Source organism: Camelina sativa, chromosome 13 (genome assembly GCF_030686135.1).
Source record: "Camelina sativa cultivar CO46 ecotype springtype chromosome 13, ASM3068613v1".
Lineage (NCBI taxonomy): Eukaryota > Viridiplantae > Streptophyta > Magnoliopsida > Brassicales > Brassicaceae > Camelina > Camelina sativa.
In genome coordinates, this window is record NC_141892.1 from 14,242,761 (window position 1) to 14,364,676 (window position 121,916).

Here is a 121,916-nt window from a genome sequence, read left to right on the forward strand (position 1 = left end):
TTTCCATCTTGACTGCTTGCAATCATACTCATTATGGATTAACATCTCTTATACTACAACTGCATAAGAGTAATTGAAACCTCTTGCATTCCACCTGATCATATATCTTTGGTTTTAGCTTATGTTTGTTGTCTGATTGCATCATTCATACATTCATAAGTATTCCAAACTCACAAAAAAGATATGTTTCAATTTGGCGCTGTTGCCATTTGAGTAGTTGTTTGTGACAGTCAGGATTTACACAAGTTTAAGATTAAGTTCAATTGTTACACTTGATCATTACTGATTTGAATCTTCATTTGCTTGGTTGTTTTGAGTTTCAGGTACCAAATCGACCCTGCACTCGACCGTCTGCACGTTCGAGTGATCGATCGAGTCACCAAGACAGATTTAGTCAGTCCTCTAGTTTCAGTCAGTTCGATCCTCAACTCGAGCCAGTGCTTGACAAAGTGTCAGTTTGAGTGGTTGATCAAGTCACCAACAAAGGTTCACTCGAGCTTGTGCTCGACCGTCTGTCAGTTCGAGTAGGTGATCGAGTCCGTACATGCAAATCAGATCGAAAGGAAACAAGAACCTTGAAAGATACATTGACCACATCAACCGTTTACCAAGAGATTTGAGGCAACAGAGAACCAGAATCCTTCAAGAACAAGAACACCAGCTGCTCATGGATCCACCCATGCAGAGACCAAGACAGATTGGAGCAGATGGTGCTCCAAACACCCAAACACAAAGGGCAGGAATAGTTCCACCTGCAGTAGCAAATAATAATTTTGAGATAAAAAGTGGGCTGATTACTATGATCCAGTCAAACAAGTTCCATGGTTTGCCTATGGAGGATCCCTTAGACCATCTTGATAACTTTGATAGGCTCTGTGGCCTGACCAAGATTAATGGAGTAAGTGAAGATAGTTTCAAGCTCAGACTCTTCCCATTTTCACTTGGAGGTAAAGCTCACTTGTGGGAGAAGACTTTACCAACATGAGCAATCACAACCTGGGATGGCTGCAAAAAGGCTGTCCTGGCCAAGTTCTTCTCTAATGCAAGGACTGCTACACTAAGGAATGAGATATCTGGTTTTGCACAGAAGAATAATGAGACTTTATGTGAAGCATGGGAAAGATTCAAAGGCTACCAAACCCAATGTCCTCATCATAGGTTTAGTAATGAGTCCCTACTTAGCACACTGTACAGAGGAGTTCTACCAAAGATCAGAATGTTGCTGGACATTGCATCAAATGGGAACTTTCTCAACAAACATGTGGATGAAGGATGGGAACTGGTAGAAAACTTGGCTCAGTCAGATGGAAACTACAATGAAGACAATGATAGGACTGTCAGATTTGTTGAACCTGCCCAGGGTGAGAAGTACAAGAAAGATTTGAAGACTGTGCATGAAAAGTTAGACAAGATTCTGCTTAGTCAACAGACTAACATTCACTTTCTTGCTGATGAAGACACAACAGTTCAAGCTAGGGAGAATGAAATGGTTGAGTTGTGTTATGTTTAGAATCAAGGTGGTTTCAAGCCTTACAACCAGTTCAAGAACAACAATCTGTCTTACAGAAGTACTAATGTGGCAAACCCACAAGACCAAGTCTATCCAGCTCAACAGCCCCAACAACATAACAATTATGTACCCAAGCAGCAAAACCAAAGTTTCCAGGCTCCAATGTGTCTCCCACCAGGGTTTTAGACTAACCATAGCCAGGAAGCAGATTTAAGAGCTATGATGCAGCAGATGCTACTTGGACAAGCAAATGGGCAGCTTGAGACAGCAAAGAAGTTGGCTGAGTTAAACCAGAGGCTGGTTTCTTCTTACAATGATCTGAATATTAAGTTTGAGAGTTTGAATTCTAAACTCAAGTACATTGAGAGCAACATTGCTTCTACATCAGCTTCTAAGCCAAACCAACTACCTGGAAAAGCTGTTCAAAATCGAAGGGAGTTCACAGCTAAAGCAATCCATTTCTATCAGGAAGCTGTCACTAAGGACAGTGAAGTTCAAGCTAGGGAGGATTTGTCACAAGACAAAGCACGGAGTGAAGGTTTTACACAGCAAACAGAAAACGGAGTACCACTTGACTGTGTACTCGACCACTCACACGATCGAGTGCATGATCGAGTGGCTGATCGAGCTGATCCCGTAGAAGCTGTTAAACCTGTTAGATACATCCTTCCTTCTTACAAGCCTCCTTTACCATTCCCAGGGCGTTTCAAGGAACAAAAACTGAAGGAACTCAGGGAAAAATTTGAAAAGAAGGAATTGATGGCTTTGAAAGAAGAGGTTGTCATTCAGTACAAATAAGAAGAGAGAGGACCTGCTTTGGAACAGTATGCTCCATACCCTCTCTACCAAAACATGCTACTTGAGATATCACAGCAGAAGGCTCGGAATCAGGACAAGAATGATCTTGAGGAGATTGAGGGAGCCATCATTCCAACCAAACTTGAAGACCCACCTCCATTTGATCTGCCTTGCTCTTTCAGCTACTTGTATTTCAACAAATTCTTGTGTGACCTATAGGCATCTACCAGTGTAATGCCCTACTCTATTGCACAGAAGCTTGGGCATACTGACTTCAAGCCGAGTAACCTCTATTTGTGTCTAGCTGATGGATCACATAAGGATGTGGTTGGTAAGATGGAAAATTTCCCAGTCAAGATAGGGAAGGCCAGAATTCCCACTGATTTCCTCATTATAGACATGGATAAGGAGTTGGAAGACCCTATCATCCTAGGAAGACCATTCCTAGCCACTGTTGGAGCTGTAATTGATGTCAAGGAGGAGATGATAACCTTGAATATAGCTGAGGGTCTGATCATGAAATTTGATATCAACAACCCAACCAACTTGCCCTCTAGAGGACGACCTTTTGTTCTTAAAGACAAGAGAGATTATGAGGTCTCAAGTGAAGTGGGAACTCCATAGGCTAAGTTCTCTTTCGATGAGGATTCAGTTGAAAAGCTCAAGGGTTCAGTTCAAGAGTTGACTAGCTTGGTGAAGGAACTTCAGGTTCAGATCAACAAGAGGTCTTTGAAGAAAGCAAGGCCAAGGGTCAAGCTTAAGCATAAACAAGGTTCAAGTTTAAAGGGTGAAGTGATCAAGAATCAGCTTCACAATGATCAAGTTACACCAGGGAGGATCTCATCACCTCCTTGGTGTCCAAACCAAGCCTGAAAAGGCATCAAAAGTCAAGCTCAGTGACTTTAAACAAGCTCACTAGGGAGGAAGTCCCTAAGGTATCATTGTACATAAGTTTGATTTTCCTTGTAGTTTTGATATTTTCCTTTTATGTTTGTGTTGGACAGGCCTTTATTAGAAAGAATAGATGGGTTTAGGAAGAATGGAACTTGTAGAAAGTAGTTTTTGGGGCCACTTGACCATCCCACGAGGGGTACTCGATCGAGTGTCTATAGGCCCAGGCCCACTCAGTTCAATTTTTCTTTTGCTCGATCGTGTGGAGGGAGAAACAATCTCAAAATTTGAATTTTGGTCAAGCACTCGACCACGTGGGGTCGAGTAACATCAAAAGTGAGTTAAAGATTCCCAATTCAAATTTGAATGGTATGGACGCTCCACTCTTGTCTCCTTGTCCTCTTTAGCCTCTTTATAAAGAGCAAACTTGATTTTAGTCTCTCGCACTCTCTCATTTGCTTAAAACACTAAAAATCTATCTAGAAATCTCTCTCAAGTTTTATCTTCTTGCTCAAGCTTAGTTCTTTTGATTTTTGGGTTACTAACCTATTAACTTTGAGCTTTGAGTCTATCTCTTTCAGTTCTCTTTCAAAATGTCTTCAAGGTCTATAGAGACATCACAACAAGCTGCCATTAGTGAAGCTGAAGGAAAGAAGGCTATTGATCGATTCATAGATCGCTGTGATGCATCCTTCGTCACACAGAGAGAAACTGGTGAACGCACTCGACCGCGTACTCGAGGGGACAAACGACCGAGTGCTAGCTCGAGTAGGGGGTCGAGTGGCTTTTCGAAGTAGAAAAACCAACTTGTTGAGGAAGATCCAGAGCGGACAGAGAGTGATGAGGAGATGGAGGTTACTCTTGAAGAGCACATAAGAAGACACAAGGCAAAAGGGAAGATGCCAGCTCAAGAACACCAAGAAGAAGCGAATGAAAGTGAAGAAGAAGAAGAGGTGGAAGAAGAATCTGGTTCCCAAACCCCAAGCCAACTCTATGAAGCTTTCATGAAGATGAGCTTCCAAGGAACAAGATATCCTCATAAAGAAACCATGGAGAAGTTGGGTATTGCTGAAGATGTTGAGTTTCTGTTTGAGAAATGCAACCTAAACAAATTCATGGGTTTGTGCTTGGAGGGGTATAGGGAAGAGAGTTGTGAATTTCTATTCACCATCAAGCTTCATATCTTCACAAGCATGGACCAAGACATGGGAGCTGGTTACATTGACTTCACCATCAAGGGCAAGAAGTATGAGCTGTCACTCAAGCAGCTAGCCGCACTCTATGGGTTTGAAGTTGGAAGTGAAGAGGACATGGTCATACCCAAGGAAGAACTTTTTGCTGTTTGGGAGACAATTGGACACAACAAGCTTTATTCTTCTTCCAAGACCAAGAGTTCAAAGATAAGGATTCCAGCCCTAAGGTACTTCCATAAAGCTTTAGCAAACACATTCTTTGCTAGGAAGGAAACTGGAAACTTGAATGAGGAAGAACTTAAGATGATTGATGTAGCACTCTATGGGATCGTCACACAAGCAAGAGATGTGATTATTATCCTTGGGAGCAGTGTGGATACAGATTTGGCTATGGTCCTCATTGACCAATTCATCTATTATAGAAGCTGGGTTAGCAAGCTGCACAAGAGGAACTCAACTGGAGTTCTAACCATTGGAGGCATCATCACTCCAATCCTTGTAGCTGCAAATGTACCATTTCAAGGAGAGAAAGCCAAACCAAGATGGATAGACACCCAATATCTCACTTCCACCCTCATTCTAGCAAAGGAGTTGCACCATGGGAAGCACCTCTTCAACTTTGAGCATCCAACAGTGGGGAAGATTCAGCTTGTTCTACCTAATCAAGCACTCACCACCATAAGAGAAAGGCTGAACATTGACTTTTGGCCAGCTGTTGAATTCTTGTTTGATGGTACAACCCAAGTAAGAGAGGATCAAGCTAGAGATGTGGAGATGGCTGATGGGAAAGAATAGTTTTATTTTGAAGAGTATGAACCAAGCCCAAGAGATAGTAGAAGGGTTAGAGAGACAAGCAAAAGGGTAACACTTTTACAAAAGTGGAACAAGTGGCATGGGAAGACTGTGGATAAATTGAAGAAGAAGATGGGTAAGTGATATGTTACGGTTTTGACTCACTTTGACCCCGTTTATTTGATAGTTTTGTAGTTATTTGAGTCCTTTTCAGGTTATAATAAGAGGCTAGGCAGCTCAAAGCAAGGATTGGAACAGCAGGAGCAATCGGAGCAGAAAGGAGTTGAATTGGAGCAGAAAAGCTGATTTTAGACCCAGGAGCACATGCTCCCGATTTCCGAGCACATGCTCCCAACTCTACGGTTTCATGACGACACGTGGCAAGCATCTAGGCGCTGATTCCCTGCCTAATTCCCCTTATTTTAGGCGATCCTTTGTGAGAGAAAGAGGGCTGAGATCGCTTTTTAATAGGGAGATTTGAATTTGGATTCTTTCCTTATTTTTCTCTACTTGTCTGCTATTTAACCTAGGATTTTGAGGAGAGATAAAGATACCCTTTTCTTTTGGTTTTTGAGCGACGTTTTTGTGAGAGGGAGAAGAGCGGCTACCTTGTGGAGCATTCTCTGAACCCTTTTTATTTTTATGTCATTGAATTTCTCATATTTTGCTATGATTCATTTCTCTATGTCTGAGTAGTTTCCTTTGCTAGATTAGGGGTTTCAAAAGGGGTTTCATGGGTTAGCAACAGAACACAAATAGGGCTTTATATAATTGATTGTCTTCACTATTGTTAGACTTAATGCTTAGGTTGATTTGATCACCCAATCTATGATTCTAGGTTTATCTATTCATCAAAAGTGTAATAGGTTGCTAGAAAAGACATTAGTGGGCAAATTATCCTAGACCTGCGAAAGTTGATGTGTAGGTGATTTGTGAACTTATCATTCCTGTTCTTTAATGCTTGTCTGCGATTCTGGGCTCAAACGACAGTTTAGGGTTTATGGACCGCCGAGCATGTGCTCCGGATGTCTGAGCACGTGCTCCGCGTTTCCGCACAGAATCGATCAGATAGAGTTATTGATACCACGACAGTGGATCAGTTTATATTTATGTTTGAGTTCTAGACTGGTACTTAATCTATGCCCTGAATAGTTGTTTAGTTGCTATCTCTGAAATTCCCGAGAATTACCCCTGATCTAGTGTTTTGCTTATTGCCTTTTTAAACCGTTTTAATCGCGTTACTGTTACCAAACAATCCCAACTTTGAATTGTCTTAGATTGAAATTGAACCAATAGAACCATAGAGTAAAACTTGGTCTTCGTGGGATTCGACCCCTAAGTACTACTTCTTTGCTGTGCACTTGCAGTAGGAAAATAGGGTTTAAAACTCTGTGTATCAAGTTTTTGGCGCCGTTGCCGGGGACCAAATTTTTACCTTTGGTTTTCGGCGAAATTACTATACTAAGACCCTACTGATTTGTCTTTCTGCTTCTTCTTTGCGTGTGTTTCAGGTGCATGTCAAGAAGATCTACAAGAAGAAACAACACCGAAGAACTAGTTGCTTTGTCAGCCGCAGAGCTCTCTTTGGCAGAAAGAACAAACCGCAAGAACAGAAAGTTTCAATCCGTCAACATGGGTGACAATAGAAACAATCAGAATATGGCTGCCGAGTTGCAGCAACTTCGACAACAGTTGGGGCAGTTGCTCCGTGCTCAACACGAAAGAGCCGCGCCGCCACAACCATCCATTGGGGACAAGGACAACCCGCATGCGTTCTACACCAACCGAGCGGCGATTATTCCTCCCACCATCCAGAGACAAGATTTTGAGATCAAGCCACAGATGATCTCTCTAGTGAAGCAGCACCTATTTCACGGTCTCCCAGCTGAGATTCCGGTGGACCACATCGAGAATTTTGAGGAGATATGTAGCACCACTGGTTCAAATGGGACACCGCCAGACTTTCTGAAGTGCAAGCTCTTTCCCTTCTCTCTTGCGGATAGAGCTTCACGTTGGCTGAAGTCATTGCCACCTGGGTCTCTGACATCATGGGAACAGTGTAGATCTGCGTTCCTGGACCATTTCTACACCAAGGCTAAGACCGCTGCCCTGAGGAACAAGATTTCATCGTTCCAACAGCACACTGGAGAAGCCTTCTGCGAGGCTTGGTAGAGGTACAAAGAGTACCATAGAGAGTGTCCGCACCATGGATTCAGTGATGAACAGATTCTGGGCATTTTCTATGATGGAGTTAACTGGGACTACAGAAACGCTCTCAACTCGGCCAGCAATGGGAATTTTATGACAAAGTCTAAGGAAGGAGCATATCAGTTGATTGAGAACCTAGCTGCAAGCTCCAGCAACAAGGCTCCTGAGTATGACAGGTCCGTGAAGGTCAACAGTGTCGATACGCAAAAGATTGACGAGTTGACAGCCAAGGTGAACCTTCTTCTGAAGGGGAGCCAGAAAACTGTCCATTTTGTCGATGAGACCGGAGACATGCCGCTAGCTCAGGAGATTTGTGATGGAGAGGATGAAACGATGGAGGTTAATTATGTGAGTGGGCAAGGTTTTGTGCAGAACAGGGGTTTCAACCCGAACTATAGAAGCCATCCGAATTTGTCCTACAGAAGCACCAACGTGGAGAATCCTCAGGATCAGGTGTATCCGCAGCAAGGAGCTCAAAATCAGATGAGTTATCAGAAAACCTTCTCAAACAACTTCCAAGGCAAACAGTTTGTGCCCACTCAAAACCGTTTCCATGGGGGGAACCAGCAGGCATATACAAGCGCTCAGCAAGCACTGCCTTTCACCAACCAGCAGTTGGGACCTTCATCTGCTAGCAGCTCTCAGGATGAGCTGAAAAACATGATGCAACAACTCTTGGTGAATCAACAAAAAGCTTCAGTGGAAATCAACGCTAAGGTCGATACCATGTACAATGACCTTAATGCGAAGTATGAGGCAGTAATGTCAAATGTGAAGAAGCTCGATGTTCAGGTTGCACAGACTGCTGAAGCCGTGAAAAGAACTCCTGGGACTCTGCCCGGAAAAGGGGAAGCAAACCCGCGGAACGAGTATGTCAATGCGATTGAGCTAAGGGGAGGAAAGATGTTACCCCCTAGAGAAGCACCATCCGCTAGGCTTGACAAGGGCAAGGGTATTGCTGAAGAATACCTTCCTCAACATGCTGCTGAGACTCCACCGTTGAGTCAAAAAGAAGCCGTAGCATCCGGCGAGCATATGCTCCCATCCAGCGAGCACGTGCTCCCGACTCCCAATCAGACCGTTCCTAGTGAGGTACCTCCTGCACGCGTGTACACCCCTAGGGTTCCTTACCCTGTTCCTCCTAAGAAATCTCGCAAGGATTTGGAGGATGCAAAGTGCAAGAAGATGTTGAGAGAATTGACGGTAAAACTACCCCTAGCTGATGCTGTTCAGATGATACCTGCTTTGAAGAGATATGTGAATGGGTTAGTTTCTGGGAGAGTGTCAGAGGAAGAGAACGTGATGATGGTTTCAAGAGAGTGCAGTGCTGTGCTGCAAAACAAAGTGCTAAAGAAGAGAGATGATCCAGGGCGATTTGTCTTATCCATGAGAATCGGTAAAACGATTTTTGCAAACTCCCTCTGTGATCTAGGTTCCAGTGTGAACCTTATGCCATATTCAGTGGCTAAAAGGCTGGGATACACGAAGTTCAAGTCTACACAGATTTCGTTAGTATTCGCGGATAGATCCACCAAGCGCCCCATAGGAGTGTTGGAGGATTTACATGTCCAGATAGGGGACACGCTTATACCAGCAGACTTTGTGGTTCTGGAACTTGAAGAAGAACCACTTGACCCCCTGATCTTAGGTAGATCATTCTTATGCACAGCTGGTGCGATTATAGATGTGCAAGGGGGAGCGATCGATCTCCAGCTGGGGGATATGATCGCAAGGTTTGAGATGAATAAGCTGCTCAAGAAACCTATGATAGATGGTCAGACTTTTGTGGTTGATGATGGTTCAGAGGTTGCACATGAGGTTACCGATGAAGTTCTCACTCTCGACCCATTGGAGGTTACCTTGACAAAGGCAGAGGGTAAGTATGGATTCTTGAATGGGGAAGCTGATGGTTTTACACGCATTTTGGATGCAGGTACACGGTTCCAGCAACTGGTAGCTTACGCCAGCCTAGACGATGAGAACCAATCAGAGGAAGAATCTGCCGAGGGAGCACCTGCTCCGGATTCCGGAGCACATGCTCCGGTGAAGTCAGCGGACGGTCCTTGGAGTGAGTTAAGAGCTCCAAAGGTAGAGCTAAAACCACTTCCAGGTGGGCTAAGGTACGCGTTCCTAGGTCCTAACTTTACATACCCCGTGATAGTGAACTCTGAACTAAACAATGTAGAGACCGCTTTGCTCCTTTGTGAACTTAGGAAGTATAGAAATGCTCTAGGGTATTCACTAGATGACATCCCAGGAATCTCACCAGATCTTTGTATGCATAGGATACATCTAGAAGATGAATCAATGACTTCGGTAGAACATCAGAGGAGGTTGAACCCGAATCTAAAGGATGTTGTTAAGAAAGAGATAATGAAACTTCTAGATGCGGGTGTAATTTATGCTATTTCTGATAGTTCCTGGATTAGTCCAGTTCATGTAGTCCCTAAGAAAGGTGGAATTACAGTGGTTAAGAATGATAAGGATGAGTTGATTCCTACTAGGACAGTTACGGGACATCGCATGTGCATATACTATAGAAAACTTAATGCTGCAACCCGTAAGGATCATTTTCCTTTGCCGTTTATTGATCAAATGCTTGAGAGATTGGCTAACCATCCTTACTACTGTTTCTTAGATGGCTATTCAGGTTTCTTTTAGATCCCAATCCACCCCGACGATCAAGAGAAGACCACATTCACATGTTCTTACGGCACCTTTGCTTACCGCAGAATGCCGTTTGGCTTGTGCAATGCACCAGCGAACTTCCAACGATGCATGATGTCCATTTTCACTGACCTGATTGAGGATATAATGGAAGTTTTCATGGACGATTTCTCCGTCTATGGGAAGCTCCTTTTCCGTTTGTTTGTCTAATTTGTGCAGGGTGTTGCAGCGGTGTGAAGACAAACATCTGGTGCTGAATTGGGAGAAATGCCACTTCATGGTCAGAGATGGGATAGTGCTGGGACACAAGATTTCTGAAAAGGGGATTGAGGTTGACAAAGCCAAGGTTGAGGTGATGATGAGTTTACAACCGCCTAATTCGGTAAAAGGGATCCGCAGTTTCCTTGGCCACGCCGGTTTCTACAGACGGTTCATTAAGGATTTCTCCAAGATAGCAAGACCACTTACCCAGCTGTTGTGTAAGGAAGTGAAGTTTGATTTCGATTCTGCTTGCTTGGAGGCCTTTCACACGATCAAAGGAGCTTTGGTTAGCGCTCCGATTGTACAACCGCCAGATTGGGACCTTCCCTTTGAGGTCATGACTGATGCGAGTGATTATGCCGTGGGAGCAGTTCTGGGACAGAGAAAAGACAAGAAGCTGCACGTGATATACTATGCCAGCCGCACCTTAGATGAGGCTCAGTGCAAGTACGCTACAACCGAGAAAGAACTTTTAGCGGTTGTGTTTGCTTTTGAGAAGTTCCGATCATACCTTGTTGGTTCCAAAGTGGTTGTTCACACTGATCATGTAGCATTGAGGTATCTACTGACCAAGAAGGATGCAAAACCAAGGCTACTCCGTTGGATTTTGTTGCTTCAGGAGTTTGACTTGGAGATTAAAGACAAGAAGGGTATTGAGAACGGAGTTGCAGATCACTTATCAAGAATGAGGATAGAAGAAGAGCTACCCTTGGATGATAGCCTTCCTGAAGAACATGTTTACTCGATCGGCATCTTTGATCCCGCCGAGCACATGCTCCGCCTGGGAGCACATGCTCCGAAAACCCCGTGCAAGGCAATCGACACCAACAAACAGCCGAGTTTTCCTTGGTTTGGAGAGTATGCAAACTACCTAGCAGCAGAGAAAGAACCTACTGAGTTTGTGGGGAACAAGAAGAAGAAGTTCCTAAAAGACATAAGGCGGTATTTTTGGGATGAGCCTTACCTCTATAGGCATTGCTCGGATGGTGTTTTCAGGAGGTGTGTGACTGAGGAGGAGGTTCCTGGGGTCTTGTTTCATTGCCATAGCTCACCCTATGTTGGACACTTTGCTACTTTCAAAACCGTGTCCAAAGCTCTTCAAGCGGGTTATTGGTGGCCTACCATGTTCAGAGATGCGCAGCGGTTCGTGTCTACTTGCGACACATGTCAGAGACAAGGGAACATCAGCAGGAGGAATGAGATGCCTCAGAATTTCATCTTGGAGGTTGAGGTATTTGATGTTTGGGGAATTGACTTCATGGGACCTTTCCCGAACTCATTCGGCAATGAGTACATATTGGTGGCTGTAGATTACGTGTCCAAGTGGGTAGAAGCTTTCGCCAGCCCCAATAATGATGCAAAGACCGTGCTCAAGATGTTCAAGTCGGTTATTTTCCCACGGTTTGGTGTCCCACGGGTAGTCATTAGCGATGGTGGATCGCATTTCATTAACAAGGTCTTTGAGAGTCTTCTCAAGAAGAATGGAGTGAGGCACAAGGTCGCCACCCCCTACCACCCACAAACAAGCGGCCAAGTTGAGATCTCTAACCGGGAGATCAAGAGCATTTTGCAAAAAACAGTGAACACAACAAGGAAGGATTGGTCTCTGAAGCTAGATGAGGCTCTATGGGCTTATAGAACCGCCTACAAAACACCCCTGGGGACTACACCGTTTCACTTGGTGTATTGTAAGGCGTTTCACCTTCCTGTTGAGCTAGAGTACAAGGCTGCTTGGGCAGTGAAAATGCTGAACTTTGACACTAAGAGCGCCAATGAAAGGAGGAAGATGCAACTGCATGAGCTAGAGGAGATTAGGCACCTCGCCTATGAAAACTCAAAACTCTACAAGGAGCGTACCAAAGCCTACCATGACAAGCGGATCCTCACTAGGACCTTTGCTCCTAATGATCAAGTCTTGTTGTTCAACTCTAGGCTGAAACTGTTTCCCGGAAAGCTAAGATCACGATGGTCCGGACCCTTCACCATCAAGGAGATTAGACCATATGGGGCTGTTGTGTTGCTGGACACAAACGGAGGAGAATTTGTGGTGAATGGACAGAGGCTGAAACCATATCTTGCCGCCTCTGAGCACGCAAGGGGTGAAACCTTCGCCCTAGGCGACCCTCCTATTGCCTAAGGAGCTTTCGAGTCAAGCTAATGACTTAAAACAAGCGCTGGGTGGGAGGCAACCCACCAGGTATATATTGCTGAGTTTTTCTTTTTCTTTTTAGGATTTGTTTCTTCTCTTTTCGGTTTCAGGAATGTTGGAAGAAGATGCGGAGCACATGCTCGCAGGACGCGAGCAACCCGATGCACATGCTCGGCGAACTGAGAAAAAAAAAGAAAAAAAGACGCGAGCAACCCGATGCACATGCTCGGCGAACTGAGAAAAAAAGAAAAAAGACGCGGAGCACATGCTCGCAGGACGCGAGCAACCCGATGCACATGCTCGGCGAACTGAGAACCAAAGAAAAAGAGAAGAGCGATTGGGCCAGGTAAGTTTGATGAATTTCAGGCCCAGGCCCAGGTAACCCACCAAATCGCAAACCCTTCTCTCTTTTCTTCTCCTTCTTCTTCCTTCTTTCTTGTCTTTTTCTTCTTGTCTAGGTCTCTTTTTGGCTTATTTTCACACCGGAGACAGTGTGAAGTAAGTCCGGGGGAGGGTCACCTATGACATTTTTTTTTTTTTTTTTGATGAGAAATATGAAGGATGATGGGGGATTTTCTTCTGATATTGCCCCAGGAGCATGCGGACCGTATCCTAGGCTCTCTCTCTGCTCAAAACAACTCGCGGACTCGGATTTATATAATTTCGGAGCAGGTGCTCGCTGGGTTGGAGCACATGCTCTGTCCGTCCGGCTCTTTCCTCTTTGGTTCTCCAGCAAGAGCGAGTTAGAGATTGTGTCAGTCCTGCTCTCCCCGACCGTTTTGCACATAGCTGCACAGAATGAGAAAACAAAAATACAAGTGCAAGTGGTTTGAAAGGAGGTTAGGCTCGGGGTGGGTACTAACTTAAAATGAGCTAGCTATTCAGGATCAGCAAGATTGGCAAAATGAATAAGAAGTCCTGGATATGTGACACGTTCTCTATCCTAATACCCAAAACGAGAAGAATTTAAATCCGGTTAGGTTCCAATAAAGTAGAGTCTAAGTCTTTCCGGTGAAACCTTAATGGGATGAAGCTTTTTTGGCCAGGAGAAGGGTCCGAATGTGAAGAGGTATTAGCTCATCTCTGTACTCTTAGTTCTGCAACAATGATCACTAGGAAAAACGGTCAAACTCACAAATGGTTAAAAACATCACAGATTTCGGTCCTAATTCCCACAACTTTTGGTTCGACTCACATGACAAACTGACTCAATAAAAAGAAAAATAAAGAAAACAAATGTCATAGGTGACCCTCCCCCGGACTTACTTCACACTGTCTCCGGTGTGAAAATAAGCCAAAAAGAGACCTAGACAAGAAGAAATGGAGAAGAAAGAAGGAAGAAGAAGGAGAAGAAAAGAGAGAAGGGTTTGCGATTTGGTGGGTTACCTGGGCCTAGTGGGCCTGGGCCTGAAATTCATCAAACTTACCTGGCCCAATCGCTCTTCTCTTTTTCTTTGGTTCTCAGTTCGCCGAGCATGTGCATCGGGTTGCTCGCGTCCTGCGAGCATGTGCTCCGCGTCTTTTTAAGGATGATGGAAAGGGACCAGAGCTAGTGTTACACACCCCCGAGCATGCGTTGTACCCTGAGGAGAAAAGAGAGGCTCTGTTTGAGAAGATAAGAAGAGGAGAGTGATTAGAGGTTGTGGACATCAATGAGTCCACTCTCCCTTACAATTTTGTGCGATATCCTGCATCTCTTTCGAAGTAATGGTAACTCCTAAACACTCTATAGCTCCACCATTAAAACAGCCTTTTATCTACCAAGCCTCGATTTCACTAGCTTAATGCCCTTAATGAGAAGCTCACGCCAATTTTAATTGAATGTAAAGAGTCTTTGTCTGGAAAGTGATCTTTTTCTGGGTTTGATTGCCAATTATGGTTCTGGTTTTGGAGATGTTTGCTGGAGAATTTTATCGGTATAGCTTGTTCTAACACATGTGGTCTGCAGGTCATGGTCTACTCACGGTTTCTGAGATTTTTGCGAGTTCCCACCTTGGCTCTCTTGGCGCTTGGTTTGAGTTTGTTTGAGGACAAACAAAGATCTAAGTCCGGGGGAGTTGATATGTTACGGTTTTGACTCACTTTGACCCCGTTTATTTGATAGTTTTGTAGTTGTTTAAGTCCTTTTCAGGTTATAATAAGGGCTAGGAAGCTAAAAGCAAGGATTGGAACAGCAGGAGCAATCGGAGCAGAAAGGAGTTGAATTGGAGCAGAAAAGCTGATTTTAGACCCAGGAGCACATGCTCCCGATTTCCGAGCACATGCTCCCAACTCTACGGTTTCATGACGACACGTGGCAAGCATCTAGGCGCTGATTCCCTGCCTAATTCCCCTTATTTTAGGCGATCCTTTGTGAGAGAAAGAGGGCTGAGATCGCTTTTTAATAGGGAGATTTGAATTTGGATTCTTTCCTTATTTTTCTCTACTTGTATGCTATTTAACCTAGGGTTTTGAGGAGAGATAAAGATACCCTTTTCTTTTGGTTTTTGAGCGACGTTTTTGTGAGAGGAAGAAGAGCGGCTACCTTGTGAAGCATTCTCTGAACCCTTTTTATTTTTATGTCATTGAATTTCTCATATTTTGCTATGATTCATTTCTCTATGTCTGAGTAGTTTCCTTTGCTAGATTAGGGGTTTCAAAAGGGGTTTCATGGGTTAGCAACAGAACACAAATAGGGCTTTATATAATCGATTGTCTTCACTATTGTTAGACTTAATGCTTAGGTTGATTTGATCACCCAATCTATGATTCTAGGTTTATCTATTCATCAAAAGTGTAATAGGTTGCTAGAAAAGACATTAGTGGGCAAATTATCCTAGACCTGCGAAAGTTGATGTGTAGGTGATTTGTGAACTTATCATTCCTGTTCTTTAATGCTTGTCTGCGATTCTGGGCTCAAACGACAGTTTAGGGTTTATGGACCGCCGAGCATGTGCTCCGGATGTCTGAGTACGTGCTCCGCGTTTCCGCACAGAATCGATCAGATAGAGTTATTGATACCACGACAGTGGATCAGTTTATATTTATGTTTGAGTTCTAGACTGGTACTTAATCTATGCCCTGAATAGTTGTTTAGTTGCTATCTCTGAAATTCCCGAGAATTACCCCTGATCTAGTGTTTTGCTTATTGCCTTTTTATACCGTTTTAATCGCGTTACTGTTACCAAACAAACCCAACTTTGAATTGTCTTAGCTTGAAATTGAACCAATAGAACCATAGAGTAAAACTTGGTCTTCGTGGGATTCGACCCCTAAGTACTACTTCTTTGCTGTGCACTTGCAGTAGGAAAATAGGGTTTAAAACTCTGTGTATCAGTAAGATGGCTAAGTCCATAAAGGGTTTAAAGAAGGAAATTGCTGAACTAGAGAGTGGAGATTCATCACCAGCACCATCAAGACCTTTGAGGAGGAGCAGCTCAACTAGAGCATTGTCCAGAGCTGAAAACCCGGTGATACCAGCTATAGCTTCACTGCATGAGTCAATTCAGAGGGAGAGAGGTTCAGGCCGCACAGAACTTCAGTTTCCGAGGCACTCGACCGGGGCACTCGAGCACCCACACGACCGAGCACCTCCGATGTACCCGACCGAGCACCTGCCCAGACCTCCTTATAGCTTTCCAGCTCCAACAGGTTATCCACCTTATCCCTATGGTCTAGCTTACCCACCCTTTCCACCGCAGTACTTCATGGACCCAGCCTTTCTGCAACAATACTATGAGTACCAAGGTCAGCCATTCTACCCACAACAGGCCACTCGACCAGCCAGCTCGATGCAGCACTTGACCGAGCACTCGATCGAGTTGCAACCGATGGCCATAGTCAAGTACCATGTTTCTCTACTTCTAACTCAGAGTCAAGACCCCAACTACACCTATGACAGCATGAGTGATGTTGTAGAGAACTTCTTCAACAATCCATAAGGTACCATAATCACCATCTCATTGTAAATACCATTTCATTTCTTGTTTTGTTTTATTTTAAGTCTTGAATCTTCTTTCAAATTTCTCTTACACAAGGGACTGTGTAATTTAAGTTTGGGAGAGGGTTTGAGATGACATTTGACATTGTTTCCTATTTTCTTAGTTCAAAATTTTAGCATTATCATATTAGAATTTGCATTTCATCTAAGGCATAGAAAAACCAAAAAAATTTGAAATTTTTTCACAAAAATCTTTAAAAAACAGAGTGTTCATGTAGTTTGCATTGCATAATAGGATCTTGTTTAGCATGTTTCATATAGGACTGTTTCATATTTGCATTAGGGATCTATGATGAGTTTAGCCTTGTTAACTTGCTTGAATTCACTAAACTAGGATCATTGCCCAAGTTAATAATACTTTGATGCTAGTTGCCCAAGTTAATAATACTGGGAAGACTGAACCAAGTCTAGAATTTCTATATTGCATTCTGTCTAAACTGAAGCATGTTGTGATATGAAACCATTTCCTATTTATAAGAACCTAATATTGACTTTTAATCATCAGTTTGTGCATTGCTTTAAACTCATGGATACTTTATACGTACTTGGATTATCTTTTCCCATTTTCACCATTCTTGTTGATCCAAGTAGCTGATTTCATCATTGAATCAGTTTTCCCATACCCTTAACCAACCTTTCTTTCAAGCCTTGTTAAATCTTGTGTGTGTGAGGCTTATTTTGGGATTGAGTTTGGTAGAAAGTGTTAGGTTTGAACTGACAAGAATAAAAGCTTGTGTAGTTCTAGTTTGCATTTTTCAAACTAGATAGGACTAGGTGGTTTAAATTCTGGGTTTGGGACTTGGTGAGTTCAAAAAAAAAAGAAAAAAGGGAAAAAAGAAGGAAAAGGGTAAAGTCCTTAGGAGGGAATTGTTTTAAAGAAAATTCAAACTCTAAGTGAAAGAATGGGAGCATTAAAAGTTCTAAGTAAGGTTCTGATCAAAGAAAAGAAAGAAAGAAAAGAAGAGTCTAGTGAAAAGCTTTATGACTTCGGAAACAAGTAAGACTAAGAACCTTAGCAAATAAGAAAGAAACCCATTCCACTAAGAGAAATCAAGTAAGAAACCCCTCATAGGACAGAAAAACAAAGAGAAAAAGGGCAAAAGAGAAAAGATGAAGTTAAAGGGTAGAAATAGGACATCATCGGTTTAGAATGATTAGGAACAAACACTTTGGGTGCCTTTGGGTAGACAAGGTTCTGTTCTTGTATGTGTCTAATTGATCTTACCTTTAGCCTTCTTCTAAAGGTCAATCTACTTTTTGTGAGAGAACCCTTGTTATTGATAAGCCCCACTCAAAAGAGAGACCATTTTTGTCTCTAAACCCTTATTACCAAGCCAAATGAGTTTAAGCATTGCATAATCTGATTCAGGTTCTTGTTTAATGAATGTTAAAGGAAATGGTTGATTTGAATGCATATGGAAGTCTAAGGCTTGAATCAGTTAAGGTTGTGAAAGGCTTGTCTAAAATCTTTAATTACAGCTCATTCACCTTGCATCCTAGTACTAGTAACTTGGACATTGATTCTAGCTAGTCTATCAGCATGGTTAAGGTTTTGAGATCCCACTTTCAAACCTCACTTTCCTACTCATGTCTTGTTTGTTTGCTTGAGGGCAAGCAAAGACTAAGTTTGGGGGTGTTGATGTTCACATATTTTACCTTGTCCTACCTTAGTTTAATTACACATTTTGCATGTTTTACTAGCTTGTTAGGTCATCATTGAGTAGTTTTAAGGCTGTTTATGCATTAGAGTAGATTTGCATTGCATTTGCATTGTTTCTTGCATAAACAAGTGATTTAGGACCCAATGGAGCATGGATAAGTGCTGAGGGAGAGTGAAGTCATCAAGAGAAGCAGACAAAGGAGCTAGAGCAGAAGAGAATCAAGGTCCGGAAGTTCACTCGACCACCACACTCGACCAGACACTCGACCGTGTGCTGAGAGGGACTCGACCGACTGAAAGGAGCAGAAGAATACCTGACTCGACCATGCACTCGACCGAGCACCTGGTCGAGTCAACCGAGCCGCCTCTCTATTTTGTCCTGTAGCCATTTTAAGGCTTCCCTAATTTTCTATATATACTCTTTGTACTCTATGCCCGCTGACAAGCCACTTTACAGAGGAAAAATATCAGAAAACCTAGTTTTTACCCTTTTTGGGATTTTAGCTTTTAAGTTTACATCATCAACACTTTTAAGCTTTTTCTTTAGATTTCCATACCTTGTTGCTTCTGTAAATTTTTGGGTATTGAGAATCTAAGTTTATTTCTTTGAACAAAGTTGTAGATCTTCATCATATCTTTCTAATCATGCAAGTTTCATTAATTTCTGGGTTTATGATTTTGTTCATCATGTGTTGTTCATCTAAGTAGTGTTTTAGGATCTTAGGGATGGATTAGGCTGGATGAGAGTTATGGTAGTTTAGACTGATCAAGCTTGATTGTTTAAATATCTCTTCTAGATAGGCATGCTCTATGTTGTTTTTATATCTGAGAGGGTAAGAACAGATCCTAGGTTGTTTAGCATCATACCAATGTTTAAGCTTCTAGATAATACTAATGCTAGAGATTACTGTTCTTATCCCAAGAGATTGGTTGTGTAGGAAGGTTTTTGACATGTGATAATTTGGATCTTTATGTATGCTTTTATATGCAATAGCTAGTGAGAACTAGATCTATGAGTATCTAAGCTTGATTGTTATTGTCATGAGAATGGATTAACAAGTATTGGAAGATTATTGTCTAGAGATAGCTCACTGTTGATTGAGGTTTGTTGGTCAGTTTAGATTAGTATAGCTCTAGTCCAGCCCATGAATCCATCTCTAGGACCTTCTGTGTTTATTGATTTCTCTATTTGATTACTCTTATCCACTTTCTGTTCGATTTACTTTCAACCTACTCTGTTTAATTGTTAAATTTTGTTTTTGTTCTTCATAGCTTCCCACTCGATCCAGTACTCGATCGAGCATACGATTGAGTGCCTGCTCGAGTCCTTTTCCCAGTTCTTGCTTCATGTCCGACATCTTTCTAGTTTCATTCATGTTTCATTGCATATCTTAGTTTCAGTTATTATCTTGCATTTAAACTGTCATCTTAGTAGTTTTACATTCTGCATTTACATTTATGTCATCAAACTGTTACATCAAAACCATTTTCATATTTGGCTTAACTTAGATAAGTGTTTACATCTTGACTGCTTGCATCATACTCATTTTGGATTGACATCTCTTATACTGCAACTGCATAAGAGTAATTGAAACCTCTTGCATTCCACCTGATCATATATCTTTGGTTTTAGCTTGTGTCTGTTGTCTAATTGCATCATTCATACATTCATAAGTATTCCAAACTCACAAAAAATATATGTTTCAGGTGTTGTATCTAGATTTGGGTTTTAGTTTATTGATCCAATTGCAGATTATGGATTTTGAAGGATTTGGAGGCTGAGGAGAACTATTATGGTTTTGGCGTCGCGATTGTCTCCGGCAGTGTTCTTACTCTCGTTTCTGAGTCGGGTTGCGACAACGCCGGACAACTATTTCCCCTCATCGCCGTTTGTTTAGACGTCGGCGTCAAACTCGTCGTGATGGTTAAGTTCGGTAATACTTAGGAACTCATGGCTATGACAATCATGGATCCGGCGGCGAATCAAGTTATTTTTGCCATTGTTGTTGTTGAACAATCTGTATGTGTCAGCCATGGAAAGAGAAGAAAAGAGAAGAAGAGAAATAAAACTATAAATGTTTTGATATATTTCAATAAAGTCCTGGGTCCGAGTGGTTAAAGAGGGGTGTTGGGTTTAACTTTCTCCAGAATCGAGCCTAGCTTATTGCATATTTTTATTTTTATTTTTATTTAACTAAAATGACGGGCACGTGGATTCCATAAGTTAAGAGTATAAATTCAAAAATTTTAAAATCTATGCATGTTTTCGAACAGTCAATAGTGGGATGTATAAATTGAATATATTGGAATTGTCGAAGCATGTAAAAGTCGTTTTTCATCGATAGAGATGCGAGAGAGGAAGAATATGCGTTAAACCAAACCGGTTTAAATCCGGTTCAAAAAACTTTAATTTGTCCGACTCTCTTTTATCTTTGATATCGACGAAGATGATAAGGTACCATCCAATCCATCATAATCGTCTCCACCCACTCTCATCACCATGCTTTCTCTAACCGCAACAACTCTCAAATCCTCACTCTTCACCATATCCAAAACCCATGGATTCTCCAATACCCGACCCGTTTACCCGAAACCTTTCACCACCATCAACGCCGCCTTAATCCCCGCTTCAAACCGTCAAGCTCCAGCAAAACAACAGCTCTATCAACCGTTCCGCCCACCTCCATCACCGATTCCTCCAAAATTCCGATCACTCGACACCGCCGGAAAAATCGAAGTCCTCGCCGATCGTCTCGGTCTCTGGTTCGAATACGCTCCACTCATCTCATCCCTCTACAGCGAAGGCTTCACTCCTCCATCAATCGAAGAACTCACCGGACTCTCCGGTGTCGAACAGAATCGTCTCATCGTCGGTGCGCAAGTCCGCGACTCTTTAGTTCAATCCGGTGCCAAACCTGAGCTAATCGCTGCGTTCGACACCGGCGGAGCCGAGCTTCTCTACGAGATTCGTCTTTTAAACAACACTCAACGTGTAGCTTCTGCTGAGTACATTGTTCATCACGACTTCGATTCCAAAGGAGCTCAAGATCTCGCCAGAGCGATTAAAGATTACCCTCATCGCCGTGGGGATGTTGGGTTTAAAGATTTTGATTATAATTTGCCCGGAGACTGTTTGTCGTTTATGCTTTATAGGAAAAGTAGAGAGCATCGGAGTCCATCGGAGATCCGAATCACATTGCTCGAACAAGCTCTTGAAACCGCGGTGACAGAGAAAGCGAAAAAGGCGGTGGCGAGGGAGTTACATGGAGAGAGTGAAGAAGAGAGAGCTAAAGAAGAGGAAATCAAGATTATTCGTGTTCCTGTGGTGAGACTGAGGTTTGGAGAAGTAGCGGGAGCGAGTTCCGTTGTTGTTTTACCGGTTGTTAAAGCAGAGGAAGGAGAAGAGAAGCTTCTTGAAGCTCCAATGGAGTTTGAAAGTGGAGGAGAGTTTGGTGTGGTGGAAGCTGAGAAAGATTGGAGTAGATGGGTGGTTTTACCTGGTTGGGATCCCGTGGTGGCGGTTACGAAAGGAGGAGTTGCCGTTTCGTTTAAAGATGATGGGAATGTTTTGCCGTGGAACGGGAAAAAAGAGGCGGTAATGGTTGTGATCGATAGGGAGAAGAAGACGGTGGAAGCTGAAAATGGAAACTACTATCTTGTTGTGGCTGAAGGTGAGATGAAGTTAGATAGAGGATCGGTGTGGAAGGAGAAAGGAGTGAATGAGAGTTTAGGGATGGTTGTTTTGGTCGTTAGGCCGCCGAGAGATGATGATGATGATTGGCAGATAAATGATGAAGATTGGGATTAGAATTTGATTAGGGGGTGTATTCAAAACAGGATTTTTGAGGATTTGTGATTTTTTTTAAAATTCACTGGTATTCAACTAGTGATTTTAAAATCACATATCAAATCCATTGTTATTGAATATGACATTTGTTAAAAATTATTCAAAATCACTCATAATCCACTGTTATTCAATTAACAATTTGCAAAAATCATAACAAATCCACTGCTATTCAAAACCAAATTCTTTTTTTTTAGAAAAACATAATAGTGATTGTGAGAGACTTTGGATACATTTTTGTAAGGGAAATCCTATTTTGAAAGTCCCACCTTGGAGAATGGTTTTGTAGGATTGGTTTAAAAAAAAACAAATTATGATTTTGCTATAAAAACAAATTCTGGGCTCTTTCCCTCTATCTTATATATCTCTTCTTCTCTCTCGTTTACAGAGGTAATAGTGATTGTGACCAAATTCATTCACGGTGGAGTGTTGCTCTGTTTTCGCGTGAGAAAACAGAGTAACGTGACCAAATTCATTCATCACTTTGTAATTAACGTTTGTACGTAGTTAATGGTTGCTTACAAATTTTTTTGTTTCTTTTGTATGGCTTTAATTTCCAAGCTACAATGGGAGATATAAAAGATATGAAAGCTAAAGGTCAATATAAACAATGGTCTGAGCCTGAACACAAGTTGTTATTGCGGCTCCTAGTGGATGGAGTCAATCAAATTGCCTGAACACAAGTTGTTTGTACCTTTCAATTTAAATCTTTGAGTTTATGCTATTCAGATCAAATTGCCAAAAATCTTTTTGTTATGTTATATTCTCGTTTATGGACTTGAGAATCTTCTTAAAACCCCATTAAAGTCTCACCAAATCTCATCAAATCACAATTTTTTTTTCTTTCAAAAATGGATAATAATAACAAATCCACCAAAGTACCTTAAAAACTCACTGAAAATCTCCTAAAATCCAAAAATTCATAAATCCTCCAAAATCCTCCAAAATTCTATTTTGAATACACCCCCCCCCCCCCCTTAGAGAATTATAGTGTTAGTAACTTTTTTTCATAAACAATTACTCATATGCTTTTGGCAAATTAATATGTAATTCTTTGTTTGATTGTTTATCACATTAACTTTCATTGTTGTGTTAAAGAGTCTAGCTAACCTCAATTGTGTTTTGTTCAGCCTCTTTCTAAATACGAAATTTCATCAAGATTCTAACCATAGTTAAGCTATATTTTGTGCAGCTAAGAACAATGTATATGGAGTGGAGTTGGGGACTTACGAAAACGTCGCGCAAACAAAAAGTGGCATAAGCTAACAAAATTTAGAGAATAAAAATTACATATTTACAACTTGTAGAAAATGAACTGCACTTGTTTCTGCAATTCTATTCAACTAGTGCATAATCCGCGGTATACCAATTTTTGTTTAATACAATCTTAATGAACTTATAATAGTGTTGTTAAAAATAGTAAAATAAAGATTTAACATGTATTTAAGTATCAAATTATTGATATTTTATTATTCTAGTAACATCGATTCAAATTCGTCCTGTCACACAACTCGTCATGCAATATAACATCACCAGTGTTATTTTAAAACTTTTAATATATTTAAATATTCATAATTTTAAACTTTTGCTAAGTTTAGATATATCAATCATAATAATATTTGAAATATCTTCAAATTCAACCATTTCTCTGATCTCAACATCAGTGAAGTTCTCACCCAAGTCCTTTGCCACATTTTATCACCACAAAGGCTATGACAGTGTCAGTGTCTTTGATACACAACTTGACAAGTTTAGTACAAAGGAATAGTGAACAATGAACTAAAAGTCCAAAAATATCAAGATATCACATCTTGAAAGTAGAAAACATTGCTAATATATATTCAAGTCTTAACTTATTTTCATGCCACAAATTTATTTTTTCCAGTTACAAATCTATTTTGTACATTATCACTAAAAATGTATTTTTATACCGATATATATTTTACTATTAAAATATACTATTTACCTCCATTAAGCCAACTAATATATCTCTTTTTATGACCAACCAATAAAGATTGATAAATAAAAGAAAATTAATTGGAGATAATTAAAAATAATATAAATTATAAGCATGATGATATATGAGTTTTAAATAATTCAATAATGAAAACAGAAATTAAAATAAACAATCTAAAATAAAATTAATTTGAAATAATTAAAGAAATAACATAAAATTATATGCATGATGATATATGAGTCTTAGATAATTTAAATATCAAAATAAAACTTTAAATAAATAAATCTTAAAACCTACAATATATTTAAAATTATTTAAAAAAATGACGCATATATTAATCTTACAGATAAAAAGGAGAAAATAGGAGAAAATTTTGGTTTAGAAAATAAGAAAAATTTACCTTCTAATAAAGTATGAGAAAATTCATTCTTATGAGCTCTTTGTTTTTTGAAAAAAATTATTGCTTCCCATTTTCCTGTAAGATGTACTTTTAGACTTGTGTGCTCATGTTTTTTGATGATAACTATTCTATAAGTTAAAAGGAAAAAAAAAAATTAGTGGTAAATTTAGTAATCTTTAAAAACAAAAAAAAAAAAAAGATATATTCATAATCAATAAACGTATTGTGTTATGAGTTATATAATCATATGATTTTTTAATAAAAAATCTTGGCTTGATAACAAAATTATGACAATAAGAAAAAATAAAATATGAGACAGTGTATTTAACTGTAATGTAGCTTTACTTTATAAGAATGAGACAATCTCATAAGAAATTATAATAATTTCTAACAAAAAAAAAAAGTTTAACCAATAGAACAAAACAAAAGTTTTCTTTTTGAATAAATTATTTTGTTTGGGAAAATAAAATATTCTATATAGAGAAAAGTAAATTTTTGTTTTACACATCGTAAAAACTTTAATCGATAAAATTTACATGTGTCGCCATCACATGAGTTAGCAACTCTAAAAACCAAGCTTTATATAATAATATAGTTTTCTTTTCATGTTATAACAGATAAAATAAAATCAAATGCCCAACTAATAATTTTCTTAACATAACCAAAATATTTTTTTGTATTTATATTATCAGAAAATTTAACTTTAAGAAAAACAAATTACCAAAAAATGATTTAAAAAAATAGAAAATGAGTTGTTCATAAATTACGTTGTATTTTTCATTAGATTTTCGTCAAAACATATACTTCTATTAGATATTAGCGTTTTTTCAAGATTGAACAAAGTATGTCACAGCTTCACTATCACATGATCTTTTTCTTAAGGAAGACTTTCCTTTATCAACATCCGGTCTGTACTCTGCTCTCAATTTAAACCTTTATCTTATGTGTGAGTTACTTGTTTCTCAAGCTTCATAAATTTTTGTATTCTTTAGGAAGCAAATAATGTCTTTGACCAGTTTTGTATCCATCTTGGAGAATTTACCACCATGGACCCCGTACATTGAAGTGTACGACAAAGAATTGCAATAGATGCGAGATGGAAATGGGGTACCCAGTTAAACGTTCTTATGGTGTGATCATCACTGCTAATTCACTCTTAGAAACCAAGGCAAGTCACTTTTATTTGTCCTCAAATCTTTTATGCAAATGTGAAACCTATCTTTCTTGAAAGTGAGGCTAGAAACGATTTTGGTTATCACATGCATTATTCGAGAATATTACATTCGAGAAGATCCTTCAGATCATCAGAATAGACATTAAGATGCCTTGTGACTTAGTGATGTATGTTGCTTTTCCAGGTTATTGGATACTGGGATGGTGTTCTCAGTAAAATCCTAAAACTTTATTTTCGACCTGAGATTCTATTTTTTTTGAAAATGTAAGCTCCTTTGAGCGAATACTTGCTTCTGTTTTGAGTCTAATTAAGACAAAAGCTTTATAGAAGTTTGGTAGAAAAATGGGTAGGGTCCTCTGCTTTGGAAGTTAGCATCCTGATTGTTATGACGATGGTCCATTGAAAGTAGATAGTTAGATACCAATTTCAAAACACTAGTGAGTTTGCATTTTGTTTGATGTAGTGGTCGGTAACGATTGTACTGTATTGTTCAGTTCCTCTAATGCATCTTCTGGTTTAGTTAGACAAGATGATGTGTTATCTTGTGCAAGAGTGTGAATTGGCCGAGGGAGAGGATCCTGCAAACAAATTTTGAATCTATGGATATTTACTGGGTACTGTGTTTCAGGTTGTGGTATTGTTGCTTGTGCAGGTATTGGAGACGGGAGAGTGTTGTTAACATTCTTGAAACACAAAAATATCTGACCCCAAATTCGTTGATGGACACAACTTCTCTTGATTTGGAACATGCTTCTGTCACTTGTTAGGCCATCGGTCAAGCGGTTTCATAAAACATAATCTCTAGCCGAACCTTCTTTCCTACACAGTCTGACCACAGTGTTCAACTTACCAACAACCTATAGCATCACCATCACCAGCTCAAGAAAGACTCACCAAACGGTTCCTCAACAATGTTTCAGTGCTGGGTTAGTAATTTGAGTGGGATCTTCACTCCATTTAAACTTGAGTAACACACACTGTACGATTAGTCTTGATATGGTGTTAGTTTGCTGCTCAGATTTTCCTTCATTGTTCAACTTTTGATATCATCTTCTGAATCCACACTCTCTGTTTGCGAGCCAATCCCTGGGTTCAGATGGTATGTTTGAGATGAAGCAAATTTATTTTCTGGAGGAGATGGAGCTACTTACTGCTCAACGGTTTTGGATTCCATATCTAAAATTCTATCCTAGACGATGAGACATCAAATATTATATAAGGAACAAGTGATTTGAAGGGAAGATGAAAGCTCTGCGTATACAACTGAAGTTTCAAACCAACCAGCAAGAGTTCTTTCAGCGGTCAAACGATGTAAGAGCGGTAAGTCGATATCAGAAAGACTGGTGAGGTCGTTCAACAAATTAATCCTTGAATTTTCAATAAACAAAATCTTTGAATCAATCAGAGGAACCTGCAAATCAATAGATTCTGAAACTTCCATTGTATGTTAATCAAAATTCAGATCAGAAATGAACCTAGTTGTTTACCACTAATTTCAGATGGTCTATGGACTTCAACACTAATTTAGTATTTATGATTAACTGACTGCTACACTAGAGAGGTATGGTTTTTCAGACAAGTCTAATTGATAGTTCTGTACAAACATTTGTAACAAAGATGTATATCATCATGCAAACTAAACCCAAAAGAAAGATAGAAAAGACTTATTGCCTTCTTTAAAACATTTCATTTGCTAGATTAGAACTTCGCAGTCACGGCTGATACAAACAATTAGCTGGTGCCACATTTCTCACACGATCTATAAGTAGAGAAAGTTCTTGGTTAGCGTAATCAAGACGATCCTTGCAGATCATAGACTCCGTGCGGAGAGTTTCTGTGAGCGAATGAAACGTTTGAGCACAGTCATCGCCAATGCCCTGGCCATTTTGATTCTCTGCAGCAACGTGAGGACTTTCCTGTCTCCATCGTAATAGAAAGTACTGCTCAGGTATAAGGAAGCAGTTCTTTACCGTCAGTACACGAAGAGTGTGCCTACACAGTATTCCTGAATGCTCAAATTCCTTGCATGAACATTGGATCTCCTCATTTTCCGGGTTCCAGATCACACAACATTCCCTTTCCATTTTCTTAAAGTGATGTACGATGTATGGACCATTGGCCATCTCAGACACAGCATACTGCACAGACAAAACCAGTTCGTTTTGTAATACGCTAAAGGCATAAGGCGTCAAAATCCCCCTCGCTTGATCTTCCATAGGCATACAGGTTTTCAAGCTCGGATAAGTGAATCGTGACGGGATTTGCCTGGCTAGACTTGCAGCAGCACTGACCTGCAACGTTTTCTCGAATAATGAATCAAGGCAGCAATGAAATAATATTTGAAATTACAAAAACTGTATGTCTCATTTGATTCACAAACCTCTTCAAGTAAGAGTTGCATGCATGTTGGCCCAGCAACAATTCTTTTGAAGAAAGAATCTATAGATAAATTAAACTCAGGGGTCATAGTTTGAGCTACAAAATGTTCTCTGATGTAACAAGGTGACCAGGATGCTCGGCACGAATAAAGCAAAGCCGCATGCCTATCTGGAACAAGACCAAACCGAGTGACAAGGAGATTCCACTGCTGTTCAAATTCATCTATATTCCCTGCCCGACAAAACATCTCAAACCCAGCTCTAAATTCATCATAGTGCGACCCAAGAGTCTGAGAAAACCAGCTTGCTAGTTTGGAGACTATGTGCCACATAAATACCACATGGTGAGTATTTGGCATTTCCCTCGCAATAGCATCTTTAAGTCCTGTATCCATATCAGTCAGAATTGTCTGAGGATGCCGTCCTCTCATGAAACGAACAAAAGTCTGTCCAAAAACAAGACAAAATAATGAGAGCATGACCACAAGACAAACATAAACGTACTCCAGTCTTGACGACAATGACAACAAATTTGGCTTGCACAAACCTGTAAAGCCCATGTGAAAGAAAGGCAGCTCTCATCTTGCAGCAAAACACATCCCACAAGAATCGCCTTGCCATTGTTGTCTATCCCAAAAAACACCCCAAGAAGCAAACCATAAGGGATTGAGCGATAAGTAGTGTCGAAAACAACCACATCCCCAAACAAAGAGTAGGCACCAACAGAATCACCAAAAGCCCAAGCAAGGTTTTCAACTTTCTGGTTCTCATCAGAGGTGCAGTCATAAGCAAAATCCATATCCCTCTCAGCCAAAGCTTTACAAGACTCAAGAAGCTCAAGGGTATCACTCTCACGTTTCTCGCTAAGGAAAGCATCATTCTCTTGAACGCTCTTCTTACACGCTCTAACAAAGTTCCTAACATCTTTCTCTATAAAAGGCAAGTGCCCAGCCTGAACACCTTTCTCCAACTCCAGCAACTTAACAATCCGATTCACAGGGAAACCAGCTTTAGACAACAAAAGAATCCTATCCTGATCAGACTGATGAATCTTCCTATAAGCAGGAAGCAACCTAACTTGATCATCTTCCAAAAGCTCATGGTTATGAACATTACTAAACTGAGAAACAAACCAATGAGTCACACCATCAACAACTTCTTTAGTCAAATACAACTTAGCATCACACCCACATCTAACAGACTTACGCTCCCGTGGATGCTCAACATGAGCTTTCTTCCTAGGCTGGTTAAAACCAGAACGATAACAAACGAAATCTCTCCTATACACACCTAAGTTCTGACTCTCCGTAGACCGCGCTTTCCGAATCGAAAAGCCACTCTTCCTAGCGAATGTACTGTAATACTCAAAGGCATCGTCGTCTGTTGTAAAGATTTGGCCAACGTAAGGCATAAACACAGTGTTATTATCATATAGTGATGATCCTGTACCTGTGGCTGTTGTGGTTGTTGTTGTTGTTGTTGATGAGTCTAGCTCGCTCTTAGTGACTAGGCAGCTTGATTCATCTCCTTCGAATCTGATGTAGCATTTCCAATCGCCACAAGGACATTGCTGACGACGAATCCAGATGTTATTTAACGGCTTCAACGACATCGTTTAGGGGATTTTAGAAGAAGATTTGATGATATCCAATTTCAGAAACCCTAGAAGAGGAACGAACAATCGGGAAATTTGCGGAGGAGAATTGAGAAAGAAAAAAAAAAAGCTCACTTATGGAATTTGGATCGTCTTCGATTACGCTTTTATAGTTGTGGGTGATGATGCAACACTCTCTTCCTTGTGGTTTCGAACTTGAGTTTAACAAAAGCTTGAACTCTTTTGTTTTTTCTCTCTCTTTTGGGGGAAAAAATGGGTACACACAACTAAATATATTTTTTTTGGGAAAATTTAAAAATAATGGAGGTTTTTTTGAAATTTTTGTCCATATACACTTTTTTTTTCTAATTGTCAATTGTGACAAAAATAACCCTACTAATAGATATAGTGAAGTTTTATCGAGTTTAAACCAAAAAATACTGAAAACTCATGTTAGTAAGCAAATGTGAAAAATAAATTGAAAAAAAAAAATAATTTGGTGTCAAAAATCAGTTTTTATATTGAGGATTTCTGGTCTAAATTGTTCAGAAAACATTTTATACGATTTTTTCAAGTTCTCAAACATTTAGATTATTCATTCTACAGTTTGTACATGTTATACGAAATTTAGATGGAAAATTGGTTCTAAAAACTTCAGAAACCTAAATTTTGTATGTTCTACAAAATTAAGAATATGTATTCTACATTTTTCTTCATTCTACAACAATTCAGAATATATTTTTCACGTTTTACCTTGTATGCTAAAAAAGTAGAAGAATTATTATAAATAATTTAGATATTTATAATCTATAAAACTTAAAATACCATAGAAATAGAAAGAAAATAAATGAAATAAGAAAGTCAATATTTTTAAAATAATCTTAATTTATGGTTACGATTCTGTATTTATTGTTTAGATATGTTCTAATATATTTTAGAATGTGTATTCTTAATTATTTAGAAGAAAGACAAATACAGAAAAAATCGTCATTCCACATGACTTAACCTAACGTGATCGGTTGTTTTCCCTCTCTTCCACCTTCCAAGAAATTTTCATTTACCTGATTGTGATGCAAATCTATGTTACTTGTGGTATATAGAGATTGAGTGCCAACAAGGAGTGGAGATTTATTGATGATGAAGACAAACAAGATTTGAAACTAATTTTGACGTTCTTTCAAATTTTTAAATTATAACTTTGATGGATATTTGTTAGATTAGTGTAGTCATTGAATATTCACTTGGACTTTGGATGCACACCATATGGGTTTCACAAAAGCAAACTTATTCACGTTTCATTGTTTTCAGTTACAAAAGATAACACAAGTGACATAAGTCTCGATGACACAAATTACAAGTGACACAAGTGCTAAACATAACCAAACCACTTTTGATTATTAAATCAAATAAATTATAGTTTTTTCTCTCAAATTACGATTTGGAGGAAAAAATTAATTAAAGGGTTAATAATTGGGGTTTCTGTTATAGTTAAAATAACTAATTAAGTAATTAAAGGGTTTCATTTCTTCAATTAAGTAATTTTATTTTTTAATTAAGGAGATAATTGACTAAAAAATTCTGTAAAATCTATTTCACCAAACTTATCTATATAAAGTATAGATGGACAAACTTTTAATAAAACATCCTTTATTTCCAATTTTCCTTTTTTTTTTGTCAACTGGAATTTTTATTAATCAACTTATTGTGGAACCAAAAGCTGAAATACAAAGCTAAAGCTGACGGACAACATTAATGTTTCCAACGTCACTAAGCCGGCGGATGATGTTTATATTCCCAAAGTCTAAAGATAAAACTACTAAACAGAAATTCTACAACCAAAAACAAAAGAAGACGACATCTTAAACTAAAACAGAAACAACCGGCAATAAAACCTAAGACAGTAGAACAAAAGAAACTAATTATATATATATATATAGTATTCTACCCAAAAAAAAGAAAAACTAAATATAAAGCAAACCAAGGTACCATCAAAATTCTATAAATTAATATTACAAAACCAATGGTTTTATTTTTAATTAATTAGTTTACTATGTCCTGAGTTTCATCAGTGTGATTTTGTTTTGACACAATTTAAGAAAATAATAAGATGATGTAATTTTTAAAATATATATATATATATATATACATAGTAATATTTTAAGAAAATTAGTGAAATAAGATTCTTGTATTGTTTTGTTTGTTTTCTAGACATGAAAGATGTTTTTTTCTAGTAAAATTTTCACTGCTACTAAAAAATATCGATTATAATAGAGAAAAAAAAAAGATCTTTGATTTTTGCACGACCATTCCTCGGTTGGTGCTATTATCGACCACAACAACAAGAAGACGATCTTCGTGAACATCAACAAGAATATTTCATATTTGATATTTTCCAAAGCAAAACCATGGCAAACAAGCTTATTAAACGAAGATCCGATGAATCTCGATATCGACAAATCCGAAACAAGCAACCAATTAAGGTGTTACAAAAAAACCCAAAATTTTCTATCCGAACCGTCCAAGCCACCTCAAATTTTCAAGATCAAAATAATAGTTCCTCTCTAGCTAAATAGTGAGAGAAAGAAACAAATTCAAGAGATAAGTCACTGTGTCATACTAATGAAGATGTCCTTCACGCAATCAAATACATGATACATGAAACCATTTAAGAAAAGAAAGTAAATACAGTTTATTATTTACTTAGCTATGGTTTAAATTAATCACATATATACTTTTTATTTGTTATCATAACTAAAGCATAATTTTATAAACTAAAATAATTTTAAAGATAATATTTAGCAAGAGAATATAAAAGAATTTCTTTACTATTTTAATTTTCAAATTTAACTAAGTTAATGAAATAAATGTACTTATATACTAATTTTGTTATTTAAAAATATTTTGCATTGCAATGCGTTTTATATGTAAAATAAACCGTAAAATCATATTGACAAATAACATAGAAATTATTACATGTTACATCTTAGAATCGATTAAACATAATTGCATAATTTATACTTATTATACATAATAGTATATAATATAATTATATGTGCATCATGAGTTATCATCTCGTTATATATACAATAAAATCTCTATAAATAAATACATAATAATATATAATATAATTATATGTGCATCATGAGTTATCATCTAGTTATATATGTAGATGTATATTATGGGAATGTAATAGTACATTTCGATATTTCGCAAAATATGTCTTATTGTTTACTTTTTAAAGAAACAATATTTTATCATTATTTTATTATATGTCATTTTTACTATTATGCAATGTTACCAGTGATTTTATCATATGGTTTCATATTTTCAGTTGAACAAAATAGATAGAAAAAGGTAGAGATTATAATAGAAAATAATTAGATATTTTAAACGAAATAAATTATTGTAAACTTTCATGTTATGTAAATTACCCTACAATCTTTATAAGATTTCCCAATCTTTTGTTAAGATATATAATATATACTATACCACCAAAATGACCAAACCATAAACAACTTACATGTATTTGCCACAAACACACCACACATATCTTTTTTACAATATACTAAACTAAATTAACTCTTTAACAAAACTAGATTCGGACCCGCACGTACGTGCGGAGTTATTTTTGCATAATTTTTTAAAAGGTATAATTGTCAAGCGAACAAACCCGTTTAATATATATGATTGCAACGTTTAAATTTTTTTTACCTTAAAAAAATCCATTCTTCGTAATTCATATCCTTTGTATATTAAAAGAGAAGCATTCTGGAGAAAAAGCTGACGCGTCGTATTTTAAAGCACGAGTATTTTATATAGTAGATACGAGAAGGTATTTTATCAAGGAGAATTCTATTAATTTGGATATTATTAGTTTTTTAAGTAATATATGTGTTCGTAATTGATGGAGAAATAAAATTGCAAAATTGTTTCATAATTGGTCTTAGTTATGATATTATATCACTGGATTTTATAAATTTTAGTTGGTCGTTAGATCCCTATATATCTCAGCTATTGGTATAATATTATTACTTGTTTTCATTTTTGTTGGACTGGATTTTCTAAATTTTAAGATTTCTGTAAAAACACTATAACTACATATTTTTATATAATGTTTAACTACATAGTTATCCAAATTAAAGTATTATATTAATATCATTTTAATTGGTGATCATATGTTTTTTGGGAAAATATAGTTATTGTTTTTAGCAAAAAATAAACATTGAGCCAGTTTCAAATGATCTTCGAATCTTTCACCATTAGAGCTTTATAAAATTATTAGAAATGTATCATTATTTATATTTCTGAAGATATGATTTTAAATGTATATTTTTTACATCTCATAATATAGTTATATTATTATTTTACAATACATAGTGAAATTAATTTAATTTTGAAAATATGTAGGGGATAATATTTATTAATTTTTGAATAATATTTACCAATTTTAGAATTTATAGGAGTAAAATATTGTGTATAAAAATAAATAGAATAGCAGTTGACAAAAAAAAAATATATATATATATATATATATATAGCAGTGAAAATTTTATGTAATTTTATGGAATATTAAGGGTGAATAATAAATTTGGTACGGAGTTATCTGGCGATGACACGATAGATTTTTCTGAAAAATGCTTCTATTTTAATATATAGGGGATATCATCCAAAAAAGCATCATCAGACCCTAAGGAAGATACTGAAGTCAAAAAGATTATAATCCAACGGCTAAAAACACATTCATATCTCAGACGACGACAACACGATAGACTCGATAACCATCTTCTTTTAGTTTTTATCACCAAATAAAAAAAAGAAAATAAATCCATAAAATCCCTAAAAGAAAAAAAAAATATTAAGAAAAGAAAAAAAAAAACATTTTTATTTTTGTTTTCTCTCTTTCTATCTTAAAAAAAAAAAAATGGAACCTAACGAAAGGCACCACCACCACCACCACCACCAAGACCAACAACAACATCTCACTTCTTCTTACTACAATCCTTTCAATCACAATCCCACCACCGTCTCCGCCACAACTTCCGCCGGAAACTCGATTCCTTCCTCCAACAATGGGAATTTGCAAATACCTAATGATGTGTCTTCTTCTTCTCTCTTCTCGGTTCCTTCTTCGGCTGTGAATGTTTCGATTGATCCGGTTAAGAGGAAGAGAGGGAGACCTAGGAAGTATGAGACTCCAGCTCAAGCTTTAGCCGCTAAGAAATTGGCTTCTTCTGCGAGTAATTCTTCTGCTAGAGAAAGGAGAGAGCAAGCCGCCGTTGCTGCTGCCGCCGGTGTTTCGCCGCCGGTTTCTAAATCCGGTTCAAGGAAATCACTTTTGGGTTCTGTCGGTGCGTTACTCTAAAACCCTTTACGTCTCTTCTCTTCTCATTGTTGTAAAGATTTGATCTTTGATTCGTTACTCCTCCAAATTTGTTGTCTTTTCATTGATATCTCTTGTTGTTCTGTTTCCTGTTAAAGTTTCAATTTTTTTTAGGGATGGAACTGAAATTTCTCAGTTTTGGTATATATGTAACTTTCATATAAGTTGATGGCTTTTGTTTCCATTATAACCAATTCAGCATTGGCTGTTGAGTTCATGCTGAAGAGTCAAATTAGTTTATATGCTAAAATGATTACCAGTATACCTTATTGTGTGTATTGAAGTCGTCTTGCTTTGCTCATATAATGTTTGTCTTGATGTAGGGAAAACTGGGCAAAGCTTTATTCCGCACATTGTTAATATAACTCCTGGTGAGGTGAGTATTATTTTTTGGTCAATGATACTTCTTTAAAAGGTTTGGTTTGAACGCTTCTTAGATCAGTTGTATAATCAGGTTTGCTAGAGCTCTTCTCTAAGGTTTTCTGTTGTTTCATTTATGCGAATGCAAATTTGGATTGATCAAGCTGTCCTCTTATGTGTTTGATAGGATGTGGCAGAGAAAATTGTCCTTTTCGCTCAGCAAACCAAGCATGAGTTATGCGTTCTTTCTGCGTCTGGCTCCATCTCTAATGCATCCTTGTCTCACCTGGCATCAGGAACCAGTGTATCTTATGAGGTGATTCTCTTGTTGCTATCTAGTACCTTTCAAGTAGTTCTTGCGTATAACAATATTTAACTCTTTGAAATTTGGAAAAGGCTATCTTCTTTACTCTGGATGACATATTAATGTCAACCTTATTTCTTATCTTATTCTGTGAGATGATGCTGTATTGATTCTCTGTTCACTACTTTTTTTAGAGCCTATGAAATTGATTTCTTTTGGGACCTGTTTGTTACAGCTAAAGAATCTTTATTCATTTCTGACGTACATGTTTGAAAAATAAATATGATCATCAACTTGCTTCAGAATTACAAACTTTTATTCAGGGTCAGTATGAAATTCTCTCACTGAGTGGATCTTATATCCGGGGCGAGCACGGTGGTAAAACTGGTGGCCTTAGCGTTTGTTTATCTAGTTCAGATGGTCAGATCTTCGGTGGAGGAGTTGGGGGACACCTAAAGGCTGCTGGTCCAGTTCAGGTATATTTCCTCTCTTCTTATAATATAACTTTACTTGTGTGCCAACTATTATACAGATGTAAAATCTGTTTGGCCCCGTTGCTTCCTCTTATGCCGATATCACCTGAATTTAGAAATGGGATTCCTTGATACGTGACAAGGGTTTTGGTGTTTTCTAATTAGTTTTTTGGTGATTTTCCTTTTCAAACTAAGTGTAAGAGTTTATCGTTTTTAGATTAGGATTATGATTTGAAATGTCTCTTGGCGTATATAACAAAAAATGTATTTCCAAGAACTAACCTTAATCACCAAGAGGGTTAAGAAGTAGCTTAGCTTAAATCCTTTTCTTATTTTCACATTACGAACAATTTCGGTAATGAGATCAAAGAAAAAATCTTTGGCTTGTATCAATAGGATAACCTCTGACTTTGTGGCTTTGGTTTCCCCTACAGGTGATTCTTGGCACGTTTCAGCTAGAAAAAAAGAAGGATGGAAGAAATGGTGTGAAAGGAGATGATGCTTCAGGAAGTGGAAACATGTTACCTTCTCCTGGCGCAGAATCTTTGCTTGGCTACCATCCTGGTATGGAATCTTCTGGAAGAAATCCAAACGATGAGCATCATACTATTACTAGTAGTGCATTGGGTGGTGGAGCTCATTTCATGATGCAACCACCTCAGGGCATGCACATGGCACATCCCCGACCTTCCGAGTGGGGAGGTACTGGGTATGATTTGTCAGGTAAAAATTGCTAATCACTTATTTGTTTGTATATATTGGGTCGTCATCAATAGGTAGCTTACTGTGTTCTCGACCATTTAGTGAGACTGAGTCTTTCACAAGCCTAATAACAATACTGATTTTGTTTGTGGTTTGGACTGTTATGGTGGCCTTATGAATGTTATGTTGTGCAGGACTGAGAGGAAATGGGTCATCAGAAAATGAAGATTATGAGTAAATTGGCAGATTAGTAAGGATTCAAGTTTCCAGAGAAAAGTGTGTAGGGTTTTAGATCGAAACCAACGTTGAGCATGAATTAAAGTGAGAGTGGACTTAAGTCTGATGGAATTTTTCATTGCAAAGGCAGTGAGAGAGAGAGAGAGAGAGCGAGAGAGAAAGAAACACAGGGAAGACAATGATGCTTTTGCTCTTAGTTCAGTGTAAAATTATAATAACTTCACTTCTGGATTCTGTTTCATTTCACCTTTTTTTTTTTCTCAAAGAAATTGCAAATTTCAGGAATATAGACAGTAATACTTCTACAAATTAATAATATAAGGTCTAATATTTTATTAATGTATAGAGATATTAATTTGTTGAAAAACTTATATTTAGAGAGATTTTTTAAAATTTTGTATTTTTGAAAAATATTTATTCCATCCATCTCTAGGATGTGAAAATCAGTAGAAACTATGTAGTCTTTTACGACTAGTAACAAATCTCGAACTAATCCATTAGGAACCTTTTGTGATGAGTCTCCAAAAACTGTATAGGTTCAGGACTTCTCGGGATAGAAAGCAATATTGAAGTGATGCTGTTTTGGTTTAATGAAGGAATGTCAAAGCATGTGCATGACCATGGAAATAGTGCTTGGAGGCACAGGAAAGGTAAGCTTGGCCACAGATGAACAAGTGTTTGGCCGCGGCTTGTTCTTCTTCGAGCTTTTACTACCGTTACAATTTTTATATGCTAAATTAAGTTACGACACTCATATTGTATGATTGTATCATTAAAAAGATAAAATATTAAACGTCTATGCTTTTCTGGTCAATTGCCTTAAAAGGCCTCCAGAATTCTATACTATACACAGTTTGACTATCAACCCACAAAAAAAAGTTTGTAATCGCAACCAAACATGCATATCAAAGTCCAAGTGGATGAAGGTCATTATTAGATTTTATGGCAATTCAATGATTATGCTCGCTGACAAAGTCTTTTTTTTTCATTGTATATGGCCACCTCGTTCAGTTTATATGTCCAACTATTTCCAAGTCAATCAATATTATGGAAAGTGATTTTTACTTTACTGGTTTAATAGTTTTTAAAATATCTGAGGATGTATTATTTGTAAGAAATATTATTCTTAACATTATAAAATGTATTACGTAATATGAAAAAAAAAAGTGTCAAATCTAATTGTGCTTGCGCATTCGTAAACTTCTTGTGTTGGTCTCTTACTCGTCATGAAATTGAGGCTTTGCGTTTGGAACAATGTAACAGGTAAATAAAACCGGCTCTAAATCTAACGTGTCCTAAAACACATACGAGTCTACCGTCTACCCAGACCCGTCTCAATCTATGGTGGTGACTTTGGCAATACGATAGAAAAAAAAAAGTAAAACCTCTTAGTAAAGACCTTAAAACATACGAGATACTGTGAAATTTTTTTGGCCCTTTAACCTTAATAAATTTGGACCCTTTTGGCATATCCATATACTTTACGGTCTTCGGTAGTTATAAGTTATAACTACTGAACTACATGCATGTGAACAAGAATTTCAACCTTGCCAAAACATTAATAGATATTCCTTTGACCATTTCTTGTAAGAAAATCTAGTTTGTTGAGTCATTGTAGCACTAACGCCAGATTTTTGACTTTTTCTTTAGCCTCCTGTATTTTTTTTTTGTTTTTCAATTCTTCAATCAATACAATAAAAATAGGATGCATTTCTTTCCCGCGTTAACACATCAGCATTTTAGAGAATTCTGGAGTTGACACCTAAATTAAAACAGGTAGCCAATTAAATTATAAAAAATAATACAAGTCAACTTTGATATCCAATAATATTTATCTCTTTTCCCATGTCACTTTTTATAGTTAATTTGCTGCATTATGCATTTTAAAAAATGCCCCAAGCCCAACAGATTAATAGTAAAATACATACATAGTAATATAATTGTACTCATAATTAAAAGCCAAGTAAATAATCTCATTGTAGAAAGATAAAATAGGTGAAGAAATAGTTGTCGTTCAATTACTCAGCAAACCAAAAAATTGTGAGAACATCCAATATTCGATGTCTGCTTGTGATTAATTGTGAGAACTACGGTGAAGGTTGTTATTCCTTTCCCTTAACGAAGACAATAGGAAGGTTGGAATATTGGATGTTCAATGGAGATAACAAAGTAATCAGTCAAAATGACGATGTTGCTTTGTAATTTTTCGGAGACGCATTTTGAATCCGGTAAGAGATACGGTAACCACACGGCTTCACAGATTGGAATGATCTCTAGCAATAGAAAGATAATGAGAGGTAAGAGTATAAACACTATGGAAAAGCTACAACAAGAAGATATAGTTAAAGTATGTGGTGAGAGTCAACACTATACACAAATTATCCTCAAAATAATTAAAATAAAACAGTAGAAAAAATATTCCCGCGGCGTAGCGCGGACACGATCCTAGTAACTATAAATACTAAGGTCTCAGAATAAAAAGTCTTGGAGCCTTTAAATTTTCATAGCCGCCCTCGGGTAATTAAAAGAATGTTTGCAAAAACTAAAACACCACTTGTTTTGCTAAATACAAACAACAATTCAATTCATGCCTCTCACAATGTTTTTAACCAAAAAGCACTTGTTAATGTTATAATCTATTTTATTCGGTCAATGTTGGATGAAAGTCAAAGTCTTGGTGCCAAAATGGGAAAGTAAAATCATTGAGAGCATACTATTGCTTTCGTTACAATGATCGCCGAAGCGCTTCAAGAATGAAAAATTAATTTGCGATCACTTTGTTGAATTCTGTCTATTCAATCTTGCCATCAAAAATTAGCATGTAATATTTCTCTTCTATGCAAACTTTGAAAAGGGATATGATGATAATTTATAAAAATAACAGTTTAATATGTTATTGTTGATATGGAGTACTTTTTTTTCTTGTGCGAATAAGATGACAATGTTATATATAGGGTATAACTGAAGGAACTGTACATATTTTTATAATGTCGTAGAAATGGTTTTAGTTCTTGAAAAAAGTGGGAGGCACTTGAAGTTAATTAAGCTAATATATGTTATGTTATGGCATTCAAAGAGACTACTGCGATTAATCATCGTCTAATATCTGCTTGGTGGTAATTACATTATGTGTGTTCTTCTGGAAAAATATACAAGAAATAAATAATCTCATGGGCCGCAGCCGCAACCGCAAGTGAATTGCTTGTGGAGTTACATTGTTTCCGATATTCTTCATTATGCCAGGTTGTTTCTTCGACTTTCTCCTTCTTTAGCGCATCTGATTATTTGATCAATTAAAAGAAAAAACTTTACAATACACTTTCTTTCTCTTTTTCGTGCAAAACAATACAATACACTTTCTAGTACAATTTATTTGGTGCCCGGTGATGTAACAACCATAGCTATTGTCGGATGTATCAAATATACCGGTCTACGATTTGGAATTTTATTCAAAATATGATTGCTATACACAAAGTTTGCATAAGACTGGTATCAATTACAAAGAAAAAAACTTAAAATTTGTTAGCGAGTAATACTTTACTCTTTGTATTTCTATCGTCTTTGATATTGCTTATGATCATAATTTGCAATATTAGTTTCTAAAAAAAAAAAATACTCCCAATTTGAAGTTAGGGAAGTTAACTTTTCGTAAAAGAAATATATTTAAAAATTCATTTGGGTTACAATTATAAAAAAAAAATTGGTTTCAGTTCAGTGCGATTTAAAACTTCGTATCACTTGTCTGGTTAGTGTTTTATCATTTTTTAATTTAATTTTTCATCTTATTGGTTCTATAAGGTACATGAATAAAATTTCCTCAATCTAATATTATTTTTTGAGAAACTTTATGTCAATGTGTTGGAGAATAATAAATAAAACTGCTTTTAGATGAGATAGGCCATAATAATATATTTTTAACATTTAGTTGTTTGGAATGTACTCATGGTTTCGCAGATTTTAAATCAAAGATGATATTATTAAAGATAAAAACCTAATGTTGTTTTTTCTTTCGAAATAAATCATGAAATAAACCAAATGATTAACGGAAAATAATAACCGTAAAATTGAGAAAACTAAACTCTGACTAAATCGAATTACATACGATGTTATATGGTTTTAGTCATTTAATTTTAATAAACCGGTAAACTATACAACCAAAAAGATTAAACCAAATCTAAATCGGGAAATCGTACACCTACACCTATTATTACCCCAATGGACACATTGGTCCCCGGACCACTTTTTGTAAGACATATTTAAGAGACAAAAAAGATCTAATTAGTTGAGTCGAGCGCAAAATATGATTTCCATTGCCCATCTTTCCCAGTCAAACAAATTCGCTAGGAGCCTTCGATCTTTCACTTTTTATTGCCACCTTAATTAGAGTAAAAATAATGTTTAAGAGAAAAATCAAATAATAAACTAAAACACCATTTGGTTTACTTAAAGAGTACTTAAAATACTAGCCAATTCAACTCATTTGGAAACAACTAGCACTAGTTAATTTTGTAATCTGCTTTGCCAGGTCAAGGTTGGATGAAGTCAAAGTGTTGGTACCCAAATGAGCGAGTAGAATGATTGAGAGCACATTATTTAATTATATAATTGATTAGTATAAGATGCAAGTGGTGGTTCGTGGACCTTTGTATATAGGTGTGCGTAATAAACACAGAAAGAGATCAAACACAATCTCGGAGAAACTTAAAAAAAAAAAGTGAAAGAGGATGGAGAAACAGTTACATGAATCCGTGGAGGCTGCTCACATTGAACAAGCCATAAGAACACAAGAGTTTTCGCCGAAAAAGGCAAAGGAAAAAACCCATAAGCATAGAGGAATATTTCATCTTCACCACCACTCAAAAGATGAGAAAGAAGAAGAGAAGAAGAAAGAAGGATCAAAGAGAGAGAAGATATCTGCAGCAATGGTTGGTCTCGGAGCCACCCTCAAGAAGATTAAGCATCCACGAGACCACGGGGGCGGCGCAAAAGAGGAACAAGAAGGAGGAGGAGAAGGAGAAGAGGAGGAAAGAGAAGAAGATGAGTCTTCGGAAGAGGAAGAAGAAGAAGGAGATGACGTTCGAGATGAAGAAGAGGGAGGCAAGTTTAGTGCTTTCATCACAATGATCGCCGAAGCGTTTGAAGAATGAAAATTTAATTTGTGATCACTTTGTTATCTATTTTTTGAAATTTGCTATTAAATTCATTCGTAAATGCTTCTCTTCTTTCCAAAAATTGAAATGGGACGTTCAATTATATTAAAACATGGAGTTCTAGTCCTGTCTTCTTCTTTTTTTTTTTATGTGGGAATATTGGAAATATAGTATAAATAAACGACTGATTCGCCATCTCCTTAGCCAACCTTTAGAAAAAATATTGTAAGCTCTTAGTTTTTAGTTTTTAATGCTATTTCATATCCCCCCTGACTTCTCAATTATAGAGTTGATCAGTTGGCACAGAGAGAAAAATAGAGGGCGTAAAAGTCTACCTTTATAGGCCTCTAGCTCTTTACCACCTTGTTGTTTGTAACTCAAGTTTCTAATCAAAAATATTGGTTGACATTAGGAAAACCTTTGAAGTCTGGTTATTCGATCATATATGATATATCATGGTTTTTGTGGTTTTCAACCATGATACAAAGAGTCTTTTAGAGTCTTTTGATTTGTTTTCTAGGATGTTTTTGAGTCTTTACAGGTTTTCTAGATTTTGGCATGAAAGAAGCAAAATGGAGCAATTAGAAGGAATTTTGGAGCATTTAATCAGAGAAGTCAATTTGGAGTCGGATCAGAGTTGGAGCATCGACCCACACCAAAGGAGCATCGGTCGACACCCATGTCTATCCGACGAGAGAGAAGAAAGTGGAAGTTTTAAATTTTACCCAAAGTTTTCCTAAATTGCAACACAAGTCTCTGACGTGTTTTAGGACATATATATATATAGTGTTTTGAGTTTTGTAAACCCTTAAGTTTTATTCTAGCAAGTTTTATTTTTCTGCAACCCTGTGAGATTTTGAGAGTTTTTGGGAGAGAGAGATCTGAACTACTTTGAGAGTGAAACTTGTATTTTTCTCTATCTTAACCTATGAATGAAAGTATGATGAACAAACAAACAAACATAGGCTAAGATGATCAGATGCAATGCAAGGTGTTTCAATACCCTTATGATGTTGTAGCATAAAGGATGTCAATCCATAAAAAGTGTGATATGTAAGCAGTCAAGATATGATCAATACATTCAAGTTAAGCCAAATATCAAGTTGGTTTATTTCTAACAACCTAATGACAATAATGAAATGCAGAAGATTAAAGCAACTTAAGACAGTACTAATGCATAATTAAACAATAGAACAAGTGCAATAAACTATGCTAAGCAATAGAAAACTACTAACAAATGCAACTAAGAGCAAACTGAAATAAAACAGAACAATGCATAAACAAGTAAGTAAACTGGAGCTCGACCTAGCACTCGGTCGAGTGCACGGTCGAGTGGGTGGTCGAGTTGACTTGCGGATGAAAAACAGAGACAGAGCAACAACCAAAACATAGCAAAACTAAAGTAAATCAAACAGGAAGCGAATAACAATGCTTGAACAAAGAAATCAATAAACAAAGAAAGGTCCTAAGGATGGATTCATGGGCTGGGCTCAAGCTATGGTTATCTAGATTGATCAACAAACCTCAATCAACAATGAGCTATCTCTAGACAGTGATCTTCCAAGACTTGTTAATCCATTCTCATGGCAATAACAATGGAGCTTAGATACTCATAGACTAGCTCTCACTAGCTATTACATATAAAAGCAGACATTAAAAACCCATATCAATATTGTCAAAAATCAAACAAAACATCTAATCTCTTAGCATGCTTCATGATAATCTCTAGCATTAGCCTTATCTAGCAACTTAAACATTGGTGTGATGCTAAGAAGCCTGAGATCTATCCTCACCCTCTCAGTATAAGGATAGCATAGAGCATATCTAATCCAGAAGAGATATATAACAAACAAGCTTGATCAATCTAAATACCCATAAGCTTTACCCAGCCTAATCCATCCTTAAGATCTCTACACACTACTAAGAATCACAAAACATGATGAGCAAAGTCATAAACCCAAAAATCAATGAAACTTACATGATTAGATAGATGAGACAAATATCTACAATATTGAAGAAGAAATCAAACTCAAATACTCAATACTCAGAAAGTTGTGGAACCAACAAGTATCAAAATATTCTTGGTTTTTGGTACAAAAGTGGCTAATGATCTAAGCAAAAAGAAAAGAAAAAGTAGTCAATCCCCAAAAGGGTAAAAATTAGGTTTAGATATTTTTTTTCCCTAAAAACTGCTCTCTTTTGCGGCCATAGAGTACAATAAGTTTATATAGGAAGGAAGGGAAGCCCTAAAATGGCTAGAGACAAAATAGAGAGGCGGCTCACAACTCGACCATGTGCTCGGTCGAGTGCATGGTCGAATGACCTCTTATTCTGCTTCTTCCAACGGTCGAGTCCTCGATCTGGAATGATATCTGTTCAGTAAAATCGGAATAACTCTTGAAACACATCTCCGATTGACTTAAAACCACCGGAATTGGAAAGATAACTCAATTCTCTACAACTCTCGTGAAGAGATCAGAAGCTGTATCGCAACAGAAGATCTTAATTTGAATGGATCTTTGAGGAGCTCGTTATGAATCCGACCTAGTACTCGACCGTGTGCCTGCTCGAGTGGTATGGTCGAATGCCTTCTTTTCCCTTCCTGATACGTTCAATCCTCTTGTTTAGCTCCAGAAATAACACCAAGTCATTTCTTACTCTTTTAGAGCTCCATAACACCTAATAATACTCCAAATGCACAAATGCATGCTTCTAAACATCCTAAGTGCATATTTGGACAGAAATGACTATAAAACTTAAGAAATCACTTCAATATGATGCAAAACATGAACTAAAGACAAGGCCTAAAATATGGTAAAATATAGTGACATCAGAGAGAAGTATTTCTAAACTCTTTCCTTACTCTTTTAATTTCAATTGCTTATTATTCAGAATTATGTTTTGTTCTTCATTGAATATGTTTGAGTAGTTTGATTGTTAGGTTCAGGGATTTTCACAGGGATTTTGTGATTTATTATATCTGTTTATTTAGGATTCATTATCTTTCTAGATCTTCATTATAGGTTGTTTTTCGTATTAATCCTTGATTGGCCATCTAGAATTAATAACCTAGGAAAGTAAATTGATATGAGAATATAATTGATTTTTCTGATAAAACTTTTTGATGAGCAAAATTACTTCTTGCAAAGAGATTTGATTTAGTAATTTTGTGAACAATCTAAACTTGTTTTTAAAGCTGATTTTTAACCTAAAATTTTACAAAGACATTTGGATTTTCTGGTTTTAAATTTAGATAATATTTGCAGTGAGAACTGATTTATTTTACAAAAGAGTTTAGAGTTCTAGATCTGATTTTAATTGCTTGAATCCTATTTAATTATTGATTTAATATTTTGTAATTTCCTGAGAAATTCCCTGGACCTAGTTTTTTGATCTCTTGAATTTACAACAGTTTAATTTAATATTTTGCTTTGCCTTTTTAATTTAAATAATCTTGTTTAGCGTAATTATAAAACTCTATAATTTATTGTGTTTGATCTTGAGTCTCTGTGGAATTTGACCCCTAAGTATTACAGTGACCTCTTAATTTGAGAGGGTAGCTCTAGGGTAAATTTGAGCATATCAAATTTTGGCGCCGTTGTCGGGGACTCTTTGATCTACCATTAGATTTGAGTTTTGTATTTCGTCTAAATTTTTCTTTTTTATTTTCTACTTACATATTTTTGTTTTTCTTCTCTTTGGTGTTTCAGGTGTATGCCTCCTAAGCCTAACACAAGGAGCAACAAGACTGGTCCTACTGTGAAGCTTACAAATCAAGAGTTGGGAAAACTTGAGCGTGAGAACCGAAAAGCAGCCAAATCCTTGAAGATGGTTAACACAGTTATTCTGATGCGTGATGAGGATGGTGCTTTGAGGGATCAAGAGGGCCACTTGCGCAACGAGCAGGGCCAAAAGCTTGATGCAGAAGGGAATGTTATTGTTGAAGTTGTTGTTGGCGACGAGCAAGCTGCTGTTGTCGATGGTGTCGATCAACACCAACAGGGTATCGATCGACACCCCCTTCCAGCAGACGGACGTGGATCTTTCAACCACGTCCACAACCCGGTTCGAAGACAGGATCAAAACCGGGATCTGATCAGGACTATTGCAGACTTCAACAGAGCTGATTTGATGTATGAAAACCGCTCTACAATTGTTCCACCTCCATTCCCAAGGAATGACTTTGAGCTGAAGCCTGCATACTTCTAGCTAGTTGGACAAAGACCCTTCTCTAACCTGCCAAATGAGAAGGCTCGTGACCATATTGAGCACTTTGAAGACCTGGTGACTAGTATCAAAGCCAATGGAGTGACTGAAGACTACATCTACTGCAAGTTTTTCCCATATTCACTTGCAGGAGAAGCATCTCAATGGTTGAAACAGTTGTCAGCCCGTTCTTTGACCTCTTGGCAACAAGTAAAGGTGGCTTTCCTCAATTACTTTTATGATGATGCAATGTCAGATGAGCTGAGAGTCAAGCTGTCCTCTTTAAACAAAGACCAGATGAAGCTTTTAAGGCAGCTTGGGTGAGATTCAAGGCTTATCAAAGGGACTGTCCACACCATGGATTTTCAAGAGTGCAACTGCTAAGCATCTTTTTCAGAGGAATTGACTGGGGATATCAGCTAGCTTTGGATGCTGCAAGCCATGGAAACTTCAAGACAAGATACCCAGAAGATGCTGAAGCTTTGATTGAGAATTTGGCTTCCAGCAATAACACTAAGAGAGCAGATACTGAAAGGAAGAGATTACATGGAGGATTTGATTCAAAACAGCTAGCTTCTGTTAATGCCAAAATGGATTCAGTTCACAATCTTCTAGTGGGTAAGAAGTCAGTCCAAGTTGCTGCTGAAGTTGAGACATTTGAGCCAGAGCCAGAGAATACAGAGGAGAATGTCAACTATGTGTATGAAGCTGGGTATCAAGGTCAGAGATTTGGTAATAAACAAAGTAACAAGCCTTACAGTGGGAACTCTTCAGGCTACACTCCTAAACCAGATTACCAGAAGCAGCAACAAAACAATGGTCATACTAGAACCTATGTGAACTCTTCTTATCAGTCTCCTCCTCCACAGACTTCTTCTGAAAGTAGAATGGAAGCTATGCTAGAGCAACTTTTGCAAGGTCAGGAACAGTTATCAGTGACATTCAATGGGAAAATTGATATTGTCTACAATGAGCTTACTGGGAGGATTGATGCTTTGAACATTCATGTCAAGAAGCTGGAAAATCAGGTTGCCCAGACTGTTGGGTCTGTTAAAAGGCAAGAGGGATTTCTCCATGGAAGAACTGAGTCAAACCCCAAGCATACTTGCAATGCCATATTAGTGAGGGATGAAGAAGATGGTGAAATTGAAACTGCAGAAAAAGGAGAGCAATCGGCCAAACCCGAGACAGAGAATTCGACTTCAGACGATGGTGTCGATCGACACCACATGGGTGTCGGTCGACACCCCTCTCAGACAGAACCAAAAACTGCAAAATCTCATGTTCCAACAGCTGTTGAGAGGGTGTACAAGCCTAAGGTCCCTTTTCCTAAGCCAAGAAGGTCCAAGCAGGAGCTTGAGAAAGCTAGAGGCAAGGCAATGATGGATAAGGTAATGATTGAGATGCTTTTAATTGATGTAGTAAAGCTTTCACCACCACTTAAGCGGTATGTGAAGAGGATGGTATCCAAAGGTTTGAGTCCTGAGGAAGGAGCACTACTTACCAAAGATGTCAGTGCAATTCTTTTGAACCAGTCCTCACAGAAAAAGAAAGAGAAGAAGCAAGAGGTGGTTGTCTCTAAGGAAGTGAGTGCAATGATTCAGTATAGAGTTGCAGAGAAGTTACCAGACCCTGGAAGCTTTGTACTTGATTGCTCTATCTCTGCAGAACGGTTTGCTCACTCACTATATGATCTAGGCTCTATTATTAACTTGATGCCACATTCTGTTGCTATGAAAATTGGGATGACAAAATTCAAGCCAACTAGATTATCTCTTATCTTAGCTGATAGATCTCAGAGAATTCATGAAGGTGTCTTAGAGGATATTCCAATTAAGGTTGGAAACTTCATGATTCCCACTGACTTTGTGGTGCTGAAGTATGATAAAGAGCCAAGTGATCCTCTCATCTTAGGAAGATCTTTCTTGGCAACAGCTGGTGTCATCATAGATGTGAAGAGGGGACAAATAGCACTGAATGTGGATGGTTTGAGTATGAATTTTGAGATGGATAAGCTGAGGAGAGCTCCTACCATTGATGGACAGACTTTTTCTGTTGAGAAGGTTTCTGCAACACGAGCATCAGGCTCAATGTCGATCGACACCGCTGCAGCATCGATCGGCACTCCTCCACGACTGAGTCCAACCTTGTCCAAACCTGATGGCTTGCAGAATGTTCTCTATGCTCCAAGGAAGAAAGTTGTTCCAAAGGAGAAACCTTCACACTCCACACTCCAAAATCCTCAGGTAAGGAAAATGTATGCATCTTCTTTACCCAAACCCCCTCCTATCATCAACAAGACTTTAAACGGTACAAAAAATGTTTTGCAGTTAACCAAGCCACGAGATTATCATAGAGCGCTTGTTTCTTCTGTTGATGATTTTGCAGGAAATAAGAGAAGAAAACCCATCCCTAAATCCCACCCTGGTCCTGCTCCTCATGTCCTTGGTAGACCTCACTCTTTAACTGCTTATACACCACCTTGGATGAAGAGGACATTCTCTCGGAAGCATGCATTGCCATGTTCTGCTCCACCTTATGCCTGAGCTTCAACGCAGTCCAGCTAATGACTGAAAACAAGCGCTTAGTGGGAGGCAACCCACTTCTAGGTTTTTCTTTTCCTTTTGAGTCATTTTTCTTTTAGCATTGAGTCAGTTTTTGTTTGAAATTTGTTTAAAATCATGAACTATCTATCTATCATGTTGCTTTTAACTTGTGTTTGAGTGTCTCTTAACAAAATAATCATCCAAGGATTGATCCATCAACACAACTATATGCAACTAACAAGGACTTACGGCCAAAAACACCATTCGTGATGAGTGTCAATCGACACTGAAATGGTATCGGTCGACGCCCCATGGTAACCCGAAAACAGTTCATCTTTTCCTTACAATTTTCAATACGTTTTATTTCTTTTAGCTTTCCTCTTACTTGAAACCATTGAGGACAATGTCGTTTAAGTCTGGAGGAGGTTAATACTAACTACTAACTTAGTTTTGGTTTTTAGTGTGTCAAAACCGATTTTTGAGTCAAAATTTTCAAAATTGTGTTGGGGACTATGATTTTTCTTTTTAGGTGTATTGCTTTGGTTGATTAATGCTGCAGATTGAATCCACTAATCCGACTAATGAAAAATCCAATGGCTGACCAGTAAACCAGAGACATCTAAATTTCCAACTGAATCCATCAAAGCCTGAGGTAATTTCTGTACTTTTCTTTTTAACTCATCAAGGAGATTGATGTTCATAGAGCTTGACTCCTTGTTCATGCCTGACAAGTAAGATTTTCAAAAGAAAATGGTACTCCTCTCCCTTATTTAAGTTGAAAAGATCACTCCTGAGAGCTTTGTTAAAAAAAAGAGAATAAAAGATGAGATGATTTTGATCAGTTTAGCGAGGGAGGTAAATTACCAGTGACCTCATTATTCTACTCTTGAGTCAAATGATCACACAAAGCTTGGAAGCGAGTGGTAGGTAAATTACCGATGGCCCCATTATTCGCCTACACCTTTGCTTGTAAAAAAAAAAAAAAAGTCAGTAAAAAAAAAACAGCAAAGCAAAGCTCAAAGGAGGATAAGAATAGAATAAGTCTGGGGGAGAGGAAGAATACCACATGTTGTAAAAAGATATATCTTGCTTGTTATGGTATAGTACGAGAATAAGTCTAGAAGGTTCTTGACATTGATCAAATTGATGAGACCCACCGATGAAGGCTTAATGGAGGAAGTAATGGAATTTGGTTTGAATTTGGGATGCTACGAATGTCAGCGGAGAAGTACATGGTGGTTCGATTTGGATTTGTCTGCTAAGCATATGGATTATGGTTTGAATGATCATGGCATTACCTTAGAGAGAAAATGAGTTTTTGTGTTTTCAAACCTCTTTCACAGGTCTAAGTTTCTGTTTTGCTTGAGGGCAAGCAAAGGCTAAATCTGGGGGAGTTGATATATTATGGTTTTTGTGGTTTTCAACCATGATATAAGGAGTCTTTTAGAGTCTTTTGATTTTTTTTCTAGGATGTTTTTGAGTCTTTACAGGTTTTCTAGGATTTTGGCATGAAAGGAGCAAACTGGAGCAATTAGAAGGGATTTTGGAGCATCGACCGACACCGAAGGAGCATCGGTCGACACCCATGTCTATCCGACGAGAGAGAAGAAATTGAAAGTTTTACAATTTTACCCAAAGTTTTCCTAAATTGCAACACAAGTCCCTGACGTGTTTAAATATATATATATATATAGTGTTTTTGGGGTTTTGTAAACCCTTAAGTTTTATTCTAGCAAGTTTTATTTTTCTGCAACCATGTGAGATTTTGAGAGCTTTTGGGAGAGAGAGATCTGAACTACTTTGAGAGAAGAATTCATAAACTCCTTCATTACTCTTTTAATCTCAATTGCTTATTGCTTATTATTCAGAATTATGTTTTGTTCTTCATTGAATATGTCTGAGTAGTTTGCTTGTTAGGTTCAGGGATTTTCACAGGGATTTTATGATTTATTATATCTGTTTATTTAGGATTCATTATCTTTCTAGATCTTCATCATAGGTTGTTCTTCATATTAATCCTTGATTGGCCATCTAGAATTAATAACCTAGGAAAATAAATTAATATGAGAATATAATTGATTTTCCTGATAAAACATTTTTGATGAGCAAAATTACTTCTTGCAAAGAGATTTGATTTAGTAATTTTGTGAACAATCTAAACTTGTTTTTAAAGCTGATTTTTAACCTATAATTTTACAAAGAGATTTGGATTTTCTGGTTTTAAATTTAGATAATATTTGCAGTGAGAACTGATTTATTTTACAAAAGAGTTTAGAGTTCTAGATCTGATTTTAATTGCTTGAATCCTATTTAATTATTGATTTAATATTTTGTAATTTCCTGAGAAATTTTCTGGACCTAGCTTTTTGATCTCTTGAATTTACAACAGTTTAATTTAATATTTTGCATTGCCTTTTTAATTTAAATCATCTTGTTCAGCGTAATTATAAAACTCTATAATTTATTGTATTTGATCTTGAGTCTTTGTGGAATTCGACCCCTAAGTATTACAGTGACGTCTTAATTTGAGAGAGTATCTCTAGGGTAAATTTGAGCATATCAATATAAACATGTAATTATTACATAATTGATCAACTCTTGTTGACATTTTTAGTCTACATATCATATTTTTGCTTTTCTGAACAATGATATGTGGTGCATTTGAAAAGATTTTACAAATTTGATTTAGTTAATTATATCGTCAAGGTTCACATGTCTTTCTATTATATCAAATTTTGAGTTAACTCTACGTTTGATTATGCTTGAGTTATAGTGATTTAAGGTGGTCTGTGTGAAGTGGTTTCCAATATCATATGAGTGAAGTAAAACACAAGAAATGATCTTGTAGTGATATTTGGGAGACAATGGAGAAGTTTTCGACTACTCCGGAATAGCTCATCAATCGTTTGATGAGGTGGACATAACAAGTGATATCAAAGTTTAACTTAGACGAGTTTGAAGTGATATGGGCTCATACTGTCGAAGGTAAAGGTTTGATTTGCAGCAAAGACGTCATGCTCCAGTTTCTGAAAAGTGGCAGTGCATGTCGAAAGGAGTAATATAATTGGGCACTAATATCATCAAAATGTTTCTTTTTTTTTGGGGGGGTTTTAATGTTAAGATTTATACCAAATAAAGAAAGGTTTATATTTTACAATGAAAACACAAAAACGCACCTAGCTCTTACATACATCAATGGGCTATTGATACAACCAAAGTAGAAACCAAAATGCATTTACGTTTTCTTCAACACATTATTAGAGAATTTCACTATAAAACATATTTGAGATAACGATTCAAATAGGAAGTGATTCCTAGTGTCATGCGTGAGTGTGAACAAAACACACACAACATAATTTGTTGGTAATCTGTAGAGTTAGTGGAAATTTTTTTCTGAGTTTTCTGAAATAACGCACTAGTTGTCGGTGAAAAATGGGTGTGAGTAGTAGAGCATGCATGAGGCCAACGGGTCATGATTTATATTTTTTCAAGGTAAAATGATCGAATTACTTGACTTGTGACTGAACCGAGAAAGGCAGGGGCTGAGCTTGACTTCCAAGGCAAATCCACGCGCTAGAAGGACGATGCTCAATGGAACTCTCAGCCAAGGGGAATCCATGCACAATACTTGAAGACTTAGACGAAGCAAAAGGACACAAAAACACATCTTTTTGCTAGAAACTTATTAGTTTATTTCAAAATTCATTTATGAATTACAAATGAAAACGTCATGAGCTTATAACGAGCTCGTACAAACGTTCATGTGCCAAAAATTAGGAAATTAAGATTTGTGACAATTGAAAAGGGAGATTATAAGGCCGTTGGCCATATGAACGAAAATCAAAGCGCAAAAGGGAAAACTTGATCAAGGGAGATAGGCGTGAGATCGTTAGTCTTGTGTCTCTTCTTTTTTGAAATAATATCTCTCTTTGGTTGGCTTTAGCCGTTGAAAGAGATGCGGGTGCGGCCAAAGGTTGATCCCATCTTCCTCTGGAACACTCTGGCTTGGTCAAGAGGTTAAACCCTCATCCTCGTCACGAGAGTTTGAGAACATGATGGCACCCACGCTTGATTGGTCGGATGGGGTAGTTTTTCTTAAATGGACCCGAATATGTTCGTTGTTTTGATGCAGCTTCGGGGGTCAGGTCTTCAGCATTATGGGCCCTTGAGAGGACCACTATGGCAGGTAACATGAGTCTTGGACGGGACCGTTTGTATTCAAGTATGTTACAACTACACTACAATAATCGAAATTATTGATCTCATATCTCAATTGAACCATATTGACTATCAATAAATCAAAGATTTGGACAATAAGGGCTCCGGTTAAAATTGGTTACAATCAGCTACCCTAACTTTTCCAACTAATCCAAACCAATTTTAAATTCAAACATGGCTACAAAACGGTTTAAAATCCAATTAGGTAAAATCAATGATCTCTAAAACTCAGTTCCTGGTTAAAGCAAAAGAGTCAAACTCAGAGTCAGAAATAACATACTAAGATCAAGACACAACTTGGAGCCAGCAGATTTACATGGTACATTACACCACGAAAGAGGTTCATTTTTTAGGGCACAAACATAGAGAGAATAACAAAACTAAAAATAAAGAGTTCTTTGGTTCTTCAAGAAGCAACTAAACCAAAACACACTAACTTCAAGACTCCTACTATTACTACTTCTGCTGCTGCTGCTGATTCATCATTAAGATTCCTTGTGCCAGAGTCTTTTTAATTCCCATCATCTGATGATTTCAAGTAAAGGGTTTCTCCACCATCCCCGGAGCTTCCTCCTCTGCCTTCACCACTGCCCATTTCCGGCTTCCCACGGCCAAAATCATGAAACCCACCAGCCTCTCCCTGAAGGATATGGAGACCACTGCTTCCTCCTCCGCTGCTCGAGCTCATTCCAAGCTGGCTATGGTACAATTGCTGATGCTGAAGGGTTGCGTAAGGCTGTTGCTGCTGCTGCTGAGCATACAACATTGAGGAACGAGCCGCCATTAGAGACTGCTGAGTCATCTGTTGCTGTTGAGTCGCTTGTTGCTGCTGCAAATAGTGTGAGCCTCCTTCTCCCTGAATCATCCCACCACCAGCAGATCCATACTAATAACCCAACAATACCAATCAGTTTCTCAATTTCCATACAACAAAAACTCGGAATACTTTTCTCTGAATAAACTATTACCTGGCTATGCACACTTGGAGGCTGAGGCTGAGAATCTGCAATTGCAGCTAAATACATTAGGTTGCGTTGAAGCCTTGCCTGATTCCTGTGACCACCAAAATATAACCATATTAATCATTTCTTCTTATTATTCAAACAGAACACAAGTGAAATCGTCAAGGACGATATGTTGGCACTTACTCGGCGCACTCGCTGAGCTTTCCAGAGTTTTGAGACTCAACAATCTTCAGAATCAACGATTTGTTCTCGTCCAAGTACTACCATAAACATATACATTTAAATCAGTAATGTGTAGTATAAACAAAAAAAGTTTGCATCTAATTTTTGTTGTTGGAATAGAAGACAGAGTAACACTCAAAAGGAGACCCCATTAACTTTATATTTCGACTTATCAAAAGACAATAATGTTGAAACATCACAGAAGTGTAAGATAGATTTTCTTCGAAAAGATTTGAGGACCACACAAAAAAAAAAAAAAAAAAACTGAGATAAGGACCAGATGTTGTTTCGGACCACAAAAGTATATCTGGTCATGTAAGCAATAAAAGGAACACTTGGACTAGAAAAGATATACACATAGATCTAATGATAACAAATCTAAACAAGGACCACCATATTCACATAAATGGCTTTGTGGTTTTTGCCATCAATGAAACTTCCAGAACCCGAGAACCAAGACAAGAAGAAAAAACGAGATATGTGAAACCAATCTTCAGTCCCAAGATTTTGTCTGTTTTGAACAACACATTATTTTTCATTACATGTTTCAAGAACTCAAAACAGCTGGACCCTCAAATCAATTTTTTCATAGAAAAGAAAGAATCTTTCTTAAGCTTGTTCCGGTTTTAGGCAATTCATTGGCAAAACAAAAAGTTCATTTTTAACACGATATATAACGAAATGATACAACAAATCTTTGTGGACAAGAAAAGAACAGTTGAAAGAATCATACAGTGACATGATAAAAGAAATTGAAGCTGATGCACAAAACAAAAGACCAAAGGCATCTCTAGCAACCGATTTATCAGATGTATTAAACCTAAAAACTAATTCATCTATCAACATGGAAACAAGAACAAAAAGAACCAAATAACCAGAAAAAAATATATATCATTTTAGTTACACCCATGAAAAAAAACCCATCATTCATATTTGTTCTGAGAACAAAAGAAAAGGGTCTCAGGTACTATTTTTATATATAAAGAAAAGGGTATCAGGTACTTTGCAAGATAGTTTTCATATCTTTTCTTTTTGAATTCAAAGAAACATATAATAAAGAAAAAGAAATAGATAATATAATAGAAGAAGAAGAAGGAGAAGAAGAAGAAGAGAACCTGCTGGATATGATCAGAGGTAACATTGTTGGGGTAGTAACCAGCCATCATGGGCTGCATCTGCATCAGGTGCTGTTGCATTTCTTTTGCTATTTTATATAAAACCTGATAATTCTTCTTATTTATTTATATTTTTATATATATAAGTTTTATAGAGACAACCCCCACCACAAAACCCAGAGGAAAAAGAGAAGTCACCAAGTGAGAGAAGGAGAGATATTAACTTTTGTATCTCTCTCTCTCTCCCTTTACTTGCTTCTGTATATAGAAAACTCTTAACTATTGAAGATGTGTATCTCTGTGTGTGTGTGTTATCTCGCTTTCTCTCCTCCACAAAAGTTGTTTTGCGTTAAAAGACTGAGAGAGACAGTGAAGTCTCTTAAATAGACAGAGAGAGAGAGAGAGGTGAGAGAGTGTGTGTTTATTTCTCTTTTTTCTTGGGTTTTGGGGTTTGGTTTTGTTGGTTTCTTTCTGTCTCATCCTATCTCTGTCCCTGCGAAGAAGAGGAGGTCACGTGACGAGTCATGCTTATTATAGAGACGTGAGACCTTTACATACACTACATTTATATATATCATTAATTGTTTATTACTTTGAAGTTTGAACCCTTTAGCCAGCTTCTTTATTTTATAGACGCTTTTACTCCTTCGTATTTTTATGCACATACGGTGTATTTACGTGTACAAAAATATCTTACATTTTTTATAACACTTTTTTACTCCTTCGCTTTTACTACATTTATAAAACATTTTTTTTATATAACATTTACTATTTCCTTTTGGGTGTTCATAGGTTTATAAATGTTTTGATTGTTTTGTGCGAAAGTAAAGTTTAGCATAAAAATTGTAGAATTTATTTCTTACTAGAGCTTATCTTCAATTACCAGTTTTTTTTTTTTGTTAAAAGACTTCAATTACTAGTTATATGGTCAACTGATCGAACATATAACAATATTTCGCAAGAGTTATATGTGAGATAGGTTTGCCGCGACCAACTCCCCATTAAACATTGTCAAAGTAAGCGTGCGTAGTTAGTTGACGTATTGATACTTCATATTTGTCTCAAAAGTGTAGTGCATGAATCGTCCCAGCTTTTATTGTACAAGATGGCGAGATGCACATTTTTTTTTTCTTTTGCTAAGGAATAACGATATATTCAAAAGAGTCCTTAGCAAACCATTAGTGGCATGAAGTCTATGTGTCAAGTCATAATTGGCTGATGTTTAAATTTTAATTGATAAAAAGTTCTATTTTCAAAGAGTTTTTCTCCTTTCTCTCTTGTTTGGCTTCTCGATGCTAAAAATGCAAGTTTGGATGGGATAACGTATGAGGCTCTTTTTCTAAAGTAAGTATTGGGTTCGGTTTAGTGTAGTTAGGCATGTTCGAGAGGAATATGATTTGAATATTTAATATAGGTGACGCTTGACCGAAGTATATTATCTCTAAAGTTTTTGAAATGTTTTCTTTGGTAAGAAAAGTTATACAATTAGTTGGAGTAATTTGATAAGTCCCTCGCATTACTTTTTGTTCGAATTCTTGAAGTACGTTTCGATGGTCTGTAAAATATATGTATATATATATAAAATATTCAACAGCTATATCATCTTTGCGTGGTAGTATTAAAATCCACGTTAAACCCTCTAGTAGATGTAGTTAAATTTTAATTAACATCTTATTCGTTGATACCAAAAATGGATCCGAGATATTCCGTCTGCATATATGAACCACGGAGGCTCAACTTTCAATGTTTGTTTGTTTAATTATTAGTACCACAAGTATAGTATTATGAATGGACATTAAACTAATCTGTAAGGATAAATGAATTGTTTTATTTTCCCGATTAATTATGACTTTGGAGACAAAACAAGCAAATACTAGACCATTCAAACTAATAATCTAAAAGTATTAAATATGTTACACGATATATTTTTATAAAACATCTTTTCTTAAATTTCAGTGTTTCAAATTTATGATTTTTTAAAACATTTCGTGATATAATGTTATTCGTTTACTTATTTTTTGAAATTTAAAATTGTATGGTTATTGTTATAAACTTATAATTCTCTATTTGTATTATATATCTTTGATGGAGAAAACCATCTTATTTTCATATAACAGTTATAAAATTTTAGAATTAATTTGAGGTTAATGTAGAATCTTCTTCCATGGAAAAGGTGTTGCAACTTGTAACTTATTGTACTACATATTTGACCGATTAATATGATTATGAACATCCAGACCACCCTCGATATAAATAATGAAACTTGTAGTTATTGAGCTGAGATATTTTATGGATATTATCTCACTCGTAAGTTTTCTTAGTAACAGTAAATGAAAGGTTATACGTATAAAGTGGAATCACGTTGAAGAAGAATATGTGCGTCGATCTTTTAAAGACCGCTTCTGTCCAAATAATACTTCATGTCAGTTATGCAGATGTATGACATCATTTTGAGATTCTAACTTTCCCCACGCGCTCTTTCCACTCGCTCTGTTATTATATTTCAATACATATTAATCATTCTGAGTTTTTTTTTCATTATAAAAGTGAGCAATAGCTTTCTGTTTTTCAAAAATACAGTGGAAGATATTTTTTACTTTATTTTTTCAGTGGAAAATAATTAACGTGGTTATACCAAAAATGTGTTGTATCATATACAATTTTACTTGACAAAAATAGACTTCTTCTGGTATATAGTTCCAAGAGAACTGTGAATAAAGTAAAATAAAAATAATCATTTGATTATAGTGTTATAGTGTAAAAGTGAGCACGAAAGTTAAATGGGAAGGACACATTTTACATGCAAACGACTATACAACATAACTCCGATGTGTCAAACATGTGATGTCCACGTATATTTTATGTCTTTTCTTGCCTAAAATTTGGCAAGTATTGTTAATTGTCGGTTTATAAATAATAACTAATGGGAAATGTTAAATGGCAAGTGACAGTACTATTGAGAGTTTCAGTTTCTAATAGAAACAAGAACAAATCCACCTAATTCTTTTTCTTTTCTTTTCATATGTGTAAGTGTATTATAGCATTTAGATATCATATGATCTAGATGATGTATTATACTAGTATTTAGATATGTCTTTACCAAATGTTAGATTCTACATCTGACAAGAAATATATGCAAACGTGCTCTGTATTGAATACTATTATCTCAAATAAGTATACCGATATTTCTCTTTGGTTTTTCACCTACCAATAACATTTTTAACCAATAGTTTCTCGGTCTATATATGGTAACAAACTTCAATATGTAAATTAGGAAAAATAATAAAAATTACTGTAAGTAAGTTTTAACAAGTATAATTCAGCATGCAGCCTGCGGTTGAATTCATCATATCAATCTTAATATGATACATTATTTTAAGGGTTAATTAAGAGAATACCACAAATTTAAAACTTATTTAAGAAAATACCACAATAACATTTTTTAATAAGAAAATATTATAGGGTCCATGTTTTTTTTTTTTAGTAAAAAGATAGAATCAACTTTTTTTGTTTTAGTGTTAGATAGAAAGAATGAAAGATTTAGTGTGATTTTTTAAAATATCATGTAATATTTATATTTTACATGTTATATTGAACTAAATAGCGTTTAATTGTAAACCCAAACCGATAAATAATCTCGTTTTAATTGTAAAATTTAAATCATAACCATCTCATATGTGAACCCAAACCGACATATAATATGTGAACCCAAAACGACATATAATTTCGTTCTAATTGTAAAATCTAAACCCTAACCATTTCATTTGTGAACCCAAACCGACATATAAATTCGTTCTAATTGTAAAATCTAAACCCTAACCATTTCATTTGTGAATCCAAACCGACATATAATTTCGTTGTAATTGTAAAATCTAAACCCTAACCATCTCATTTGTGAACCCAAACCGACATATAATTTCATTCTTATTGTAAAATTTAAACCCTAACCATCTTATTTGTGAACACAAACCGACATATAATTTTGTTTTAGAAGGAAATGATATAAAATCCTAAACCAATAACATAAAATTTGAATTCATTAAAAATCCAAGATTCTTTTGTTTTACTTGAATAACATAAAACTTTTAATGACTTTATAAAACTCTTAATCCAATAACACTAGATTTATCAAGATTTTAGATAACTTTTTACAAATCCACAACCAATAACACCAAATTTTTAAAGAGTTTTTAAAAGTCTTGATTGAATAACAACATATTTTACCTAACTTTTAAAGTCATTAAAATTTTTTCTAAATCCTAAACCAATACCTTCCCCTTAATTGTAAAAACTAAACCCTAACCATCTCATTTGTGAACCCAAACTGACATGTAATTTCATTCTAATTGTAAAATTTAAACTTTAACCATTTCATTTGTGAACCCAAACCGACATATAATTTCGTTTTAAAAATAAAAATGACATGATATTTAAACAAATAACATGTAATATATGTAATGGATATAAGAGTAATTGTATATGAACACAGAGAAAACATTGTGGGCTCTATAATAGTTTCTTAATTAGTTTTGATTTTTGTGGTATTTAGTGCATATTCTCTTATTTTAATAAGTTTCAACTAAAGATATATATATACATACAATAGAATATTAGAATTTGTAACAAAATATATTTCAAATAAAGTAATTGATAAGTTAGCTTGATAATGAAATAATGATAATATAAGCACAGTATAATATACATAATAAAAACAGTGCTAGAGAAGAAAATAAATAGATAAATAATAATAATAAGATAATACTGGCCAAGAACCAATATGCTAGTGAAATGTGTTTCCGTTAACAGTTTGCTCTAGGGGATTTTTTTCCTGTTTTGTAAATATTATATATATATAGGTATATATTTTTTTTTTCAAAAGGTGTATTTTGATTGTTTTAACCTCCATTTTTTATCTATCAAACTTTCATACATATATAATATATTTGATGTAAAAAAAAAGATACTGATGCATGAAACGAAACCTAACTACCATTGTTACCAAAAAAAAACCTAACTACCATCTTCGAGCTATTTGTAACTAATGTAATTTTTTATTTTTTTGACGTCACTTGTTATATTTGTCTTACGCCATGACGCTTGGTTTTTTTTTCGTTGATATGTCCGTAGGACTAGCTTTGAACGCATATATAAACAAAATATTTTTTTCTTATTGAAATGATACTTTATTTCAAAATAGTTCAATGCTATTACGAAAATAAAATGATAAAAAAGTTTGTTATGATTTTTTTTGTTATTATTAATATTATCATCAGAAAAACATTACAGTATTGCTTTTATATACAAATGTGAGTATATTGTATTCGTGGTAAGCTACTAAAACATAAATTGTTACTAGAAATCCTTGATCCAATTTCTTACGAAGTATATGAAAATCTAATTTAATATATTTTGCTCTGTGAACACACATGATTGGTAGCAATATATTGTAGCAACTGCAATATCTTATAGCCATGAGCTGCCTATAATATATTGATTGCAGCAGCAGCGACAAAACCTACATTCTTTTGGCTCTAATCTTCACATTGTTCACTGTTGATACATAATTTCTAGTATATTCTTATATATGCATTATCTATTTAAGCACTATAATATATTTATTATTTTAGAATACATATATATATATAATTATTTTGTTATTTAACCGTTTGGTACTTAAGCTTGTATAATTATTGTCAATTCAACCTGCTTTTAAACAAACAAATTTATTTTTATTTCTCAAATACTCCAATTCATTTATTAATTTATACGGGGATATAATTGTATTGATGTTTTTGGATCTGATTAATCTTATAAAATCATATAATTTTTTAATGGATATAAAATAGTATTTTATAGAAAAAGTAATTAAAACTAAAACGAAGTGAAATACAAGGAGAACAAATTTAAAAAATAAAATATTATTATGATAATTATCAAACTAATACAATATACTCACATTTGTATATAAAAGCAATATTATATAAATCCTTGATCCAATTTATACAGAGTGGTATGAAGTTACCAGTCAAACCCATTGTTTCATAACAATATTGGATATATGATATTCCAACTCCAATGGCTGAAACATCGTAGTCTTATTAGTCAAAGGACTTTAAATACGAGAAGATTTATACATGTGAAAAATAGAGGATCAATAATTAAGGAATTGGGTCCCAAAAGTTCACATGATCTCTGAAGTCATGTCCAATCCATTATTCAAAGTTTGCAATAAGGTGGTTGACAAGACTCTTCTTTTATTTATTTATTATTATTAATATTTTTTTGGAGCGACAAGACTTCTCTTTAAAAGTTGATGCTTAGAATAAGATTCCTAAGAAATATAGCAAAATAAATATATAAAGAAAACGTAAAACGAAACTTATCCAGTGGCACTAGTCCCAACTTCGAAATCTTGTATGCAATGTCTTTGGACTATGAAACAATTGTTTTCTCTAAACCATATAGTCTTAATAACTTAATAGCTGATATGTGATTTCAAGAATATTGATGCATGTCAATTTTTCTTCTTTCACTAGGTGCTTGGTTGTGTGATGTAGTTGATACTTTTTTGTTTTTTTTTTTAATTTTTTTAGTTTTCTCTTTTGTATTATTTTATTTTAATTAGGTATATACGGACTTTACAGTCATTTGTATTTATACGCTATATATTTATATCATTTCGTTTAGATGTATACAATTGTGGTATTTATTTTTTTTATGAATTATGAGCATGTTGTTTTTTGCTTTCGAGGATCCAATCTTATCATTGACTGATATTGTTCCTAATATATTTAGATGTATTTTAGATTTTTTAATTAACTACTTATGTAAACCTTTCATACGTTGATGTTGCCATAATAAGTTATTTTTAAAAAATAATTATCTTCCGTATAAGTGATTATGTTTGTATGCCCATGTTTTGGTATAATATCAATAAGATCGTTTCTGTTTTGTTTTAGTTGGCTTTGAAACCAATTTCGAGTTAAGCAAATAATGGGTCGAATTATGGTGTTAATAAGTAATATAAATTCTTATGTATGTATATTGTATATATGTGACTATAAGTTTAGCTAACTAAAAAAATTTGTATTATTTAAATATAATCTTGAACATATATATCTATTTTTTATTTGTTGGAGGAATGTATGGAATATTAGATTGAAGGTATATTTGAGTTAAATGACCTTTTATGCCTTTAAAGTGAGTTAAATATTAATAAATTTTTATATGTGTCTTGACTTTTTTAAAAAGGAATATCAAGTGTTTCTTTCCAAATTTGAAGTGACATAGTATTTTAGTTCTCTTTATATGATTTGATGAACTTCAATGTAAAGGTTTTTCAAAGTAATAATTACACTCACACTGATTCAATTATAAAATTTGGAGAAATGTTTATTTCGCTTAATCATCTGCTCTTTTAAATATATTAAATAAGTATGTTGTTATTCCTACAAATAGGACAACATATATTATAGTTTAACCATGAAGTTAAGCAATAGAAATGGAACTTGTGATTGCAAGACAAAATGCTTATATATAGTATGTTACACATTGATCGTTTAAAAATGAATATGAACATCTAATTCTCAAATAAAGTTGATTTTTTTTTGTTAAAACCAACATATGTGAATTTAAATTTAACTATGTAAATTAAAAAAATAAATATGAATAGATTAGAAAGGCAAGAAATATAAAATAAATATTTAATTTTTATATAAATAAAATAAAAATTGAAAACAATGTTAAATATATATAATACTTTCTATATTAAAATATAGAATCAAACTCTTACAAGTTCTATCTCTTACAAACTTTCTATATTAAAATATAGAATCAAACTCTATATTAAAATATAGAATCAAACTCTTACAAGTTATAACACATATGAGATATAACAACATTTAATATTGGTGGGAGAGGAGGAGAGAATTATTACTATAAGATGATAATCCAAATTAGATAATGGAGATGAATCTTTAAAAAATAGAACAATGTAAAAAATATATATAATACTTTCTAAATTAAAATATAGAATCAAACTCTTACAACACATATGAGATATAACAACATTTGATATTGGTGGGAGAGGAGGAGAGAATGATTATTTATAAGATAATAATCCAAATTAGATAATGGAGATGAATCTTTTAAAATAAGAACAATGTAAAATGTATATCATGTAGTCTCTAAAATTAAAATTTAGCATTAAAAATCACAATGATATTTCATTTATTTTTTACAACCCATACAACAAAAATAAGAAATCAAAAATATAAAAAAAACGAAAAATGATTTGAGGTATTGTAGAAAAGAATGAGAGAATGTGAAAATGAGATAGTAAAAGAATGTCAATATGAGAGAATGAGAGATTGAGAGAATGCGTATTTATATGATAAGAAATAATGGAAGTTACATTTAGAATTATGGAATTACAATAGTAATTTATTGTTTTTGAATAAAATTGAGTGGTAGTATATGATTAATGCATAATTTATTTTATTTTCAGTTATAATTTTATTTTAATGTGTGAGTTAAATGTATTGTGTTTATTGGGTCTTAAATATTGTTTAAAGCAATTAGAAATCAAATAAAAAATAAAAAAATTAGAAAACACTAAATGAAAATCAACCAAAAGGAGAGACCAAAACATTACTTTTTTTTGTGCACCACCAAAATCTAATTTTATATATATATGATATACTGCTTTAAAGTTTGAAATGAGAAATCTTATTATATAAAGTATGGTTTCAAAAGTTACTAACTCACCAGATTGTGACACGTGTCAATTTCAAAAATTATTAACTCATCAGATCGTGACAAGTGTCAATTTTACACAAATTTTTAATTTTAAAAGAAGAAAATCTTACTAACTCACCAGATCATGTCACATGTCAATTTCAAAAGTTACTAACTCACCAGATCGTGACAAGTGTCAATTTTACACAAATTACTAATTTTAGAAAATTTTTTTTTTAAAAAAATCAAGAAATAAAAAAATTACTAATCATAAAATCTTATTATAAAAAGTTGGATTTTCAAAATTAGTCATTAACAGGATCATGACATGTGTTAAGTATACTCATGAGATGTTGGCATGTGTCAAAAATTATTATTTTTTTCAAAATAGCTAATTAAGATAATAACATTAAATCTACATAAATTTTACATGTTTATATCTAAAAAGAAATTTCATAAATCAAAAAGAAAAATTAACAAACTAATATATCGCTAATTATATTATACGTGTTTTCTTAATTAGATATTGACATGTATAAACAAAAAAAATAATTCATTAAACATGTATATTATTATTAATCAATAAATAGGGAATAACAAATCTAAAAAGAATAACATAAGTTATGTTAAAAGAATTGTTATTTTTGAAACGTAATAGGACAGCTAATTAAGAAAATAACATTAGACTAAGACAATTGTTGGATAATCCATCGACGATGTTGTGAATAGGTCTAAGACAATTGTTGGATAATTTTTTTATAACATAGACTAAGGAAGATTATATATATATATATATATATATATATATATATATATATATATATATAATATATTTATAATCGAACATTGCGTGAGACTATACTTTTTTTTGTTATTAATGTGAACTGTTAAATATAATTATGATTCTCCAATATTAAATTAAAAATCTAGATGTTGATGTTGAGAGTACAATATTATATTTGGTATTGTCACTGTAGCTAACAATTTTTGTTCTTATTATTTACTCTTTTTTAATATGCATTGGATGTGTAGATTGAAGGTACTTAATTAAGTTGTTACCAAAATAAAAGAGTGGAAGATTCCTTTTAAGTTATGCAAGAATATTAATTTAAAAATCTAATATATATATATATATATATATATATTTCTTGGGTGACTTGGGTTTACCAACTTATACAAAACTATATATATAAAAAGATAGATCTGAATCATGAATACACTTTTCGTTTTAATCATTGTAATTGCTTTGTGTTTTGGATCGAACAATGCTAGCAAATTTTTTTCCAAAAAACAAAGTAAACTTCAGGAATTCTCTCAACATGAATGATGATATTCTCATGAATCATTGTATATCTGATCAAGACGATCTCGATATTCACTTAGTGTGTCATACATACTTATATTCTTCTAAGTTTGGGGATACATTTTTAGGTGGGACTAAGTTTGACACAAACTATCGCAAGGAGTAGGTTTTCAATCTTCTGTTACTTTTACTGCTTACAAAGAAGATCCTCATTTTTACATTATATTTGGTGATGTAACATTTTGGGATGCTAGAGAAGATGAGATCTATCTCTCAAATGAGTACTATCATGAAAAGTTTATGTATGGTTAGTAAAATCTTAGTCTTTAAGCAATCTTTTGTTTCCATTTGATGTTAATGAATTTCATGATATGAGGAAATCATACTTAATATATTGGATTTTCAAAATTATATGCAAAAGCAAAAGCCTTAAACTATAGGTTTGTAATTGATGCCATATGAAAAATCCTAATTTACAATATACACCATATAAGGAATATAATTGTTTGATTACATGTTGAATTGCTTTTAAATGGGATTTTTTATAATTAAAATAAAAATGAATTATATCCAACTAAACAAATGATATGTTTAAAACTGTAGGTCCAAATTGGTTCAGTAATTTGTATCCAATGTGAATGCAAAAAATAAATGATAATGAACTAAAAATCTTTTGATTTATTAATTTTCAAATGAACTATAAAATCCAAGCATCAATATCAAAATTTTGACAAAAAATGGTTACAATTCTTCAAAATCAAGGTTTGTAAACTACTTTCGTAGCAGCAATTCTCTATAAAAGTAATTACTAGTCCTGGGAATTCAGTGAAAACAGGTTAATCGGGTCGGGTTATTCGGTTTTAATGAAATTTGGTTTTGATAAATCTTACTGAATTAAACGGGTCGGTCGGTATCTGGTTTTTTCAGGTTGGTTAATGGACTTAAAATAAATTATAAATTAAAACCGAATTTTTTCTAGTTCGGTTAATTTAAACCGAGATACAAATAAAATGGGTAGTGCGGCTTTAAGAAAAACCAAACTCATTACATATTTAAAACAATCATAACAAATTTACAAACCCAATTAATATATTTACAAGGCCCAATCCATTAACAACAAGTGCCTTCAGCTGTTGAAGATGGTGACAAATAGGCAGCGACGGCGATGACATCGACGTTGGTGATGTCGGACCATTCAATCTCTTTGTCCGGTAAAATTTGAAAATCTGATGAAGATGGGTCAGATCTAGAGATATACCAGCTAGTCCAGTTGTAAGTTTGGTGATGAAGAAGAGCTTAGCGAGCAATTAGCATAGAATCTAACGAATAAGCGGTTAAGAAGAAAGAAGAGCTTATCTCTAATAAGAAACTCATGGTTACGACCTTAGGGGTGTACAAAAAAGATCTTACAACGATTGAGATTTGAGAGAATGAAAGAAGATGATGAATTGATGATAGAGAAGAAACGTGATGCTGATTATGGATTAGATGGGAGAACAAGATGAACTCTCAATTTTAGTTTCGCAAGAGGCGTAGCCGCAGAGCCAGAGAAGAATATTTAGAGATATATAAAAATATTTAGATACTGAATTGAATATGTTTCTTAATCATGAAAAACCAAAAATGTTTATATATAATATTTTTTATTTTTGGTTTTTAATAAAAAAAAATTAATACATTTTTCTCTGGCTCCGCCGGAGTCATTCGACCGGTGTACCAGATTGTATGTCTATCATGTTTACCACATAACGTCATATAGTTTATGCATGTGGCCATGTAATATATATACTTCGTGTAGTTGATGATACAATACTATAATTGGTATGTGTGGCCATGTGTTTTGTTATACTTCATATAGCTAGCCATCTTTTTCCGCTAGGGAATGATAAACTTGATACGCAACGATACTTTGTGGTCAGTTAAGAGTTCAACAAGACTGGGGTCATGAATGTGGAAAAAGATCTTGATATACATAGCTCTAGCTCAACAGTTTTACAGGATGAAGGTGAGGTTTGGTACCTTGACTTCTTTCTGGCATGATATTTGGAGTCCACTTGGTAATTTATATCAGTCTCTATGAGCTCGGGGAATCAGTTGGTATTGCTTCCAACGTAACAATATGTGAAGTTCTGCAATCTCACCGACGCAAACGGCATTGTGAAAAGGTTCTGAATCACATTGAGGACCAAATTGCATTAACCAGACAATTACACAATGAGGAGACTGATCAATCTCTTTGCAAACAGAAAGACAACTGTTTTAAACCCAAGTTCTCTTCTCAGAGTACTTGGAATCAAATTAGAGTCCTGACACCGGTTTGCGAATGGTACAAAGGAGTTTGGTTTCCAGGCTCAACTCCTAAGTACTTATTCTGAAACGACTGACCCGTTTTTTTTAAACATAATAAATAGTAAATAATAAATAATAAATAATAAATAATAAATCATAAATGTATAAATAAATAACCTATAATATTTGTTTAAATATCCATAAACTCAATCATAAAAATAAGCAACGGAAAATACCAATAACAATAAACCAACAATTAACCAGAATCATGAATCAAGAGCTAGCAACTTAAGTCATAGTTCTAACATCAACATTCCAATTCTAGCAATCTAGCTGAAACTAAGACATAATAACTAAGTCCCTATAACATCCTCCTCTTCATTGCCATGATCTCATGGTCACACTTTGCATTTACCTGCACCACAAATACAATTATGACGCATGAGTATTATCATAAATACTCAGCAAGGCGATCATCCCATCTACGAGCTATACACATAAGCAAATCAAGAGTACAACTAAAACACCCCAAACCATCCTATAACTAAAACGAAACAGGGGCGTCACGTATGGCCTAAGGCTTTTCAACCCGTACCACGGTCGCGAGTTGTGTTAGTCCGAACAGGACTAATATATCATTCGAACACTTTCAGTTTTTGATAAAACCGATTCTTACTTAGTATAGTATCATACTATAAATCCTTACCAAAACAAGTTTAGTTTTCCAGGCCCATATAGAAAACTATACGTAATAATTTTTTTGAGTTTTTAACAAAAAGCTGTAAATCATCTAATCTGGCCAGCCTATGATCACCACTACAGCTAGGGGAATACCTGCAAAACAAAAGGTAGCACAGTGAGCCCGCCTAACTAACCTTTAAAAAATACCCCAAATCGAATTCTAACAATGAACAAGAAACTAATGCAACCAACACATGCATTAAGTAAATCAGAGAATCGCGCAATCAGACCACGCTTTAAGAAGCTAAAGTACTCGATAAAGGAGTACCTGCACAATGACTCACATTATAACTTCTACGATAATAATAAACTTCACCTTAAGGTTTTTGATCTTCTACGATACGGATTTCCCACCAGGCAATGCTTCCCCGACCCTTAGCCACATAGGCTAGAAGGATCACATCCCTTTCCTAAAACCGTGTATAAGGAACCTATTCCCTTACGGTAAATTTACTCCTTTTTCAAGTACTGCTCGTTTGTAGCGAACCACTCGGAGCCATTGGGACAATCACGTTATTGCCTTAACATGTCTTAACAAGACTAATGACTCAAACAAAATACAAGTATACTAATGACTAAAGAATACTTGCAAGATTAACTAACAATCAATCAAACATTAGCCATGCAAGAGCAAGACTAACACAAACAACACACAACAACTAACATGCTTTCTATCGCAATCAAATAACAAATAAGAAGCAACATCAAATAAGGCGTCTCAATCTCGTCAATAGCTACCAATTATTGACTTGCAAATAAACGAGCAGCATAACGGCTATAACGATAACATAACCAATTATACTAACATCTATACTATTCACAACAAACAAATCACACAATAATAATCACATCAAACAAACCACACAACAATGATCATGAGCTATAACGAGATAGAAAATGAACCTAACATGCAACAAATACCGCAAGGAATTACGATAATAAGCACAACAACCAAACAATTCAATCAACTACAAAACTTAACCTCACATGCAATTTCAAGAAAATAAATAAATAAAACCTAAACATGTGCTAATTCAAATGTGTTCGGTACTCACAAGGTTTGGCTGGAGCTTGACTTGGTTTCGCGTCTCCAACTAGCTAGTCCCACACGAACTAGAAAGCTCTGGATTTTGCGTCATCAAGATCCGCTTAGGTTGGGATCTAAAAGAAAAAGCTAGAAGAGAAACTGAAACTAAGACTAAGATACTTACCTACCAGCTTGCTAACTTCCTCGGAAACTTCCTTGAGCTGCTCGGAGACTTCTACTATCTCCGAAAACGAACTAGGACTTTTTAACTAAGTTTTTGTTTTAGATATGGTGTTCTAAAGCTAATGAACGAAGGCTGGGTGTTTATAGTCCCATAAGGTCGGTGCTAGAGCTGCTTAGTCACTTAAACAAATGTCTCATGTTCAGTTCTCCACCAATCACAACTTGCTATTCTATTTTTTCTATGCTTATCCACTTCTTAAGCCTACACATGGCATTACAACTCAAAAACGTCTCTATCCTGTTCTCTTGGATGAGAACGAGCCACTTAGTCTCCTCTTAACCAATTAAAACTCTCCTAATTGATTCTAAACCTAACACTCACAAACTGTTGACCGTTTTTCGTCGGAAATATCCAGTTTCGACCATTTTTATGTGTTATTACCCCAAAAATAATTTCTCGCAAGATAAAATTCCCTATTTTATCTTCCTTTAGCCTTCCTTAAATCCTCAAGTTCAAATAAAATTAACTGTATCAGTTTTCCTTTCGGTGATCGGCTAAAAGAGTTTATGGCGACTTGATTTTCTAAAAGAAAATTATTTCTGAGCTTCAACTTGGTTTTACCTCTTGTTACAGTCTCCCTGACTTCCTCAAGGTCTCCTTAATTTATTTCATGCTTTTCCTTAGCACAAAATTCCAATTCTGCTCCTTAGCATTCTTCTGAGTTACTTCTGGGTCAATTCTCTGAAACTCTAAAAACTGACTCATTCTTCTTGGCTAAAACCTTTCAAACTTCTTATCTGATTTAATCATATTCCTTAGCCCACTGAATGCTTCATTTTCTTCATTCCCAACTTATTCTTAGTAGCTGGACTCATTACCGTAAAATACTGACTCTCGCTAGACGGCTATCGGCTCCTGTTGAACCTTAGCGTCGATCCTTAAATAATCTTTGTAGTGTTTTTTGATGTCAGTCCTCTTACCTATTGATTGACTCAAGTGTTTCTTAAAAATTCTCTTCTTCAACGTTTTCTTCTCGGTAAGGTCGTTTGGCTATCTTACTGCATCTTCCCTCTTTTTGGATTCCTCTCAGTCAAAGCTGCATATTTTTACTCTGCGATGTGTTTCCCAAGAAATGATCTATAGCTTGTGGAAATAGCAAAATGGTAGGCGCCATAGTGAGTCTTCGATCCCGGCTGCCAAACACCCAAAACTCATTGACAAAAATATTCACAACAAGTTTAACACAATATTGCAGATAGGCAACTGTAACGCCCCGACTGCCACCTCTTAGTGGCCCCTATATCCAATCCCAGTCCATGAGCCCACCTTCCTTATTGGGGCTCACGGGAAAAGACTTGTTACCGTCCCTACAAATCGGCACATGATCTTTCCCTGTGTTTTGTCCCCACTCGCGCAGTTCCGACAATCATTTCCCGGAATTTCACAAATCCTGAGACTACTCCAGCTCAAGCACGCTTAACTCTGGATTTCTCTTAGGACCCTTGACCGAAATTGTAAAACCCCTGATTTTGACCTAGTATACGGACGGAGGGCCGCAAACGTGGATGTGCGACTGAGACTTGGAAAATTTTTCGAAAAGAAAAATTCGATGGAGCCAACAGTGAACCAAGCCTTATTTGAACGATTGATCGAAGAAAAATGGTTGAATTGATTTTTATATCAAACCATGAGCAAGTTAAAGATTTTTATCTATCGGCTATCGTCGAGTATCAAGAAGAGAAGGACCTGCTATCAGTGGCATTGGGCAGTAAGGCTATGGGAAGATGATATGCATTTCGTCAAAGGACATGATCGAGTGTTTACTAAAGGTTATGAAGTTGGCTATCAAGGGTTAAACAATTTGGTCGATGGAAAGATCAATTGTACCGAGAAAACTAATTCTACGTGAAGGAGCTGTTATGGCCAAGACAAGCGAGCGATGATCGAATAGTTTTGGATACGGGACAACAAGGTTAGTAAGTGCTTAAGGACAAGCCACATTACACGAGTTGAGCTATAAAAATCATTCGGAAAACTCTTAGTTCAGTTTTGGCCGAGAAGCTGCTTTGTCGTAGAGGTACTTGTGGTGTAAGTAGGTGTGTCACCAGCTTGGTGTGTGTGGACCACGAGGTGCCAAACATTTGGATGAGATTGGCATGTGTCAAGCTTAAGTGGACACAAGCTTGGATAAGGATTAGAATGGAAGAGGATAAGAATAAGCTTTTGGATAATGCTTATCTTCCACCTCGTGCTTGCCTTAGCTTGGAGGCTAAGACTCCTCTCCCTATATATAATCCACAAAATTCTAGCTTTAGTTCTTTAGCTTTCCACCTAAATCCAACCTTAGATAGTTAGTTAGATCGAGAAGCTTGCGGAGGCGAGTCGGGTAGAAGTTGGTCGAGTCGAGAGTCGTGGTCGGGTTTCCGGTAAGTAAGTCCTGCCCTTAGTCTTTGATTCTTTTTAGAATATTTTTCTAAGTTTTTGGTTCGGTCCGAGCTTAGATCCATCTTTGGAGAAAGCTAGTCGGATCGAGATCAGTAGGCGGGCAAGGAAAGAATGTTGTTTTCTCGACGTTTAAGGCCAATCTGAGTACCGAAGCATGTGTAGTAGCACATGAATATGATTTTATTTTGTGTATGGGTTTAGGATTGAGGTTGCATGTTTATTCTTGTGCATGATAGTTAGATCTACATTTTTCTGTGAGATCTATTTGTTTGGTTGGTTTAGATCTAGCATCCTTGGTTGATCTATTTTCAGTTTATGAAGTGTGTGTGAGGTTTAGAAACTATACTTGGTATAGTTTCGAGATCTATTTGATGTTGTGAAATTGCTTATGCAATTTTTGTGAGGTTAGGCTATCGTTGGTATAGCCGTTATGCTGCTTGGGTTTTCATGGTCAATAATCGGTATTTATTGGCATGATAACCGACGTTGTTTGTGTCATTAGTTAATTTTTTGTTTATTGATTGTTTGTTTGATTGTTTGATTGTTTGATTGTTTGTTTGTTTGTTGTTGATTGATTGATTGTTTGTTTGTTTGTTGTTGATTGATTGATTGTTGTTAGTTAGTCTTGTTGTTGCTTGACTGACTTGTGTGTTAGTAGATCTGGTTGTGAGTATTACTGACTGTATGCCAGGCTCGTAGTAAGTAGTGTGGTGTTAGTCATTTCTATGACTAGTGTGTGGCGAAGTCGTGATTGTCCCAGCGGCTCAGAGCGGTTCGCTACCACCGGGCACTACTTGACGAAGTAGTAAATTTTGCGGTAAGGGAATAGGTCCCTTGTAAACAATTTTTGGGGAAGAGATGTGATCCTTCTAGCCTTTGTGGCTAAGGGTCGGAAGACATTGCCTTGTGGGAAATCAGAATCGCATTATTAGTAGTAAATGCCTTTATATTTTGTAGTGAGTAGTGTGATGGCTGTGGTGCCATTTTGTTTGTGTTAGTTAGCTTCCACTGTGAATACTCTGTATTGAGTATGATTGCTTTTTTTAAGCTTGATTGTGTGTTGTATATTTAATTGTTGTTTGGGAGATTGGGTTTGGGGTTGTTGATTGTTAGATCCCAGACTCACTGAGTAATCTTAGATTACTCAAGATTCTAGTTTTGTTTTTCAGGTAACCTTAGTTGGGAGACTTTTTGGGAAAGCACGGACGCTGGACACCGATGTAGAGTTTGTTGCCTTTGTAAAGAAATATTTGTAAAAATAGATTTATTGTTATTGACTCGATTTGGGCCTTAGGCTCTGGGATCTCAATCCTTGTAAGTGTTTTCAACGATTTAAATTAATAAAATTAGATTTTTATTAAAAGTCTTGTGTTCCACTCGATTTTTATCCATCGAGCTGCAAGAACAAGTCCGAACCCCAACACGATCAAGGAGGATCCAAGAGCATGAAGAGCAACCCGAAGATCCACCCGAGGAGTAACCCGACTTCACTCTCGTGTACCCCATCGATTAGATCATCGGGCAGGTCTGGGAAGCTAGGTTAAATAGGTTTCCATATATAAACCCCCTCTTCCCCTAGCTTGCAAAGGAGTACGCCGCAGACCCTCAAACTAGAGAGCAATAGCTCCTGTGAGAGGACTGGGCGACTCAACATTTTTCTTCTTGTTTTGCATTTTTATTTTGTAGTTTTCTTAGATTTCTATCCTTTACTTTCTCTACTCTACTCTATCTTTTAATACAATGTCATTTTCATTCATTTTGATTGCTTTGTTATTCGCTTCTATGTCCGAGTAGTGTAGTAAAGTTTCTAGGGATGGGATAGATGCTTTTGTGTTCTTGATCGGTTAGGATGCTTTAGTTGATTGTAAATGATTGATAGATTTCCTTCTAGATTGGTGCTCTTAATGCTGTCAACAGACCGAAAGGTTGAGATTAGATCTAGGGAGTTTACAAATGCTAAAGGCCGAAAGGAGTAGATAAAATGCTTGATTTAGCCAATGCTAGAGGTTTACTTAACTCTGAGTAACAAAATTAGATGAGTTTAAGTCTATTGACAATAATGAATCGTTCTTAATGCCTGCTTGTTCATATTGCTAGTGCGACAGTGTGGTAATGTGTTCAAGGTTGATTGTTGCTAGTGCGAAAGTGTGGTGACAAGGTCTTAGAGGTTCATTGTCTAGGAAATAATTGCTTGAGGCATGTAAGGCATCTATACTGGTCTAGAACACTTAGGATTCGATTACCCCCATCCTTAGGAACTTTCGTATTTTATTTATTTGCATTTCTTTCACTTACTCGACTACTTACCCGATCAGGTACACGATAACCTGTATCGAGTAATACCTCGAGCTGTTCATATCTCACTTGCATACTCGATCATCCCACTCGATCCTGTACTCGATTGCTTGCATCGAGTGCTTAGGTCATGTGGTTTACTTGTTTATATTCTTTTACTTTGTTTATTTTAGGAATCGTTAGAACCAAAACCCTAATTGCTTGGCTTGACTTGCATTGTTCTGATCATATCCTTCCTGCTAGCAATACACAACCATTTGGATTGATAACCCTTTGTACTACAACTGCATAGGGGATTGATACCCTGGGTGAAAACCTGTCTATCATCCGGACTAACACAACTCCCGGACATGGTACGGGTTGAAAAGCCTTAGGCCGTGTTCGAGAGGAACGATACCCGCAGATGGACTGACTAAAGTAATGAATTTGTTCTAATAACTTCGGTTGGATCGTCTATGGGCATCACAAGTAACGCGTCCGATTCGTTCTTAGTCCTAGAACGGTTCAGGGGTGTTACAATAGTGGTATCAGAGCATGGTTGAAGATGCTCAAGGGACACAAGTTTTTATCGAGTCAAAATGAGTCGCAAAGGCAACTTTAGGAAACCAGTGTGTCCATGTGCTATAGGTAGAGGGGATAGGATAGGTTAGGTTTACCCTTTGGATGTTGGTGCAGATCTCAAGTTAAAGGATGAAAGAAGGAAGGTTGTGGAGATCGCGATAAGGCTAAGAATTGTGGTAGAGAACTCAGAAGATGAAGTTATGGTGCAAGAGAAGAGTAATCGATTCCAAGTAATCATGAAGGAGGACGACAAGACGCATGCTTGTAATGGTGTAAGGCATCACCATGCTAGTAGGTGTTTCAAGAAGATCGTTCAAGAAATTGTGTATGCTAGAACAATCGAGAAGGAGTTAATTTCGTGAAGCAAGTTGATGGCAAGTGGAGTAAAGGATCGAGTAAAGAGGAAGAAGAATATGAGTTCTCACTGGGTTCAGTCTATGGAGTCGTTGGTCTATCCACTCCGGCCTGTCTAGTAATCCAGAGGAGGAGGAAGTGAAGGCACAAGTAAGTTGTGTTATACCTTAGGAATAGAATACCCTAACCTCTATGACCTTATGAGGTCTCGGCAAAGGTAAGTATGGGTTCTAACTCTCTTTTGTGTGTGGTTGATGCTTGCATTTTTTTTATAGTGCTAGCATATAGAAATTTTGGTAGGTTGCTTGCTTTAATTTTGAGAAATTATTGCTTGCATTGTTTGTCTTAAGTGCGACAAGGCATGTGGAATGGTAAACCCATGTTTGTGTTGTCGGCTTAAGAGTTTTGAGTGTTAGAGTTGGAGAGAATTAGGGTTGGTGTTCTAGTGTTTCTAGGAGCCTTGAGAACCCTAAGAGTTAGAAGCTGAGAGTTTAGTTGAACCCTAGAATTTAGGTGGAACTCGTTAGTTGTTTTCGTGGGGCTTTATGGGTGTATGGGAGCAAAAGCAGAGGTTGGAGTGACAAGTATAGTGAGGTTTTATGTGATAGGGAATCACATATGCGAGAGTGAAGTTAGAGGATAAAGATGAAGTTGTACCGTGCAAGATCCAACCTATAGATGAGTAAGCTTGTCAAGGCGTAATGTGGTCAGGACATCACATTTCAGAAGAAAGAGAAGAGAGTCAGTATGAAAGAGGAAGAGCCACTGCTAAATCTACTGTGGGAACAGCCCTAGTACAGTTATAATGCCAATAGCTATGAAGGAACGAACCTTCACCAAGAAGTTAGCAGAAGATAGGCGTACGAAGAATGAGAGATTGTTGGGAAGAAGCGAGAGCGGAATAGTTTTTCTACTCATGAGAACAGAGTAATCTGCAAGGACGAGTGTCAGTATGAAGAAAGTTTGCAAAGAATAAGGAGTAGTTGTTCAACTCGCAAAAGGAGTTCGCCAAGAGAAAAGTGAAGTTTAATCAAGTATAGGCGAAAGGCGATCAAGAGGAGGTTGAAGGATCATGTCAACCAAATGAAGAAGTTATCAGGAAAGGGAGTGACTAGAGAAGATTACAATGACGGTACAACATACAAATTAGAGGCGACATCAAGTACGCGTGTAGAAGATGGGGTCATTGAAGGAGGATGGTTGTGGAGTCCAAATATCCAAGGATCCACGAAGAATTTTTATTAACTCGAAGGAAGGAGTTAATGTCATCAAGGAACAAAAGCATAAAGTTAATTGGAGGAGGTAGAAGGACACTAGCTCATGAAATAGTTTTAGTGTCAAGCAGTTGTCATTTCCGAAAATCAAGAGAAGGTGAGCGATAAAGATTCAAGTTAGAAGCAGAGAAGAAGAGGAGTAAGAACAATTATCCGTTGGAAAGGATAACTAGAAGAAGAGACAGAGGCGTTGGAATCAAACATGGAAGCACGGAGTGCAAATTAAAAAAAAAAAAAAAATCTGCAATCAAAAAGGAGGAGGGAGTAACGTAAAAGTCCATGAGATGGAAATCATGAGGCCAAGAGGACGTTAGTTGAAGAAGTAGTTAGCTAAAGCAAAGAGAAGAGAAGTTTGTAGCAGTTACCAGTGAAGGGTGGAATTTGGAAGATGCGTAGTAAAGCAAGATCTAAAGGAAGGAGTCAAAATTGTAAGATGCAAGAAAAGATGAACCGCGAAGACAAGAAGGAGAAGAAAATAGATGTTAGAGCAGTAGAGAGTGAGAAGGTTAGGTTACACACAATGGAACATGTTGTGAGCCTAGGACATATATGAAGAATCAAAGGAAGTGTTGATTTTCACGAAAGCATGGAAATAGGAGACGAGAAGTTCATTAAAGGAAGACATCAGAAAGGGAGAGATTTATATGACAAAGACGAAGACGAAAACAAAGACCATGAAGTCGAAAAGGAAAGGAGTGAAGGTGTGAACCAAAGGGAACTTTTCCACCATATTTGAGAAGAGGATGAAGAAAAGAAATGACCCGTACAACAAGCACAGGAGAGGAGAGTTGTACATCGAGAGAGATGTCTACGTCAAGGCATGTAAAAGTAAAGAGGAGGTGACCTAGAAGAAGAAGATGCTAGGCTAAGAGCTGATGAGAGAAGAAGACAAAGATGAAGAGTCCAAAGAGGTTGCAAGAAAATAATGAAGAAGGAGAAAATGGATGAAGCGTAGTACGTACCAGCCCATCATGGATGGAGAAGTGGTTGTAAAGACCAATTCAAATTCGTAATGGAAGCAACCTAAAGATGAAAGAATAAAGACTAAAGGCTGCTTGAGCAGTGCTTAATAAAGGAAGCGTATCCAGATTGGTATCAAGATTTAGGAAGAGAGGTAGAAGAGTTGTGGCTAGCGAAGCCAAAGGGAATGGAGTTAATGCCACAAGAATTTCCTATTACCATCACGGTAAGAAGAGAAGGATTGTTCGAGTCTATTTGATAAGAATGGTAACTATTAAATACTCGAGATAAAAGCAACAACGAAAGAAGAAGCAAAGAATGCGGAGGGTTACTTCAAGAGATGAAGACTAGTACAGACTAGACCGAGAGTAGCTACAGTTGTAGATGCATAGAATTCGAGGACGAATTCATTTTAAGGGGAGGAGAATGTAATACCTCTGATTTTGACCTAGTCTACGGACAGAGGGCCGCAAACGTGGACGTGCGACCGAGACTTGGAAATTTTTTCGAAAAGAGCCAACAATGAACCAAGCCTTATTTGAAGGATTGATCGAAGAAAAATGGTTGAATTGAATTTTATATCAAACCATGAGCAAGTTAAAGATTTCTATCGGCTATCGTCGAGTATCAAGAAGAGAAGGATCGGCTATCAGTGGCATTGGGCAGTAAGGCTATGGGAAGATGATATGCATTCGGTCAAAGGACATGATCGAGTGTTTACTAAAGGTTATGAAGTGGGCTATCAAGGGTTAAACAATTTGGTCGATGGAAAGATCAATTGTACCGAGAAAACAAGTTCTACGTGAAGGAGCTGTTATGGTCAAGACAAGCGAGCGATGATCAAACGGTTTTGGATACAGGACAACAAGGTTAGTAAGTGCTTAAGGGCAAGCCACATTACACGAGTTGAGCTATAAAAATCGGTCGGAAAACTCTTAGTTCAGTTTTGGCCGAGAAGCTGCTTTGTCTTAGAGGTACTTGTGGTGTAAGTAGGTGTGTCACCAGCTTGGTGTGTGTGGACCACGAGGTGCCACACATTTGGATGAGAATGACATGTGTCAAGCTTAAGTGGACACAAGCTTGGATAAGGATAAGAATGGAAGAGGATAAGGATAAGCTTTTGGATAATGCTTATCCCCCACCTCGTGCTTGCCTTAGCTTGGAGGGTAAGACTCCTCTCCCTATATATAAGCCACGAAATTCTAGCTTTAGTTCTTTAGCTTTCCACCTAAATCCCATCTTAGATAGTTAGTTAGATCAAGAAGCTTGCGGAGGCGAGTCGGGTAGAAGTTGGTCGAGTCGAGAGTCGTGGTCGGGTTTCCGATAAGTAAGTCCTGCCCTTAGTCTCTTATTCTTTTTAGAATATTTTTCTAAGTTTTTGGTTCGGTCCGAAGCTTAGATCCATCCTTGGAGAAAGCTAGTCGGATCGAGATCAATAGGTGGGCAAGGAAAGAATGTTGTTTTCTCGACGTTAAGGCCAAGGTGAGTACCGAAGCATGTGTAGTAGCACATGAATAGGATTTTATTTTGTGTATGGGTTTAGGATTGAGGTTGCATGTTTATTCTTGTCCATGATAGTTAGATCTACGTTTTTGTGTGAGATCTATTTGTATGGTTGGTTTAGATCTAGCATCCTTGCTTGATCTATTTTAAGTTTGTGAAGTGTGTGTGAGGTTTAGGAACTATACTTGGTATAGTTTCGAGATCTATTTGATGTTGTGAAATTGCTTATGCAATTTTGTGAGGTTAGGCTATCGTTGGTATAGCCGTTATGCTGCTTGGTTGTTCATGGTCAATAATCAGTATTTATTGGCATGATAACCGGCGTTGTTTGTGTTATTAGTTAATTGTTTGTTTGATTGATTGTTTGTTTGATTGTTTGATTGTTTGTTTGTTTGTTGTTAATTTATTGATTGTTGTTAGTTAGTCTCGTTGTTGCTTGACTGACTTGTGTGTTAGTAGATCTGGTTGCGAGTATTACTGATTGTATGTTAGGCTCGTAGTAAGTAGTGTGGTGTTAGTAATTTCTATGACTAGTGTGTGGCGAAGTCGTGATTGTCCCAGCGGCCCGGAGCGGTTCGCTACCACTGGACACTACTTGACGAAGTAGTAAATTTTTCCGTAAGGGAATAGGTCCCTTGTACACGGTTTTTGGGGAAGGTATGTGATCCTTCTAGCCTTTGTGGCTAAGGGTCGGAAGACATTGCCTTGTGGGAAATCATAATCGCATTATTAGTAGTAAAAGCCTTTATGTTTTGTAGTGAGTAGTGTGATGGTTGTGGTGCCATTTTGTTTGTGTTAGTTAGCTTCCGTTGTGAATACTGTTTATTGAGTATGATTGCTTGTTTAAGTTTGATTGTGTGTTATGTGTTTGATTATTGTTTGGGGGATTGGGTTTGGGGTTGTTGATTGTTAGATCCCGGACTCACTGAGTAATCTTAGATTACTCAAGATTCTACTTTTGTTTTTCAGGTAACCTTTGTTGGGAGACCTTTTGGGAAAGCACGGACGCTGGACACCGGTGTAGAGTTTGTTGCCTTTGTAAAGAAATATTTGTAAAAATAGATTTATTGTTATTGACTCGATTTGGGCCTTAGGCTCTCGATCCCAATTCTTGTAAGTGTTTTCAACGATTTAAATTAATAAAATTAGATTTTTACTAAAAGCCTTGTGTTCCACTCGATATTAGTCTTGTCCGGACTAACACAACTACCGGACACGGTACGGGTTGGAAAACCTTAGTCCGTGTTCGAGAGGAATGATACCCGCGGATCGACTGACTAAGGTATTGGATTCGTTCTAATAACCTCGGTTGGATCGTCTACGGACATTACAAATAACGCGTCCGATTCGTTCTTAGTCCTAGAACGGTTCGGGGGTGTTACAGAAATGATAAGTGATTTTTGGTGATATAGGAACAGAGTTACTTGCTTAATCTCCACTCGGGACCATGCAAGTAACTAGAAAGTTTTATGTTTCTTTATATAATTTCAAAAGATTCAACTCTCTAAGCTGCACTTGATGTAAAAAAAAGTTTTTTGTGGAATATAATTTTACATGAATTATTACTCCTTGATATTATTGAATTGATGGTTATTGGTATTAGTTTATCGTTTATTGATTTATTGGTTGTTGACTAATTGCTAGTTTAATATTGTTATTTCTGGTGTTTGAATTGAATGTTATTATGTCGTTAGTGATTATGAGATTATTACTATATAAATATTTCTTACAATGAAACTAAAAACATTAGCCCACTGTGTACGTCAACTACGACTCTAATGTACATGAATTAAAACAAGAATTTTGGCTATAATTGAACTCCTACAAAATTATGATACTGTACAGATTTAATATTGTAAAATAATCTAACTACAAAAAGAAATTGTGTTTATATGTCAAACCCACAATACTGTAATACCTAACGATAAACTAAAGAAACAAACTATATAAATAATAGATTATTTAGAAAACTAAAAAAAATTACAATACTAATTTCTAAAAAAAAACAAAAAACAAACAAGAAATAGTCACAACTCACAAACAAGGAATTTTTGGGGAAAAGTGGAGGAAATTAAATAGGTCCCAAAAGGGAGTCTAATATTAGAACATATGTAAATAACGGGCGGTTAGGGAGGCCGTAGCTTTCATTTCATTCTTCTTTTTGTCTAATGCATACATGCATCATTGGATTAAATTGTGTAGATATTAATTTATATAAATTGATATGAACTAAGCCTTTTAGACTTTAGTCAGGGTGCAACACTATCTCCTTCTACCGCGCAAGGAAATGTGCCATTTATTTTGTATTCTATTTTGTAATCACATTTACAATAAATTAAATTTTCGATATTAAACTCAATATGGCAAGATCACCAAAGGTTTTTACAGTTTTATATCACATTTGTTTATGGTGATCCAGCTCAGCACTTGAGAGCAGAGGTATGGGAGAGAATCACCAGAATTGGTATTCAGCGTGATGAGGCGTGGATGCTTACTAGTGATTTCAATGAAATTATGGATAACTCTGAGAAGCTGGGAGGACCAAGGAGAGCAGAGAGCACTTTTTACCCCTTTCTTACACTAGCAAGGAACTGTAGGATTAAAGAGATTCCAAGCACTGGGAATCGACTATCATGGGGAGGCAGAAGAGAGAATGTGTGGGTACAGTGTCGCTTGGATCGTAGCTTTGAGAATAGTCGTTGGTTTGATTTGTTTCCCAGAGCTAACACTGAGTACCTCGACCTTCTAGGTTCGGTCACAGACCAATTATCACTAGATTGGTTGATGCTGACTCTCTGTTTAAAGGACGATTTATGTTTGATAAACGTTGGATACATAAACCTGATACTGAGAAGATTATTAGAGAGCAATGGAGTATGGGGAACACAACTGTTAGAAGATCTGTCACGGCAAGTTTGTCCAAGTGTCGTCAAGCTCTCTCACGGTGGAAACGAACCACCACGACGAACTCTTTGACACAAATCCAGCTGCTCAGAAAAGATCTGGAAATAGAGTCCACAAAGCTCCATCCAAATTTTAGGCGACTGCAACATATTAAATGGGTGTTAACAGTTGCTTTTTGGGAAGAAGAGGTGTATTGGAAAACTAAAAGTCGAGAAACATGGCTTCAAACAGGGGATAAAAATACAGCCTATTTCCACGAGAGTGTTAAGTATAAGCGGATGAAGAATCGTCTAACATCACTGTTAGATAAGAATGGTGTGGAGTGCTTTGAAGAGGGATCAAAAAGCAACATTGCTGCGGAGTACTTCTCTGATCTGTTTCAGTCTTCAAATCCGGTTGGAGCTGATGAGCTTTTAGAAGGAATGGAGCCGAGAGTAACAGAGGTCATGAATGCACAACTAATTGCTCCAGTCTCGCCTCAGGAAATCAAACAAGCAGCTTTAACATTAAAGGGGATAGTGCCCCTGGTGCAGATGGGTGGACTAGTGCTTTTTTCAGACGGTACTGGTCGGTGGTCGGATCAGATATCATTGCAGAGGTTCAGGGGTTTTTCACTTTAGGTAAAACTCACATGTTGGTTTGGGTAAACCTTTTTCCCTCTTCCATTGCAACGTCACAGCTTCATCTCCGTTTTCATGAAATTAAATGACATTAATAATCCATTCCATTGCAAACGGACCAATCGCTTTCACAATAAAACACAAAGAAAAAAAAAGACCCATTTTGAGATTGAACCCATTGAAAAGGAAATAAGCCCATTTTAATAGTAGAAATAAACCCATTTAGTTGATGATGGTAAAATGATAAAGACATCATATAAAATCATATCAGTAGAAGGACAACTTGAATGTTTCTCCTGCTGCTTCCGGGTTTTGAGATCGGAAAGCACATCATCATCTTAACGTCTTGCCATATTTGTCAGACCTTTACGACAAATACTTGGGTTTATCTAGGCACAATACTAGAATCACTACAAAAAAACAGCCTATTTTTAAAGAAAGAAATTGTAATTTCTCGAAAACAGCTTTTTCTGACTAATTTAGGATGAATTTTTTTTTTCGAAAATCGCTGATTGGAAAAAAATAAATCATCTGAAATCCTTCAAAAATTTTAAACAGATTTCGAAGGGACAAAATCTCCGAAAAGTTTTTAAAGGTGAAAAAATTATAAGGATTTCCAAGGATGCAAAATTTCTGAGGGATTTCAGAAGACTATTTCCGAGAGATTTCCAAGGACCGTTTCCAAGGACGATGTAATCTTTTTTAAAACAAAGTAAACCCATAAATTATTATTAGAATATTCTAATTAGAAAATGATAATTATAAAACTATTAATTCTTAAATAATAAATAAAAAACATATTAAATGAAAATAAAAAATATCCAAATGGTAATAAAAAAATTATTCAAATAAACAACAATTGTCATAAAATTAAAATAGTCTTAAAAAAAGACTTGAACCACATCTTTTTGGTTTCTTTGTCCACATCTATGTAAATTCTTCCGTTTTTTTTGTTCCAGGTGGAGTCTTTTAACTTTGCGAACCAAATAGCCTGATTTGGGGGTGGATGTCAATTGACACCAGGGGAGTGTCGATCGACACCAGCAAAATCCGGTTCGACCGAGTTGTTTTAAATTGTCGATTTGGTTCGGTTTGGTTCAAGTAGAATTCTTAATTGACGTATTTAATGTGGAAGTCGACAATTTGGGTTACTGAAAACCTATTTTTGTCTCCTCCTTAGGTTTTGTCGTTCCAGAGAGTTAGAAGGAGGAAAAGAGGGTGTTCTTGAGAGTTTTTGGGTTTTCTTGGCTGTTTTGGTGAGATCTGCTGCTGTGGAAGGGAGTGTTGTTGCTAGGAACGAATGAGAAGCTTCCTAAGGTGTTGGATTCATCGTTTTTGGGTCAAATCTTCTTGCAAAAGAGGTGAATGCATGACCATGACTGATCTAAGCCTGAAATCTCCTTTGTTTTGCTTTTTTAATGTTGTTTTTTTTTTGTCACCAGATAGAAACTAAATAACAATTGTTTGAGAAACGTTAGAAACAAAAACAAAAACAAGAAAAACATAATCAACTAGAACGCCTCGCCCCTCACTTGATCATGAAGCCAAGAAGGCCCTCCAAGTGAAAGGTAAGACTGAAACCGACCATTTCTTGTAACACTTGATGCAATCGCCATTGCGACCTTATTGGCAGTGCTCACAGCTGAGTAACATCTCCACACAGGAAATTTAGACAGAGCCAGGTGAATCTCAATCAAAACCAGATGAAATCGTGGCCAACCTGTGGGGTTATTAACAGCCTCGATGATCATAGCATTATCCATTACAAACTCCACTTTAGGCACCTGCAGAATCAAAACCGCCTCTATTGCCCACAGAAAAGCCCTTAAAGCCGCATGAAACCGTGAATCAGAGGCAGTAAGACCATGTCTAGCGTGGTATAAAACCTGGCCTTGATAATCTCTCACTATCCACACACCACCAGACAATCAGGAATTATTACGCCACGACGAGCCCACATTGCACTTAACAAATCCCATCGGGGGCTTACACCATTTAACCTCCAGTTTACCTTGTTGTATACGCCTAGGAGGATCTGCATATGATGGCAAGGACTGTACCGCGTGCCATTGAGAATAATTGTCCTGAGCCATCAGAACCAGTTTCCGTAAATCACCATGATTTCCTTGGAACACCAACGTATTGCGATGCTTCCAAATCCCCCACAGCAACCAAGGTATAACAAGACGCACCTCTTCTGGAGTCTCGTTATCTTGAATAACAGACCACAAGTGTTCCCAATTTTGATCAACATCATCATGAGAAAAGCCTCCCCTAGGAGGAGGTATATTAGCCAAAGAAAAAACCTGTCTAGCGACAGGACAGACAAAGAGCATATGTCATATTGTTTCTGTCTGAAATCCACAGCTTTGGCATCGTAAGTCCCCTCCACATCCACGTGATGCTAGTCGATCAGTGACAGCTAAAGCACCTGAAAGCATTCGCCACAAGAAGGATTTAATTTTTGCGGTCGTCTTTACCTTCCAAAAATTCGCCTTAAGCTCATTTTGCTTAACCAAACCATCATCATGGGGTTCATATAGGGCTGGCAATGTTTGCTTCAACCAATACCCGCTCTTGACAGAATAAGAGCTAGACTTGGTATATGGGCAGATATAGCGGTCTCTACTTCCAACCTTTAGAGGCATTGCCAAGATTTGGCTGGCATCTGCCGGAGGGAAAAGATGTTGAACTTTCTCCCTGTCCCATTGAGATCAGGATCCCGAAGTTCTGACACCCTTAGATTAACTTGAAAGACAGTTTTAAACCTATAAGGAGCTTGGGGATGCTTATCAAAAATCCACTTGTCCAACCAAACCAATGTATCACATCCATCACCAATGGTCTTCAATTATCCTTGTTTGAGCAATTCACGACCATGTATTATACTCCTCCATGCATACGAAGGTCTTGAGCCTTTACCACAATCCATGATCGACGATTTACAGAAGTACCGGCTTTTATAGAATCTTGCAAGCAAAGATTCCGGGTTATTCAAAATTCGCCATGCTTGCTTGGCTAGCAGTGCCAAATTAAAATCACCAAGATCCTTAAACCTTAGTCCACCTTCTGACTTGGATTTGCACATGTTCTTCCACGCCACCCAAGCAATCTTGCGCTTTCCCTGACAGTTGCTCCACCAGAATTCACACATAGCACTAGTAAGCTTCCTGCAGAGGTTCTTACTCAAACGAAAACAAGACATGGCATAAACCGGGAGTGCCATCGCCACTGCCTTCAGAAGGACCTCCTTACCACCCAGAGACAGTGATTTAGCAAACCATCCTTGAAGCCGCTTCTGCAGTTTATCATGAATAAAACCCAACAGAGCTTGCTTAGATCCACTGAAGCATTCCAGGAGTCCTAGATATGAACCTGAGCCACCTTCCTCAAATATATTTAAAGTTTGCTTAACCATTTGTTCCACCTCCTCCGTTGTTTTCTTCCCAAATGTTACAGCCGATTTAGAGAAATTAATTAATTGACCAGACCCATTCCCATACAGATGAAGGCAATGAATAATCTCCTCACACTCCTCCTTTGTGGCTCGACTAATGAGTAGGCTGTCGTCAGCAAATAACAGATGTTGCACCACATGACATGAGTTATTAAAACTGAAACCTGTTAAGCGATTTTGCAGCTGACTTCTCTGCATAACATGAACCAGGGCCTCAGCACATAAAATGAAAAGAAAAGGAGAGAGGGGATCTCCTTGTCTTATTCCTCTTCCAGGTTTAATGAGAACCAAGAAAGTCACAGAACGTACGCACACCACGCTCCACTGTACCCATTGGCTATGAAAACCCATCTTGCAGAAGAGATGCTCCAGAAAGTCCCACTCCACTCTATCATAAGCCTTGAACATATCAGTCTTGATTGCAATAAAACTCTCATTGAACTTTGCATTAGTCTCGAGAGCATGAACAATCTCGTGAGCAATCAAGATGTTGTCTGATATTAAACGCCCTGGTACAAAAGCACCCTGATTTTCAGAGACCAGAGCCGGTAAGCACCTTTTTAAGCGTGTACACAGGACCTTAGAGACGATCTTGTAAAGAACAGAGCATAAACTGATTGGTCGCATGTCAGACATACTGTTGGCATTCGGCTTCTTAGGAATCAGACATAGTTGAGTATGATTCTAATCTTGCGGGAACGTACCAGAGCTAAAGAACTCCTATACCTCCGTGATAATGTCCGGACCAACAGTAGACCATTATCGTCGAAAGAATGCACCAGTCCAACCATCTGCACCAGGGGCACTGTCCCCTTTAATGTTAAAAGCTGCTTGTTTGATTTCCTGTCCCATGACTGGGGCAATCAAGAGAGTATTCATATCTTTTGTCACTCTCATCTCCATTCCCTCTAGCAAAGTGTCAAAGCCAGTCGGGTTTGAGGATTGAAAGTGCTCAGAGAAATATTCCACCGGCACATTACCTTTAGAACCCTCCTCAAAGCATTCATTGCCATTCTTATCAAGTAGAGATATCAAACGGTTTTTCAAGCGTTTGTATTTAACAGTGCCATGGAAATAGGCAGTATTCTTATCGCCTGCTTGAAGCCAAGATTCTCTACTTTTGAGTCTCCAATAAACTTCCTCTTCTCGAAAGGCCACTGTTAACCCCCACTTGATCTGACGAAGCTCTTGGTAGTTAGGGAACAACTTTGTTGACTCCGCTTCCAAATCTCTTGGAATTAGTTGGATCTGCTGTGAAGAATTCGTCGGGTTCCTACGTTTCCACCGTGATTAGGCACGTCTACAAGTAGACAAAAACACTCAGTAACACATCTTCTGGAACCACTCTCCCCCCCTCTCCAAATGTTCTTTGATAATACTCTCCGTCTCCGGCTTATTGATCCAACGCTTATCAAAGATAAACCTCCCTTTATATCTAGTGTCATCCTCAACCAATCTAGTTATTATAGGTCTATGGTCCGAGCCTAGGAGATCCAAATATTCTGTGTTCACTCGAGGGAACAGAGTGAATCACTCACTGTTACCAAAGCTTCTATCCGGCCGACACTGGACCCAAACTTGATCTCTTATACCACCCCATGACAAGCGATTCCCAAAAGATGGTATCTCTTTAATTCTGCAACTCCTTGCCATCGTACGGAATGGGTAGAAAGAGCTCTCTGGTCTCCTCGGACCTCCCAACTTTTCAGAGTTATCCATAATATCATTAAAATCACCAGTAAGCAGCCAAGGCTCATCTCGTTGAATACCAATCCTTGTTAATCTCTCCCATACCTCCTGTCTTAAATGGTGAGCTGGGTCTCCATAGACGAATGTAATGAAAAAGGTAAGATTCCCTTTGGTGATTTTAGTATCAATCATTCTTGAGTCAAAATGCACTATCTCCACCACATACATGTCTTTCCAGAACAGAGCTAAACCTTCCACTCAGTCCATTCGGATCGACAATATGTACTTGGTCATACCCTAACCATTCCTTAACACCTAACACGTGATCACTGGAGTTTTTAGTCTCCAGGAGGAACAAAAAATCAGAAAAATGCTCACGACGCATTTTCTTTAGACGTCGAACTGCCGAGGTGCTCCCCATTCCTTGGCAGTTCTAACTCGTTACACTCATTGAACATTGGGTGGTTTCTGGAAAACCACCAAACCACCTTGTTGAGCATGTGAGTTTAAAGTCTCCACACCATCCCTATGACCAACACTAGCAACTAGATCCTCACTCGTTACTGGTATCCCCTCAATATTTGGGGACACATCTCGCTTCAGATACTTAGGAAGGAACTCACGATCACCCTCTGCTTTTTTTTTAGTAACTAAATTCCCATGTTCCTCCACATCTGTCTCCTCCAAGACCAAACCTTGATTTTTTTGGACCCCTTTATTACCATTTTTGGCTTTTCTCTTCCAAGAACCGACCTTCGTCGAAGCTTGGTTCCTCTGTTGTGTCATATTTGCTCCAATGTGCTCAATAACACCTGTGCAGAAACCATTCGCCGCCGCTACTTCCAGAGCATATCCATCATGTCCTGCCATCAAAGACTGTTTCTCACCAGACTCATTCGCAACACATTCTTGCCGACCAGTTTGTTGTTCTCCACAGAGCGTATTCTGGTGACTCCAGTTGGTGACTGAGTTATTGATGGAAGGAGTATAAGTGCTGTCTTTCTGAGCATACTCAAAAACAGGGCCTTTCCCTTTGTGTAAACTTGCAGTAAGAACAGGAGGAGGTTCATGCCGCAACATAGAATTTTGTGCTCGTGTATCCTTAGCAATGGACTCCAAAGTCATGCGCAACATCTGCTCTCGCTGTCCAGTAAGTTTCGGATCCCCCAAATAGAGATATTTCCTCATCCCTGCTAGGACATCTGGAACCACCACATTCGATTTCGGGGGAAAACCCGGTGGTATTGATTGGGAAAGAAGAGGGAGTATTGTACCCGCTAGGTCAGTGGGAAACCTGTTATCCCTCGTCGAACTTCGGGCATTCGTTCCTGCAGCTGTAGTCTGATTAGAACGATTCACCTTTTCTAAAGAATCCTTCCGGAGGAACGGACAATGCTCCTTCTCATGGGTTAAACGATAGTAGTGAAAGCAACCCTTCCGAACTCTTTCATATTCAATACCAACAGTACTTAAGATACCTTTAGGAAGCTGGATAGATTTAACTTTAACCAAGGGGTTGGATACATCAGAGATTATCTTCACACGTACAAAAGCGTTGTACTGGGATCTCTCTGGGTCAAAGGCAATTTCCTTGACTTGCCCTATTCTGCCAGCAATAGTATCAATGGTTTTCACAGTGAGGAAGTTAGGCGGGATGTTACTTATCCTTATCCACACCGGAAAGATAGACAAGAAGGAAGCTGGTGGAGTTTCAGTCCAACGTTCCAAAATCATACCCCATTCATCAAAGGTCCATAAGCCAGTCTTCACAACTCTCTGCAAATCACTTTCCAGTTGGAAGATAAACTGAAAGGTGTCTTTGGATAGAGCTATGCACCGCACTCTTTCATACACACCCCGCACTTTAGGCATCTTCATAATTATCTTCCCCATGTTCTGACACGCTGGATTCAACAGACGTCCCAAAACACTCAACCTACATTCCACCGCAGACCCAAAGTCGCCCTCCTCCGTGAGAACGATAGGACTCTCATCCGCAATTGACATTGTCTCCAAAGCCTTACCCAGAATCACCTCCATCAGCAAAAGAAAAATACCCAGATCTGTTCCCAAAACCCTTGCTCGGATATCAGCGAATAGCAAAAGCGGCGGAGAAGCCAAAAGGGCGAACAAATTTGAATTTGGAAGGTGAAGATTTTGGTAATATTCGTCGAATATCCATAGAAAAGGGAAGATTTTGTGAATTTTGCGATATCCCGAAAAATCCTCGATACGATTAAGCAATATTCCGGCACAAAGATTTGTTTTCCGGCTAGATAACCCACCGACGCAGGGGTAAGGAAAGACTCTGGACGAAAAAGAGAGTCCTGAGCTCATTTTTTGGCTTCTGATTTTTTTTAAATGTTGTTTGTGATGTTTTTCTTGCTTTTTTTGGTTGATATATGGTTCCTATAGATTTCGGAGGCTTTTGGTCGAGTTTTGGACGATTTGGAGATGGATAGAAGCGGAGTTTCGACTTTGGGCTTCGATTCTGCGGGGTCGGTGTCAATATATACCAGGTGGGTGTTGGATCGAGGTTTCCGATTCTGTGACGGCACAGAGACTTGGCGAGTGTTGGATCGAGGGTTTCTGGGCCGAGGAGGAGTGTCGATCAACACTGAGAGGCAGTGTCGGTCGACACACACTTGTCAGCAGGTGGCTGACATTGGTTTTCTCTGATTTGTTATGTTTGTTTGTGTTTTCTTAACATTAGAATCTCAATTGCTTGTGTGTGAAGCCCAATAGATGGGAGGATTGCCTCACTGAGTGTTTATAATAATACTAATGCATCTCAATTTGTGTTTGTGGTGAAGTGTAACATCCGCGAACCGGAATCCCGGTTTGGGAGGTGCATCGGTTGATGATAGGATGTGTCGGTCGATGCATGGTCGGTTTTGAGCGGACGAGTTTAAGTTAAACGTTTCCTTTACCTGGGGTTAGGAAAACCCTGGAATCGATTATAAAAGGAGATTTTATCGTCTTGTGGCCGAGTTTAGCTGTTTCTGAGAGTAAGAGAAGAGAGAAAGTGTTCTTGAGCGTTCTTGGTGAGATTCCTGGAGTTTGGTGGCGGTTCTTGGCAGATCTGAAGCTAGGAACGTTGTAGGAGCTTGCTAGGAGCGTAGATCTTTCACTTTAGAGTCAGATTTCCTCTTTGGCAAAGGTAAGTGCATGACCATGGCTTATCTAAGCTGGAGATTTCTCTGATCTGCTTGTTTTATGTGTTTTATTGACTTTTTAGTACGTTGTTGAGTCTCTAGAGGCTTTGGGAAGCTTTTGTGGCCTTGGTTTGTGTGTTTTCGTGGTTTAGGGATGGAGATCCAGCGAGAAGCTTTGGGGAAAAACGATGCTCGGCATGTGCATCAGTCGATGCAAAGCGAGGACGGAACTAATTGACCTAGGAGCATCAGTCGATGCCATGTGGAGGCGACGGTCGATGCAATTAGGGATTTCGTGCAATGTCGAGCATGTGTCGGTCGATGCAGTGTGCGTGTCAGTCGATGCAAGCTTGTGCCGGTCAATGCAAGTTGCAACCCCAGTTGGTGTCAGTGGATGTGTGGGTTGGTGTCGGTCGATGCAGAGTCCTGATTTGTTGTTGTTTGGTTATTGATTGTTGGGAGGATTGCCTTACTAAGTGTTTATAAAATACTCATGCATCTCAATTTGTGTTTGTGGCGCAGGTAAAGACAAGGTGTGATCGTGGAATCAAGGCAATGAAGAGGAGGATGTTCTAGTGACTCATTTGGTGGTTGTCTGACTTTGCTAGGTTGCTAGAGTTTAGACATTAGAATGTGGTTTAGGTTGCTGGTTATATGATTCATGTTGTTGGATTACTGGTTTATTTGTTATGAATTAATATTGGTTATTGGAATTGATTGGTTATTTGTTTAATGGTATTGTCTTATGTTATATGTTGTTGTGTGTTTGTGGTTAGGTGGCTAGTGGGTATCGGACCACTAGTTTAGATTATTATTATTATTATTTTATTATTAAAAAAAATGGGTCGGGTCGGGTCGTTTCATGAAGGTATAGGCAAAGTGTGATCGTGGAGTCAAGACGATGAGGAGAAGGATGTTCTAGAGGCTTGATTAATTGTGGTTTAGCTATTGTTAGGTTGCTAGAATTTATTCGATAGAACATTGTATGATGTTGGAATTTGGTTATTGACTTTATTGGTTTATTGGATTATATCATTGTTGGATTTTTATTGATTTAATGATATTATTTGGTTATCCGTTGTTGTTGATTGATGTTAGGTTGTTAGTGGATATAAGACCATTAGAGATTATAATATATATTTAAAAAAAAATCGGAAAGGATTGTTTCAAGTCTTCAATCGTCATCATTGGTGGAGGGTTGGAAGGAGATAGAGAAGGTGAGACACTTTAGAAGTCCTCACCATAAGACCTACATTTTTTAAAAAAAATCATAAATTATTAATCAACAAAAGAAAAAAAAAATAGAGATTATTATGAAAGTTATACATATATTATCAAAACTCTCAAACCTTAATCTATATCTATCGGACACTTACAAAGATCTAATATCTATAGATTCCAAAACCTAATTCTAACAAGATTACTACAACTACACACATTCTAACAATCTAAAACTAAAAGAACAAGTCAAACTCATAAAAACAAAGCAAGTGTGAAACTGAATTACATAGTGTTGTATAAGAGAAGGAGTGAAAGCTAGGAGGGGAAGAACATCGGCAATGGGGAAGAACAGTGGCAACGGGAAGAACGACGGCAAAGACAACAAGGATGATGAACGATGTCAAGGAAAAAATTGCAAGTGGCTGAGGAAAATAATTTTGTGGCCATGTATATATATATATAAGTATTTCAGAGGGCTACATCCGTCAAAAATCCCTAAGAAAAAATTAAGGGGTTCCTTAAGCTGAATGCCTCCTGAAATTTTTTCAAAGCAGAAGTATTTGCAGTTGCATTGTCAACTGTCACAGTTAAAAACTTCTCTATGCCCCACTCAGCCAAACAGTCATGCAGAACTCGTGATATTGTTGCTCCTTTGTGATCTGTAATATACTTAAACCCAATAATCAGCTTCCTCAATCGCCAAGATACATCAATGAAGTGTGCAGTTATGACCATGTAACTAGCACCTGTTGCTTTAGCAACCCAAATGTCAGTTGTCAACGAAACTCTTGGCTTACTAGCAACAATCCAAGTTTTCAGAGATGCTTTCATCTCCACATACATTCTAACAATTTCCTTTGTAGCTGTTCTTCTAGAATGTGGTTTGTAGAGGTTGACTTAGTTGCAGAAATGTTTCCAACCGATGCTTTCAATGAAAGCAAGTGGCAACTCTGACAGCACAATCATCTCATTCGAAGCCTCCCTGAACACTTCTTCTGTAACTTTTCCACTCTGAAGTTGTCCCTGATTGTTAATCACAGTCCGTGATTGCTTCTGCTTCCATGCTTGAAAATGCTTGCAGCTCTCCATATGAGCCTTCAGGTGAGAAGTTCCTGATTTTGAATAACAACCGTAAAACTTGTGGCAGTAATTGCACTTACATCTCTTATTATTATCATCAAATCTCGTGAAGTGTCCCCAGACAGTAGATCTTGTACTCGGTTTTCTTTTTGGCTGGGCTGGTTGTGAAGTAACTCCACCATCTGTCGGACCATCTGTCGGACCATCTGCCGGAACCGAAGCTTCTTTCCTTATGTTCCCACTCGCAGGTATCAGATTTGGGAAATCTCTCTCGTTGTCAATGTTGTCTGGAAATGGTGAGGAATCCATCTAAACAGAACATAATGCAAAGTTAATAAGCTAAAGTTTTGTTTCTATCTAAAGTTATAATTGTAAACTATACACCTTATCCGCATACTAAACTATAATTCTTATAAACGAGAACAACTTATGGTTAAGATCAAATACATAGCTAAGTTAGCTAATCTAACCATTAGGAGTAAAGAATCAAGCAAATTAAACACAAAATCAGCAAAAAAAATTTGGATTTCACTATAATTTAATTCGTTTCAAGGAAGAAGAAGAATCCTAGAATAACTAAGGAAGAAGAAGATGATAACTAAGGTTGAAGATGAATCATAGACATACCCGAGATCGATTTCTTGATGCCTTTGATGGAGGAGACTGGGGCGGCGAGATTGGTATTATTAGGGATTCCAGCTTGAAATTTTAGGGTTCTACCTTTATTTATATGTACAGAATCGAGAGAGATAAGCCAATTGGAAGATCGTGTATCAAACTGAATCGCGAGAGATAAGGGAAATGGAAGGAGCATCGCGAGAGATAAGGGAAGTTGTAGGTGGTGTATCACAGGGAGGATCGAGAGAGATAACGGAATTGTTCGGATGTGTTCGGGTGTATATCAGATTTCAGTTATTATCCGAACTGATCCGTTAACCGATGGATTTAGAAAGCAATAACCGTTCGGTTATTATCTCTGTTTCGGTTTATATTTGTATCCGAGTTTTTCGGATCGGAGTCAGATCGGGTAATCGGTTTCAGATATAAGGCCCAGGCCTAGGGATATTATACCAGTATTTTTTATTCATCTATTGAGTACTATATGTCTGTTTTTAAAAATTTGTATTACATCATATGCAGGAAAAATCACAATTTTTATTAACTAAATACATTATAGAATGATTCAAAATAATTTAAATATAAATTCAAATAAAAATGAAAGGGAATCATATATTTATGTTTGAATGAAGTACAAAGATTTCCTTATTTTTTTAATCTTACCTATAATTAACTTTGAAATTTTTTGTAACTAATATTAAAGTCAATGCATTAAATGTAAAAACTTTCCAAATAGTATTTTTGAGCAAAAACTGCTGCAAAAATACTAGTATAGATATTTGTAAATATAATTACATTTAATATAATCTGAGATTCCAAAGTTAAAAATACAATAAGAAAGGGCATTCTCCATTGCCAACATAAAAGAGATAAAGTGATAGAAACAGTTAGTAGATAATGGTTTCTTTAGAGCTTTGAACCAAAAGCTATGAAGCTTTTTGATACATGTGAGATCAAGGATTATCAACAAGTCTTCCAAGAGCGAGTCAAAGGAGGACTGATTAGCCAATCTTAAAAGACGAAATGGCGTTGGTGAAGGGGCCAAAGACGTGCTTCTTGCCGGCGCAAGAAGAACTACACGAGGTAGTGCTTTGACAAGGGTTTGAGCAAAGGTGATGTTGCTCCATTGGTTGAGGTTGATTGCTAGAGTTTTCGAGCATTAAGATTGAGCTTAGACAAATCATAGCGTGTGGAAGTGGTGATGAGGACATGTTGCTTGTACTCGTCATGAAAGCATGAAGGAGATGATACATTGGAAAAGCTCAAGATCCTAGGTGAAGCTATTATAACCAAGATTCAGAATGGATAAGTGCAGGACCGTAACATAATAGGTGGATTCTCTCTCGCATGAAGTCCTCGACGGCCACGAAGATTAAAAAGTTCCACACAAAGTTTGTAGCCGGTTTGCAGCAGAAAAAATAAACCAGACCTAGGTTCCAAGCTTTTAGGTGTATGAAGGTCTTCCCTGAATAACAGATTTGCATATATGTGGTTTTGGTAATCGAGAGGTAAGGAGAAAAAGGCCTGAAGAAGCTTCGGTAACCACCTATCTTTGAAGAGGGGGTCATAATGTCATTCTTCTTCATCCTTTTTATAATATGAGGAGTAATCCTAGATAATTCTAAAGGCAAGGTTCTCAGATAATAGGGAGATGGGGACAAAAAACCTTTTTTCGTAAAGCTTAAACTCTCATGTTCAGATATCCTAGGTGAATCTAATGGCAAGGTTCTCGGATAAAACTTGTACAACCATTGCAACAAAGGGGCGTTTTGTTCCGTTTGCAGTCTTCGAACAAAGGACAGTAAACGATACCTACAATTGCTAAGGATGGACAAGGGAGAAGTAAATATTGACCTGGACTTCAGAATAAAATAGTTTAGATAACCTTTTTCGGACTGGGCTGTTGGAAGCTTAACGGGCCACAAGAGAATACGCCCACCAGTTGGAAAACTAGGTTTCTTTTGGCTGGTAAAAGGTTGCTTGGGAAGCAGCAGCCGTTGTACGAGGTTGGAGGAGGATTTAGTGGTGAAGCAAACATCTCCAATGGAGGTAGGGTCGGCGTTTGGGAGTGTAACCCGAGAAAGGCATAGGAGAAGAACCAGAGTCTGAAGAAAACCTCAGATCTAGAGCTTATTGGTTCCACCTGATTTCGACAGAGGTGATGCAAGTTGGAGATGAAGATTGGAGATCACCAGACACCATCTTCTCTTTTTATTGTTGATTGTTGTAGATCTCACCAAAATCATTGGGTTAGGTAAAGTTTGATAGGGTTTCTAAAGGGGAAACAAAATAAACGATAAAAGATAAAAAGCAAAAGAACTAGAGTAATGGAAAAACAAAAGGACAAAGAAAATATCCCGACGCCGGTGAGCCATAGCTCCACCAGCACCAGAAATCATAGATGGGAGAGAAGTTTCGATATTAGTGTCTGGGAGCTTTCAATGTTATTTTTTAAATCGGAATTATAATTTTACAAAATGAATATACATATAGCTATTCTTTTACAAACTCAAACTGACATAAAATTTTATATAATTGTAAAATTTAAAACTCTAACCACTCTTTTATAAGTTTTTTTTGTCAAATCCGATATATAATTTCGGTTTAGTTGTAAATCTAAACTCTAACCACTTTTTATAAACCCAAATCGATATATAATTTTGTTTTAATTGTAAAATCAAAATCCTAATTTTTATAAACCCAAACCGACATATATTTATGTTTAATTGTAAAATCTAAACGCTTATCCTCCTTTATGAATCCATACTGATATTAATTTTGTTTAATTGTAAAATTTAAACTCTAATGCTCATTTATAAAACCAAACCAATATATAACCTCGTTTGATTGTAAAATCTAAATTCAAACTGATATTTAACCTTGTTTAATTTAGAAATATACAGATTTTGTTTCTTTAATCTGTTTTGATTTTTTTTTATTTTAGTTTTGATATATTTTTTAATATAGTATTACATGGTATATTACTCTATTTTTATTGGCTACGTTAAGCTAATAAGTGGTCAATAGGAAAGTTTATCCCTAAAAATGAATCAAATATTTTTTCATTTTTTATATACTTTCTGTTTTTTAGATTATCTAAATTTATTTATGATACAAAGTTACTACTAAACTAAAACAAGATAGGATTTATTTTTGGAATTTTTTCCCAAAACGAAATTGATTCAAAAAAAAAAAAGTGTGTGTCGACCATTTAAAGTTCTCATCTCTTTATATCTCAAAATTTGTAGTCTAGCTCTGTGTTTTGTCTGTCAGCAAGATTTCGAAACAAACTACCCAAAAAGTTGTAGAAATTTGTAAAAGCTAAAGACAAGAGGACCCAAAGATAGATTCGAGATCATAAGAATTGGGTCGTTGGGTGTTTTATCCCTTGTGTCGGCGTTAGCTAACGTCGTCAACATTGACAACGCGAACTCAAAAGCACGACAAAAGCAAAAGAAGATTTCACGTGTTATCCGAGGATGTTTTATATTACTCGACAATTTTTCAATTCAACTTTGTCGACACATATAAATTAAGATAAAGATGCAATTATCTTTGACTGTTTTAAATATCATTTTTCAGTTCAGAAAGCAAAAAAGAAACGTGACTAAGTTTCAATTCATAAAAAATTAAGTTTCAGTTCATCAACAACTTTTTATTTTTGGCTGAACAATCATCTTTTCGTATATTTCATTCCCAAGAATTCATATTTAGAATTAAAAATTACTAGAAATAGACGAAAACAATACCAAAAACAACAAAAAAAAAAAACAGAGCCGATATATATCCAACAGCTAACAAACCAAACACACTTCCAAAACAGTAACCGCACAAAAACAGAACCAATCTTTATTTTCTTGAGAGAGACAGAGAGAGCTAAAGAATAATAAAAAAAAATCTTTTGTTCTTGTCTGAACGGCAGATCGGAAGCTGTAGGCTTATCAAGAATTATTGTTCAATCAGACAAGATCTGTAAGAAAATTATATCACATTTCTTTGTTTCCATTTTTTTTCTCCCCCTATTTATGTTTTTTTTGTTCGAGGAAAATGTGATTTCATTTCTTATCCAATTTCTGTGGGTTTATGTGAATTTTGCTGGTCATTTCTTTTCTGATTCTGACGAAATTCAGCTAATCAGCAACCTAATCTTGCTTTAAATATTGGAAAACAACAGATTTCAAACCTTTAGCGTTTGGAGTTAATTTAAATGGAATTTAAAATATATATGTGCTTAATTTAATTTGGAATCTTGTTTTTAATTTTGGTGAATATTGGCAGTAGTTGAAATGAGAAGAAAAGTTGTTGAGTCGGTGAGCACCGATGCATCTAATGAAAGGGTTCACGTGTCTCCCAAGATAGCTGCAGAGGAAGAAGATTATGAGGTTAAGGAATGCACTGAGGAGAATTCTCTCTCTCAAAATCATAAATCTTCTAATGTAATCACAGAGGTATTGTATCGAAGAGAAGGGATGGTAATAAATTGAGATTTGTAAGTGGTTTTTTCACTCTTTCTGTTCTTGATTATATATCAGAATGATGTGAAGAAGAAGCATTTGGATCATGAAGAAGATGATTGTTCTGTTGCTTCTTCGTTCAAGAATGCAAAGTCGAAAGTAACTCATGGAACCGCTCCACGATTTTGGAGTGCACAGCGCGCTGAGAAACGCAAAGAGGTAGTTTCAATTGTGTCTACTACATTTACTAATAACCTAACAGATAATATATAATAAGTTAGTTATATTCTGTTTTGTTCTGATTTTTAAAGTCTTTTTGTGATTTTAGTATTACCAAAAGCTTGAAGAGAAAAACCAAGCACTTGAAGCTGAAAGGATCGAGCTTGAACAAAGGCAAAAGGCAAGAATCTTTTTAGTAACTAAATCAAGAAAATGTTTTCTGAAAATCTAAAATGGGAAACACAAATTTGCAGGAAGAACAAGAAGCAGCCATTAAACAGCTTCGGAAAAACCTCAAGTTTAAGGCTAATCCCGTTCCTGATTTCTATTATCAAGGACCTCCCGCGAGACCAGAGCTCAAGAAGGTAAGTCTCTCATCTATGTTAGGGTTTAAGATGATCTCACATGTTTTCTTGTGCGACAAGCAAACTTATGTTCAACGATAATTAAATGTAGTATCCATTGACGCGTCCTAAGTCGCCGAAACTCAATCTGTCCCGGAGAAAGAGTTGCAGCTATGCGATTAGCACGAATGGTGAAGAGAATTCAAAGTCACAGAACAGCCACAGCGTTGTAGATTAAGGTTGAAGCCCTCAAGAAAAATCCATGGAGGAAGATGTTTTTATAACCTAATTTTACTGGACCGGACTATACCAAACTTTTATTTCCGGTTAATTCTGGTATTTGTTCTGTTTCACAGTTGTGCTCCTCAGAACGATTATTGATTGTTTTGTTTTGTTTTTCACGTCTGTCTCTCTACTTGATTTCGGTTTTAATTTTATGTAACGTTTAAATATGGAATTGTATATTTTAAGTGTTGAGGAATCTTGAATATAAAGTTTGCATCGATTATATTGGTCGTTGATTTTTTTTCTTTTTTTTTGGTAAAAATTGGTCGTTGATTTGTACGGAGTTATAATTCCTTTGTTGCTACATGATAAGTTGAATAGAATAGTACTATAGTAGAATAGAAAATGGTATAATTGTGATCTCACTGCATTTTATACCATATAGCTTGATAGCTACAAAATCTTTGAAGAGAGCTGGACCGAACCAAGATTTTTGTTTTCGGGTCTGAATTCGGTAAAGAGAGCTAAACTGATCGACAAGTTTAGTGTCTGATCCAGTCTCTGTTCGGTTCGCCCAAACCGAACTGTTAACCATAAACTGTAAACCATTTCAACGTGAGCAACCTACTAGGGAAACCCTCTTATTGTTTTTCAGATCTTTGCTTTTCTCCTTTTGTCGACACAAGCTTCAGACGCTCTGGTGGGCAAAGAATGTTTAACTATGCCTTTTTGTTTTAGCCACTCAAACTTAACAGTTCTCTTCTGTTTCTTTACATTTTTGTATGTTCTTGTGAGTTCATAGATATATCAATATTTTTCCAAGTCTCGAATGTAAATTTTGTGAGTGAGTCTTTGCCATCAAATCTTGCCTTCAAGAGGCAGATGATTAATTTGCAATTCTGGTGACTAGCGCTATTCGATTAAAGAGAAACAGAGGAACCAAATCATACAAGATACTGAGAGCTACATCAGGTTACCGTTGCTCAACATCTCATGCAAACCAAAAAAACTTCTACATTATGCATGTATAACTAAACGTCTAAACCTATATGTTAATAAGGCTGAAGCCATATTTGTGATGCAAGAAATATACAAGGCCAGTTTAATTAATCAGGTATAAGCTGATTGTGAAGAGGGTAATCTTGAATGGTTATGCTCGCCTTCATAAGTCACTATTAGCATCGAAGTTTCGTCTACACATCGCTCAACATGCTTCCTCGCTGGACAGCCTCGCACGCTGCTACATTTATAGTATCCTCTGCAACATTGAAAAAACAAGCAGCTATTTTAAATCAAACATATGACCAAAGTCCAATGTTTTTTTTTTTTTTTTCTTGTGATGTTACTTACCTAGGATGAGGAGAACCCTTTATTGGCTTTTGTCCATATTTCCTCCACGAATATTCATCCGGAGGTATATCCGCATTCTTGTTACTGATTGCTGGTACTTTAATCGATCGTTTCACCCTCAGTTTCCTGTAAACAAACTCCAAAACATCGAATCAAACAAACTCTTGGGGACAATATTTCTCAAAGAAGTTAAAAAACAAAAACAAACAAACACCTTTTCTTGGAACAATGACATTTGCTTCTACTTCCACATTTCAAACTACCAGAGCAACTAGTTCTCTTGGAATGCTGTGACATATGATCGGATCCTTGAGGTAGTCCGAACAAATGAAACGAGTTCCTATCGTAATCCGTCACACTATGATCCATACTAAGAGATGAAACTAACGATCTTGATCCATTTTAGATACTAGGGGAATAACAACTACTACCACAAGACCCATCAAACCTCAGACTTAAACCACTTTTGCTTCTAGAGTACACTCCTTGCTGGTGGCTATGAATAAGGTTTTGGATCAACAGCTCGGAAAGACGGTGGCTTTAGCTCAAGAAACGACTTGTCAACACACATTTTCTGGTTAAACAACATCAATGAAGGATGATGACTCGGTTTCTGTTTTGGGTCAATTGCACCATAGCCAGCTGGTACAACCTGAAGAGGCTTTGGTGCTAGAACTGGAATACAACCATTAATAGCATTATTACCGCAAATGGGACTTTCCAAAAACATGTGTTGAGGCAACAAAGAGTAGTTGCTGTTGAGTTTCTTAATCTTCCTCTGACCTAACCCTCTAGTCAAAAGAGAAGAGACTCTCTTGAACTTGGAAACAGATTCTCTTGTTTCCACCATTAAAGACTTGGAATCATTGATTTGTTGTGATAAGAGATTCAACACTCTATGACAGCTTTCCACAGCTGCTTTGTTTGCAGCTTTAACTTCTTCCATTTTTCTTCAACACAAGTAAACAAAACAAGACAAAACAACCCTAATTTCTCTCTCAACTCAAAAACCCAAATCACAAACTCAGATCCCCTTACAAAGAAGGAACTTGCCTACTAACACCAAAACTCGAACGCTGAAAACCTTTTTGTAAGAGAAAATAAACATCATGATGAGCTAGCTCAAAACCTAAAATGTATAGGATTTATAAAAGGTGAAAAGATAAGCTCATGAACAAGAAATCTTCCGGAAATGAAGGGTTAAAAGCAGAATATTCTCTCTCTAGTAGATGAATAAACAAAAAGATTTCTAAGATCAAGAAAACAATAAAGCAAAGCTTCGAGAGAGGTGGGAGAAGAGGCCAAGAGGGAGTGAAGTGGAGTTTGGGTGTTGAGAGATGGTATTGGTCGTCATAGTCACAGAGGAAGGAGAAAAAAAACAGAGTTCTCTGTAAAAGATTTCGTGGTGGGTTCCATTTGTGGACCTACTTTTTCTTTCTTGTTTATGAACATGTATATAAGAAAGAAAAAACTACAATAATATGTAGGATTTTTTTTATATTTCGTCCATTTCATAATATGATGTTTTAGAATTTTTATTTATTTTATAATATAAGATATTTTCAAAATTTTAATATAATTTTTTTAATTAATTTTATTATTATTTATAGTATGTTATCTTGTTTATGATTGACTGAATTTAAAAAAAAATAGACACTTTTTAATATGTGTATTTTTAGTTAAAATAACAGAGGAAATATCTATAAATAATATGTAACCATATAATTTATTACTGATATATATAATTCTATTTTTAAAAGAAAAATGTTATATATGTATATATATAAAGAAAGCAATGATAAAATTTTCAATAAACCATTTAAAATGGTATTCTCTTAAAATAATAAAACTCATTGGAACACTGAATCGTTTTATGATAATTTACTTGATACAGTATCTAAACCAAAATCATTACATATATTATCGTAATACATTATCCGTTTTCATGTGATGAAAACCAAAACTTTTTTATTTTTATGTCAGTCCACGGTGTTACCAATCTCATTATTATGAATTTAGGATGTGACCATGTGAATAAATCCAAATTCATCACTATTTTTTTTTATTTTTTTTCTTTCTCTTATATATTAAAAAAAAACATTCTCACACAAAATACTGATATATCGCATTCATAGAGCTATGGACACTATTTTCTTTATTTGTTTTTTATAGTATTTACATTTATATACTATTGTATTTTTCCAAAAGTACAATTAATACCTAAAATTAAATTATTATATTCTCTTTCTAACTTAATTATATCATTTAATTACATTTTTAAAAAATATTTAAAATAAATTTAAAAACTTTTTGTTCATATGATATGATAATACAAAATTTATATTACAATAATTCTCACGGATTAAATTTTAATTATTATACAAAAATTAGATATAAATTTTTTAATATATACTACACAATTAAATTTTAGATTTCAAGTACCAATACATATAATAGATTTTGTGAATAAAAATTACATAAAAATATTTAATAATTATTTTATTACCTAATAATCTAAAAATATTAATAATAACACAAAAACTGTCAATGCAGAATCACACCTCTGTATTATTCAGAATCTCGAGCATACAACTTAGAACTAACGGCCAAGATCGAGCAACGACGTGTAAGTGGAATGGTTGACTGAACCCCTGTGATGTAATGTTGTCTGTTTCTTGTCTTATCCCGAAAATGAAAATTTCATACTATAAATAAAAATTAAAGTCACATAAATATTTAGTTATATTTTTACTTTCTTTTTGTTTTTATAATTTAAACTAGAACTTAATTTTAAAAAATAATATTTTATCATAATTTCTAATATTTCACTTATAGTAAAACAGTTTTATATTACAGAAGAAATAACATAAACAATTTTTTTATAAGTCGATTATATAATTAACATTAAAAAAAATTAGATGTAATTTGAGATTGAAAAAATAACCTACCCAAGATTTGCATCATTTTTTGTATTATTCTTTTCAGTATAAAAATAACTGACCCAAAATTAACTCGGTTATTTAAAAAAAAACGTTAATAAACATTTTTATTTGATATGAATCTTCGACCTTCTTTCTTCATATAAGAATTCTCATATTAGAGATTGATATCAATTTTAGGATTGGTCTCTCCATCACGTCGAATCTCGAATTCTATAAAAACATTTCTCTTCATTGATGTTATTTGGAAAAAATTTAACTGATTCGTAAGTAAACAGTTCTATAGAATGAAATCAAAGAGATCTTTATTGATTAATACCAAAATTACAATAAATCAATATCAACACTGATTGTGGGATGGCTCTATAAGTCATGGTCCTTCATTCATGAATAATATAGCTCTTCATTATATCTGGGCCATAGTCGTTCCTAGATTTGGGTGTTCGGGTATTCGGTTCGGTTCTGAATATATTCATTCGGTTTCGGTTATTATGGATATAGGAGTTTAGGATCCATTCGGTTAATTTACTATTTTGGTTCGGGTTCGATTCGGTTTCGATTATTTTCGGTTGGTTCCGGGTATCCTAAACAGTGTAATATATATTTTTAAAAATACTATTAAATAAAATTTGATTATAATTTAACAAATATATCTAAAAACTTCGAGATATTTGGTTTATTTAAAATATTTTGGTATTTTGGTATAAATATGTAAGGTTTTTTAGTTTAATTTTTTTACCTTATATAAATTAAAAGGTATTGTAAAATCAAAACTTCGATGTGGTGCAATGGCTACAATACATATTCAAATTTGTAGAAGTCTCAAGTTCAATTCTTGGCTAATTCATATTTTTAATATGAGTTCGGTTTGGTTCGGATAACCGAATGGATATCGGTTTGGTTAATAACCGATATCCATCGATAGCTGAAACCAATGTTTTTAAAACCGGACCGGTAACTAAACCGGAAAAGCTTCTGGGTCATGAGTTAATATGGTTCGACCGGGGTCAACCGGGTTCAATTGATTGTGATGATATTTTTATAAATAATAGGTATGAATATGTTTTCTATTTTTTCTTTCAATGATTACAACTATGATATAATTGGTTATACCAAATAAAATACTTCAATAATCATAATGTTTTAAAGAAACCTTAAAAAGTAATAAACTCAAAGTGTAACAAACTAACCATTACCAATAAAATATTTTAGTAATCAGTCTCTTCTATTATTACGTACACTAGTGAAAAAAATGAACACCAAATTGATTACCAAAACTATCTTGATTTTGAAGATTTGTGGTGTGAGCTGCAGAGATTTCAACTAGAAGGAAAAAAACTAGTATGAAAAGTAAAAAGTTTAATTACAGAAATTTTTATTTTAAAAAACCTAACTATTGCTAAGAATAAAGCTAGAAAAAATAATTAATTGCACTCATTTTTACAAAAAAAGTTAGAACTCGGTTTTATCCGGTTTAATAGTTCACCGGTTTTTGGGTTTTTGGCGGGTTGATATGGTTTTCTACCGGTTCAAATATCTTTGGGTTTTGATATTAACTCAACCCGGGTATATTGCCGGTTCGCCGGTTAACGTGGTTCGACCGCCGGTCCAATCCGGTTTTGAAAACATTGGCTGAAACACTATTTAATCGGTTATTGTCCACTAACCGAATTCGAACCGGAACCGAAATTTCGGTTTTAGTTTGGTCCATTCAGTTCGGTTTATTTGCCCAGCACTAATTAGTCGTTCCTTCGTGAATAATATATCTCTTCGTTAGATCTAGTCGCTTGATAGTGATTTTTCAACTGTTGGTTGACGATGATTTCGTTCCTCTTCTTTGGAATTAGCGAGAATATAGCCCTTTTAATATTGTCTCCTTGTTCTCTTCCTTGGGACTCTTTCTTTATAGTTGTTAGTTGTTACCAAACCCTTAGTCTTAGCTGCGTTGGGCTTAGTAATGTCGGTTACAACCTCAATTGGGTTAGGGTTACTCGGTCCATCATCAACCTAATTCTCTTTAAATTTTATATTATAAATGTAACTTATTTCTATCGATATATTGAATAACCACAATATATACGACCCTCAACATGATATAAGACTTATCAACCAGGTTGCATGGACTTATCAACTAGGTTGCATAGAAACGGAAATGGATACGCGAAAGCAAATCATTTCAGAAACAGGAAACGTTGATTTTTTTCTAAAATTAAGAGATGAAAACATATGTATTATATATATGTATATCTATACTATCAATTGGGAAGCACACTTCGGCATAAAAAAAATAGCAAAACATAACATATATCCATATTGCCAAACAAACAAACATGCCTACATAATAAAAAAAAAAAACTTCCCTAAAACAATTGTAACAATTATTAAATAAACAAATGATTAAATCTTCTTAAAATTAGTTATAAAGATGGATACTTAGATTTTGGAATCTGCATTCAAAAACACACAAACACACAACTAACCAAATTTATCAGTTAATGATTTTTCTAATTTCAGAACATGCATTCATTTATACCTATTTTATAGGAAATACTGATCTTTCATATTGAATTGTTATGAATGTTTGAATTTTAAATTTAAAAAATAAATTAATTAGATTGTTCAATATGGAAAATATAATACGATAGTTAAAGAAATTTAACTAATTCATCAGATTTATTCCTAACAATATTATGATAGTCTAAATTTTAGCATATTCCACAAATTTTGGGTTAAAACTTTATTCCGAAAATATATTCTTTCAGATTTGATCCTATCAAACCTAAAAGTACAATTAACTCTCTTAGCCTATAAATACAGTAGTCAAATTTGATATTCAAAAGCCGTCAAAGCTTTCACAGCAATTCTATTTTTTTAAAAACTAATTTCATCAAAATGGCTAGCCATATTGGTTTTACAAGCTATCTTTAGCTTGTGATGTTGAAGATAATTGCTGTTACAAGGTAACATTATATATTTTCCTGGATATAAAATTCCTTTTTTAACGAAAAAGAAAAACATCAAGTTCCTTTATTTGTCATTCATAATTGAAATCATTGATAACAGATGATGTTTTTATTTTTAGGTTTTTGCGTAAAACCTAAATGTTTAGAGAAAGCCGGACATTTAGGTATTACTAAAAAGGTAAAAAAACATTCACGAATTTCACATTCATTGTTTAGTACTGCCCATCCTTTTAAAATGGATTTTGGAACTGTGTTATTTCCTGATTTTCAAAATTTAACAGGTTTATTTCTGAATTTTGGAATTTCTAATGATAAAAGGTAGAATATAAACAACCTTACTACTTTATTTTGTTTTTTTTTTGTTTATCATTCACAATGTAATTTGACTAGATGGTTCTTCTAATTTCAGTTTAGGTGGAAAACATCAATATTAAGAGGAGAAGAGTCTATGGGAAAATTTCATGATTTTATTTAGAAACTACTAATATCATGTCATGGTGATCCTAACACTTTAATACCTCTAAACAAACATTCAAGATGGTCAAATAACAGAATTTACTTTTGTTGAAAATAGATCTCAAAATCGTTTGCTTCGATCATATACATCTCTTAAACCGATGTCTCTCTCTTTCCACATTGCTGAGCAAGATTATAATGGTTCCAACATTATCCCATTTAAAAGTCAATTATAATTGACGGCTATAAAATGTAAGTGGAAACAAAATCTGGAGACTATAAACGTGGCATAAATGCAGATGTTTTAACCCTCTGAAATCAATCCTAGAATTTTGGGAAAATAATTGCGAGGGCTCTAAAGTGGGTTAACATGTATGTCATTTTTTTTGTAATTGACTATACAATTCGGTATCATATTATTTTAGCTATATATATTTTATTATATAAACGTTGGTTCTCAAAGTTAGTAATTCACCAAATTGTGACACGTGTTAGTTTTAATGATTAGAGATCAAAGTTAAAAATTCACCAGATCATAACACGTATCAATTTTAACAATTAAATATACTATGTACCATCTATATTTGGTCTTATAATTATACTATATAACCTAACACATTAAATTTTATGTCTTTTTTTGCACAAAAAAATAAATAAATAAATTTTATGTCTATTTGGTAGCCAATTTCGGACACTAAGGGGGAGGTATTGGTTTAAGATTTAGAAAGAATTTTAATGACTTTAAAAGTTAGGTAAAATATGTTGTTATTCAATCAAGACTTTTAAAAACTCTTTAAAAATTTGGTGTTATTGGTTGTGGATTTGTATAAAGTTATCTAAAATCTTGATAAATCTAGTGTTATTGGATTAAGAGTTTTATAAAGTCATTAAAAGTTTTATGTTATTCAAGTAAAACAAAAGAATCTTGGATTGTTAATGAATTCAAATTTTATGTTATTGGTTTAGAATTTTATATCATTTCCTTCATAACAAAAGTCATGAAAACTCTTTCATCAAATAGAAAGATTTTACAAGATTAGAAAAAACAAATCATCAAGATTTTAAAAAACTTCCTAAACAATCTCTTAGAATCCTTCATTTTTAACTTTCAATTTTCTATGATTTTAACAATCAGCAAGAACATAAAGTCATTAAAATTCTTTCTAAATCCTAAACCAATACCTCCCCCTAAGTACTGCAACAAGATTTGTGAAGGAACATGTGAAGAAAACGAAGATCATGAATAACCAATTGGCAGCTAGAATTGAAGTCTGAACTAATAATTTTATTATATTAAAAATCTTATTATATAAAGTTAGATTTCAAATTAGCTATTAACATGATCATGCCATGTGACAAATACATTGATGAGATGTTGACACGTGTTAAAAAAGTATTATTTTTTAAAACAACTAATTAAGAAAATAAGAACAAATCTAAATAAAATTTACATGTTTATATCTAAAAAAATTTCTAAATCAAAAAAGAAAATTAACAAAACTAATCTATTTTCCATTGTACGTTACTTATATTATACGTGTTTTCTCAATAAGATTTTGACATATAAACAAAAAAAGTAATTCACTAAGCATGTATATTATTAATAATAAATAAATAGTGAGTAACAAATTTAAAAAGAATAATAAGTTATGTCAAAAGAATTATTTGTTTTTGAAACATAATAGGATAGCTAATTAAGAAAATAACATTATATCTACATAACATTACATGTTTATATGGAAAGCTTTGATCTTTGATTTTTTTTTTCTAATATAATTTTGTCGATCTATTGCGTGAGTCTTTGATTCGTGCGGGTTTTTCAATGGAAGCTATCGGATGCAATGAAATGAAATCGAAGTATATAAGCCCGCTAATTTAATCGAGGATAGAGACACTGATGGAGGTTCCAAAAGTGATTCTACCGTTAGTAGCATTATAAGTTTGGAAGATAAGTTGGTCGTTGATGTTTTTGGTAAAAATATAGAGTTGTCTTTTCTGAATAATGTTGATGATTCTGGTACTGAAACAAGAGTTGCTTGATTGAGTAATTGAGAAGCGGTTTCAAATTGGGAAGTTGGAACGGTATACCATTTTAAAATTGGTTTCAGACCAGATTTATGTGGTTTTCTATCGGATTAGGTTCGTAAACCGTTTAAACAAGGTATGTAGAGAAATATATGAGAACTTTCGATTCAAGTAAAAATAAGTTGAGAATTTATGATTCGAGAATATTTGAGACGAGGTCATAGCTTTAAGTTGTTTTGGTACAATTGGATATTTTTGAAGAGTAAATAGGTCGTTGATCATTAACGTGATTATGACATATGTCATGTTTTGGATTATATATAAAGTTTCTATTTTGTATATATGAATTATCTAAGACTTATATATACTACCCTGATTATAATTTTCAATTTTTTTATTCTATTAACTGTTTTTCAGTTTCGTAACTTTTATTGGGTTAGTTATAAAATCATTGTCATCGAGTAGATAATTTTTACCAGTTGTTCATCCGAAATATCTTAGGAGTAAAACAAGACTTCATGGTTAAAGAAATTATGTCACAAAACAAATTTAGTAATTATAAGAACTATAATTATGCCACATTGAAAGTAAAGCAACATAAAATTTGTTTAAGTTGTTTAGAAGACATTTTCTAGGTGGTGATAAAGAACATACTTTAACAATAAAATAATTTTGGGTATAAGAACATATTTTTAATGGTAAAACATAGAGTAAAATTATACGTGGTTACTTATTAGATGTTGTTTTGATGAAGCTGTTGCATGTCAAATATTTTGTGAATAAGTTGTGAAACTTTTTTGAAAATTGACAGTAATAATATTTGTAATGATGAGTATTTGCAAAAGTTTTAGTGGGATATAATTAGGATTTAGATTATTGTTATAATTGTTATAATATATTAAAAATATATAAATATAAATAAATGTATGAAGGTAAATCCAAATATTCTCTAAATTAATTTATTAATATATTTACTTTAGGAAATATTTTTTTTCCATATATTTTCAAAAAAATTGTTCAAGGTTTATGATTTATTTTCAATCTTACAATTTTTAAACTCACATATCGTGCGGGCCCTTATTAAGAATAATATTACGCGTGGGTTCAAAACCTAGTATATATATATATATATATTATCTTTTAGTATTGATACATGTCATGTACAAACAAAAAAATGTTTATCATTAAAAATGACAAAAAAATCTATTGAAAGATTAAACAAAAATTAAACTGAATTGCTTAACCAGACATGAATTGTTTCTTAACCCACTAATTTCATTTTTTGAAAAAAGAAAAGCAGAACCATACTTGTAACGTCCGTGAACCCAGTGGAAGGGTTGGGTGTCGATCGACACCACTAAGGGTGTCGCTCGCTCGACACCATCAGCTGGTTAAGGTTCGAGTTATTTATAATTTTCTCTTGTTTAGTGCGGTTATTGGAATAATCTTGGGGATCGTATTTAAGCCTAAGTTCGATGACCTAAGGGTTTTTTTCCAGCCGTTCTCGTTCCATAGAGAAAAGAAAGTGAGAAAAAGCTTTCCCAGAGAGTTCCTGTGAGTTTATGAGGTTTCTTGCTTATTTTTGAGAGATCTTCTGAGGATGTGTGGATCGAATGGGAGAAGTTTGGAGGCGGGATTTAGAGTTTCGGTCGACACCAATGCGAGAAAGGCTTGAGGACTTTGGCGAGTGTTGGTCGATACTTTTAGGGTTTCAGAGATATCGAGCAAGGTTTTGGCCTACACCAGTTGTGGTGTCGGTCGACACTCTTCTGCAGCGGCGACTTATAACATGAAGCTTTGTATATTGTCTGTTTTGTTTATTTTTTTGTTGTTTGTGGCATGAAGAGATCTTATTGCTTGTGTGTATAGCCCATTAGATGGAAGGATTGCTTCACTAAGTATTTTTGGTATTTTTTACGCTTCTCTTTTGTGTTGTGGTGCAGGTAAAGGAAAAATGTGATCGTAGAATCAAAGCTATGAAGAGGAGGATGTTTTAGAGGCTCGGTTGTTTGCTTTGTATCTTTGATAGGATGCTAAAGTGGAGCTTAGTTATCTAGAACGGTTGTTATGATTGCTGGTTCTATTGAAATGGTTTATATGTTATCCACTGTTGTTATTGATTGAGGTTAGGTCGCTATGTGTATGGGATCACTAAATATTAGAATACAAAAAAAATTGGTCGGATTGTTTCAATACTCAAATCAAAACCAAAGAAATAGATGCTAACTTCTTATTAACTCGATTTACTATTTAAATTACATTGACAAAGTTTCTGGAATAAAAATCCGTCTCTCTATTAGTCGCCTTAGCCGGACGATAGTTTGTTTGTTTGTAATATTAGATTTTATTATTTATTGTATGATCATGTTTGTGTTGATTCTTTTATATATTTGTTTTGGGTTTGTGTAGCGTATTGTTCTTTAAATTATGTTACTCCTTATAATATAGATGGAAGATACTTCACTAATATGTGTAGACAACTCTCTTAGTAGTGTAATATATAGCTAATTAACATTTTAAAAATTTTCAGAATTTTCTATATTAATGGTTTTTTTGAACGACCAATCGGAAACAGACATGTTACTGCTTAATATTTTTGAAATACTTGGAATTTTCTATTTTAAGATTTTTTAAAATGACCAATTGGAATAAGATATGTCACTGATTAACATTTTTAAAACTATCATAAATTTCTATATTAAAATACTGATAAATAAATGTATGTATAACGTCCCACATCAGGTAGAAAAATTTACACAACGGTTCAGAATCATTATAAATAAGACTAATATGTTTTCAATTACGAATGAGCAGAAATCTTGATCTATCATGATTATAATCCATAAGGCTTTAGGAGCTAAGTTTGGTTAAAGTTTTAAATTTCTTGCTTTGTTTCTAATCGCATAATAATGAATGTTATACATAGATCAAGATGGAGAGGATGCAGAAAAAGTGAAGAAGATGATGATGAAGAAGAAAAGTATGACGAAAGAGAGGACTATAAAAATAACGATGACAACAACCATGTTCAATAACTCAAACGACCCGAAATGTCGAGCATGCATGGATCGATGCAGAGTTGGTGTCGGTCGATGCAAGCTTGGCGTCGGTCGATGCATCTTCAATAACTGAAACGACGCGACCCATTTTTTATAATATATATTTTTAAAATAGTGATCTCATACTCACTAACCACCTAATCACATTCAAATCAAATAGCAGAAATAACCAAACGATACCATTAAACTAATAACAAATAAATCAATAACAGAATAATTTCAACAAAGCCGAGTCATAACCCAATAAACCAGCAACCTAGCAACATTCTAATGACCCAACTCTAGAAACCTAATAGAAGCCAGACATCATATCAACGAGCCACTAGAACATCCTCCTCTTCATCGCTTTGATTCCAAGTTCATACTTTTCCTTTACCTGCACCGCAAACACAAATTGAGATGCATGAGTATTGTCGTAAAAACTCAGTGAGACAATCCTCTCATCTATTGGGCTATACACACAAGCAATTGAGATAATTCCAACCAAAAAAAACAATAAACAATCAAACCAGGTAAAACATACACCAGACGTGTCTTCAAAAGATTGCGTCGACCGACACCTAACCCATACATCGACTGACATCGATTGGGGCTGCATCGAGCGACACCAAAGAAGCATCAACCTATGCAAGACCCAGCTGCATCGACCTACACCAATGCATTCTCGACATTTCTTGAAATCCCTAATTGCATCGATTGACACCTCCACATGGCATCGATCGATGCTCATAGGTTTTATTGCGCCTTCCTCGCACTATGTCGACTCATACATCGACACAAATGTCGAGCATCGTTCTCCTCGAAGCTACTCGCCAGATCTATGTTCTTAAACGCATCAAACTCGATCCAAAGCCAAAAAAGACTATCACAAGGCCTCAAGAACCATGAAACCACTCCAACAAAAACAAGGAATCAACCATATAACAGATAAACACGAAAATCAGAGAATCTCAAGCATAAATCAGCCATGATCATGCACTCACCTTTGCAAAAGGAGATTCTGACCAACTAACCACGAAGAACAGCTTCCATTCTGGCTTCTAACACCTTTCCAGCTTCAGATCCCCCAAGAAAAGCTAGAAATCTCCCAAAATTCCCAAGAATGCTCAAGAACACTTTTTCTCTTCTTTTGTCTAAAAAATGGTTAAACTCGACCAAGGATGTCGAAGTATCCCTTTATACTCAACTCCTAGGTTTTTCTCAAAAAAAAACGCAACAAAACGAGCCTTTAACTTAACCCGTCTCGCGAAAACCAACCTTGCATCAACCGATGCACCTCCCAAACTGGGATTCTGGTTCACGGGTGTTAAAATACTCCCCCACCAACATGAATTCGTCCTTGAATCTCGAGCAATCATCAGCCAAGGACTCCCATGCTACCGTCTCCACGGCCTGCATATCCCCGACCGATCTACGAATATTACCTCTAGGTGATAGACTCACGTTCGAGGCATTATTTGCTCTCGACTTTTGGACTTTCCCTTAACTCATAGGTCTCGACCTTGAGTTTTTATTTTCTCCTCATCAGGCCTTATCCTGCATGCCATAACATTGCCTCCTAGTCGGGCCTAAACCCGCATGCTATATGTATAAGGAAATTCCAATATTTGTCTCTCTGATTGCCACCCTACATTGCTGATGTCACTGTATTTTACCACATTTTAGGCCTTGTTTAGTTCATGTTTTGCATCATATATAAGTGATTCCTTAGGTTTTATAGCCATTATTGTCCAAATATGCACTTAGGATGTTTAGAAGTATGCATTGCATACATTTGTGCATTTGAAGTATTATTAGGTGTTATGGAGCTTTAAAAGGCTAAGGAAGGACTTGTTGTTATTTCTGGAGCTAAACAAGAGGACTAGAAGCATCAAGAACGTAAAAAAAAGCACTCGACCATACAACTCGACCAGGCACACGGTTGGGCACTCGGTCGGATTCATAACGAGCTCCTTAAAGTTCGATTCGAATGAAGACTTTCAGTTGCGATTAAGCTTCGGCATTCTTCATAAACGTTGTAGGAAATATAGTTACCTTGCCAATTCCGGTTGTTCAGGTCAATCAGAAGTGTAGTTCAATAGTTATCCCTGTTTTACTGAACAGATATCATTCCAGATCGAAGACTGGAGCTCTTTGACGGACCAACCTCTCGACCATGCACTCGACCGTGCACATGGTCAAGCACTTCCAACCGCCTAAGTGTTTTGTCTTCTAGCTAAATCAGGGGTTCCTCCCCTCCCCCCCCCTATATATACCCCTTGTACCTGTGGCCGCCCAACAAGTCAGAAAATATATTTTCAGTTGTGAGAGAGAGTCAGCAAACCTAATTTTTTCCTTGTTAACTTGTTTAAATTTACTAAATTAGGATCAATGCCCAAGTTAATAGTACTTTGATGCTAGTTGAATGAGTTAGAAACATAAGATTGAACCAAATCTTGAATTCCTATATTGCATTATGATCTAAATTGAAACATGTTGTGATTTGATGTCATTTCCTACTTATAAGAACCTTATATTGACTTATAATTATCTGGTTGTGAATTGCTTTAAACTCATGGATACTATACTATATACATATTTGGATCATCTTTCCCTTTTCTACCACTCTTGTTTGTTTGCTTGAGGGAAAGCAAAAACTAAGTTTGGGGGTGTTGATGTCACTATATTTTACCATATTTTAGGCCTTTTTTAGTTCATGTTTTGCATTATATAGAAGTGATTCCTTAGGTTTTATAGCCATTTCTGTCCAAATATTCACTAAGGATGTTTAGAAGCATGCATTGCATACATTTGTGCATTTGGAGTATTATTAGGTGTTTTGGAGCTTTAAAAGGCTAATGAAGGACTTGGTGTTATTTCTGGAGCTAAACAAGAGAACTAGAAGCATCAAAAACGTAAAAAAAAGTACTCGACCATACCACTCGACCAGGCACATGGTCGAGCACTCGGTCGGATTAATAACAAGCTCCTCAAAGATTGATTCGCATGAAAATCTTCCGTTGCGATTCAGCTTCGACATCTCTCAAAAAAATTGTAAGAAATTGAGTTAACTTTCCAATTATGGTGGTTTCAGGTCAATCAAAGGTATAGTTCAAGAGTTATCCCTGTTTTACTGAACAAATATCATTCCAGATCGAAGATTGGAGCTACTTGACGGACCATGCACTCGACCATGCACATGGTCGAGCACTTCCAGCCGCCTTAGTGTTTTGTCTGCTAGCTAAATCAGGGTTTCCTTCCCCCACTATATATACCCCTTGTACCTGTGGCCGCTCAACAAGTCAGAAAATATATTCTTACAAGTGAGAGAGAGTCAGCAAACCTATTTTTTCCCCTTTTGGGATTTATTTACTTTATTGCATCTTTATTTACATTTTCTTATCTTTTTCCAGATTTTCAAAGTTTTCATAACTTTTAATCTTTTGAGAATCTAAGTTTGCTTCTTTGTTTTAAGTTGTAGATCTTTTCATTATCTATCTAATCATGCTGGTTTTATCAATTTTTAGGTTTGTGTTCTTCATCATGATTTTTAGATATGAGTAGTGGATTAGGATCTTAGAGATGGGATAGGTTGGTAAATAGTTATGTTTGTCTAGATTGTTTAAGCTTAATTGATTATAAATCCCTCATGGGTTAGGAGATCTCTATGCTATCTTTGTTTTGAGAGTTAAGGATAGATCTCAGGTGTCTTATCATTTAAAGATGCTTAGGATGGTAGAATAGACTAATTCTGGAGATAACTATGCCTAGCCTAAGAGATTAGTTGTCTAGAGTGGTTTTTGACAAAAAATGATTTGTAATTTAATGTATGTTTAGTATGGTTTCAGCAATGAGAGTTGGGTTAGGATATTACTAAATTTGATTGCTACTGCCATGAGAGTGGATTAGTAAGTTTATGAGATCATTGTCTAGGGATACCTTCTGTGAAGTTTATTAAACAAGTTAGATAGGCTTAGCTTGATACCTACCAATTACCCCCATCTATAAGACCTATTTTGCTCCATGTTTATTACTGCTTTCTCTGTTAAATCATTTGTCATCGTTTATTTTGCATCTTTGTTCTTTGTTTTGCTTCTGTTCTTATGTTGTGCACCATTCGACCACCTGCTCGACCATGCACTCGACCGAATGCATACTCGAGCGCCAGTTTAGTTTCTTCTTTATGTTATGTTGCATTTCAGTTTGCTCTTAATTACATTTCTTAGTAGTTTGCTATTACTTAGCATAGTTCATTGCACTTGTTCTATAGTTTAGTTATGCAGTAGTACTATATTAAGTTGCTTTAATCTTATGTATTTACATTTCTGTCATTAGGTTGTTAGAAACAAATCAACTTGATATTTGGCTTAACTTGAATGCATTGAGTATGTCTTGACTGCTTACATATTACACTCTTCATGGATTGACATCTTTTATGGTACAATTACATAAGGGTATTGAAACACCTTGCAACTTGATATTTGACTTAACTTGAATGCATTAATCAAGCGGGAGGTTATATTGAAGTCGTAGGGGAGTCGTGGCCAGCTGATTTGCTTATCAGCCCCATGGAGTTGTATGATATGATCCTGGGGACGGATTGGTTGCATCGTCACATGGTTCATCATGATTGTCATCGGGGTAGAGTGGAGTGTGAACGTCCAGTGGGGAAATTGGTGTTCGAGGGAGTGAGACCGATTTTGGGGAGTCTCGTGATCTAGGTCATGCAGGTCGAGAAGATGATCAAGAAGAGACGTGAGGCTTACCTGGTTACGATATTGATGCTAGATTTAGTGGTGCAATCTACAATTAGCGATATTCAGGTTGTTGAGGAGTTTGAGGATGTCTTCCAGTCGTTGCAGGGGTTACAACCATCTCGGTCTTATCTCTTGACGATTGAGCTAAAACCGGGGACGACGCCATTATCCAAGGCTCATTATAGGATGAATCCAACATAGCTGACAGATCTGAAGAAGCAGCTGGAGGATCTTTTGGGCAAGGGATTCATCTGTCCTAGTGTTTCATCGTGGGGAGTACCGGTGTTATTCATTAATAAGAAAGAAAGGAGTTTCCGCTTGTGCATTGATTATAGGGGTCTGAACCGGGTCACTGTGAAGAACAAGTACCCTCTTCCCAAGATTAACTTGGCAGATGTGAGGAAGACTACATTTAAGACAAGGTATGGGCTTTAAAGTTAGTGGTGATGCCTTTCGGGTTGACTAACGCGCCAGCAGCGTTTATGAGCTTGATGGACAGCGTATTCCAGGAATTTCTGGATGTGTCTCTCATTATTTTCATCAATGACATACTGGTTTATTCTAAGAGTCCTAAGGAACATAAAGTGCAACTGAGAGCAGTTCTGGAGAAGCTGCAGGAGCAGAAGTTGTTTAACAAATTGAGTATGTGTAGTTTCTGGCAGCGGAAAATGGGATATCTGGGTCACATCGTATCTGCAGATGGAGTTTTAGTGGATCCAGAGAAGATTCAGGCCATTACAGATTGGCCTAGACCGCAAAATGCCACGAAGATCAAAAATTTTCTCGGGTTGGCATGTCACTACAAGAGGTTTGTGTAGGGTTTGCAAGCAGGATATGACCGATGTCTAAGTTGACAGCAAAGATGTCCCTTTTGTTTGGTCATGGGAGTGCAAGGAGGGCTTCGTGAGCCTGAAGGAGATGATGACTACTACGCTGGTGTTGGCATTGTTAGAGTAGGGAGAGCCCTATGTGATTTATACAACTGCATCCAGAGTTGGTTTGGGGTGTGTATTGAAGCAACATAGGAAGCTTATTGCCTATGCTTCGCGGCAGTTGCAGAAGAATGAGGTAAATTATCCTACTCATGATTTGGAGATTCCTGTTGTAGTCTTCGCCCTGATGATTTAGAAATCTTATATTTATGGCGTGAAGGTATAGGTATTTATAGATCATAAGAGCATGAAGTATATATTCATTCAGCCTGAGCTGAATTTGAGGTAGAGGCGATGGATGGAGCTAGTGGCAGATTATGATCTGGAGATAGCTTACCACCCTGGTGGGAGAGATTAATGTATTGAGGTTGTGTGCGGGAGACTTTGGCCTAGGAGTAAGGAGATGGAGTCTCTGTTGGGAGAGATTAGTGTATTGAGGTTGTGTGCTGTCTCTTAAAAGCCGTTAGGTTTGGAGGAGGCTGATAGAGCAGATCTTCTGAGCAGAGTGCTGTTTGCTTTGGAGAAAGATGTGGGGCTGGTAAATTCCTTCAGGGATGTTGTTTCGGAGTATCAAGTCTCTGCCAATGATACCAAACTTTTGCATTGTTGGCTTTATATTCCCAAGGATGAGGAGTTGAGGTGAGAGATCCTGAGGGAGGCTCATGCGAGCATGTGCTCTATTCATCCAATAACGACTAAGATTTACCTTGACCTGAAATGGTACTATAGTGGATCAGGATGAAGAAGGATGTAGCAAGTTGGTTTGCGAGGTGCGACGTTTACCAGCTAGTGAAGGCTAGGTTCCGGGTGGTTTTCTGAAGAGTATGCCCAATCCAGAGTGGAAGTGGGACATGAGCACGATGGCTTCATGGTGGGATTTTCAGTGTCCCGGACTTATGATGCGATTTGAGTCATTGTGGACCGGTTGACTAAGTTGGCAAATTTTTTGGCCATAAGACCAAAGCGGTCTTGGCTAAGAAGTATGTAAAGGAGGTAGTCAGGTTGCACGGGCTGCTAGTGAGTATCATGTCTGATAGAGATTCCAGATTCACTTTGGTGTTTTAAAGAACATTTAAGACAAAGATGGATACTAAGGTGCATATGAGTACAACCTACCATTCTCTGATAGATGGGCACTCGGAGAGGACAATTCAGACGTTGGAGGATTTGCTGAGGATGTTTGTGCTGAATTGAGGTGTCCATTGGGCAGACCACCTAAGCATCAACAACAGGTACCAGGGGAGTATCAGGATGGCTCCTTATGAGACATCATATCGGAGGCCATGTCAAACATTGTTATGTTAGAATTAAGTGGGGGTGATGAGCATATATGGTGTGTGTTTTGTTCAGGAGACCTCGGAGAAGATTCGGGTTCTGAAGCTGAAAATAAAGGAAGCTCAGGATCGGCAGAGGAATTACGCCGATAAAAGGAGGAGAGATCTTGAGTTTTAAGTGGGAGATAGAGTGTATCTCAAGATGGCCATGTTGCGGGATCGGAACAGGTCATTGACAAAGACTAAGTTGAGTCTGAGGTATATAGGTCCGTTCAGAGTAGTTGACCGGATGGGACCGGTGGCATATAGGCTAGAGTTGCTTGATGTTATGCACGCGTTCCACAAGATCTTTCATGTGTCGATGTTGCGGGAGTGTCTCTGCAAGTACGATCAGTTGTTGGCTAAGATTCCCACGGATCTTCAGCCCAACATGACTTTGGAGGCGAGACCGGTGAGATTTCTTGAGAGGAGAGTCAAGGAACTTTGGAAGAAGAAGGTTTCTTTGATGAGAGTCCTATGGGACTGTGATGGTGTTGAGGAGAACACTTGGGAGCCAGAGGCGAGGATAAATGGAAGGTTCAAGAAGTGGTTCGAGAAGCAGACCGCGACTTGAGCTTGTTTAGCCTTGTCCCAGTTGTAGTCCGTTGCTGGAGCGTGATGGAGTATCATAGACAATCTCTCTTGTTACTTGGTCACTTAGGGGCGGTTGGTTGTGGGACTAATTACCAAGATGAGGTGGTGTTCGGGATACGATTTCCCGCGAACCTTTTGTTTAGAAAGGAAAGTTTCTTGAAGTGGAAGTTTCTAAAAAAGAAAGTTTTCAGAAATAGAAAGTGCTAAAACCGGAAAGTTTTATGTGAGTTAGAATTTGTCCATTTTTATTGGTTGTGAGCCTGGGTAGGCTTGTGTGTCCTTCGTGGCGGACATTTGAGACATTGTGCGGCCTTTGTGGTGGGCTATTTAGCCAATGTTAACTGTTTAGGCGGTGCTTCGGGACGTGTGGCCTGTTAGGCAATCCATCGGGGTGTATAGTATTCGTGACTGTCATTGAACTGGTCTTCAGCAACATCATGCATCTAGCAACATGTGAATAATCCAACTAATTAAATTCCAAAACCGTTCTAAACCATCCAATTAACCATCCTAGAACCGTAAGGGCTCTGATACCTAACTGAAACAACCCGACCCGTTTTTTTATAATAACAATATATAGTTAAGTATCCCATACTACTTAATTAAACTAACCAACCACAATTCATCATTAAACCAGAAACGACCAATATAGACAGCGGAAACATACCAACAACACAAAACCCAGATATCATCAATACAAGATCAATTCTATCTATTCTATCCAACAACCTAGCATGCTAATAAAACAGGTTCCAACATTCATAAACATAACCAAGACCAACAACACATAACCGATACCCTAGATCATCCTCCTCCTCATCGACATGATTCCACGTAACATATCTGCACACCACAAACAACAATTGAGATGCGTAAGTATTATCAGAAATACTTAGTGAGGCAATCCTCTCCTCTAATGGGATATACACACAAGCAACTGAGAAACCAAACACAAATAAACCAGGAAATCAAGCATCAGCTGACTGATGAACAGGTTGGTGTCGACTGAAACTGGCCGTTGGTGTCGACTGACACCTACTTGGTGTCGATAGACACTGACTCCGCAGACATGATCTGCTCGAAGTCGAAAGTTTAAGAACCGCTTCTCATCTCCTCTAAATCATTTGAAACTCATCCAAAACCCCTGGAAACACATGGGAAACACAACCCAACCAAAAGCATACAAGAAAACACCACAAACAGCCACCAATCAAGCAAACAAAGGATTTTCAGACTAAGATCAGCCATGGTCATGCACTCACCTCTTTTGCAGGAATTCCTGACCCAAAAACGATGAATCCAACAAGCCTAGAATATTCCAAAAACCTCTCAAGAACACTCTCTAATGTTTTCTCCTTTTTCTCTCTTTTTCTCTCTCAACGACGACAAAACAAGCTTTCCCAAAACTTGACTTCCTCTATAAATACGTCGTTTGAGACTTCAATTGAACCAGACCGAACCAAAACAACAATTAAAACAATCTGATTAAACCAGAAATTGCTGGTGTCGACCGACACTACCCTGGTGTCGACCGACACTACCCTGGTGTCGATCGACACCCATCCCCAAAATCCCCAATTTTGGTTCGCGGATGTTACAATGAAAAGTTGTGTAACTTTATATTGGAGATAAACACCTTCCTTCTCTCCTGCTTTGCGATCACTTCGGGGAACTCCAAATAATGTCGCAATCACAGGGAAGCTCATTGAGTTAGTTTTGTAATTAGTAAATTTTTAAGCTTTGTTCTAAACTTTTTTTAGTTATGAGAATACTACTATCGAGTGTTATTTTTATACTGATAAAAGCACTACTTAAAAGACGACAAAAAAAGCACTAGTTAAATATCATATTTGTCCGTCATTTGGTTGTATCTTAGATTTTTTACTATTTGAATTACATATTAGACCAATTCATTTTTTCGAAATGTTAAGCCTTACCTTTAGCAAAATTTTGCTTTTATTATATTTTAATTTTTCAGTTTAATAGAAATGTTAATATCTTATACTTAAAATTGATCTAGGTGGTGATATTAATGGTGCAAATCACACCATAATTATTGACTGAGGCGATTTAGAACTATGCTTCTATTAAATCAGTGATATCATCCAAGCTCCCCAATATTTTTGGACTAGGTAGCTTATCACTAGATATTCATAATTGATAACTCTCTAATTTACATGTTTTAGACACCCTCTTTCATCCATGTTTTGCATTATAAATACCCTAACCTTAGCATTTTTAGGTCCTTAACCTTAGGAATTCACATTTAGGTCGTTTAGGGTGCTGCATAATTGCATTTATGCATTTTGGATGAAAACAGGTGCTTTGGAAACCAAAAACAGGAAGAATGAGGTAAAACCCGAACATGTACCCAAAGGCGTGATTGTGCGAGAAGAACAGTCCCAATCTTAACCCGAACAAAGAGGATCTAAGGGCAGAAAGAACAACCTGAAGACATACCCGAGCATCCACACGACTCGAACCTCGTGCAGACCTTCAGGCAGAGTTGGGAGCTAGGTCAAAGGGGTTTCCATATATAAATCCCCCCTCCTTATTTT

At 36.2% G+C, this 121,916-nt stretch overlaps 9 protein-coding genes, 2 non-coding genes and 2 pseudogenes across 13 annotated transcripts; 5 read left to right on the forward strand and 8 right to left on the reverse strand.

Moving 5' to 3' along the window:
- Positions 1–1,054: 1,054 nt before the first annotated feature.
- On the reverse strand, positions 1,055–1,161 carry LOC147929551 (small nucleolar RNA R71). Its single transcript, XR_015578978.1, has one exon. It is a non-coding gene; the product is annotated as a small nucleolar RNA R71 (small nucleolar RNA).
- Positions 1,162–7,290: 6,129 nt separating this feature from the next.
- On the reverse strand, positions 7,291–7,397 carry LOC147929552 (small nucleolar RNA R71). The gene has a single exon (XR_015579075.1). It is a non-coding gene; the product is annotated as a small nucleolar RNA R71 (small nucleolar RNA).
- Positions 7,398–19,766: 12,369 nt separating this feature from the next.
- Positions 19,767–22,090, forward strand: LOC104736819 (rubisco accumulation factor 1.1, chloroplastic). The gene has a single exon (XM_010456875.3). The coding sequence runs from the start codon at positions 20,609–20,611 to the stop codon at positions 21,914–21,916; it is 1,308 nt and encodes a 435-aa protein (XP_010455177.2). The 5' UTR covers positions 19,767–20,608; the 3' UTR covers positions 21,917–22,090.
- A 4,960-nt stretch (positions 22,091–27,050) lies between these two features.
- LOC104736820 (putative protein FAR1-RELATED SEQUENCE 10) lies at positions 27,051–29,775 on the reverse strand. The gene is made up of 3 exons (XM_087480184.1): positions 28,409–29,775; positions 27,864–28,307; positions 27,051–27,774 (listed from the first exon to the last, which is right to left on the reverse strand). The coding sequence occupies exons 1-3, from the start codon at positions 29,471–29,473 to the stop codon at positions 27,196–27,198; spliced, it is 2,088 nt and encodes a 695-aa protein (XP_087336310.1). The 5' UTR covers positions 29,474–29,775; the 3' UTR covers positions 27,051–27,195.
- Positions 29,776–34,204: 4,429 nt separating this feature from the next.
- LOC104736821 (AT-hook motif nuclear-localized protein 14) lies at positions 34,205–37,196 on the forward strand. Of its 2 annotated transcripts, none has more exons than XM_010456879.3 (6): positions 34,205–34,803; positions 35,159–35,211; positions 35,383–35,511; positions 35,823–35,975; positions 36,407–36,695; positions 36,869–37,196. In XM_010456879.3, exons 1-6 carry the CDS (start codon positions 34,377–34,379, stop codon positions 36,910–36,912), a joined length of 1,095 nt encoding a protein of 364 aa, XP_010455181.1. In that variant the 5' UTR covers positions 34,205–34,376; the 3' UTR covers positions 36,913–37,196. The 2 variants fall into 2 exon arrangements, 1 of the variants encoding a protein (XP_010455181.1); XR_015577822.1 differs by having other exon boundaries at positions 34,259–34,803; positions 35,803–35,975.
- Positions 37,197–41,554: 4,358 nt separating this feature from the next.
- On the forward strand, positions 41,555–42,256 carry LOC104736822 (uncharacterized). The gene has a single exon (XM_010456880.3). The coding sequence runs from the start codon at positions 41,636–41,638 to the stop codon at positions 42,056–42,058; it is 423 nt and encodes a 140-aa protein (XP_010455182.1). The 5' UTR covers positions 41,555–41,635; the 3' UTR covers positions 42,059–42,256.
- A 10,990-nt stretch (positions 42,257–53,246) lies between these two features.
- On the reverse strand, positions 53,247–55,830 carry LOC104736824 (GRF1-interacting factor 1). The gene is made up of 4 exons (XM_010456881.3): positions 55,334–55,830; positions 54,180–54,256; positions 54,000–54,084; positions 53,247–53,917 (listed from the first exon to the last, which is right to left on the reverse strand). Exons 1-4 carry the CDS (start codon positions 55,412–55,414, stop codon positions 53,543–53,545), a joined length of 618 nt encoding a protein of 205 aa, XP_010455183.2. The 5' UTR covers positions 55,415–55,830; the 3' UTR covers positions 53,247–53,542.
- A 9,449-nt stretch (positions 55,831–65,279) lies between these two features.
- On the forward strand, positions 65,280–75,276 carry LOC147929553 (S-protein homolog 7 pseudogene; annotated as a pseudogene).
- Positions 75,277–84,040: 8,764 nt separating this feature from the next.
- On the reverse strand, positions 84,041–85,177 carry LOC147929554 (uncharacterized). Its single transcript, XM_087480655.1, has 3 exons — positions 85,010–85,177; positions 84,541–84,835; positions 84,041–84,435 (listed from the first exon to the last, which is right to left on the reverse strand). Exons 1-3 carry the CDS (start codon positions 85,175–85,177, stop codon positions 84,041–84,043), a joined length of 858 nt encoding a protein of 285 aa, XP_087336781.1.
- A 1,568-nt stretch (positions 85,178–86,745) lies between these two features.
- Positions 86,746–87,903, reverse strand: LOC147929555 (uncharacterized). The gene is made up of 3 exons (XM_087480656.1): positions 87,579–87,903; positions 87,410–87,488; positions 86,746–87,259 (listed from the first exon to the last, which is right to left on the reverse strand). Exons 1-3 carry the CDS (start codon positions 87,901–87,903, stop codon positions 86,746–86,748), a joined length of 918 nt encoding a protein of 305 aa, XP_087336782.1.
- Positions 87,904–97,434: 9,531 nt separating this feature from the next.
- Positions 97,435–99,274, forward strand: LOC104736825 (protein WAVE-DAMPENED 2-like). 2 transcript variants are annotated; one of them, XM_010456882.3, is made up of 6 exons: positions 97,435–97,721; positions 98,028–98,197; positions 98,282–98,422; positions 98,532–98,603; positions 98,677–98,787; positions 98,879–99,274. In XM_010456882.3, the coding sequence occupies exons 2-6, from the start codon at positions 98,036–98,038 to the stop codon at positions 99,002–99,004; spliced, it is 612 nt and encodes a 203-aa protein (XP_010455184.2). In that variant the 5' UTR covers positions 97,435–97,721; positions 98,028–98,035; the 3' UTR covers positions 99,005–99,274. The 2 variants fall into 2 exon arrangements, with proteins under 2 accessions (XP_010455184.2, XP_087338433.1); XM_087482307.1 differs by having other exon boundaries at positions 97,560–97,721; positions 98,031–98,197.
- A 723-nt stretch (positions 99,275–99,997) lies between these two features.
- On the reverse strand, positions 99,998–101,701 carry LOC104736826 (putative WRKY transcription factor 74). Its single transcript, XM_087482205.1, has 3 exons — positions 100,556–101,701; positions 100,342–100,467; positions 99,998–100,249 (listed from the first exon to the last, which is right to left on the reverse strand). Exons 1-3 carry the CDS (start codon positions 100,708–100,710, stop codon positions 100,102–100,104), a joined length of 429 nt encoding a protein of 142 aa, XP_087338331.1. The 5' UTR covers positions 100,711–101,701; the 3' UTR covers positions 99,998–100,101.
- Positions 100,838–101,287, reverse strand: LOC147929556 (putative WRKY transcription factor 74 pseudogene; annotated as a pseudogene).
- Positions 101,702–121,916: the final 20,215 nt, after the last annotated feature.

Excerpts from the sequence above, each read along its gene's own strand:
- LOC104736819 (XM_010456875.3), top strand. The coding sequence starts at position 20,609 with ATGCTTTCTCTAACCGCAACAACTCTCAAATCCTCACTCTTCACCATA.
- LOC104736820 (XM_087480184.1), bottom strand. The coding sequence starts at position 29,473 with ATGTCGTTGAAGCCGTTAAATAACATCTGGATTCGTCGTCAGCAATGT. Across the intron at positions 28,308-28,408 it reads CTTTCACATGGGCTTTACAG|ACTTTTGTTCGTTTCATGAG; the intron begins GTTTGTGCAAGC and ends GTTTTTGGACAG. Across the intron at positions 27,775-27,863 it reads TGCAACTCTTACTTGAAGAG|GTCAGTGCTGCTGCAAGTCT; the intron begins GTTTGTGAATCA and ends AAAACGTTGCAG.
- LOC104736821 (XM_010456879.3), top strand. The coding sequence starts at position 34,377 with ATGGAACCTAACGAAAGGCACCACCACCACCACCACCACCAAGACCAA. Across the intron at positions 35,976-36,406 it reads AGGCTGCTGGTCCAGTTCAG|GTGATTCTTGGCACGTTTCA; the intron begins GTATATTTCCTC and ends TTTCCCCTACAG. Across the intron at positions 36,696-36,868 it reads TACTGGGTATGATTTGTCAG|GACTGAGAGGAAATGGGTCA; the intron begins GTAAAAATTGCT and ends TATGTTGTGCAG.
- LOC104736822 (XM_010456880.3), top strand. The coding sequence starts at position 41,636 with ATGGAGAAACAGTTACATGAATCCGTGGAGGCTGCTCACATTGAACAA.
- LOC104736824 (XM_010456881.3), bottom strand. The coding sequence starts at position 55,414 with ATGCAACAGCACCTGATGCAGATGCAGCCCATGATGGCTGGTTACTAC. Across the intron at positions 54,257-55,333 it reads CCTCTGATCATATCCAGCAG|TACTTGGACGAGAACAAATC; the intron begins GTTCTCTTCTTC and ends TGTTTATGGTAG. Across the intron at positions 53,918-53,999 it reads CTCCAAGTGTGCATAGCCAG|TATGGATCTGCTGGTGGTGG; the intron begins GTAATAGTTTAT and ends TTGGGTTATTAG.
- LOC147929554 (XM_087480655.1), bottom strand. The coding sequence starts at position 85,177 with ATGCCTCTAAAGGTTGGAAGTAGAGACCGCTATATCTGCCCATATACC. Across the intron at positions 84,836-85,009 it reads TTAAGGCGAATTTTTGGAAG|GTTTTTTCTTTGGCTAATAT; the intron begins GTAAAGACGACC and ends GTCGCTAGACAG. Across the intron at positions 84,436-84,540 it reads TCCTAGGCGTATACAACAAG|TGAGAGATTATCAAGGCCAG; the intron begins GTAAACTGGAGG and ends GTGTGTGGATAG.
- LOC147929555 (XM_087480656.1), bottom strand. The coding sequence starts at position 87,903 with ATGTATGTGGTGGAGATAGTGCATTTTGACTCAAGAATGATTGATACT. Across the intron at positions 87,489-87,578 it reads GAATCGCTTGTCATGGGGTG|AATATTTGGATCTCCTAGGC; the intron begins GTATAAGAGATC and ends GAGTGAACACAG. Across the intron at positions 87,260-87,409 it reads GACACTAGATATAAAGGGAG|GAACCCGACGAATTCTTCAC; the intron begins GTTTATCTTTGA and ends GTGGAAACGTAG.
- LOC104736825 (XM_010456882.3), top strand. The coding sequence starts at position 98,036 with ATGAGAAGAAAAGTTGTTGAGTCGGTGAGCACCGATGCATCTAATGAA. Across the intron at positions 98,604-98,676 it reads AGCTTGAACAAAGGCAAAAG|GAAGAACAAGAAGCAGCCAT; the intron begins GCAAGAATCTTT and ends ACAAATTTGCAG. Across the intron at positions 98,788-98,878 it reads CGAGACCAGAGCTCAAGAAG|TATCCATTGACGCGTCCTAA; the intron begins GTAAGTCTCTCA and ends AATTAAATGTAG.
- LOC104736826 (XM_087482205.1), bottom strand. The coding sequence starts at position 100,710 with ATGGATCATAGTGTGACGGATTACGATAGGAACTCGTTTCATTTGTTC. Across the intron at positions 100,468-100,555 it reads TGTCATTGTTCCAAGAAAAG|GAAACTGAGGGTGAAACGAT; the intron begins GTGTTTGTTTGT and ends GTTTGTTTACAG. Across the intron at positions 100,250-100,341 it reads AAGGGTTCTCCTCATCCTAG|AGGATACTATAAATGTAGCA; the intron begins GTAAGTAACATC and ends TCAATGTTGCAG.